The 144,179-nt window shown below is 36.5% G+C and overlaps 1 protein-coding gene across 2 annotated transcripts; it reads left to right on the top strand.

Annotated features, from left to right (window-relative positions):
• Positions 1-33,976: 33,976 nt before the first annotated feature.
• MTX2 (metaxin 2) lies at positions 33,977-98,191 on the top strand. 2 transcript variants are annotated; one of them, XM_029225824.1, is made up of 10 exons: positions 33,977-34,233; positions 57,172-57,219; positions 58,262-58,308; positions 80,247-80,319; positions 85,310-85,386; positions 86,646-86,738; positions 87,246-87,284; positions 87,670-87,795; positions 89,008-89,084; positions 96,854-97,311. In XM_029225824.1, the coding sequence occupies exons 1-10, from the start codon at positions 34,194-34,196 to the stop codon at positions 97,026-97,028; spliced, it is 795 nt and encodes a 264-aa protein (XP_029081657.1). In that variant the 5' UTR covers positions 33,977-34,193; the 3' UTR covers positions 97,029-97,311. The 2 variants fall into 2 exon arrangements, with proteins under 2 accessions (XP_029081657.1, XP_029081658.1); XM_029225825.1 differs by lacking the exons at positions 33,977-34,233; positions 57,172-57,219 and having other exon boundaries at positions 58,270-58,308; positions 80,229-80,319; positions 96,854-98,191.
• The last annotated feature ends 45,988 nt before the right edge of the window (positions 98,192-144,179 follow it).

The following is a 144,179-nucleotide window of genomic DNA, read 5'->3' as shown; positions in this document are numbered from 1 at the left end:
ACGAGGTAAAAGGCTCCTCTGCTGTTTACTCTGCTGCTAGACTAAATCCTAAACTACTCTTCTAGACCCAATCTGGTGCTCGCCGATCCCACTGAGACTTCCTCCACAGGTGACTATAACTCATTTATCCATATAGTTCATTTATCCATCTAGTTCTTACCTTGTCCTTCTGACTGGAAGTGCTCCAGTTGTCTTCTGGCTTACAACTTCAGCATCTCCTAACTTCCCCATTCCAGCAACAACTTCAATGGCTACCACAGGAAATGTTCTCCCAACCTCCACATTGGAAGGGAAATGATGCTTCCATCAGACTTGTCCCAGGCTTGAGATGGAACCCAGATGCCCTGTTCCTTAAAAAAATTTTTTTTTTTTTGCTAATTAAATGTTGAATTGTGGAAACTGGTGGGATGGATTGGATCAGAAATCAACCTAGAGGTGGGCTTAGGGCTGAATGCTTTAGATAGAATTAGAATATAGCACGCTTTAGCAGAATTAGAATATGGCAGAAAGCCAATAACTGGTATTTTCAGCTATTACTTTAATATTTACAGCTATTCTGCTGTTTAAATCCTTTTTATAACTAGGATGAATTAACCAGAGCTGTGAAAAGCATAATTTTTCTCAAGGAATCTCTAGGAGAAGGAGTAATGATTTTCAAGGTAGAGAAAAAAGTATAAGTATTAAGAATGAATTCATCTAAGATGGAATAAACCAGGAATCTATAAGAAAATACATCAGTTAGGTTTAGACCTTGTAGCAAGTAACAGGAACCCAAAATAATAGTGGCTTTACCTAAGTGGAGCTTTATTTCTCTCCATGTAAAAATATTTCTCGATTTCTAGATTTCTACTTCTGTAGGCAGTCCTTAAAGTCATCAGGGATTCAGGCTCCCCCGTCTTTTGGCTTTACTGTCTCTAGTGTTCCATTTCCTGGCCCAAAGTGGCTTTGCATTCCAGCCAACAGGAAAGAAGGCTATTACATATATATATTGCTTTATCACATTAGATATAACTTAGTCATATGGCCATACCTAGCTGCTAGGGAAGCTGGGAAATGTCTTTTACCAAGTGGCCACATGCCCAGCTAAAAATCAGTACTATTGCAAGGAAGAAGGAAAGATGTTGGGGAATAGATAAATATGATGTAACTGGGGACCGTTGGGGGTAAAAGGATCCATGAGCATTCTATGAAAACAACTGCCAAAGAATTTCTGCCTTCTAACATTAAGCAAATAATTTAAAATAGATGTGAAATCATTTTCTGGAACATTTTTATAATAGAACTACAGCACAACTCTCAAGAGCCCGGTAGTAAAAGCACATGACAAGTTATAACTCTTAATGTAGGTGCTGAGAATGAAGAAGAGTGAGTGACTGTTGAAAACAAAGACCTCAGAGACTTTCGGATGAAGGGACACCAGAAGTGTAACAGCAGCCTGTCACAACGTGAGGAATGATTTTGATCATTGTCAGAGGAGTACCTCTGAATTGCAGATTTGGGACTTGCAGAGTTTTATTTGGGTCAGGTTCTCAAGGGAAGCATTTCTGTACTTAGATTTTCAAATCAGAGAAACTGAAATCTCAACTCCAGAGGATACCAATTATTTTCAAAGTAGCATTTTCCTTCCAAATGAGTCAATTAAAGTCCCTTCTTGCCATTTCCTGAAGCAATAATATATTTATCCAGTGTACTCCAAGTTAACTTAATGTGCTTAATTTGTTATGAGGGAATGATTCATGTACCCCGAAAAATAGAGTTCACTAGTTTGAGTGTGGGGAAAAAACCCAAAAGAATGTTCCCTAGGAACCACCAGATCACTTACCATCACATTTGGCCTCATTTGTTCCCTCTGGAGGGCTTTCAGATCAAAATCTCTTGAGGCTAGGGAATCTTTCTATTTCGCTTGGTATCCCAAGTGCCTAGCACAGTGGCTTTCACAGAGCTAGCTCTCCATAAACATTTGTTGAAATAGTCTGAAGATGGTTCATCAGAGACATTGACAGAAAAGCACAGAATCAAAATTAACAACACAGCTCTTAGTTAGTCTTGGGTTGTTTTTAGTACTTCTAAGAGAAAAGAAAATTCACAGCAAGACGGCCCTGGGAAGTCTTGAGCTTTTGTAAAGAAGTGATGAAGGAAAAATATTTATTTGACAACTGCTCTTCTGTGTGAAAAATCCACAGCTGTAAACCACAACGAAGCAAAGAAAACCTAATCTATAAGAGCTTAAGCATTTTTCCATACTACATTTCAGGATACATGATTATTCCTTTTGCTACTTCTGTTTGCCAGTTCTGCCCATTTGCCAAAATAAAGACGTCCTTTCTCCAGCCAAACCTCAGCTGTGAGAGTGAACTAATGACTTAAGAATGGAAAACATGCTTCCTGCAGGAGGATTCCCGGGGAAGACAAAAAACATGTAACTAGGACCAGTTATAGAGTTTGTGAGGCTCAGGGCAAAATGAAGATGTTGGGGCCCTTTGTTCAAAAGTCAGGAAAAAAGTGCCATTAAAGTTACTAAAATATAAAGCTTTTTCCTTTCTTCCACCGCCTCTCTCTTGACTTGTCACATTGCTTTTTATTATTACTTAGTTTTGCTTTAAGTAAAGAAGAATTAGACAGTTTAAATTACTGGTATGATTTTTACCATTCATATTTTTATCGTGGAATTCCAGTTTTTTTTTTGTTTTTTGTTTTTTGTTTTCCGGTACTAGGGCCTCTCACCGTTGTAGCCTCTCCTGTTGCGGAGCACAGGCTCCAGACGCAGAGGCTTAGCGGCCATGGCTCACGGGCCTAGCCGCTCCGCGGCACGTGGGATCTTCCGGGACCGGGGCACGAACCCGCGTCCCCTGCATCGGCAGGCGGACTCTCAACCACTGCGCCACCGGGGAAGCCCTCAAGTGTTTTCTATTTCACTTCTCGATGCATGCACATTCTACCAACACTCCACAGAAGCCAGTGTCTTCCATAAATGCTTACTTTGTACTTGCTTTGAGTCCTGCTGAACTCCCACGCTGAGTCCACTAGAATTCTGTGCTCATGCAGCACCAGGAACGTTACATGCAAATGGGCTGGCAAGGAACTATGGACGCACATATATTGTGCATATCTGCTTATGCTGCACTATGTTGTGCCTTTGGACTTCACTTACAAAACACAAGTTCAAAGATAAAATTATTATGAATTTCAACGCAGTGACAGTAGCACATTAAACCAAGTATGGGGCCCTTCTGAATGTGGGGCTATGTGACTGCCCAGGTCACACATCCATGAAGCCAGTCCTGCAAGTAACCAAAGTAAGAGTTACTCTTTCTTTTTCAATAATTTGAAAAATGTGTAATCATGGGAGGAGCACAAACAAAATGAGCACATGCCAACAGGGGCAATATTAAAAAATAGTACTGTAATGGGTAACTCAAGCATGAGGTGAATCTTGAAATATTTAAAAGAGTTAATAGGAAAAAAAGAATCTGAAGGCAAAGTTCAATTGAGAGACATCTGAAGTGCAATAATAGTTGCGTGGAAAATTAGTGGATTAAAAATTTTTAAAGAATTAAACATTTTTGTTTATTGCTGCAAACCTTACAACTTTTAAGAACTAAAGTTTAAAAATTACAGAGTGGTCGTATTGAAAAACTACTCACAATTTTAATATATTTTGAAAAATCTGTTGCATATATCTCTAACATAACCATGTTTACTCCTAAATCAGGGAGATGACTTAAGAATAAACAGTCTTGTTCTTTTCATGCACTCAAATTTTGTATAACTTTGTTGATGAGAGTCAGCGCCATAATAGCCCCAAAGGAAAATCCATCTAAACATTTTCAACTTGAAGAATTTAAAGAAACAATGATAAAGAAGCCATTAATTTGTTTTCATTTTAATATATCTTGTTTTATATTAGGGTGAAAAATTCAGCTATATTTTCAAATGATCAATAAAAATAGAAATAGCTATATTAGAATGATACAGAAAATCATTTGTGACAAGAGGGCCATGATTAAGTTGTATGAATATACAGCTCTGTGAGTATTAAAGTGTTGCTGCCAAATAAAGATGTATTATACACTTACTAATAATATTTTATAATAAAATTAACCAAAAGCCAGATTGTTCTTGTGCTTAATCAAATATTCCTTAAAAATAACTCTTCCAAACACATACGCATGCGTGCACGTGCACACACCCACACCCACACACACACACACTTGACTATGCATTGAATATTTCTAAAAGAACATTCAAGAATGTGTAGTTAGGTGGTTCCACACCTCTGGGAGTGAGATTGGGTGTTGAGAGAAAGACTTTTACTTTTCACCTTTTCCCTATCTTCTATGCTATTTGGATTTTTTGTCATGAACTTGATTTTGTTTTAATAATTTAAAAACTGGTTAATTAACAAAGGTTAATTTGTGTGTGTATACACTAAAACACAGTCTACAGGCACACAAGGAAGATACATGTTTCTACCTTGCCTTCATTTCTTTCTTAAGTTGGTTGCAGCCAGTCTCTAGCCAGGGGGGCATCTTTGCATTAATAATGTCATTGGGGGTCCCCAGAGAAACAAGCGTCTGCAAAGGAGAGGCACTTCTTGCAATGGAAAGGCTTAATTGTCAATCATGAGGAAGAGCAGTATCCATGAACCTTTTCCTGTCATATATTGTATGTAAATGATATTCTCTCATACTTTTAAAACATTTTTTAAATGGAAAAATTCAGATATATACAAAGGTAGAGAGAAACGAGGCCCCACGTATCCATCATCCAACTTCAGCCATGGTCAACTTATGCACAATCTTGTTTTGTTTATACTCCCACCCATCCCCCCCTCCCAACTGAATTATTTTGGAGCAAATCCAAATATCCTATCTTTTCATCCATAAATATTTCAGTATGTATTCCTACGAGGACTATAAAAAAAATAACCACAATACATTATCACATCTAAGAAAATTCTCAGGAATTCCTTACTATTGTTAAGTATACAGTTACTCTTGAAATTTCCCTGATTGTCTCATAAATGTTTTTTATGGTTGACTTGTGTCTCTGTTTTTTTCCTTACCCTTTATTTGTTGAAGAAACCAGGTACTTTGTCCCACAGAGTTTTCCGTAGCTTCAATTTTGCTGATTGCATCCCCCTGTTATCAACACGTTTTCTGTCCCCTGTATTTCTTGTAAATTAGTAGTTAGATCTGGATGCTTGGTCAGAGCATCTCCTATTATTGGGGAAGACTACTTCATAAGTGGTACTGTGTACTCCCTGCTACATTACCTCGGAAGCTGCATAATGCCTGGATGTCTCTCTCTGTGTGAGGTTAGCATTGACCGGCAGCTTAGGGGCTGTCAGTAGAGTGTACTGTAGTATCCTCCTCACTGGTCTCCCCACTTTGCCCTTGCTCCCACTCCATAAGGGGTATTTTCTGGGGAGACTGAGCTGTAGGTTGGTTGGGTGATTCTACTGATCTCTGTGGGTCGGCTGGGCTTGGCTGGGTGATTTTTCTGGGCTCATCTAGGGCTCACACACTAGTTGGTCAACTAGCAGTCTGATCTAAGGTGGCCTCCAGTGGGATGGGTTGAGCCCAAGCATGTTCTCATGGGTAATTACAAAGGTCCAAGAGCTTTCGATATTTGATATAATCTGAGTCATTAAAAAGAGCAAACTTTCTTAGAAAATTCTTCATTATGCTTCCAGTTAGTTTTCAATATGAGCATTCAATACAGATATACTATCTGATAGAGCTGACCTTTCTGAAGTTTTGGCAGTTCATTTTGTTTCTTATGTAACAGGATAAGCTTTATCATTAACGTTTTCTTATTCTTGTACTTACATAGTTTTATAGACTTTCCGACGTGATCAAAGGTCTTTATCATTTTATTCTTGAGCTTGTCAGTTCAGTCCACACCAGAATTCTTTATTTCCTTTAATTTGTCTCATTGACTCTTTTACTTCTTGAACAATTCTTTTTCTTTTGGAAGCCCAAGCAGATTTACAGACATTCCTGTTTTAGCTGTGCCGGTCTGTTTATTCAATTTATCCTTAGGAGATTCAGGTGAAACCTGTTGCAGTTAGCTTATAAGCTTCTGTGATATTTACTTAACAAATGTGGCCTTTAGGAGATCAAGGTAGGCATTGACTGAGTTGACAAATAAGATAAATAGTGGGATGGCAAACTCAGGCACAGGTAGAGGGCAGAGTCACTCTGGTATGATGCTTATATGAGATGAGGAATATTTTCCCCCCCAATGTTGGAAGCAGCTCTGCCAAATCATTCATTTCTTCAATAATTTACAACTTCTTGGGCCTCTTAGAGTATAAAAACTGTATCTATATCTATTTTTGCCCCCTTGGCTTGACCAAATATATCTTATTTGTTGCTTCATACTCTTCAAACAATTTTAAAAGTAATAATTCACTTCCTAGTGACAAAACCTTGTGTCATACTTCAGGAAGTATTAATTCAGAAGCAAAAAAAAAAAAAAGACCCTAAAGCTCAGGAAGATGGCTTTCCTCTAGCTCATGGCAGAGGCGAGAGCACACAAGCCTAACTCTATGCTTACAGGCAACCCCTTACTCACCCCATATGCAAAAGCAGGTAACTTACAGCCTGAACTTGAAGGATGTTGCATAAGAAAGTATTTTGCTGGAAATTAAGAATTGAAAGCCTTGGATGGATTTTGCTAAACAACACAGTGATCTGTGAATGCTAAAGAAGTGGAAAAGAAAAAGAAAAGCAACTCTTTTTTCAGAGCTTAGCCAGCCTTATGTGGACCCTAAGGGACAAGCTCAACAATAATTAAAAATGAGAAAGGGCTTGAGTGTCTTACGTTATAAACAACCTTACAATCTGGGAACTTCAAAAAGCCTTCTGGAATACCATTATGACGAATCAGTTAAAAATATTATCAGTTTAACACTGATCAATAAAACACTCTCAGTTTAAAAATATTTCTTGAATGTCTTAACACTGTGTTTGGTACTTCCAGGGAAGGCAGATGAAAAGAAATTGGCCCTCATAACTTTTTAAAGAGACAGTAACCTCTTTTGAGTCATAGACTACTTAAGGATCATTTGAAAGCTATGAATTGTCTCCTCAGGAAAATGCACGTCTGAACATACACTCCAAATTTTACATTTGGTTTTGGGGAGTTTAGTGGGCTTTCCAGAAGCCCTTTCATGGATCCTCTTGGGGTGAGTTATGGACTTCAGCTGCCCCTAGTGCACTGGGAAGAAACTAAGTAGGAGCCAGATATTTCCCTAACTTGCCATCTGATCTTGGTGAAGTCATTCATCATCTTCAGGACTCAGTTTCTCCATCTGTGGAAAAAAGAATAATGGACTCAATAACCTTCTTTACATAACGTCCTCTGTCTTTTGGACAGTAATCTGGCTGGAAAGTTAAAATGAACACTCACAAAAATTCAAGGCAAAATTTTCCCAACATTTATTATGAAAACTGTTAGACAAACAGTGAAAAGGGGAGAGTTTTATAGTGACCACCCATATCTCCTTCACTTGAATTCTACCATTAAGTTTTATCACATATTTATGCACTTAGTAATTCCTCTATTCATCTATCAATTCATCTCTTTAAAAATGCATTTCAGGGCTTCCCTGGTGGCACAGTGGTTAAGAATCCACCTGCCAATGCATGGGACAAGGGTTCGAGCCCTGGTCTGGGAAGATCCCACATGCCACGGAGAAACTAAGCCCGTGAGCCACAACTACTGAGCCCTCAAGCCGCAGCTACTGAAGCCCATGCACCTAGAGCCCGTGCTCTGCAACAAAAGAAGCCACCGCAATGAGAAGCCTGCACACCGCAACAAAGAGTAGCCCCCGCTCGCCGCAATTAGAGAAAGCCTGCACACAGCAACAAAGAGCCAACACAGCCAAAAATAAATAAAATTAAATAAATTTTTAAAAGTGCATTTCAAAGTAAATTAGACATCCCTACGTTCTAAGTTCTTCAGTACGCATATCATTAAGTTGAGTTCAACATTTGTTTGCAGTTTTCTTCTTTTGGTGTGAAATTTACATACAAGGGAATGCACAAATCTTAAGTTTACGTTTGTTGAGTTTTGACAAACTAGTCACTCTATAATTGATCACTTGCTACACCCCAACTCTTCTGTCCCTTCTCTGTTTATTGTACTCAGCTGGAGAAACCAAAACTCTGCTTAAATCCAGCTCTCCAACCAATAAAAACTTACCTGTGATGCTGAATGAGATGAGACAGAAACAACTATGTTGACTGTGTGTTTTAAATTCATGATTACTAGCATCAAGTGGTGGCTTCATGCTTCCTAGCAGTTATACTGTTTGCTTAGTCAGTTTCTCCCACATTTTAAACAAGTGTTTTTCAAACTATCTGTGGTGAAGGGCCAGTGTCTTATAATTTAAAATTCATTTTAGAATAATACTTTTTTTTTTTTTTTTCGGTACGCGAGCCTCTCACTGCTGTGGCCTCTCCTGTTGCGGAGCACAGGCTCCGGATGCGCAGGCTCAGCGGCCACGGCTCACGGGCCCCGCCACTCCGCGGCATGTGGGATCCTCCTGGACCGGGGCACGAACCCGTGTCCCCTGCATCGACAGGCGGACTCTCAACCACTGCGCCACCAGGGAAGCCCTAGAATAATATTTTTATAAAATACAACTGAAATGGGTTACAAGAAAAATGAAATAAAGACATGCAAAATGCAAATTCTAAATTTGTCTAAAAATTACTCTGTCAAATTGCTATAAAAGATTCTAAATGCTTACTCTTAATTTCTGTATTTATCCTTTCATGGACAGGTAACAGAGAATTTGCAAGAAAGCACTGGTCTGCGTGCTACCCTTTGAGTAGCACTACTTTAAGTGTCTAGACCATTTTGTACCTTCTCTCCTCAAACTGCCACCACCTCCTTGCCTTTTTTTACTCAGTTGATGACTTCCCTTCACCAAGACACTTGAATGAATCAGAAGAGAATTTTCACAGCTCTCACCATCTACCTGTATCCGCGTCCATATGCGCTGTCCTTTCTCATGTTACTGTGGATGAAGTGCCACATTCCTTGAAAAGGCCAATCCTTTCATCCATTTACAGCGTCACACTCTCTGAACTCAAGGATGTTGCAACGGCAATTCATCCCCGTCTCTTCTGCATCATTGTTCCCCCTCCCTATCTCTACATATCATTCTCATCAGCATACAATCATGTTGTTATTGCTCCCATCTTAGAAAACCTCCCTTCCTGTCCAGCTACACACTTACCTCTCTGTCCCTTTCCTGCAAAAACTCTATGAATTAGTTGTTTATACCAGCCTTCTCCGATTTCTCTCCCTAATTCTCTCTTCGACGCACTTTAGACAGATTTTCACCCCCAGCACTGCATTGAAAGTGCTTTTTTTAATGTCACCAAAGGCATTCGCATTTCCAAACCAGTAGTCATTTCTTAGTCCTCATCTTCCTTGACCAATTGGCAACATTTGACAGTTGATCCTGTTTCTTAGAACACTTTCTACTGTCTTCCAGGACACCACTCTAGTTTGCTTTTCCTCCGACTTTTCTGGCCTTTCCGTTGGAAATGTTTGAGTACCCAATCCTTGGATTTCTCCTTTTTTCCTGTCTCCATTTATTCTCTACATGATCTTAGTCAACTTCATGACTTTAAATAGGCTGATGAATCTGAGGTTCTCGGAACCTCTCCCCTGAACCCCAGATCACCTGCTTATATCTCTCATTGGGTGTCTAGTGAGCAACTGAGCATTTCAAACTTAACATGTTCAAGCATGGCTCCAGATACTTCCTTCTGCCCCCAAATGCTGTCTCAGTCCTCTGTATTTTAGTTAATAGCAACTCCATCCTTCCAAAGCCCTAAAACTTTGGCATCATCATTGGCATTTCTCTTTCTCACACACCACATCTAATCCCTCAGCGATTCTTGTTAGGTATCTCAGTTTATCCAAATGATGAAGAGTTTTTGCAGAAAGATTGAAGAGTAATACTTTTAAAAACAGAAATACTAGGAGAATACCAATATAGCTTCTGTGCCCATTGAATATGGGGATGGAAAATGAGCAGCCTCCATTCCAGAGGGCTGCAGAGCGTTGCTGGGGCACAGAATGTTCCCAGATTCTCCACAGGCAAGAGATGAGTCAGATTTTGTAAAGAGACTGAGGATGAGAGGAATTTGCTAACATTAGAATTACTGTTCAGAGGGCACAAAGGAGAAGACTCAGGAGGTAACACTGGGAGGTTATGTCATCACCATCATCGTCATCATCATTGTTGTCATCGCCATGTAGTCTAACAGCCTATTAGAAGACTAGTAGGGATACATATACATATAGATGCATTGGGTTGGACCCTAACATCTTAAATGTGATATACATGTGGCAATGTTAACTTAATAATTTAATGCCAAGGCCAAGTAATCAATAATGAAGTCCCAAATTGTAGCTGATTTATAAGAATTGAAGAAAAAGGACAAATATTGTATGATCCCACTTACCTAAGATACCTAGAGTAGTCAGATTCGTAGAGACAGAAAGAATGGTGGCTGCCAAGGGCCAAGGGAGGAAGGAGGGGAGTTAGTGTTTACTGGGTAGAGAGTCTCAGTTTGAGAAGATGAGAAAATTCCGGAGATAGATGGTGGTGCTGGTGATGGTTGCACGACGATGTGCATGTACTTCATGCCACTGAACTGCACACTTAAAAATGGTACCGTTTATGTCATTTATTTTTTACCACAATAAAAAAATGGAAGCAGTGTGCATTTTAACACTTGCTAACCCAAGTAAGCTCACAGAATGTCAGTTGCACACACTAATAGGGGTCTAATGCTGTGGAAAGTATTCTATTCAGTTCCTTTTGTTTAATCCTCACTCAGCCTCACCAGGGAAGCATAACTATCTTCATCACAGAAGAAGGAAAACAGAGAGCCAGGGAGTGTTCCTTTTTTTGTTTGTTTGTTTCTTTTCTGTTTTAGTTGATTTATAATGTGTTAGTTTCAGCAAAGTGACCAGTCGTATGTATATATATATTTATATATATATACACACACACACATAAAATATATATAAAAGAATCTGAAAAAGTATGTTTATATAATATAGATTATTACAAGATAGTGAATATAGTTCCCTGTGCTATACAGTAGGTCCTTGTTGTTAGCCAGAGAGTATTCTTATCCAGTCATATAGCTGGTAAGCAATGGAGCTGGGAATTATATCAAAGCAAACGTGTCTCCAAAGTGTATGTGCTTTCTACATGCTAACCCCATCACACTGCAATAGGGGAGATGTCAGTTCTGTTTTTAAAATGTTCTGAGGTCCACATTTAAGCATGTGGCACAGTAGCAGACCGCTGGCAAACACTAGCAACAGACAGTTAAGGCAGGTTCTCGTAGACAAAAGCCAGACTGTGCTCAAGTTGAGAAGCCAGTGCTGTGAACCAGAGCAAGCTCCAGGAGAAGTGACCGAGGCCTTTAATGAAAGAACACTGCTCAGTGGGAACACTGCTGAAGGACTCACCAACATACATCGGATTCCTCAGCCATCTCTGCACACACAGGCAGTAATTGCTATCATGGGGCATCACCTCTGGATAACGCACAGCCAAAACACGATGTGCTCAGAGGTAAAATTAAAATTTTATATCTGTACTTTATAAATATAAGTATTTCATAAATACAAGGCATTAAAATGATTTAGATTTCACAAAGCAGTGTGGGAACAGGAACGGTTTTATCAGATGCGTGTCATAAAGTTCATGAACTGCCAAAACAACGGTGCCCAAAAGGAATTAGGTACAGACCACTCAGGGAAGCTTTGTATAATGCCACCTTGATTTTTTTTTTTCTTTTTCCCACCAAAGCATGTTTTGGAAAATCTATGCATGTATCCTATTGTATAGAAAACTTCAAAAGACTAAAGTAGACCACTGCAGAAACCTCAGAATACTGTCTTGAGAATACTTCAAATATTTTCAAAACACATCAGTATAAAACATCTGCATTGTAAGTTAAAGATGCCAATTGGGTTGCCAGTAAGGGTAAAGTTTAATATTCCCAGATGTTATTATACAGTATCTGTGATATGCTGGCTGAGTAGGGTATTTGAATACCCTGTACCACATGTACACTGTGGTATTTTTTCAAAATGTAAATCTAGTCCCTGGAGATATAACAATAGCAAGACTGAATAAATTGTCTGAAAAGTAAAATTCATGTTTCTTTTTTATTGTTAGTTTGAAAGATGGGGGGGGAAGAGCAAGAGAGCTAATTCCGCTATTAAACAATATATTTTTCTTATCAAAATTATAAGCAAATTCTTAATAAGCATAGATGTGAAATGAATAGTTTTTAATTTTGGCATTGAATATTCCTATTACAGATCTTCAGGAGGAAGTAATGGAAAGTAAATATGCTCATTTACTTAATAAACTCTCTTGGTGAGGTATTGACCGTGTTATAGTATACTCCATTTTTAAAGCTTCCTATATTTTAAGACAATTGATTGAATTCTATCTAAGATGTTCAAAACAAAACAAAGCATGGTGATTTCACAACATCAAAAAGCCACACCTATATTACAGAAGTATTTTGGAGAATTCATAACATCCTTGCCCTTGTGGGAGTTGGTAGCGACGATAGAATAGTAAAAGCAGTTTCATTCTCGAAACTTTCTACTACTTAACTCCATCCGGAGTTGAGATTCAGTGATAATAACCACAAAGAACATTTTTAAGTGCAAAGTTATTTTGGTTAACCCAAAGGAAAATTTTTATCCAGTCACTGTCTCATTCAATTATTCAATAGATTTTGAACTCAAAATATCATTATAGAAAGCAGAAAGGGAAAGTTATCAAGTTGTCCTTCATAAAAGTAATATAGCTAATGTACCAGTCTCCAACTATTCTGGCATTATGCAAAAACCTTCAAGGTATAGATCAGTAAACGAGGTTTCTAAACTCTAACAGTGGGCAGTTGTACAACATTGGAAAAGTAATTTTAGCTCTTTGGAACTATGTTTCTTTATCTTCAAAATAAGAAAGTTAGGTTAGACTGATGAAGTTAGCTTTATCATCAGAGTACCTCATTTCAGCAGTTGTCAGAGGTGTCCTAGTTGGGAACTTCCAATTAGCTTATGTAGTCAATCTGAGGACAAATGCACAATGTCTGTTTGATGTTAGGCTAGGATGATGGGGTTTTCAAAGTTTCCTTCCATCTCTAACCGTCTATGATCCTATGACTTATTTGGTGGCTATCTTTCAATCGTCTTCAACAACAATGTGTTATGGGTGTTATTGGGCTAGGCAAGGAGGATACTAAAAAGTTTAAAAGATTCCTCTTCAGTCTGATTGGGAAGATAGGTTAGATAGATAAAATTAAGGGAACAGAATAGTGTGTACTGGTTGGGAATGATGCTCTAGGACCAGAGTGTTGAGGAAGGCCTTCACAGATCGGACTGGAAAGAGTTAACAAGGTAGAAGAGGGTGGACCTGTGCGAAGGACCTTTCTAGGTGGGATAAACAGAGTCACTGGGAACATAGGAGCAGGAATATTTAATGTCTGTCTTGGAATAATGCATAGGCCAGTTCAGCTGGAAAGAATTGTGTTATTATTTAATGAGTCTTTAATCCCAAATTGTGTACAGCAGCTTAGTTGTTATTTTAGCAAATGTGGTAGTTATTATTGCTATGTTTAGCCAGCCTGTGGTGCATCAGACTATCCAACTGTTTACAATTACTTTTATTAACCCTAGGGAAATTATTGATGTGTCTCAAAATCTAACATTGACACAATGGAACAATCGACAAATACTTATTGAATCCATATAGTGTGCAAGTCTTTATGGGGCCTAAAGCTGGATTGGAAAGGTTCTGGCCCTAAGGGAGAACACTAGCTGCTGTTATAAAATGCCCTCGAGGAAGAGCAAAATAAAATACAAGACAATATAGCCAGTTTAGCACCTTAAAAAATAAACCTTCAAGCCACCTATACTTACAAAAATGATCTTACTCATACCCATGATGCGAATGATTATCTTGGTATGCTGATCGGTCTAAACCTCTAGCTCTGGTCCAAGTCACTTTTTTTTTTTTTTTTTTTTTTGGCTGTGCTACATGGCTTGCGGAATCTTAGTTCCCTGGCCAGGGGTTGAACCCAGGACCTCGGCAGTGAAAGTGAGGAGTCCTAACCACTGGACTGCCAGGGAATTCCCCCAAGTCACTTCTTATCCTCATAAGCTCTGAAACAGCATTTCCTTTATTTTTTTCTGCAGATCTCTACCTGGTATCTCACAAGCATGCCAAACTTTAAGCTCCAATAGATTTTGACATACTCTTCTCTCCCCAACACAACATCTGTCTCCCAAACAAAATATAACAAAAGCAGAAACCACTTCCGTTGCCACTACCATCATAAAAAAGCAGCCACTAAAAAACTCCAAACCAAACAAATCAAAACCCATCCTTTCTCTGGCAATTCCCACCTTGGTGAATGGCACTACTTCCAATAACCCAGTCACTAGGTCAGAAATTTTGGACCCTGGAAGAAGGGCATGATGAGATGAGGGAGTATGGCATACACGAAGGGGGTAGGGATAAGGAACCATTATGAGGCCAAGGGATGTGCCTGTCTTAATCACTGTATTTCTACAGAATCTGTCACTTAGTAATTGTTCAATAAATGTTTGTTAAATTAAGTAGAAAGTTGCCCAAGAGCAGAAATTATTGCTTTATCAAAAGGGAGGAGTAAATTGTTATTCATCTTTTTGCTTTTTTTGGACAGCATAAAATTTTGACCCACAGATTCTTAAACTGGTCCTGAGCTCTTGGGTTCAGTTTCCTTAAAGGTTAAGTAGACTTCTGTGAGCTAGCTTCAAAATCTACGCAGATAAAAATGAACTTATTTACAAAACAGAAATAGACTCACAGACTTTAGAGAACGAATTTATGGTTACCAGCGGGGAAGGGTAGTGGGGAGGGATAGTTAGGGAGTTTGGGGTTGACGTGCACACACTGATCTATCTAAAATGGATAAAAAACAAGGACCTACTGTACAGCACAGGGAACTCTGCTCAATATTATGTAACAACCTAAATGGGAAAAGAATTTGAAAAAGAATAGATACATGTATATGTGTAAATGAATCACTTTACTGTACACCTGAAACTAACACAACATTGCTAATCAACTATACTCCAATATAAAATAAAAAGTGAAAAAAAATCCAACCAGCATTTATAATCTGACTTCTGAGGGAGATCGTATTCAGCATTTCAAGCAGCCAATTCATAAAGATATCTTTGGAATACAACTTGTTTGTAAATTGGGGATTCTTTGTACTCTATGTGACAATGATGAGTGAATATTTGAGATGCTAGAACCTAATGGTATACTCAGAGGGGCAAGATTCCTTCCAGTGGGTAGGTGAGAGAGCTTTTCAAGTTGAAAGATTTGAATAGAAACTTTAAAAAATGGGCAGGGATTGAAAGGTAATAGAGAAGCAGGACGGGCATTCTAGATGAGAGTAAAGTTATGAACAAAAGCAAGAATTAACAAGGAGTACAGGTGGATAGTGAGTAAATGTCTAAGTTGTGTAGGGAAGTATGAGAGAAATGTAGAAAGCACGCCACTCCAAGAGCAGCTTTTTAGGAAGATGAATCTGGTGGTTACCTGTGGCATGATTTGGAATTGAGAGAGACTGGAAATGGTAAAATTGGTTGAGTCTATTTTATAAATCCTGGTATGAGGTACTGGCCTGAGCCAGGGTGATAGTGGATGTACAAGGAATATGAAAAAAGATAATAGGAAATGAATGATATTTTATTATTTCACAGAGCAGAAATTATATCCTAAGCCTTCTGATTTATAACTAATATATAAACTATAGTGAGACATTCTCTGAAATACATCACTGTAAGATCTTGTTTTATTTTTCTTGAAGGTACTTTAAAAAAAATTATTTATATGTTTGTTTCTTTTGGCTGTGGTGGGTCTTCATTGCAGTGCACGGGCTTCCCATTCTCGTGGCTTCTCTTGTTGTGGAGCACGGGCCCTAGGTGTGCGGGCTTCAGTAGTTGTGGCACAAGGGCTCAGTAGTTGTGGCTCACAGGCTTAGTTGCTCCACGGCATGTGGGATCTTCCTGGACCAGGGCTCGAACCCGTGTCCCTTGCACTGGCAGGCGGATTCTTAACCACTGTGCCACCAGGGAAGCCCTGAAGGTACTTTTTGTTTATGTAAAAATCATATTAAATGATACATAATTACTCTCTTAGAGCGACCAGGTGAATTTTTTGTTATTAAAAAGGCACACTGAATCAACTATACATCAATAAAATAAAAAAAATTTTTAGGGGCTTCCCTGGTGGCAGAGTGGTTGAGAATCTGCCTGCCAATGCAGGGGACACGGGTTCGAGCCCTGGTCTGGGAAGATCCCACATGCCGCGGAGCAACTAGGCCCGTGAGCCACAACTACCGATCCTGCGGGTCTGGAGCCTGTGCTCCTCAACAAGAGAGGCCATGACAGTGAGAGGCCCGCGCACCACGTTGAAAAGTGGCCCCCGCTCGCCGCAACTAGAGAAAGCCCTCGCACAGAAACGAAGACCCAACACAGACAAAAATAAATAAATTAATTAATTAAAAAAATTTTTTTTAAAGGCACACTGAAACTTCTATTCCCAGCAAAACTGTGAATCAGATAACATGAAAAAGTCTCTCATTACAAACCACTTGGAAATCAGGGAATATACAACATCCCCATACATCAAAAGTGAAGAGGGAATTGAAAACGAAAATGGTGTGGTAGAAGATACTCTTATGGTGCCCTGGAGAGTTTGCTGGTCTTGTTAACCTAGAGCCCTGGGTTTATTATCCCATGCAAGAACACAAGAGGCCTTGGGCTGGTATCAGGTTAGATGACCCCATAATGCTGGAACCCCGAAAGGCTGTGGCCTCAGAGAAAGGACAGGATAACAAAAATGTGCCTACCAACATGTGGAGGCAACCAGGAGCTTGATGCTTTCCACCTGTGCAGTGGGTCGACCAAAAGAGTATCCACCTGAGGTTAATAACCACAAGCCCTCATATGGATTTGTCATTTGAATTAACACTATCTGTAGGGGTCCAGGAACTCCCCCACACTGAGAAATCAACCAAAAATAAAAGGTGGTCTAGGCTAGGCTGGTATTATTTCCGGAGTGCTTGGTAGAGGCAAATGCAAAACCTGCCGGGGGTGGTGGTGGTTATATCCTTAACCCTAGTTGCACATAATTGCCCCAGAGGAAGCTACACAGATTAAAATTACAAAATACACAGGGAAATAATCTACTGTGAGTGAGGGTTAGAAAATACATACATCCAACAGGATGATGAGACCCCAAGAACTTCAGTTAATGAAGGTGTTGGTTAAAATATCTGATTTATACAACTGTAGTCCTCAAAGAAGAAATTCAGAATATAAGAAAAAAAGTTATTAAAATTTTAAAGAAGTATTTTGGAGCCTTATTCTGGGCAGATTGCTTGGGAAAGGGGAGCAATTTGGGCATAAGCAGGGCTAAGACTAGTGGTTAGGAGTTGTCATAATGTCCATGGGATGATGTGAACTTCCATCTTATTCATTTAATGTTGATATTTAAAATGTGAGACATTTTGGGGTGAGGCTTAGTGGCAGGGATCTCCATGAAGTAGCGATTATTTAAGTCAAATGATGAAAGAACAGTTCTGTCCATTTGGAAGCAAGACCCCAGCCACCAGGTAGAATATAGGGGTAGTGGTGGTAGTGATGGCGGTGGTTACAGGGGGTAGGGGGAGAGAGATGGAGGATAGCTGCTGACACTAGGGTGATTGTCGAGACTCTAGTCAAGAGGGCTTGAGTTTAGGGTAGACGTATATCCTAGGAGAGAAATGGGTTACAAAACAAATTGTGAAAGAAGTCCCATAATGCAGATTAGGCGTGCATAAAGAAGATAGGGAGCAGTGAAGACATAGTTCATTCAGGATTTGAACTACAGGTACCCTGGGTACCAGACTTCGAAAAACAAGACTAATTCCAGACCCCACATACTGATGGGAATGGGGTTTCCAATACGTTGCCAGGCTTGGTTAGGACTTGGTAAGAAGTTGAGCAAATTTAAAACCTAAATTTGGGTCAAGTTCCATGAGACAGGCACTGATACGTCTAACTGTATTTATATATCCACTTATCTCTTGACTGTGCAATGCCTTTGGGACTTAAAAAATGAAGAATCTCACATTAGTATTGGGTAATAAAGCAATTGTCATCCCCTTTAGTTTACTACAAAATATCATACAAAATATTTCCTTTTGCACACAGTATGGCCTCTATTTAAATGAATGTTACATCTCGATGAACAGATTTATGATAAATTCATCCAACTCTTTCTTGTATGGTTTCCACTGTCACTAGAATTTCTTTTTAGGTGTTTATTAAGAGAAGCAGTTTTTCCTTTGCTGATAAAGTATTTTTTGAGGAGTGATTTTTCATTTTAGAAAATTTAAAATAAAATTTTAAATGAGTTTAGAATATTTCGTTTGGGAGGGGGAATCCCAATCAGCCCTGTTTCCACCCTAACTGCCTGCTGGGTTGGTGCCCACCTATAGATTCCGTCTGGACAGGCCCTGTTAGGAGCTGCTCCCTTCTGGAAAGAGCCTGCAGCTGCTGAGCTCCCTGGGTCGCGGGTCTGCTTCTGAGAACCAAAGTTCTCCGGAACTGTGCTGCTACACTGCATGTGAGTTTCCAAATACTCCTGGGCCTTTTTTTTTTTTTTTTTTTTTTTTTTTTGCGGTACGCGGGCCTCTCACTGTTGTGGCCTCTCCCGTCGCGGAGCACAGGCTCCGGACGCGCAGGCTCAGCGGCCATGGCTCACGGGCCTAGCCGCTCCGCGGCATGTGGAATCTTCCCGGACCGGGGCACGAACCCGCGCTCCCTGCGTCGGCAGGTGGACTCTCAACCACTGCGCCACCAGGGAAGCCCCTCCTGGGCTTTTTGATTCCATTGGTTTGGTGTTCTCCCTAACCCTCAACAGCGTCCCTCTCGCCTTCAGAGCACCCTCCTGCTCCCCCCGAGCTCACAGGTGCCCGCTTTAGAGTAATTCTCAGCATGCTGTTCAGCTGGGGCTGCGGTGTGTCAACACTAGGAGTACTCTGTGGCAATCTTCCAGGGTAGGAAAGTTCTGTTTCCTGTAAAATAAAAATAAAATTCCTAGATTCTGTGTTTGACTTTGAGGGCAGAGAGGAGGCTGAAGAAAATTGGTTTACAGTGTGCTCTAAAATTTCCAAAGTGTATTCCAAGATACATCTTGTCCTGAGAATCCCTTTGGAAAAAAAGATTGGTTAGGGCATCATTAGGTGGGACTTCCCTGGTGGTCCAGTGGGTAAGACTCCGTTCTCCCAATGCAGGCGCCCGGGTTTCATCCCTAGTCGGGGAACTAGATCCCACATGCATGCCTCAACTAAGAAGTCTGCAGGCCACAACTAAGAACTAAATATCCCGCATGCCACAACTAAACATGCTGTAGTGAAGATCCCACATGCTGCAACTAAGACCCGGCGCAGCCAAAAAAAAAAAAAAAAAAAGTCATCATTAGGTTAATTTACTACAAAACATATGCAAAATATTTCTTTTTGCACATAGTATGACCTCTATTAAAATGAATGCTACAACTCAATGAACAGATTTTTGAGAAATCCATCCAACTCTTTGTTATCTGGCTTCCACTGTTACTATAATTTCTTTAACTTTTAGTTGGTTAAAAAAAAAGTGTAGAGATCTGCATACTGTTCTCTCTTATGGGAATTCATAATCCATGGAAGCATGTTAATAGCTCTGAGAAATCCTGTTTAATTTTGATTAATCCAATGTTTTTCAAAACTTTTTGCTCTCCATTAACATTTTTTGAATAATACCTGTTATCATCCTGAAGGAACTAGAATGCTGGGAACTGAGCTTTGGGAAACACCAGAATTACCTGCATTCAATGGCGTTTGCTCAGGCCTCACTGACTTTGCAGCTTCTGCATAGAGGCTCACTTTTACTCTCTGGATCTTTCTTCTTTCTTGGCCTCTGTGACTTCCCTTAGTCTGATGTTCCTCCTACCACTGTGTGTCCTAGGCCTGGGTGTTCTTCAAGGTTCAGGCCTCAGCTTCCAGTTTTCATCTTCTTTTTTAAAACTCTCTTCCTTTGGTATTACATTCCCTCTCCTGGTTTCAATTATCATCCATACCTAGATTAAAAGAAAAAAGATCAGTCCCTAATACTTCTCCTAGCTTGAGTCCTGCATCTCAAAATGCCTCCAAAACATTTTCACTGCCACCTCAAATTCGACATGTCTACACTTCTCTTCCCACAATATGTGCCCCTTTCTGTGTATATACACAAACAATAACCAGTTACAGTTTATAAATTTGGAGAAAACCCCATTTTAATAGCAATAAAGAAGATTAAATACTCAGGAATAAACATAATAAGAAATGTGAAAAACCTAGATGTGAAAAATTTAAAACACTCCTGAAAGCCAAAAATGTAGACTTGAACAAATGGAAAGACATTCTCTATTCCTGGATAGGATGAGTCAACATTATAAAGATGTCAGTTCTCCTTAAATCAGTGTATAGATTTAATGCAATTCCAATAAAAATACCAACAAGCTTTTTTTTATGGAGCAATATAAGTTGATACTGAAGTTCATGTGTAAAAATAAACATGGAAGAATGTACAGGATAACATTCAAAATTTATGAGAAGAGAAAGACACTGAAGAAGATAAGTTACTTCATGTAAAAAGGAAGGAGGTTTTAAGAAAAGAAACATTTATCTGCTAACTTCTACAAAAGAAATGCAGGAACAATAAACCAGAAATAATGAGATTGGTTACTTATAGGGAGTGGATGAGAATGGGTAGAAAGAATGTGTACTATGAATGAGGGAGACTGACATTTCTCTGTGACTGTCTTTTTATATTGCTTTGACTCTTAGAACCATGGTAGTGTTTCACTTGCTCCCCCCTCCCCAAAACAAATAATTGAAATAAGCCAGGACTTGGGGGTAACCTCAACTAGAACATGAAGAGCCGTAAATGAACCTAAATGTATTAAATGAATAACATGGTCACACTGAAATGTGTGGGGAAGAAAAGAGCTAACTTAACTAACCTTGGAAAAATAGTTTTTTAGCTATAAACTATAAGGCTAAAGCCAAAAATCCTGCACAGAAATATTGTACTCTACTTAGTAAATTTGTTTCCCATGGGGATATGGCTTTGCAATTCTGAAACTACTTTATGTGTACACTATGATTGAACAAATAAGAAAATATATTGTGGATAATGCGAGCCAGGCTTCTCACTGTCAGAGAAAGAAGTTACAAATAAGGAAAGGGGGGAAGGCTAAAATGAATTATGTGGTGTTGGATTAAAATTGAAGGTATCAGTATGAACTCATGGTTTTATATATTTATAATGTATATTTTATATAATGTATACATATATGTATTGTGAAAATAAAGGAAACCTCATTTGAACTGGAGTGGGGAAGTCCTGAAGGAGGAGCTCTCATATACTACCACTTGCCACTCCTTGCAGACTCCAGCAGGAAGAAGCTTGCTTTACACCTCTGCAGAAGGTGGAAAGAGTTTTCTCCTTCCCTAGCCAATGAGAAACCACTACACTCAGCCAACCAGAAGCTACCACCACCCTGAACTCCTGCTCCCCTCCAATAAACTTTTGTGGCAGACAGCCCCTCCTAACCTCCTCCTTTTCTCTGTAAAAGAAGATAGCTTCTCCTCTGTTCTCTAGATTTGTCTATGTATGGTTCACCATGGTTTGCATGTCCCGAACTGCAATTCCTCTGCTATTCCTGAGTAAACTTAATTTTGCTAGCTAAACCACTTACCCTTTTGTTTTATATATGTTGAGATATATATATATATATATATATATACATACATATATATGTGTTGATATATCCACACACACGGATGAATAGTTTTAGAAATAAATATAGGTGTGTATGTGTGCATGCGTTACCATACACACATTTATTTCCTACCTTTGTTCACTGAGTGGGTCTGAAAGCAATAAAAACCCAGTAGCATTGGGCATACCTAGCAACCAGATCTTGGTTTCTAACTACCACTCCACTAAAAGAAATCAGGCTTCCTTAGAAAATGATTGATTCCATGGCTGGAGCAGGGAAAATACAAAATGAGCCTGGAACATCTTCTAGTGCTAGAAAATAAGGAAATGCTCAAAAAATGATAGAGCCAGTTTGAAAAGACACAGGAATCAACTTGAAAGATCTACCAATAGCCAAATCTGGGGAAATTCGAGCAACAAAATAAACTATGATAGCTTTGGTTTATAACCAATAGAATAAAATTAATATTCATGGATCCATACTGATATAAATGAAAAATCGAATGAATAAATAAATAAATTTAAAAAAGAGGAGAAAGCACAGCCCTTTCTCGAAGTAGGATTCTATTTATAAATGTGACAGGAAAGACAAAAGTAGAAAATCACCATTAGGCAAACATCAAAGTAGTAATTGTTGCAGGCAAGAACCATCAATGGATATCAAAATTAGTGGACAGAAGTATGATCAGAGACAGGATTTTGTATAGTCTCAAAGTGTCTTCCACAATGTACTTATCAATTACAAAATAAAATGTAACTGTGCAGTGGAGAAAACTCAGTATCTTAACCAATGATCAGATTGAACATGACCAGTAATAAGATGTATTGATGTCTACCCCTCATATGATGTATTGAAAAAGACACAACATCACTTCTGGGGGACTCTTGCCAAAAACTCATAACCTCAATTTATCATGGAAATATCAGAGCAATTCAAATTGAGAGACATTCTACAAGATAACTGAGCAGTATTTTTCAAAAGTGTCAATGTCATGGAAAACAAAGAAAAAGAAAACCGGAGAAACTGTCACATATTGGAGGAGACTAGAGACATGACAACTAAATGCATGTGAGAGCCTGGACCAGAAAAAGTAAGTTAGTAGGAAAACTGGAGAAATTAGTATAGGTCTGTAGATTCGCTAATGGTATTATATCACTGTTAATTTCCTGGTTTCAGTAATTTTATCATGTTTTATTTTACATTTACAAATGCACATACATTTTACAACTATATTACATTTACAAATACAATTTTGTATTTACATAAAATATAAAATTATATTTTTCTCTAAGATATTAACATTAGATAGAGCTGAATAAAGTTTATATGGGAACTCTGTACAGTTTTTGTCACTTTTCTATAAGTCTAAAATTATTCAAGACAATAGTTAAAAACAATTAGATAAAAGGACTTAACTACAGCTACTAGGAAGATATACTTCAATACTCAGGAATGGAAATTTTAAAAAATACTGGGAAGGCTATGATACTAATTTTAATTTTAGGCTTGTTATTGTGTGTTTTAATCCAACTTACACTTTCCTTAATATGCTTTCTTACCACAAAATGATCAGGCAGTGCTGGTAAGCTTAAAGTGTTTTCCAGTGTGCCATTCTTTTTCTAAAAGCCTTATATCTTGCTGTTAACATACACTTCAACATGATGGACATTAAAGAAAAGTTGAAAGATATATTTTTAGCTTATCATAGGAATATATTGGCTACTTATATGACCTTTAAGTTGTTAGATACCACAGTAAATTTATTATTATTAAAAAAAGTTCTCTTAGGTATCATCTTTTTTCATTCTGTCTTCATCGCATCTTAAGATACTGAGATTCGTTGTTTTTCACACTTGTGTTTATGTATGTGTGAAACTACATCTTTCTAGATACATTATATAGGCAGGTTCTCTTTCTCAGATATGGGGGAGTTTAGCTACAAATCCTCTGGAGAAAACTGGGTGAGGGAGTCCTGTGCCAAGAAACAAAATTCTCTTATCCCTCCTTAGCTAGTGAAAGGCCTTCCTATTTGAGTTTTTAATACTTCAGCCTTACAGTTGAGACGCAAGTGATGTGCTTCAAGTGCTCCTCATACAGTACTTTTTCTCATGATTTTGGAGTAGTAGCCTAACAACACTACTGGTGTTATAAGTACGACTTTAAACAAAGCAAAGGCAGTTATTCTTTGTGACTTTTATAGTTGGAATTAGGTTCTTTACTGACAGTAATATACAGACAAAACTAAATAGAAGATCTCAGTAAAGTTCATGTGGCCTCATGTGAATGACCGGGTTCAACAGCAAAGAGAGGAATATTCAGTCACTTATTGAAAACTTTCCAGGAAGAGAATGGGAAACATTGCTGTGATTGGTGAGAAGTGCTGCTTTCCAATATTAGTTGCTTCTATTCCTTTTGAGTTCCTGTGTTTTATTTCTGGGATACTGTTTTAAAAAAAGGGAAGCTGGTAAGATACCAAATGTTTCATGCTGAAATTTGAGCTGACCAACAGCTTAAAATCGTTGCTTTTAATTTTGAGGAGTATATGGTGAGATGTTTTCATTTTATCTAGAAAGGAAAAAAATAATGAATTGCCATGAACAGAAGCACGTTGTGCCCCTGAGAGACTGTGAGGTTCACACATGTGCCAAAATAAGGTTGCTCATTACCCCTGTGAAGGCTAAGATATTTGATGAGTTCAGGTTACTGAAGGTGCACTATGTACCAGCCTAAGGAGTTAATTTTCAGACATCTAATTTCAGGAAGGCATTTGGTGTCCTGGCAAGGGCATTTCACTTACCCTGAAGAGTTGTGGTAGTTATGGCAACACAGCAACTTAAAATATTTCTTAGGTCACATTGCCTGTGACTTTGAATGGGTTTGGACACTCATAACGCTTGTTACACTGTTGAAATGGCTTGTTTGCTTGTCCATCGTCTCAACTGGGTCCATCTCAATTAGATGGTAATTCAGAGCAGACACTGAATTTTGTTCACCATAGTATCTCCATGATCATGTTAAGGGCCTAGCATTACAAAATGGGGTCCAATAATTACCTGATGAATGAGTGAATAAATCTCATGCTCTAATACAGATTCTGATTTGAAAAAAGGGCAAAGGAAAACAGTGGTGGCCATGTTGATGGACATAATCTTATAGATGCCAACTTTATATCAGAGGTGACCTATTTTTCCATAATGAGAACCTTTTCCTCGAAGTGTCTCCAAGTGTTCAGGGGTCCTTTCAAATTTCTGCTTTCTTAGGCCCATTCTTTACCAGTTGTTGGTGACACACATGTTGTAGACACTCTTGCTTCAGGTTCCTTAACCACTTTCCTCTTCAGCTTTGTTTAAGGGTTATAAGGTAAAATATGAAAACTCAGACAAAGTTTAAAGTCAATGCCAAACCATCATCAAAAGCAAGAGTCTCTATAACCAGTCTACAAAGTTCGCCAGTTTCTCCCCATTCAATGCACCAATCAGTATTTGACGATAGGAGTCATGCATTGAGATATGTCTCATCCAGGTGTGTGCAGCATTGACTAAGGACATGTAATCAAGCAGTAATGCATTCTGGTTGTTGTTCCGTCTGCACGTGTTCTTCTCTCGTTACCGTAGCAGTGAATCTCTGCTATGGAACATGCAACTGGTTAAGGCAGGTTCTCAAGAGTATAATTAAGGCCATGGAGACCTGTACTGTGAGGCCTGCATGTAGACAGGCCAGCGTGCTTGTCCTCTTAGTCACCTTCTAAAAAGTTCTACTCAGTGTGATAAAAACACTTTTTTCCTAAGTCGTAAAAGTGGTAGAAAATATGACAGAAAGTTTAGAAGACAGCCAAAAGAAAAAAGATCAAAATCCCATCCCTTTGTTGTGACAGTTTTACCATATTTGAGAAATCCCACCCAGTTTTTTTTGTACACATTTTTACATAGTGGTATTCACAATAAAATACGTTTCACATTCTGCTGTTATTACTTAACATTGCATCATTCATATTTTCCATGTTTCCATGTTGTTATATTCACCCATATTATTTATAGCTTCAGAAAGCGTATATCCTTGTTAGCCAGCTCTGGAAGGATAATATATACACCAAGGGATGAGACAATTGTGTGTGGGTTTTTCTTTTTGTTTTGCAAACCTGTAAGTTTACTGCTCTAGTGATTTAGGACTGAGTTAGCTTATTACATTTATGTAAAGGTAATTACTTTTCCGTAAGTATAATAATGTCATAATAAATATATATAAATAATAAATATAACTTGTTGAAGGTATCCTCAGCTCTTCCTTTTAGTTAACACAATCATCAGAATTTCTCTCTCTTTCCCCCACCTCAGAGACTGTAGTTAAGACGTCATTGCATTTTATTATCCCCTTTGTAGAAATAAAAAATACCAAAGAGCTTAAATGGCTTTTCTAGTTTTAAAACAAGTGGCAGCCACAGTGTAGCACTCTTGAGTCTTACTGTAGACTGTGGTACTATGGTTTTGGCTCCTAGCATCTTTTCTTCCATTTTTACTTCTTATAACACGTCTCATTTCTCCCTGGCCTGGTTGATCACTGAACCCATTCACTTGGACAAAATATGAATCCAGAGGTGAGAACATCCAAGCAATTATCATTCTGCCCTGGGATTGATTTAAGGAAGTTGGGGTTGCCCAACTAGGAAGATGTTAAGTCGGTGCTGCTGGCAGCTACTTTTCCTGCCATCTGGGAGAAGGTGTGTCTTCAATAAAAAAAAAATAAAAAAAGCTGAACAGAGATGAGAGGTGGTGAGACAGAGAGCTGAAGCACTAAGGTCCTGGTTCCTAGAGCTCTTCATTCAGTTCTGGGAATTACTCTCGTGTCTTTTCTGCCACTATGAGGCAAAAAAACTTAAACTTTCTTCTGTTAGGTTTAATTGTGTTTTTATAACTTGCAACCAGAGAAGTCCTAACTCATTCAGTTCCTGTAACTGTAGATAAGACATTTATCCATCACCAGTGAAGAGCACCCTCAGTAGATACGGTTAAGAGACTCAGCTCCCAATAATAATGTAAAGCTGTGAAAATGAGGTGACATACATATTCTGCAGAATATTTTGGAAATTAAGCATTTTCACTTCTTTTGATAACCAGTTAATGTTTGACGAATCTAGGCCCACTAGAATCGATAATGTAGATAGTTCCCAAAGTGTAGGCCAATAGACTTGCAGTTCATATGAGGGTGTGCTAACCTAAAATGCAGGAGGGTGGGATCAGAAAGTGAGAAAGAGGTAAGAACCTAATAGTCCTGGATTGACCATGATTTCCTAGGAATTAAACAAAATGCGGGAAAGAGGGGTTGAGAGAGATAAGAACCAACGGCTGTCACATTTCTGTACCCTTTAAAAAAAAAATCTCTGTAATATATTAGATTGCTTATAGTTGCCTACAGTTCCATTGTTTTTAAAGAAGTAAAAACTGTTAACAGGTGAACAGAAAAGCTCTGGTGCATAACATGGTTACCTTAGTGTTTTAAACTATATTAACACTCTATTTGGATTGATTGAATTAATCATAGTTAATTCTGTTGATGGGAGTTGGGGGGGAACTAATTTGATAAAAAAGATCTGAATTTATTATATCATTGTTAAGTAAATTGTATAATTTTGAAGAAATCTCAGCCTCAAATTTTCTCTTGCAGGCATTTTTGAAAAAAGAAAATATTTACATTTAAAATATTAACATTCTGCTACAGAAAAACTAAATGAAGATAAAATGCCTTAGTACTTTAAGCTTAATAAAGCATATATTCATCATGATCACTATATATTTTTAATTTAACATGGTAATATAAAATCCAGATTAAGACTTGAAAATGACATTGACAGAACAGTTTTGCAAGAAAAGTGATTTTGTTAGGGCAAACAGTAAGGCTGTTAGCGTCATGCATTAATATTTTATATTAAATAATTGTGTGATTATCCTTTTAGTAACATATGAATTCCCTAGCACTTTTGTTTTATGACCTCATTCTTAGAAATTCCAGTGGCTTGTTTTCTTGTATGTTCCCTAACTGTGGTGATCTTAAACAGATCTTCAGTTTTAAATCTGCCAGTTGTTCTAATACAGATGCATAAATATATTTTCTCCAGTTGGCTATTTATTACAAAGACAGCTTGTTTGTGGGCACCGTCAGGACATCTGCATTTTATTGGATTTAATTTTTAGTAATAAAGACCTCCCACATTTATAGATTCTTTCCAGCACAAATTAGCCTGTGTGGGAAGCAAAGAACCATCAGTCAGGGAGAAAAAGTGAATCCATATGGTGCCAATGATTCTGTTTCCCTGGCTACAATGAAGAAAGAGTTGAGCGTAGATAGTTTCCCCTAGCAGATCTTTGTTTTTTTCTCAAAAGCTTGCTAGAACAGGATTGGTGTCAGTCCCAACACAGTACCTTTCAGCCAGCCCAGCTCATCCATGTACCACGCATCAAGTCATAGACGCTCAACTGAAATATCAAGGGTGAATTCTCCTTTTCTTCTAATCTTGTTCTGTTTCTCTTACATGTGTGCCCAGTCCCTGGCTCTTGCCATTCTCTTCCATTTTGGGGCTCACCTCTGCCCTTTGGACTTGTTTTGTTTTTGCCAGTCCAAATCCTCAGCATTTTCTCAGGGCTTTGGTTCAGGTTCCCACACAGGGTCTATGATATGGAGAAATCTTTTTAAAAAACCTGCTTGTATCAAAAAGCAGTCAAAACATTCTATCTTCAGCTTTTTAAAGGTGACAAACTAAACTTGGTAATAGAACTTGAACAGATGATGGCTATTCTTCACTTTTAAAAGTTATATATAATTCCTTGTTGTGAGAGAACAGACAGGAACTGAAAGTTTTTCTTTCAGTTGGCACCAAAGTACCCGGAACAGTTCATTTCCCTTGGTCAACGTCATCTATGGGATGAGGAGGAAACTGGGCATAGCATGCATACACTTTACTATCAGTATTAAGTCCTTCAGCACAAGAAAAAACCTATTATCTCTGCCTCTTGGCAACTCTTAATCTCAGCCAGAGAGAAGATGCTGCTTTTTTTTTTTTTTTCCCGGTACGCAGGCCTCTCACTGTTGCGGCCTTTCCCGTTGCGGAGAACAGGCTCCGGACGCGCAGGCTCAGCGGCCATGGCTCACGGGCCCAGCCGCTCCGCAGCATGTGGGATCTTCCCAGACCGGGGCACGAACCCGTGTCCCCTGCATCAGCAGGCAGACTCTCAACCACTGCGCCACCAGGGAAGCTCGATGCTGCTTCTTAAACACTACTATGTTTATGTCTCCGTGAGATTTTGGTAAATTTAAATTTAGTTTAACAAGTTTCCTAGTTGTAGAGGGTGATACAAATATTGATGCCTTATCCTTAAAAATTTATTATCTAGTACAGTGGGTAGAACTGCGTTCCCTACCCCCCACCCCCAATAAGATATGTACACATTTCTAAACCCTGGTACCTGTGAATGTGACCTTAGTTGTAAATAGGGTCTTTGCAGATGAAACCAGTTTAAGATGAGGTCATACTGGATTAGGGTGGGCCCTAAGCCAATGACTGGTGCCTTATAAGAAGAGGGAAATGTGCCCACATAGACACAGAGGGAGAACACCGTGTGATGACGGAGGCAGAGGTTTGAGTGATGTGTCTATAAGCCAAAGAAGGCCAAGGACAAATTGCTGGCAACCCCCGAAAGCTACGAAGAGGAATTCCCTAAGAATTCTTCCCTGCAGCTTGGAGAGAAAGCATGGCTCTGTTGACACCTTGGTTTCAGACTTCTAGCTTCCGCATTTTTGAGAGAATAAATTTCTACTGTTTTTAGCCACTCAGTTTGTGGTTATCTGTTATGAAACTACTGCACTAGTTAAGGAGGCAGAAATATGAACAATAAACTGTCACACAGTTTTAGAGACCTATGGAAGCATAAAGAAAGGAGACATTGCTTTCTTAATGTCATGGGCAATAATTTTTGGAACATCAGGTTTCTTTGCAGAAACTTAGTAAGCTATCTGACTTTTAAATGTACTGTGTGATTCTTTTTTTATTGAGGTATGATTGACATACAACATTATATGAGTTTCAGATGTACAGCTAAATGATTCCATGTTTGTATGTACAGTTGCAAAATGATCACCACAATAAGTCTAGTTAACAGTCTGTCACTATACATAGTTACAGAGGTTTTTTCTTGTGATGAGAACTTTTAATATTTATTCTATTTTTTCTTGTGATGTGAACTTTTAAGATTTAGCAATTTTAAAATATGCAATACATTATTGTTAGCTATGGTCACCATGATGTACATTATATCTCCTTGACTTATTTTATAACTGGAAGTTTGTACCTTTTGACTCCCTTCAGCCATTTCACCCAATACTTACACCCCGCCTCTGGCAACCACCAATCTGTTCTCTGTATCTATAAGCTTTTTTTCTTTACTTTTCTTTCTTTCTTTTTTTTAGATTTCACTTATAAATGAGATCATATGTTATTTGTCTTTCTCTGACTTATTTCAGTTAGCATAATGCCCTCAAGGTCCATCCATGTTGTTGCAAATGGCAAGATTTCATTATTTTGTATGGCTGAATAATACCCCATTGCATGTATAAACGAATACCACATCTTCTTTATCCATTCATCTGTTGATGGACACTTAGGTTGCTTCCAAATCTTGGCTATTGTAAATAATGCTGTGAACATGGGGGTGCATATATCTTTTCGAGTTAGCGTTTTGCTTTCTTCAAATGAACACTCAGGATTGGAATTGTTGGTTTGTATGGTAGTTCTATTTTTAATTATTTTGAGGAAACTTTATACTGTTTTCCATAGTGGCTACACCAACTTACATTCTCATCTACAGTGCACAAGCTTCCCTTTTCTTCAAATCCTCACCAACAGTGTTATTTCTTGACTTTTTGATGATAGCTGTTCCAACAGGTGTGAGGTGTATCTCACTGTGATTTCGAATTGCATTTCCCTGATGATTTGTGATGTTGAACATCTTTTCATGTTGGCCATCTGTATGTCTTCTTTGGAAAAAAGAAGTTTTTCAAGTTGTCTGACCATTTCTATTTTACTTTATTTTGGCTGCACTGCACAGCTTGTGGGATCTTAGTTCCCTGACCAGGGATTGAGCCCGGGCCCTGAGCAGTGAAAGCACAGAGCCCTAAATACTGGACAGCCAGGGAATTCCCTCTGCCCATTTTAAAATAATATTTTAAAAAATACTGAGTTGTATGAGCTCTTTATGTATTATAGATATTAACCCCTTAACAGCTATATGATTTGCAAATATTTTATCCCATTCAGTAGGTTGCCTTTTCATTTTGTTGATTGTTTCCTTTGCTGTGCAGAGCTTCTTAGTTTGATGTAGTCTCACTTGTTTATTTTCACTTTTTTTTTTCTTTCTGCGGTACGGAGGCCTCTCACTGTTGTGGCCTCTCCCGTTGCGGAGCACAGGCTCCGGACGCGCACGCTCAGCGGCCATGGCTCATGGGCCCAGCCGCTTCGCGGCATGTGGGATCTTCCCGGACCGGGGCACGAACCCGTGTCCCCTGCATCAGCAGGCGGACTCTCAACCACTGCGCCACCAGGGAAGGCCTATTTTCACTTTTGTTGCCTTTGCTTTTGGTATCAAATCCAAAAAAATCATCACCAAGATCGATGTCAAGTTGCTTACTGCCCATGTTTTCTTCTAGGAGATTTATGGTTTTAGGTCTTATATTCAAGTCTTTAATCCATTTTGAGTTAATTTTGGTGTATGGTGTAAGGTAGCGGTCCAGTTTTATCCTTTGCATGCAGCTGTCCAGTTTTCCCAGTATCATTTATTGAAGAGATTGTCCTTCCCCCACTGTATATCCTTGGCTCCTTTGTCATAAATTAACTGACATATACATTGGTTTATTTCTGAGCTTTCTATTCTGTTTTATTAATCCATGTGCCTGTTTTTATGCTAATACCATTCTCTTTAGATTACTACTGCTTTATAATATAAATAGTTTGAAACCAGGAAGCATGATGCCTCCAGCTTTGTTTTTCTTTCTCAATATTACTTTCGCTATTTGGAGTTTTTTGTGGTTCCATACAAATTTTAGAATTGTTTGTTCTATTTCTGTGAAAAATGCCATTGGAATTTTTATAGGGATTGCATGGAATCTGTATATTGCTTTGGGCATTATGGACATTTTAAAAATATTAATTCTTCCAATCCATAGCACAGAATATTTTCCATTTATTTGTGTCTTCTTCAATTTTTTAAAATCAATTATTATTATTATTTTTTATAAGTTTATTTATTTATTTATTTTTGGCTGCGTTGGGTCTTCATTGCTGCGCACGGGCTTTCTCTAGTTGCGGCGAGTGGGGGCTACTCTTCGTTGTGGTGCGTGCGCTTCTCATTGCGGTGGCTTCTCTTGTTGTGGAGCATGGGCTCTAGATGAGTGGGCTTCAGTAGCTGTGGCATGTGGGCTTAGTTGCTCCACGGCATGTGGGATCTTCCTGGTCCAGGGCTCGAACCTGTGTCTCTTGCATTGGCAGGCCGATTCTTAACCACTGCGCCACCAGGGAAGTCCCTATTTTATTATTTCTGATGGAATTGTAAATGGGATTGTTTTCTTAATTTTTCTTTATGACATTTTGTTGTTACTGTATGGAAACAACAGATTTCTATGTATTTATTTTGTATCCTGAAACTTCACTGAATTCATTTATTAGTTTAAAGTGTTTTTGGTGGCCTTTAGGGTTTTCTACATTTAATATCATAGCATCTGCAAATAGTGACAGTTTTTCTTCTTCATTTCCAAACTGAATTTCTATTATTTCCTTTTCTTGCCTAATTGCTATGGCTTGGATTTCCAATTACTGTGTGATTTAAAATGAGTCACCTCATCACTCTGAACCTGTTTATCATCAGTGAAAGAGGGGCTTTGGCCCTCCAGATGATCTCTGAAGTCTGTTTCACTTGTAATATTTCATTCCTCTAAATCTGTAATATAGTCTGAGTTTTCTTGAATTGTTTATGTATAATTTAAAAAGTTATTAGGTTAAGGGGTAAAAAGTCACCTATGGGATTTAGGTGTCTCCACTTCCTGCCCCTCTTACCCCTGAAAGGGATGAACTGAAGTGTGTGACTAGAGTATTTTATTCTCCAAGATGAGCTTCATTTCAGGTGTACAGAGATGAAGGGCAAACTTTTAGCTTAGGTGCTGCTCAAGCCGCCTTCTCTCTGGCAAGCATGTTTGAATAAAGAAATAGACACTAACATCTGTCCATGGACTAATCAACCTAACAGTATAGTTGAACAGAGGAAATTAATGTGGGTTTGAATCTGGGCTTGAGTGGACTCCCTGCGCAGGCAGTTTAAAATCCCTAAGCCTGTTTCTTTATCTGTAAAATGGCAATAACATCATCTTATTGGTCATCTAGAGGATGACATGAAATAGAATACTGTACATATTTTTTAGGTGCCTAGTATCCAGTGGACACTTAAAACTGTTACTTGTCTTGATGATATCCCTTATTTGTGGAATCTAAAAAATACAACAAATATTGTATTTGTGAATATAACAAAAAGGAAACAGACTCACGGATATAGAGAACAAATTAATGGTTACCAGTGGCGGGGGGTAGAGGCAATACAGGGGTGGCGGAGTGGGAGGTACAAACTACGGGGTGTAAGATTAGCTACAGGGATGTACTGTATCAATACAACACGGGGAATATAGCCAATATTTCGTAATAACTGTAAATAGAGTTTAACCTTTAAAACTTATATAAAAAATAGAATTAAAAAAATCACCAACCTATACAATTAAGAGCAAACAAATGCTTGTTGTTTGAAACGACTTTAAAAAAAAGTTACTTGCTTACAAAATCCTCGCTTAGAAAGGAAACTGAAAACCTCTGGGGTACCCCCGCCTTCCGGGTAGGCTGGAGTCGGGAATCAAACACCCTTCTCCCCTCTCCCTCCCCTCCCCCCGCCCACCGGCGGCCCCCAGCGGCCTTGAGCCCGGAACAGCACCGCCGGGAGGAGTCAGAGGCGGGGCCGACGGAAGTGCTTGCTCGCCGCTGTCAGCTGCGCCGGAAGTTCCTGGCCTGGCCTGGAGGTAACCTTAGGGTCTTAGCCGCACGAGCAGGCACGGCCGCCGCGGGGATGGGCTTTGCTAGTCCGATCCTCAGCCGGTGCCAGGTCTGTTAGGTGCCAGGAATCGCCGGGGTGCGCAGGAGTTCGCTGAGGTTCCCGGGGAGTAGGAACCGCGGACGCAGGGCCGCCCAGCCGACATGTCTCTAGTGGCAGAAGCCTTCGTCTCGCAGATTGCAGGTAGCGTGCGTGGCCGCGGACCCGGACGGAGGCGGGGACCGGCGTGGGGCAGTCGTGGGGAGCATTGTGGGCTCTAGGACTGCAGGTTTCCTCCAGCCTTGCAGCATTAGACGCTGAACCCAGGCCTGGGGATGGAGGTGGGCACTGACTACCAGCCGCATCTTATAGATGAGAAAACGGAGGGGGAGAAATTTGGCCAAGGTCAGCCGGTAGGACTGGGAGTTCCATCTGTCTTTCCTGGGCACTGCTTTGTCCAGCTGCCCACTGGGTCTGGACGTGTTGGGGTGCGTGGAGAACGCCGTGGGTTGGAATTAAGGTAGGGGCGTGGCCACAGGGGCATGGCTTCCGAAGGCTTCAGTGATTAAGTATGGGGGCAACCTCGGTGTGGGACCTGAAGTTTAACGTGATTGTCACTAGTGAGTCGCCATTGTCATTTGAGTGGCCACCGAAGTTTCCTCTCCGAGCAGCACAGTATTATCATTTGCTACGTCTCTAGGATTCATTGACACATTTTTAAGTCTACATGAATTTTTTGAAACACCTTTGACTTGACGGACTGAACATGCCTGATGTAAATAGATTTATAATGCATTTCTGTTATCGAGGTTCTTATTTACTGTAGTGAAAGAAATTACATATTGTTGAGAAAGTGAGGAGACTATTGTAGGTGTAGGTTGATGGGTCATAGTTAATCTTTAAATGGAGTTAATCTTAAACAGCCTAGCAGTATTCTCACGGTGAGTATGGTAAATATTCAGTCACGAGGATAAATAGGTACATTTACAATAAGGTAGTATTTTTGAAATGGAAAGTACTGAATGTGTTACAGAATTTGCCAAAATGTTTTTCATTGCATTTGTGTGAACATACACTTCTTTTTTTCCTTTTTTCACTTAAAGACTGTTTTCTAAAAGAGAGGGAAGCTCCCACTAGATTGCAAGCTTCATGAAAGCTGGGATAATACTTACTTTGTCTCTAGTATCCTTTTTTCTTTTTAAAATTTGTTTATTTATTTTTGGCTGCCTTGGGTCTTCATTGCTGCGTGAGGGCTTCTCTCTAGTTGCGGTGAGCAGGGCCTACTCTTTGTAGCGGTGCGCAGGCTTCTCATTGCAGTGGCTTCTCTTGTTGCAGAGCACGGGCTCTAGGCATGTGAGCTTCAGTAGTTGTGGTACGTGGGCTCAGTAGTTGTGGCTCGTGGGCTCTAGAGCGCAGGCTCAGTAGTTGTGGCGCACGGGCTTCGTTGCTCCGCAGCATGTGGCATCTTCCCGGACCAGGGCTAGAGCCCCTGTCCCCTGCATTGGCAGGTGGATTCTTAACCACTGCACCACCAGGAAAGTCCTTGTCTCTAGTATCTTGAGGACCTGTCAGTTGGTGCTCAGTAAATATTCGTGACCTGAATCAATGAATAATCTTGAGATTTCAAACAACGATTATTTCTATTTATACCATTTATGTTTAAAAAAATTAGATCATTAATTTAATTTAGATTGCCGCTATGTTAAAATATTTCAATGTATGCTGATATTAGTATACTGTATTCCCTAATGTGTGATTTCTTTTAAAGAAAAAATGATGAATATCTTTTAGTAAGCTTTTAATAAGTTTGGAACTTTGCTTCCATTAGTGAAATTTAAGAATTTCTAGGAATTTTATCAGTCTGTCATCTTAGCTTTTTGGAGTGGTCACTCTAGGAGGAGGCGTTTATAGATGGATAATTCAATAAATGGTGTTGGGACAACTCCTAAGTCATAACATTGCTAGAATAAATTCCAGGTGAATTAAAGATTTAAGTGTAAAATAAGAACAAAAACCAAATTGTAATAAAATAATTAGGAAAAAATATAGGAGATATAGCGTAGGAGGCCCAAGCAAGACACAGAATTCAGAGTTCATGGAAGAAAAAAATTATGGATTTTATTGCACATAAATTTAAAAAGCTTTGTACAATAAGAGACATAAGTTTCTACAAATTAAGAAAAAGACAGTCCAACAGAATCAAAGATAAAGGACAGGAACAGGCAGTTCACAAAAGGGGAAATGCAAATCAGCAGTGAAGGTATGAAAAGGTGCTCTCCACTAATTTCCACTCAGTTGGACCCTCAAAGTATTGGTGAGTCTGTAAGAAATCACTGCCTTTTGGGAACTTAACATAGCAATATTTATTTAAATGCTGTTACTTGACCCAGAAATTCTTCTTAATGAGATTTATCTGATAGAAATAGAAGGACCAGTATTTAAAGAAATATACAACAGTAATAATTGTAGTATTATTTGTAATAGCAAAAACCCAGAAATGTCCTAAGTTATGGCATGCCCACATTATTACAGATACTAAAAATGAAGAGGTATATCTGTTAAATGTATTGGCTTGAAAACTCTGATTATCTTAAGTAAAAACAAGTTATAGAATAGTGTATGTGTATATATGTATATAGTATGAACCCACTGTTGTTAAATAAATGAACCCTGTATAAACATGTATATGTAAGCAAAGAAAAATGTAGAAGAATATTCAACTAATTTTAACTAGTAATGTCAGGGTAATAAGGATAGGATGTTGGTGGAGTGAGAATATTTTACTTTTGAATTTAAATGGTTCTAATTTTAAAAATTTGAAAGATTATATTTTGGCAACAGCAAAAAAAGGGTGGCTATACCAATAATTTATATGAAACCTTGTATTTGACTTGTAAGTGTGACTCAAATCTAACAACTAATCACAGCAGTCTGCTTCTGGCAGTAATAACGGTTTTCTTGGAAGAGATCAACCTCAAGAGATTAGGGATATATATCTACATAGTCCCGTTATAACTTAATAAGTAAATGTGAATCTGTTTTTGTAGTTGAGAGCTCTGTTTTTTAATGTGTTTAACACTTTGCTTATTATTCTTCTGGTATTTCTTTTGGAAACATTTAACGACATCTTACATCTATCTGTGCTATTCATGAAGTGCCTTCCTTGAGAACCTCATTCATAAGGACATCTTTTTGAAAGCCTTCTCTGAACTCCCCCATTTAAATGAACCTTCTGTCTCTTTACCACTAGTGTATCCCTCACCAAGTGTTCTCAGTTCTTACTCCTTATTATGACTCAGTAGCTATTCTCTCCATCTCCACTGCTATATTATTACCTTAGTTTACAGCTTTGTTATTTCTTGCTTGGATTACTGTAGTAGTGTCTGAATAGGTTTTCCTGCTTTCAGTCTGTTCTCTTTCTAGTACAGCCTCTACACTGCAAAGCCTCTGTGGGTTTTTGTCTGTTTGTGTTGTTTTATTTTTATTTTCCTAAAATGCAGATTTAACTCCTCTTGTTTTAACACCTCATTGGTTCCCCACTGTCAGTAGACTGGAGTGAGGCATACAAGAGCCTCCGTGAGTTATTCCAAATCTGTCTCTCCAGCCTCATCTCTCATCACCCCTTTCCTTGAACTCTTGCCTTTCTAAACTATTAGTAGCTAAATAAACTCTTAGTAGTGTCCATTTTTGGCAAATGTTGCCTTTTCCCTGAACTGTCCACTTTGCTTGGATAACTCCTGTCTGTCCTTTAAGACTCCGAGCACATTTTAGCCTGTAAGTCTACCTGACATTTTTTTCCTGTGTAATAAGAAAGGTTTATTGTTTTTTTTCTTTTTTTCTCATAATAAAAATGATAAATTACTACTGTAGAAAATGAAAACGATCCAAAAGAATACAAAGTAAAAATCACCTAAAATCATAAATTTAAAATCTCATCCTCATCATTAAAACTTTGGTGAACAAAGCTACCTCATTTACTCTCCCTACAAATAAAAAAAATGAACATAAATAATATATAATATGATTACTTTTTTGTAATCTGTTTAGTCATGTAGCATATCGAGATCTCCTTCCATGTCTATGAATGGACTGACATATATATCATCATTGTTAAATGGTTGTATTAGTATTTCACGGTAATGAAGAAATCGTAATTAGCTTATCTAGTCTTATTATGATGGGTATTTGGGTGTTGTATTAATTCGGCCTGAGAAGCAGAAGTGGTAGGAGCTCTAGCGCTACTTCTAGCTCTGTATACACACACACACACACACACACACACACACACCTCATGCACGTACGCACGTGGAACTGACTTATGCTGTTGTTGTGGGGTTGGCCAAGCAAATGCTAAGTCCAAAGGCAGACAGCCCTGAAGGGGGTCCAGGAAGAGGAGGGAGCACGTGCCGCAGGTGCTGCTTGCAGGGCCCGAGCTCAGGGAGGACTTAGGTCCTCTGTTGGTAAGTTGGGCCCACCCAGGATAATCTCCCTTTTGATTAACACAAGGTCAGCTGATCCTGGACTTTAATTATATCAGCAAAATCCCTTCACAGCAACGCCTAGATTAGTATTTGAATAACTGGGAGGTGTTTGCTACAAAATGGCTGTTGCCTCCCTTCTGTCTTCCCAACACCTGCTGGAGGATGCCCCTTGTAGCTCACCCTAATAAACAGTAGAAAGGGTATTCTGGCAGATGTAGTTCAGTCTAGCCAGTTTCATGCACCTCAAAACCATCACAGGTGTATATGACTTTGTAAACAGTGCTTACAAATACATATTTGTGTATCTGAGTAGTTTCTTTGGATAAATTTCTTAAAGTGGGAGAGAATTTTGAATTTTTCTTTTAACTCAGTGACATGGAAATAAATGGTAACTTATGACTTTGAATTAATAGCTTGAATCTCTAGATAATGATATGCTAGATTAAGAACTTTAAAAAGAGGATGAAAATAGTCCTGGATATTGAGCGGTTTTCAAAATCTTTTGTAATAGCCTATGTATTTTAAATTTTAACTTGTTTTTTTAACTGGCAAAATTTTCCAATACATTAGTTGAGTTTCAGGTTAAAAAAAATTATTTTTTTCAGATAGTTGGGTAGGCACATATCCCGGGGAAGGATTGAGTATTCCCATTTGGGTTGTATGACCATATTTGGAGTAGTCACTGTAGCCGGAAGGACAGAGTACTGTGATGGACAGGCCTGACTCACTTGCCCATCTCTTTACCAGGAGTGACTCCAGTTTTTAGGGCTCCACAGTGCCACCAGATACACGCAAAAAGCTAGAGAGGTGCTGAGCGCTAAACTGCAGGAATCTCCTACAGTGTTGATCACTTCCTTCACCTTGCTTTCTTCCTGTGGACTTGGAAGTGAGAGTCAGACCTGGGTTCTTATTCAGCTACTTGCTAAATGTGTGACCTTGGGCAAATTACTTGCCTTTTTAAGCCTCAGGTTTCTTATTTGCAAAGTGGTAAAGATAATTATAGATTATTTAAGGAATAGATGACAAAGGATAGAAAATGCTTGGCATTGTGTCTGGGACATAGTAAGCACTCAATAAGTGTTCATTAGTATTATTTTTAGCTCATTTACCTATCAGTTTTTCTCTTTTACTGGACTTTGCTTCTGTCTTCCTGTGTGAAGATATAAGTTTGGTAAAGCTTTTAAAATTACCTATAAATAGAATACATAATTTATTTCAATAATATAAAACATCTGTAAACAGTTACTTTTATTAAAATTACTCCTGTAATAAATTATTCTAAGATATTTGTTTCAAGATTATACCTTTGATAAGTTCCAGCCATATTTATCTTCATTATATAATTGGATCTTCAGTATAGGTCATAGGTATAAATACTCTGAGACTTTTTCAGTGGTGATTTGTTTGTTAGCATTGCCAAAAGTTTTTAGCCTTAAAAACTTAGCTGCTAAGTATCTGGTTGATGATAAGAGTAAGAGTCCTTTTTTTTTTCCTTTTCTGCGGTACGCAGGCCTCTCACTGCTGTGGCCTCTCCAGTTGCGGAGCACAGGCTCCGGACGCGCAGGCCCAGCGGCCATGGCTCACGGGCCCAGACGCTCTGCGGCATGTGGGATCCTCCTAGACTGGGGCACGAATCTGTGCCCCCTGCATCGGCAGGCGGACTCTCAACCACTGCGCCGCCACCAGGGAAGCCCCTAAGCGTCCATTTTTGACCCACTGTGCTAGATGATATATTGATACATAGTTGCTAGTATTAACAATTTGATCATGTTAGGCATTTTTCTTGTTTTATGGATGAGGAAATTGAAACTCTGTTAGGTAATAGAGTATAAAGGTTAGGAACAAGGCCACTGGAGTGAGACAACTGAATTCTAAGCTCAGTTCTGCTTTCTGTTTTATGATCTTGGGCAGAGCTTTCTAGGCCACAGTTTCCTTATTTGTGAAAAGGGGATAGTATATTTTATAATGTATTCTAATCACCTAGGGTAGTACATGGTATGTTCAGTATGTGGTAGTTTGTTACTGCTTTTGTTCCCTACGTGCCTCTGAGGATGTTACCTTTGTACTGGTATCCCTTTACCATTTTGGTCAGCAAAATATCCAAAGTGTCTTTATTTTTATTAATTTCTATACCATTGTTTCTGAATGATCTTATTACTTCACTAATGTGTTGATATAGTTTAAGCATATTAGTTAATTTCATCATACTATGATTATTAATCTTTTGAAATCAGGACAATATCTGTTCTGTTCTTTATTTAGAAGCTCTGTTAACTATGTAAAGGATGAAAAAGAAGACTTGGAATATTTCATTTATCTCATTGTGGGCATGCAGGTGCTTAATTATTTAAATTTATTATTAATTTCATTCTCGCAGTTGCATTAATTTATGGTATGATCTAGGAAAGTAGCTTTATAGGTTCCATGGCACCAATATGTAAGCATTTTGAAAGTAAGTATAATCAATATAGGCATGTTTAAAAAATTTTGTTTTTATATCAATAATAAAGTGCTTTTTATTCCATCTTTCTTCCACATGAATACTGGGAAATTTGGACTTTGAAAGCATCTCAGAAGCGTCTTAGAGGCCCAAAGTGGAAACTATGGGTTAAAGGTCCTTTGTAAGATAGAAGTGATGCTATTGCTCACAAGATTTATTAAGAGTGAAGAAAATGATAGTCAAGGCTCTTACATCTGTATATCTAATATCTAATAATTGCAACAGATATTTGAAAAAATACAATGCGTTCAATTCTTTTGCTCTTGAAAATAAAGATATTTTGTTAGTTATTTGTAGTCCACATTCTGAGGATTCTCCAGTATTGAGGGAGGCACGGAGGAATTATTGAGAAGTTATTGAAGTGGCCATTACATTTCAGAGAATCTTTTTTCATTTGTGTTAGTTGTATGAATAGACTCATACCGTAGTGCTTATCACCTTGGCACATGTAAAGTTGATATTGAAGGGGCAGATGGAGAAGCAAAACAAAGACAAAATAGGTTATACTTTAGATTAGAGGCAAAATACAGTTTATTGACAGCAGTGTGACCTATTTTCTTTTATCATATGAACAGGTTGAAAACCAAATTCTTAAAGACAATGTTTATTTCCTTTTAGAAAACTTTGGTATGCTGTTAAGATCACTTGGAAAGCTTGTTTTTGATCTCGTATAATAGTCCATATTAAGCATAATGTGAGTTTTGATTTTCTTGTGTGCTTCATTAACATTCTGTACTCTGAAATTACATGATTTTTCATTTTTAACTTAAAAGATTTTGGTGATGTATGCCCCATAAAATTTGTCAGTCTTTCTTCTGTGAAGACTTTTTTTTTTTTTTTGGCGGTACGCAGGCCTCTCACTGTTGTGGCCTCTCCCATTCCAGAGCACAGGCTCCGGACGCGCAGGTTCAGCGCCCATGGCTCACGGGCCCAGCCGCTACGCAGCATGTGGGATCTTCCCCGACCGGGGCACGAACCCGTGTCCCCTGCATCGGCAGGTGGACTCTCAACCACTGCGCCACCAGGGAAGCCCCTTTGTGAAGACTTCTGAGTTATTAATGTTAGCTCAAGCCTTTCATATATGAGTGAAAATTGAAAGAAAACATCAAACTTCTTAACATTTTTCAAACATTTTTGATATTTCTTGATAAGCAGTTTTCACATGGGCTGAAGATATCACATGAAGATGAGATATTAAATTCAGGCTTCTCATTTTTTGTTCAAAGACAGAAGTTATAATATTCAGCAAATCCAGCCACAGACATTTATGTGTAGAAGTTTCTGCCTTGCCAGTAAGAGAAATGCACATTTTAATTTTTTATTGCTTTGTAAATGATCCTGTACTCTATTCTTGAACACTTCTTATTTTTGTACGCTCTATAAATGAATCATGGTTTTGAACTTTCCTACATCAGTAATAAAAATGAAATTTGATTGGTTAGTAATAAAGAAGGTTCTTTTCATAAAAACAATCATTTTGTCATGGCAATTCCCATTAACTGTAACTGCATTAGCAAAATAGAAACCATAAAAAGCATTTCATTATGCTTGTACACTTAGCTATGTTTTTGTACTGATTATATATATATATAAATTTTTTAGCATCTTTATTGGGGTATAATTGCTTTACAATGGTGTGTTAGTTTCTGCTTTATAACAAAGTGAATCAGTTATACATATACATTGATTATATATTTTTATCTCTAAGAACTTTTATAAACCAGAGAAGTTTCTTCATGGCTTAACCTGAGATGTTATCTTTCCTAATTTGGTTAGATGGTTTTATTTCCAGACTTAGAGCAATTTTTTGCTGTCAGATATCTTTTAGGCTTTAGATAGCAAAAGACCTGCTTGTATTTTCCACAGAATATATTTTTAGGTTGAGTATCTAATTTGCATTAGGTGCTCTGCTAAGTGCTGGGGTACAAAAATGAGTAACAGTTGTTGCCTTTGGTGAACTTATATTCTTGTGTTGGTCAGATCCATTGAAACAAATACAAAGTGGTGTATCCTGTAATAGAAATGCTAATTTACTGAGCCTTTTACCTCCCTTCTCTCAAACTGAATTAGGGGTGTTAGATATTTAGTGAACATCTCAACTCCTCTCCCTGCCCCTCACCTTCTGTCTAGCGCACTTGTGATTATTTTTTTTACCCAGTTCATATTTCGTCTCCTCTCGTGAATTCTTTCCTGTCTTCCTCAAGCTGATTGTTATTTCTTCAAGAGGATTCCTGTAGTGCTTTATACATCTCTCTGGTCTGATGCTTATATTAATAACTGTTACTGAGTACATTCTGTGAGCTTAGAGACTGTATATGGCATTTACGTAGTTTATCTAATTTTATTCTTCCAAGAACCTTACAAGGTAGATGATATTTCCCGTTTTTACAGATGAAGTAAATGAGGCAAGAAGAGGTTATGCAACTTGGCTAAGGTCACTTAGGCAATAAGTTGTAGAGTTGGGAGGGGAACCCAGGCATGTCTCACTTCAAGACTTATGTTTTTTCCCTACACCACCTGTATTCATTTATTGTATTGTAAATGGTTATGTGCATCTCAGTCACCTCTTCTCACTCCCTCTGCTCTATGCCCCCCCACCCGCTCAACAAAATTAGATCTTAGAGAGCAATGGCAGTTTTATATTCATCTTTGTCCATTTATCATAGTCCCTGGTACATTTTCCAAGTTTAATAACCTATGGTTGTTTAGTTAAGTGCTTTAATATATTTTTTTCAGCCTCTCTGAGGATTTTCTATCCCTGTGCTTCTGTTCATGAAGGGATTCTGTGATGGTTAGTCTATGTTATCTTATTTCTTGTTTGTTTTTTCCTTTTTTTTTTTTTTGTTGTTCTTGGGGAATCTGGCAATTCTGCCAAGACTTCTGCAGGTATAACAACAGATCAAATCCTCTGTAGGGAGTCATCTGTTTCATGGCTAGCTGAGAGGAGTGAGGGAGGAGGAATAGAGAGTTCTTTGGTTACCTAGCTTGATATGAGAGAGTGAGTATATGTCACGTACTAGAAAAGGGCAGACACTTAAAATAATAGGTACTATTGTTACAGTGATTGTAATTGGTTTAGAGTAGTGGAGAGGGTTGTTTCTTAGTTGGAGGGACATTTATTTTCCATTTTCTAGGATTAGATTTAGAGAACCATTAAATCTTGAAGGTTAACACTGTTAACAATGTTGAGGTCTGATACTTGTGTGGGACTGTTTGTCTTCTCTCTGTTTTTTGGCCAGATACTGCACTTTTAATCTTAACCAGCTGTTTTTGCATAGTTCTGCTATCGATCTCATATGCATCTCTATTTCTGAGAAAAGTTCAGACACAGTGTCAGTGTTTCCTCTTTTATGAATTACAGATTACCATTTTTAAAAAGAGAATTCAAATTTTGAGTACTAGCTACAAGGTTCATATCTGTTCATAGTCACCCGGAGTTGGCCTGCTGTTTATTGGAAATTAATGAAAAATGGTGGATCTTTTTTATAATGGGGTGAAGTCTAAATATAACCATTTGAGAGGATGACACATGAATCCTTACTAAGAATGGAAGGTTTTCAGTTTAACTTGTATTCATTTTAGCCTGAGTTATTGGCTTGCTGATGCTGTGAATTTGTTTTCTTCACCCTTGTTAACCTCCAGAAGTTTGTCAGTTTTATGAAATTGATCCTTGAATACCATTTTGAAATTGATCTCTAGTGTCACATAGATAGGTTCAGATGGCTCACGTTCAAGTCTCAAAACTACTAACTTAATTTTACTTTCCTTATTGATTACATCTAATGGAAAAACTATCATTTAACCACTTTTTGGTTCCAAAGCAAGTGCAGCCTCAGTTCATTAGTCTTAAAAGCTTATTCTGGAACACTATTAAATTGCAACATGTTACTAAAGCATGTTTTAAAACATGGCTTTAAGCCATATCCACAAATACTTAAGTAGAGTAAGATGGGTAAAAATCTTCTTGAATAAAATTAATCTACATAGATCCTTACTGCCACATTCTATGAGGCAAATGAATAAAAGGGGTGAAAAGAACTTAATCTTATTTGAAGTGTACTCCATGTCCTGTGGACAGTACTTTTTTTTTTTTGTGATGGTGGTCGCAGACCATCTGCATCAGATTTACTGGGAGTGTATGTGGCAAGTTTGGATTCTTGGCCCTCGTTTCTACAGTATCAGAATATCTGAGTTTAGGGTTTGGTGGAAATATGCAATTTTACAGAGTTCCTTAGCGGATTCATATACATTAATGGTTGAGAACCATTGTTGTAGGATGATTGTAATTTCTTTAATTATAATTAATTAATTATTATAATTATTACCTAAGAACGTTTATTTGTGGGCTTTGTAAGAAGTTAGCTAATACAGTTCTGTGTTCATTGAATCTGGAGTCAGACTACCTGGGTTCAAACCCTGGCTCTTGTCACTTATTAGTCACTGTGACTTTGGCAAATTACTTATGGTTGTTCCTTAATTTTCTTATTGTAAAATAGGGATAATAATAGTAGTGTCTACCTCATAAAGTTGTTGTGAGGTAGTTACTATGTCAGGCATTTAAGTGCACAATAAATGCAATAAGTCTTTTAAAATCTATTTCAGTTTTACTGAGGTATAATTTATATACCCTTTTAAAGTGTACAATTAATTTTTAAAATATATTTGCAGAGTTGTGGTTATTACCACAATCCAGTTGTAGAAGAAACATTTTCATCACCCCCAAAAGAAATTTCTTGCCTGTTACAGTCATTCCCATTCCCATCCCAGCCTGAATCAACCACTAACCTACTTTCTGTTTCTGTAGATTTGCCTATTCTGAACATTTCATATAAATGGAATCATACAATGTGTTTTCTTTAGTGACTGGCTTTTTTCACTGGGAATAATGCTTTTGAAGTTCATCTATGTTGTAACAGGTATTAATGCTTGGCTCTTTTTTTATTGCCGAATAGTATTCTATGGTATGGATATACCACGTTTAGTTTATCGACTCATCAGTTGATGGTCATTTAGGTTGTTTCCACCTTTTGTTTACTGTGAATAACACTGCTGTGAACATTCTTGTACAAATCTTTGTGTGGACATGTTTTTCCATTTCTCCTGGGTGAATACCTAGGAGTGGAATTGCTGAGTCATAATGGCAATTCTGTGTTTAACATTTTGAGAAACCTCCAAACATTTTATATTCCCACCAGCAATGTGTGAGAGTTCCAAATGCTGTACATCCTCTGAACATTTGTTATTGTCTGTCTTGTTGATTAAAGCCATTCTAGTGGGTGTGAGGTGGTGGCATCTCATTGTGGTTTTGATTTGCATTTCTCTAACGACTCATGATACTGAGTATCTTTTCATGTGCTTATTTGGCCATTCATGTATCTCCTTTGGAGAAGTATCTATTCATATCCTATGCCCATTGAAAGGATTGAGTTATTTGTCATCTTTGTTATTGAGTTGTAAGTTTTTTATATATTCTAGATACTAGCTATAAGGGTCTTAAGGGACTCTTAACTGCTGTCACCATGCCCTCCGCCCCCCACCATTATCATCTGCCTCAGTAGCAGTCTAGGTAGTTTTTGACCAGAAAGAGGTAGATTCTCATTATTCTCTAGTTTCATTTGGGCACCAGCTTTGGTTGTAAGAGAGAAGTTCTGCCCTTTACAAGTTTTCCTGAATTTTCAATCTGTTTTGCTTTCCTTCTTCTGCCTCCTGAATTTGCCTTGGATATTAATTCTGATGTATCATTCATTCATGTGCCCTCACTTTGAATCATTTTAGTCCTTTGTTTACCACGTTGTTACAAATGAATAGGTGGTTGGAGATATTGATGAGGGATTTGTGGGGTTGATGATTTGTCTGCCATGGGCTCAGTAAATTGGCACTCATTTGGCATTCTGGAGATTGTGCACTGTTTTATGTAATTTTTTTTCTTAGCTCTGTGTAACATGTAGACAGAATTAAGCCTTGTTATGGGTGTATCAGATGATCTTTATTGTTATTTTCAGATAGGCTCCAGTATTCGTCAGAGTTTTAAACTTGAAACATTATAAAGATAACAGATAGGGAGATGGGCCATATGGTACCACTAAAGTCTAAGTGCCTTAAAGGCAGTTACTTGATTTTCTTTATAATTTTATCCCTAGTGCTTAGAATGGTACCTGGCACATTATATTCAGGGTGTGTGTGTGTGTGTGTGTGTGTGTGTGTGTGTGTGTGTGTGTGTGTGTGTGTGTGTGTTCTGTGAATATTTATTGAATGACTGATAAAACGGATTTGTAGAATGTGGCTTAATTTACTTTCTAAAATGAGAGCTATGTACAGTTTACTACACGTACTTATATGCAACAAGCAATAAAGAATATGCAGTGGATTCTGATGTCAATCAACAAGTTTTTAAGGACTGGTGATAACTTGTAGCCAAGGGAATGGTTCTAGTGTGAATCTTCTTCCAAAGTTTGGCAATCCCTTTGTATTTTTGTCTTACACTTCTCTAGTCTGTCTTAGAATGTCTGCTCCTTGCTTCAGGACCCTTATTTCAATCTGAGGTGTTCTTTTTTTTTTTTTTTTTTTTTGCGGTACGCGGGCCTCTCACTGTTGCGGCCTCTCCCATTGCGGAGCACAGGCTCCAGACGCGCAGGCTCAGCGGCCATGGCTCATGGGCCCAGCTGCTCCGCGGCATGTGGGATCTTTCTGGACCAGGGCACGAACCCATGTCCCCTGCATTGGCAGGCAGATTCCTAACCACTGCACCACCAGGGAAGCCCTAAGGTATACTTTAATCTTTCTATCTGCACTTCCTTGCAGTATATATTTTAAGTGGCTCCTGTGATCTGAATGTTTGTGTCCCCTCCAAATTTATGCATTGAAACCCTAATCCCAAGGTGATGGTATTAGAAGGTGGGGACCGTTGGGAGGTGATTGGGTAATGAGGGCAGAACCCTCATGATTGGACTTAGTGCCAAGAGATCCCAGAGAGCTCCCTAGCCCCTTCCACCATGTGAGGACCCAGCAAGAAGTCGCAGTCAGTGTCCTGGAAGAGGTCTCCTACCAGAACCCAACCATGCTGGCACCCTGATGTTGGACTTTGAGCTTCCAGAACTGTGAGAAACAAATTTCTGTTGTTTATAAGCCACCCAATCTGTGGTATTTTGTTATAGTAGCCCAAGTGGACTAAGACAGAGAGTAGCCTTACCACTGTGTTACAAAATACTACCTGTCAGTATTTTAAATATTGGAACTATTTTAAGTTTATGGAAATGACAGCGTGGCACTACACCTCTCCATTCTCTAACATGAGCCACTTTCTTTAAAATTTTTAAAAATTGAAGTATAGTTGATGTACAATATTGTATAAGTTATGAGTGTACAATATAGTGATTCACAATTTTTAAAGGTTATATTCCATTTATAGTTATTATGAAATATTGGGTATATTCCCTGGGTTGTACGATACATGAGCCACTTTCTGACATGAACATTGATCTCCAACTGTTGAGGTGATGGGAGAATGTTTTTTTTTTTTTAATAAATTTATTTATTTATTTTTGGCTGAGTTGGGTGTCCGTTGCTGTGCGCAATCTTTCTCTAGTTGCAGCCAGTGGGGGCTACTCTTCGATGCGTTGCTCGGGCTTCTCACGGAGTTGGCTTCTCTTTGTTGCAGAGCACGGACTTTAGGTGCGTGGGCTTCAGTAGTTGTGTCATGTGGGCTCAGTTGTTGTGGCTCGCGAGCTCTAGAGCGCAGGCTCAGTAGTTGTGGAGCACGGGCTTAGTTGCTCCGCGGCATGTGGGATCTTCCCGGACCAGGGCTCGAACCCATGTTCCCTGCATTGGCAGGTGGATTCTTAATCACTGCACCACCAGGGAAGTCTGAGAATGATTTTAAATTCTTATTGTGTGAAGAGTCATGGCCTGCTTATACATCTTTGAATTGTACTATAGTTTGCAGGTTGAATTGTTGAATCTAATATATAGCTCTTAAAATTCTAGCTTTGATAAAGTCACATGTCATCATATTTTAACTCTGAACATCTTAAAAATCTACTTTAAATGAAGGCTTCATATCATAACTGCCTAAAACTTGACAGGTGTTGAACTTAGTGTCTATGTTGATATCACTGAGATCATCAGTATAGTATTTATGTCAAACAGTAAATTTATTTCCTTCCTTTCTCTGTGTGTCTTGCAGTAACTTGCCCATGTTTAAGAGCTGTCAAATGTTCTTTGAGCATTTTGTTATATTAGTCGTATTTGCATTTACACCTTTGGCAGAACGACATCCAAATTTGGAGATAGGTTGCATGCGTTTCTTATTCCTTTAGACTGTCTAAATAGTCTTTGGAAGCGGAAGAGATGACATCTATGAGCTTTTGGAATCTAGTTGCCTAAGGATAAACTGGGTTTGACTTCATTAGTGCACAAATGATAGTTTTGTGTACAGTTATTATAGCATTAATCTACTTGATGGATTGGAAATATGACAGTACTGAAGCAGCATGTAATATTAGTGCCTGTTATCCTACAAATTATGTCTTCACCTACATTCATATGCCAGAGGAGTCATGTTGTACATTAAGAATGAAGAATTAAAAAAAAAACCCCGACAACAGAGGGCATCTCTTTTTATGGCCCTTCTCTTGTCCTTTTAGATTAGATCATCAAGAGATGGACTTTAGAATTAGACTTGTTTATTAGGTCATAGCACTTTCATACTGTGAAATACCCTGAATTGAATGGAATAGATAGATCATTTGCCACCAGAATGACTTATCACCCAACTTGATACTATAGAGAATACTGCAGGTAAAATGGAGTCTTTAAGAAACCTAGGTATATACATATGTGAATTTGTTGGCCAGTAGTCATTTCTCTAAAAATTGTAATGGATTTGTAGTAAAGAATATTGATGTTTTTGTTATATTGGTTGATAAAGCTTAAAAATATAGGTACCTGGGGCTTCCCTGGTGGCGCAGTGGTTGAGAGTCCGCCTGTCGATGCAGGGGACACGGGTTCGTGCCCCGGTCCGGGAAGATACCACATGCCACGGAGCGGCTGGGCCCGTGGGCCATGGCCACTGAGCCTGTGCGTCCGGAGCCTGTGCTCCACAACAGGAGAGGCCGCAACAGTGAGAGGCCCGCATACCACAAAAAAAAAAAATAAAAAAAAATAATAGGTACCTTAAAGATAATTAAATGAGAATCAAGTATGTATTTCTGGGGGCTATGGGTTTTGCTTTATCATGTGTGTATTTCTAGCACAAATTCATTTATTTATGTATTGTTTATTTTATTTTATTTATTTATTTTTTTGCGGTACACGGGCCTCTCACCGATGTGGCCTCTCCCGCTGCGGAGCAACAGGCTCTGGACGCGCAGGCTCAGTGGCCATGGCCCACGGGCCCAGCTGCTCCGCGGCATGTGGGACCCTCCCGGACCGGGGCACGAACCCGTGTCCCCTGCATCGGCAGGCGGACTCTCAACCACTGCGCCACCAGGGAAGCCCTGTATTGTTTATTTTATATTAGGGCTTTCAAAAGTCCAAAAGTATGTGTTCTCTTTCTAAGCTTTTTTCTCCTCCAATATAAATACTTGTGGGAGGTAGAAAATATCTTTGAAAAATTTAAAAACATTCCTTTGCATAAAAAAAGCTATCACTAAAGGCTGAGACTTTAAGAGGAATCACCTTTGCTCCTGGTAAAAGAGACACTAGTGTAAAATACTCAGGGCAGTTTTACCTGGGCAAAATTGGAAAGAAAGTAAAGGATAAAGGGGTTAAAAGACCTTTAATAATGTTATTTGGATGGAAAGTTATGCGGTGTTCTGATATTTGCTTTATTTCTAGATGTTTTTTATTTATACCTGTAAAATAGGAATATATTTCTTCTTTATAAAAATGATAAACACTTTCATGGACCTTTTGCTAGGGAATAAGAAGTCATTCTAATTTTCAAGAATGAATGTAGGTCACTAAGAGTATCTTGGAGTAAGTTATTGCTTTGGTGTGAAAATGATATAGTAGTTTCTGATTGTGAAAGAATTAATTTCTGAAAGGTGGGTAGTTTTACTTTGGAACTCTTGTGATAAAGATTAGTTTTAAATGATACTTAGACCAAAAAATTTAAATATTGCTTAATTTGAATTTCATATTTTGGCATGTATTGTACGTATTATTATAAATGCCATATTCAAGTTTGGAGCAATTGAGAAGCCTGGCCTTTAATAAATAATCTCAGGACCATAGGAATTTTCACATTCTAGGAACTTACTGCCTAGAAATGGAGATAAGATATTGACATAATAATAGAATAGAGAAGAAAGCAATATATGATATAAGACAAGTACAAACTGCTATGAGCAGTATAGATAAAGGAGAAATTAGATTTGTTTAGTTACAAAAGCCTTCTTGATAGAGGTAGCATTTTAAGCTTGGTCTTGAAAAAGGTGTAGGATTTGGGTATGTGGTGGGGAAGGAATATTCTGGAGAGAGGGGAACAATTTGAGCAAAGTCACTAAGGTGAGGAAGTATGAAGTATATGGGGGAAATTTTAAGTACTCTGGTAGGATACAAGGGTACTATTATTAGGTAGATGGGTAGGCAGGTATTCCCCCCCCCATTAATTTGTGTGTGTTTTTTCCAAGCTTTTTTCGTGGTCAAAAAAGGTGATTTCACTAGAATAGAGGAGGACTCTTCTTTGTTCAAGGGTACGTGAATGGCTGGGTTCCCTGTTGAAACTTCAAGTAAGTAGTTATTTAATTAGAACAATGTTTTCCAAGGTTGGGTGAGGTATATATACACCCTGTTTTATGCAGGACAATCCTTTGAAGTACAGGAAGAAAATATTGGAACTTAGGTTTCAATTTATTTTTAACTGTTTTCTTTTTTAGTGTATGTTTTATATTGTGCATGATTTATTAGCTTAGGAATACCAGCCATATGATTTCCAAATCTATTTGGGTCTGCATACTCAAGTATTTCTTTTTTTTTTTTTTAGGCTGCGTTGGGTCTTCCTTGCTGCGCGTGGGCCCTCTCTAGCGCAGCAAGCCGGCGCTACCCGTCATGGTGGTGGGCGGGCTTCTCGTTGGGTGGCCTCTCCCGTTGTCAAGCACGGGCTCCAGCAGCCACAGCACGCAGGCTTAGTAGTTGTGGCTTGCAGGCTCCAGAGTGCAGGCTCAGCAGCTGTGGTACACGGGCGCAGCTGCTCTGCAGCATGTGGGATCCGCCCCGACCAGGGCTTGAACCTGTGTCCCCTGCATCGGCAGGCGGATTCCCAAACATTGCGCCATCGGAGAAGCCCCCTCAAGTATTTTATTGATGGGGACATGAGATTTTAAAAAGTGATATGTTAGAGTTAAAGAACATGGAAAGGGGAATAGATGACTTGTCAGATGGTTGAGGGCCTTGTGTTGGTCTTAGGAGCATTTCAACAGTAATATCCAGTGAAAATTGTATATTTGGTATAAAACATAGAAACAGATTTCCAGTTTTAGGGTCAGTGCATAGGTAAGTTTACAGGATTAGATTCTGCCAACTATTTCAGGCAGCTGTTTAATATTTTTATAGTTGTGCTATTGGTTGTAGTATTGGAGTTCTCTGGGTAAAAGTTTCCCTTTTTTTTGGCCAGGTTGTGTAGTTTTCTTATTTTCCCTGATTCATTCTTAGCCTAAACAGTACAGAATCATAATAATGATAGTAGTAATAGTAAACACAAACATTTATTCAACCAGCATTTACTGATTGCTTGTTTGGTGCTAGGTTCTAGGAATTAAGTGGTAAGCAAAAATCAGACATGAACACTGGATTCATGTGCTTATTTTCTAGTGGGGGAGGTAAACAAGTAGTCCTCAAATCCCTGTAAAAATGTTGACTGTGATAAGTGGTTCAAAGAAGTGTGCATCTTATTCAAGCTTGAAACAGGGTTTGAACTATTCCGGAGGTCACTGAAGTCTTCCCTGAGGACAGGACCAGCTACATAATTTGTAGGGCCCAGTGCAAAATGAAAATATGAGGCCCCTGTTTAAAAGAACAGGGGCCTCAAGACTGGCACAGCAGAACATAAAAGCACCCGTGGAGCTCTTCTAAGTACGGGCTCTGTGCAGCTGTTCAGGTTGTAAGTCCATGAAGCTGGACCAACCTGAGGAAGTGATGTTTTTGCTAACATGTAAGGACACAAAAGGAGGGGAAGATAGCTCCAGGGTAGAGGAAACAGCTTAAATGAATCTCTGGGGCAGGAAGGAACGTGATGCATTCAGAAACTGGGTGAAGGCCATTGTGGCTGGTGTATAGAGTGGGTGGAGAGGAATGATGAGGCCAGAGAGGGAGAGAGGGTGATGTGTAAGGCCAAGTCGATCTTTATTCCAAGAGCCACACAAACTACTGATGTGTATGAAGCATAAAAATTACTTTTGATATGCAAATAATACCAGTAATTGGCACCTTGATGGTGTTGGACAACGTTGTCTCTCAATCCTCATTTTCTATCAGTCTCCTTTTCAGAAACATTTATCCTCACCTTCTATATTTATTCTAAGCCTGGCCCTTCCCTAAGGCAGGTTTAAAAAGGCTCTTCACATCAGGGAGAGATTTTGGTGGTAGAAATTGAAAATAGGATAGGTGAGTCATGAAATTTCATTCACTGTTGAATTAGTCTGTGGTCTAAAATATTTTAGGTTGGCTAAAGTAAAACTAGTAAGAGATGAAAATGTTTTATTATTTATTTTTAAAGATTTTTCTTTTTAAATGAGGCAGATTTTTAAGGTCTGTTGTCAGTACTATTATTTTGAATTCTTAATCTCCCTCTCTTTTACACATGATCAGGGACAAGGGTGGATATCAACTTCCCTAAACCCTGGGAAAGAGGAGTGGGGAAGAAATTGTATTTTTGGACTTTGTCTTTCACATAACAGGCATTCTCAATGAAAAGGTTTTAATTAATATTACCCAAACCAAGAAATAGGCTTTGTACTTTGTTATGTGTGGATAATGTTCATGATTCATGGACTTACTTATGAAAGCTCATTTCCTAGAAAGAAACCTACATGGTTGATTTGTAGATCCATTGCCATGCCACACAACTTAGTATTTTCACTATTGTCTCTCTGTTGAATAACACACCAGCCATTTCTTCTCCCATGTCATTCATTCCCTGATCATTCCCTGCATACTCTGCTATTTCTTGCCTCCTGGACTATGGATACACTGGAATTCCAAGCTGCTAAAATAGCATGGTTATATAGGTTTATATCAGCCTACTTGCCTTCTCTTTCTAAATGATAGGTTCTGTTTGTGAAGATAACATCAAATGTTTTGGCAGAGTTACTTTCTGAGAATTTACTTTCAATAATAATTCCTGAGGTGGAACATAGTTTGTATATTGGAGCAAGGAAAATATACTCCGTCATCCCCATTTCCAGCTTTAGGTTCTTAATAACAGAGCTTTTAGTATTTGTAGATAACTCCTTTGTTCTTATTTGCAGTCAGGTAATATGTTGCAAGATTTCTGTTACTTTTACATATGTCGGTTGTATTACATCAGGAGAAAGTGGGTGATGATAAATGAACTTTTAACTGGAATTACTGAACACAGAGGTTCCTAGTCATATGAGAACTCTGATACTGCAGAGTAGTGATGTAGCTTCTGATTTATCAAAGAACACTTAAATTATATTCAGCATATATTTAATGCTAAATGTATGTTTTTCCATTGTTTTGAAAATTTGTAATTCATGTCTAATATGTACACAAAATAGCTAACCAAAAGTTAAAATTACCAGAATATTTAATTAGAGCACCCTATTACTTTAACATAGTTGATAATTAAGTTCAGTAAAACTTTGATTAGCCAGAATGTTTAGGAGATTGACTGGTAGGTTTCTTTCCATGCACAATTAATGATCACCATCTGTACGCAAAACATGGCACAGTGTGGCATACACAGATGCACATGACACATTTGTGCCCTCAAGGAACTTAATTTCAATGTCTTTGGAACTTTTGTAAATTTTATTCCTCTGCCTTATTGCTTTCTTTAATAAGATTAATATAATGCATATAATTGAGTCTTTGATGATGTAGACTCTTATAATGAATGAACCTCATTGTATTGTTTCTTATATAGATGTAAACAGTGTAGGTGTGCTGATCATACAGTTTATCCTAAAAGGTTATTTTTTAGTAAATTGCTGATGTCAGCTTGTTTTTGTTTCCCTGACTTTTATTTTTAAAACTGTTACACAGGTTAATTGGGTTCTTATTGAAATTTTACTTTGTTAAAAAGTTTACAGTAACATATAGTAATATTTAGTTGCACTGCCTTTTTGGTATGTGAGTTGAAATTCAGTAGCCTTTACGTATATGTATACAGACAGTCCCTAACTTAAAACGGTTTGACTTACGATTTTTCGACTTTACGATAGAGCAAAAGCAATACGCATTCAGTAGAAACTGTATTTCAAGTTGTGAATTTTGATCTTTGCTTGGGCTAGCGATATGTAACTAGATACTCTTGATGCTGGGCAGCAGCAGGGAGTCACAGCTCCCAGTCAGCCACGAAATCACAAAATCAAAAGGGTGAACAACTGATACGCTTACCACCATTCTGTACCCATAAAACCATCCTGTTTTTCACTTTCAGTACAGTATTCCATAAATTACATGAGATTCATTGTAATTCAACACTTTATTATAAAACAGGCTTTGTGTTAGATGATTTTGCCCAACTGTAAGCTAATGTAAGTGTTTTGAGCACGTTTAATGTGGGCTAGGCTAGGCTGTGATGTTTGGTAGGTGAGGTATATTAAATGCACTTTCAACTTACAGTGGGTTTATCGGGATGTAAACCCATGGTAGGTCAAGGGAGGTCTGTAATACTGTGGATAACAGTGTGCAAAACTGTGTATGGTCCATTATTTGCTTGGTGACTTCACGTATTATCCCTAAGTATGAATTTAGTTTTGTGTAGCCCAGACCAAACCAAAATTTATAATTTATAATGATACAATGTTTTTCTTTTCATTCTAAAGTGGAAGTAAAAGGAAATTAAGGTGTCCACCCCTCCCCCCCCACTCCTAAGACTGTTTTAGTGCACCTGAAATGATCAGTCTTAAGAAAAAAATGCTTCATGTGTATAAATTTCTTTTTTAAAAAACCAGCTGGAAGTATATATTAAAAAATAATTTGTTACTGTATCACAGAGACTGTATTAATTTAAACACAGTAAGAAAAATACCAATTATTATCAAATTTCATATTTGACTTTCTTGCTGACAGCAAATATAGTTAGAATGTTAGAATTGGTGATTCTGATGTTTTATGGCTTTTGTAAAGAAGAATTCAACAAATGATATACTGTATATTCTGTCAGTGGAGGCATTGCTTCTTAAGTGCAGTTGATTAGACAAATTCAATCCTAGTGCTTTTTCCAAGCACTGGTAGGTTGCTAATATTCTCTTTGTAGTTGGAGTCTTCTCTGGATGAGAGATTGAGTCAAGGTCAAGCCTGGCTTCAGGCCTAAAATTAGCTTTAGTAGCTCTATTTCACATTGTAGGTACTTAACTGCTTCATCATGTTACTTCCCTTTGTTTCTGTGAGATGGTATTGGTGAGGTCAAGGCAATGAAATGTAGAGAACAACAGGATTCCTTTGTCTGTTTAAATACTACCAGCTTATGAGGAAAGATGCACAGCCTGATACAGATGTATTTGATTCTTTCATACAGTGTTGTCTTTTGAAAATTTACTTTGTTAAAAGTTTACAGTAAAATATTATAAATATTGCTTCACTACTTTTCTTTTTGATAGTGAACTGAAATTCAGTATCTTTTTATATGCATGAGTAACATTTTGGATATGTCTGTGTTTGAAGGAGGCTAAAGGAATAGTAGCATTTAGGCTGTTTTATTTTTTAAATTTTCCCTTTTGATTGGGCAAGATGTCTTCCACCTCCTCCCCATAAAAAATGAAACTGCCACCAAACATTCACTTAAAAGAAATTATCTAACCTGCTTATATAGGTTCCCATAGAATCTAAAGTAGTGTGACTAGTTGCCATATTTAAGGTATCCTTGGCAATTGACTTTAAATGCTCTAGGCAAATGTATGTGATTATTAATTTGGTTGGTTATTGATATGTTTTTACCCTATGTGCCTAATTATCACTGCTGTGTTTCCACAGCTGCAGAACCTTGGCCTGAAAATGCTACATTATATCAGCAGCTGAAAGGTAGGTACTTGTTCTCAGTTAAAAATGGCTTTGTATCAAAATATATTTATTACCAAAAACACCCTTCAATAATATAATCCTTCGCAAAGAGAACATAAAATATAAAGAAGGGATTCCCTTGTATAATTTGTCTAGGAGATTTTACCTAAATTTATATCTGCCAGTGTAAACCAACTATTCATGGCCTATAAGGTCCTTAGTTTATTATTGACTCATTATATTGGCTGCTGTAGGCAGTGTAAAATGATGTAGTTGCAGGAGCAGTTGGCAGATTTACTGTGCCAATAGCTGACACAGCAGATTTTTGAAGTCCTGTGGTAAAGTGGGCTCTCAGTAAAAAGGAACTGTTAAAATGTATAGGCTAGGATGGTTCAGGCTCCCTTTAGCAGCTCTTCATATATCATCAGGTCACATTATGGACCCCATTTGGGGCTCAGCAGCCTGCTACAGTTGTCAGAAGACTGCAAAGTAATGAAGACTAATAGGCAGCAGCCCTAGTCTTCTAAGCATGGAATTTTTATTGCAGCGAACTTGTCATCTTTCTTTTGTGTGACAGATCTAGACACACTGTGTAATATTAACTGTAAGCTGGTTTTATATGATTTTGAATGCTTTTACTTTTAACTAGAGAGGTTTGAGTAGAGATACTATTTTACTTAATTTTAATGAAAAGGAGTTTCTTGAAAACTTGGAAAACAAATTTGTTTTTAAGTGAGCGATTTTCATTATATATTGTTGATAAAATACAGTAAGTGATCAATTAGTTTTAGAGGAAATTGTTGATAAAATACAATAAGTGATCAAATAGTTTCTGAGTAAATAGTTTTGTTTCATTGTTATTTACATACTATGATAATTTAATCAAAATTATAATCACACATTGATATAGACATATAGACACAACAGCATTGATATAGAACTTCATGATTACATTTTCCTTTTAGAAATAGGAATAGTTTTTAAAAATAAAAACACTTATAAATGTATTTTACTTGTTTAGCAGTTATGCTTTTGACTCAGACCTTTCATTGTATTTCCACAGGGGAGCAAATTTTGCTTTCTGACAATGCAGCTTCTCTTGCTGTGCAGGTAAATATGTAAATAATGTAATTTTTTAAATTTTGAGTTGCAAATTTTTTTCCTCTCCAGTCTGATACTGTATGTTTAGAATTTTTTATGATTTATCATTATCAATATAACATCTCTTTGTGAAGTATAATTTTATTATGTAATATTATTCAGGTAATTGTTGCCAGTATGTAAAATGAACATAAAAATCTTGATTATTCATTCTTTTTATGAACATCACTTATGTTGTGGGTGTATTTTCTTTATTTGCTGTTTTGCTTTTGGCTAGATATGATGGTATTGATTAGTTGGGGTGATATGTTCATTTATAGGCACAAAACTATTTTCTAACTTATTTGTAAAGTTTTATTCACTACATATTTTTAAGCATCATTCTCTCATTCTAGCCTTAATCCATTTGGTAATCATGAAGCAAACATATTCTTCTCCAGCCATTCCTTATATATTTATCGGTTACATTAGTGTCTGTTATCCCCAGACCACTTACTGAATATAATAACTCTTCAAGTTGTATATCACAGTTGTGTAATCCAAAAGATTAGTGGCCCTGTAAACTTTAAACTGCACTATAGGAAGAATAGGATACTTGGGAATTGTTTGCCTTAAAAAAAAAGAGAAGTGTTTATATAGATTATGGAATTATAATTATTGAAACATTTTACATATTTAGTTGCTGTTTGGTTAGCTCACATAGTTTGAATCACAAAGAGGATTTTATTGTGTAGCACTTAAAAGAGAAATCTAAGACGTGACATTTGTTGGAGATGAGACTGTGAGCTTCTTGAGGACAGAAAGAAAAGGAAGAAGAGGGACTGCTTTTGCTGCGTTCTAGGCATGATGCTAGGCGCTTGGTCATCTTGTTTTTTTTAAATTCAACTTGATAATCATCTGGGCTTAATAACTATGTCTGATACATAGTTTGTCATTCAGTACATTTTAATTTTGTTTAAGGCAGGGAAAGAAGGAAAAGACAGAAAGAAATGTGTTTGGACAATAATTTATTTGTATGAGTATGAGCTTTTTTAAGTTTCTTTCTTTTAGAAGATTTATATATTTTTACCAAGAATATAAATTTTGTTTATTTTATTTACTTACCTTTATTTTATCTTTAGGCACTAGTACTATAACTAGTGTATTTTCTTTCTTACGGTAATCTTTGAGAGGCAGAACTTCTTAGTTGGTTATATTGAATAAATATGGACTTTATACTGCCTTTTTGGCAGGGGGGATAAGGAAGTTGAAATTTAAGTTTAGTTTTCAAATACTAATGACACAGTGCCTAGCTTATAAAATGTACTCAATAAATATTTGTTGAATGAAGGGTTTATATAAGTGTGGTAGAAGCAATCTTGCTTGATAACTGATAGCACAAGTAAATTATTTGCTGTGTGTGAAATAGTGTCTTCAATCTTTATACTTTTGAAAAGATAGCTTCAGGGCACAGTGAATATATATTTTTTTAACATCTTTATTGGAGTATAATTGCTTTACAGTGGTGTGTTAGTTTCTGCTTTATAACAAAGTGAATCAGCTATACATATACATATATCCCCATATCTCTTCCCTCTTGTGTCTCCCTCTCTCCCACCCTCCCTATCTCACCCCTCTAGGTGGTCACAAAGCACCGAGCTGATCTCCCTGTGCTATGCGGCTGTTTCCCACCAGCTATCGATTTTACATTTGGTAGTGTATATATGTCCATGCCACTCTCTCACTTTGTCCCAGCTTACCTTTCCCCCTCCCTGTGTCCTCAAGTCCATTCTCTAGTACGTCTGCATCTTTATTCCCGTCCTGCTTCTAGGTTCTTCATGACCATTTTTTTTTTTTTTTTAGATTCCATATATATGTGTTAGCATATGGTATTGGTTTTTCTCTTTCTGACTTACTTCACTCTGTATGACAGACTCTAGGTTCATCCACCTCATTACAAATAACTCAATTTCGTTTCTTTTTATGGCTGAGTAATATTCCATTGTATATATGTGCCACATCTTCTTTATCCATTCATCTGTCGATGGACACTTAGGTTGCTTCCATGTCCTGGCTATTGTAAATAGAGCTGCAATGAACATTGTGGTACATGACTCTTTTTGAATTATGGTTTTCTCAGAGTATATGCCCAGTAGTGGGATTGCTGGGTCATATGGTAATTCCATTTTTAGTTTTTTAAGGAACCTCCATCCTGTTCTCCATAGTGGCTGTATCAATTTACATTCCCACCAACAGTGCAGGAGGGTTCCCTTTTCTCCACACCCTCTCCAGCATTTATGGTTTGTGGATTTTTTGATGATGGCCATTCTGACTGGTGTGAGGTGATACCTCATTGTAGTATTGATTTGCATTTTTCTAATGATTAGTGATGTTGAGCATCCTTTCATGTGTTTGTTGGCAATCTGTATATCTTCTTTGGAGAAATGTCTGTTTAGGTCTTATGCCCATTTTTGGATTGGGTTGTTTGTTTTTTTGATATTGAGCTGCATGAGCTGCTTGTAAATTTTGGAGATTAATCCTTTGTCAGTTGCTTCATTTGCAAATATTTTCTCCCATTCTGAGGGTTGTCTTTTCGTCTTGTTTGTGGTTTCCTTTGCTGCACAAAAGCTTTTCAGTTTCATTAGGTCCCATTTGTTTATTTTTGTTTTTATTTCCATTTCTTTAGGAAGTGGGTCAAAAAGGATCTTGCTGTGATTTATGTCATAGAGTGTTCTGCCTATGTTTTCCTCTAAGTTTTATAGTGTCTGGCCTTACATTTAGTTCTTTAATCCATTTTGAGTTTATTTTTGTGTATGGCATTAGGGAGTGTTCTAATTTCATTCTTTTACATATAGCTGTCCAGTTTTCTCAGCACCACTTATTGAAGGGGCTGTCTTTTCTCCATTGTATATTCTTGCCTCCTTTATCAAAACTCAGGTGACCATATGAGGGCACAGTGAATATTTTAGCTCAAGCACTAATTCTTAACCCTTTTTTAAAAAAAATATTTATTTATTTATTTTTGGCTGTGTTGAGTCTTCGTTTCTGTGCGAGGGCTTTCTCTAGTTGCGGCAAGTGGGGGCCACTCTTCATCACGGTGCGTAGGCCTCTCACTATTGCAGCCTCTCTTGTTGCGGAGCACAGGCTCCAGACGTGCGGGCTCAGTAGTTGTGGCTCACGGGCCAAGTTGCTCCGCGGCATGTGGGATCTTCCCAGACCAGGGCTCGAACCCGTGTCCCCTGCATTAGCAGGCAGATTCTCAACCACTGCGCCACCAGGGAAGCCCCCTCTTAACCCTTTTTTAGTTGCCATTTTTGGGATAACTCTTTCAGGATCTCATGAGAGCTACTATGGAATGTTTCTCTAGGAAACATTCCAGTGCGTATAGAAGTATAAACATACCCAGGCAATTCTGCATGTGGTTTCAGGAGGCTTACTGATATCCCTACTGAAGGTATCTGGGAGTCCCTTGTTAAGAGCCTCTAAAACTAAAGAATAGTAGTTTAGGAAGTACTGAAGTAATTTTCACCAATAGGAAGGTTATTTTGGGTAGGAATAGACCAGTAGTTCTTAACTGAGGGAGGATTACTACCCCACAGAGGACATTTGACAGTGTTTAGACATTTATTTTTTTTTTAACATCTTTATTGGAGTATAATTGCTTTACAAACTTGTGTTAGTTTCTGCTGTATAACAAAGTGAATCAGCTATATGCATACATATATCCCCATATCCCCTCCCTCTTGCATCTCCCTCCCACCCTCCCTATCCCACCCCTCTAGGTGGTCACAAAGCACCGAGCTGATCTCCCTGTGCTATGCAGCTGCTTCCCACTAGCCATCCATTTTACATTTGGTACTGTATATGTCAGTGTTACTCTCTCACTTCATCCCAGTTTACCCTTCCCCGTCCCCATGTCCTCAAGTCCATTCTCTACATCTGCATCTTTATTCCTGTCCTGCCCCTAGTTTCATGAGAACCATGCTTTTTCTTTTCTTTTTTTAGATTCCATATATATGTGTTAGCATACAGTATTTGTTTTTCTCTTTCTGACTTACTTCACCCTGTATGACAGATTCTAGGTCCATCCACCTCACTACAAATAACTCAATTTCGTTTCTTTTTATGGCCAAGTAATATTCCATTGTATATACGTGCCACATCTTCTTTGTCCATTCATCTGTCAGTGGACACTTAGGTTACTTCCGTGTCCTGGCTATTGTAAATAGAGCTGCAATGAACATTGTGGTACATGACTCTTTTTTGATTATGATTTTCTCAGGGTATATGCCCAGTAGTGGGATCGCTGGGTCATATGGTAGTTCTGTATCAATTTACATTCCCACCAACAGTGCAAGAGGGTTCCCTTTTCTCCACACCCTCTCCAGCATTTATGGTTTGTAGATTTTTTGATGATGGCCATTCTGACGGGTGTGAGGTGATACCTCATTGTGGTTTTTTTTTTTTTTTTTTCTCATTGTAGTTTTTATTTGCATTTCTCTAATGATTAGCGATGCTGAGCATCTTTTCATGTATTTGTTGGCAATCTGTATGCCTTCTCTGGAGAAATGTCTATTTAGGTCTTCCGTCCATTATTGGTTTGGGTTTGTTTTTTTGATCTGGAGCTGCATGAGCTGCTTGCGTATTTTGGAGATTAATCCTTTGTCTGTTGCTTCATTTGCATATATTTTCTCCCATTCTGAGGGTTGTCTTTCCGTCTTGTTTATGGTTTCCTTTGCTGTGCAAAAGCTTTTAAGTTTCATTAGGTCCCATTTGTATTTTGGGTAGGAATAGACCAGTAGTTCTTAACTGAGGGAGGATTACTACCCCAAAGAGGACACTTGACAGTGTTTAGACATTTTTGATTGTCACAACTGCTAGGGAGGCTGCTTTTGGCATCTGTTGGGTAGACACCAGGGATGCTGTGAAACAGTGCGTGAGATAGTCCCTCCACAGAAAGAATTATCCAGCCCCAAATGTAAATGGTGTCAATGTTGAGAAACCCTAGAATAGATGGTTTAACTAGTTTTCAGGCCAAACCAAGATATCATTATATTACTGTTAAAAAAAATTAACATTTTAAATAATCTGGGGAAGGAAAGAAAAAAGAAATCTTAGTGTGTACCTTATCTAGTAATTCTGTTTTTATGGTTCTTATTAATTTCCTTTCTCACCATGGCATCTCAAATCACAGTTGCAATTAAAACCAGAAAATAAGAACCTTTTAAAATGCAGAATTTTGCATAACTGTTTTAATTTTTTTTGTTATCCTACGTATGTCACTTAGATGATAAATTAACCAGCATATATTAAAAATTCTTGGTTTTCTTCAATATTCTTTGACTTGACAGCTGATAGTAGCCATGACTATAAATGTGACTTTTCCAGATATCTGATGTAAACTTTATGGAGTAATTTTCTTCTATATAGTGGACCAGTATCCGTTTAGAAGAATCAGTTAAATGTATAAAATTGATCAAAACAATGTGATGGGTATCCATAAACTGGTTATTTTCTAGAAGATATCAGATATCAAGCATTGGATATTTTAGTAGTCTGCCAGTTAAGCCATCAGGAAATTTAAATTTTACTTACCACATAGAATTGGCATTTATTATATTCCTGGAACTAAGTGGTTAGATTTTTTTGTTTGTTTGTTAAAGGAACTTTTATGATTTCAGTTTAAAAGAAAATAAATTTTTTTTTCCCCATGGCTGTTATTTCCTCTTAGATTTGCTTTCCTTCTTTCATCCACAAAGTATTGGTATTACCTGAAGTGTTTGCCTAGTCATAAAATAATCTTGTATGTTGAATATTTTGAAGTATTAGAGTAGCGTGTTCCTCTGGTTCTCATGAGCAGTGTGTGTGTGTATAAATATATATACACACACACATATATATGGCAAGGTGCACATACACAGTATTACATACACAAACATGGGGGAGAGAAATCTTCTATTTCATAATATTACTTCCACTTTGAAGCTTGTAATGGTTGGTAAAAGAATTTTGATAACAATTCTCTGTTGCTATCCTCCCATCCCCTAAACCTAAATCAACTGTCCAGTAAATACATAATGTATATAATGTTGCCCATATATGTACTTTAAAATTTTGAAGTAGCCCCACTAAAAGAAGTAAAAAGAAACAGGTGAAATTAATTTTAATAATATATTTTATTTAATATTATCAAATATTATCATTTTAACATGTAATCAGTACATAATTTATTAACGTGATTTTTTTGGTTTTTTTATATTAAGTTCAAAATCTGTTGTGTATTTCACACTTACAGCACATCTCAATTTCTGCCAACCACATTTCAAGTACTCTGTATGTAGCTGGTGGCTCTTGTATTGGGCAGCACATGTCCAGAAATACTGTATGAGCAAATGCATATGGACTTCAAAGTTTTCTGCAGAAAATGTTTCATTTGATTTTTCTTCAAGAAGTTTATGTCTTTACTGATTCAGTATATGTTGTTTTTTATAGCAGATTCCACAAATGAAAATGGGTGGTTGGTCTCTGTTGCAAATACCTTAAACATTACTCTTTGTTTCAAGTTTCCTCATCTGTAAAATGGAGATATAATAGAAGCTATCCTACTGGGTGTCATGAAGACTGAATGTGTTAAAAAATATGTAAAATATATAAAAATTAAAGCATTTAGAAAAGCACCTGGCATATTGTAAACATGCAATGAATATTGGTTATTATTTCCTTCTTTCCTGATTCTTTGACAGAAATATACATAATCAGTGTCAGCATCAGGAATGGAAACTTGCAGGCTTTGTAATGCCTAAAGTAACTAAAATAAATGTTAGGTGTAAGAATTATTTTTGGACATATTTAAAGCTGTATGAACATTAATAATTTTTATATTCATTGTTTCATTCCGTAACTAAAAGTTGTTAATATAGAGTGCTTGGATTCAAACAAACCATTATTTTAATAATACTAAATAAGGTTTGTTTTAAAGTTGAGTATTTATTGAATGCTTTTATTGTCTAAGGCACCTTATTGAGAGCTTTTATGTGCGTTATCTCATTCAGTCCTTACCGTAACCCTAGTGTAGGGCACTATTATTAAGCTCATTTTAAAGATGTGGAAACTGAAGCTCAGGAAAGCTCTGGCCAAGGTCATAGAGCCCACAGATTGAGGAGGTAAACAGACACCAACAGCATTGGTGGAATGCCTACTATATACTCATCACTGTGCTGAGCACTTAATTCTTATGAACTCATTTAATCCTTATAATAACTCTATGAGGTCAGTGCTGTTATAATCCCCATTCTGCAGATAATATTAATAAGAACAACAGTAATAACTGAAGCTAAAATTTACACAGCACTTACTCCATGCGCCAGGTCTTGTTCTGTGATACTTTAGGTATCATAGATAATGTTTACACACAGGCACCGTATGAGGTAGGTAGCATTGTTATTTCCATTTTGCAGATTAGGAAGTTGAGGCAGAGAGGTTAAGCAATTGGTCCAAACTTATATAATTAGTACTTGACAGAGTTGGAATGCAAATCCAGGGAGTCTGGGTCTAGAGTCCACCCTTGTAACACTTTGCTGCATACCAGTCCAGTCCAGTGATACAGACCTTTGGAGTTTTATCCAAAAATAAGTAGACACTTAATTCAAAAATAATTTCTGACATTTCCTAGCAAATTATATCTTACAGTTTACGGATTACATTAAGATGTGAGAGATAGATATGTTGCAGCTTTTGGATCTCTGAGATGTGATAAAGGTAGTATTACCTATGTTATGGGTTATTAGGAAGTTCAAGTTAGGTAATAAATGGGAAATTCTTTTGAAAAAAGTGAAAGCAGTAGAACTACAAGATGATGTTGAATGCTGAATTAGTGCCTATTTTTGCTTCAAAGATTTATATACATATTTTGTGAATGTCTTTATATAATAAAATGTTACTTCTAGTAAGTTTTAGAAAGGATTTTTGTTTATTATATATGAAGCCAATTTAAAAAGAAACCTGTTTTCCTTTTTTGTATGGCTTAATCTAAATATTGTAAAAGTTTAGTTATTGAATTTATTTTTTAGAGTGTCTCAAACTGATGATTATTAGAATGCTGAATGAAAAAGTAGTCTTACTTTTTACTTCTTCATTTTTTAGTTACTTCAAGTAAGAATAACATTTAAGCTCAGGTTAAGGGAAATAATATTCTTATTTTTTCCTATCCTTTGTGAATAAATACTTAATCTCTAAAAATGAAAGGGAACACAACAGAAAAAAACTATATTCTTTCTGTTGAATATGTTGTTTTTTTTCCTTCAGGTTTTGTGGTTTTTATTAACACAGGCTGTTATAAAAAATCTGTTTTGCTTTTTTAAAATTATATCTAGTCATATAACCCAAAAGAATTATTTACTATTGGTACAAAAGGAAATAAACTGGGAGACCGAAGTCCTATTTTAACAGTAGGGAAATATAGTTTAAGCTATTCCATTGAGAGCCTGCCTCTCTGTATGCTCCCCCAAGTTTAATCATTAAAAATGTCAGCATTTTTATAGGCCCCATTAATACTGGGCCATGAACACTAACATGTCAGATCTGCTGATAAGCAGTTAGCTGACCCTTGCTTTTTCCTTTTCACAATTGATGCTTTTTAGGTGGACATATTAATTTGAAGTTAAATGATAACATCCTAATGTAGTGATTGGGGAAGAACAGGAAAGAGGAGTATCTCTCTTTCCTTCAGGACTGCAGGTCAATTGTTGCATTGGAGAAAGAACTGTGATTATGATATTACAGCTGTTGTAAACTTGTTGTGTCATTCAGATGGTCACAGTGGACAACTTACCTATAGAACTTTAGAGGAAATGATTTTGAATTTTCAGTTTGGTTTAATACATTTTCTACTTTAAACAACTTGTTTATGGTTGTATGTAGTTTCTAAGTGTCAGTTTAAACCTGATATAAATACAAGAGGTGGGAATGCAGTGATACATTTATTTTAATAGAGAATTAATGAATACTATTTTATGTAAAACATTTTTAAATTGATATAACTTTCTTAAAGTTTTATAAAGTGTAAAATTTTAGTTTTTTTAAAGTATGTTTATCCCTTCCACTTGATCATTTTCTGCAAGATGAGGCTTCTGTGTTCACTTTCAGGATTTGGAGAAGGAAAGCTAAGGGATAGAGAGAATTTAGTGGATCCTTTTCAGTGTTCTAAAATGAGCAAAATAAAGGCTGCAGATGTTTCCTTGATATCACTGAATTTAAATTCTTCAGATTGAATGTGTTACATTACATTACCTTTTTTATATCAGAAGTATTATAAAGCATTTTGATGATATGTGCATATAACACCTGGAATGATTTAAATGTATAAAATGTGACCTTTAGGAGGGATGATTGTGAACTTAAAGTGCAAATAGAATTTAGCAGATTAAAAAAATTCTCAGTATTAATATTAATCCCTCAACACATAAATGGTATGGTGTATATAAAACATTTAAATTAATCTTACAGATTTGTGAAAATGAAGTATATTCAAAATAGAATTAGGTGGCTATTAGAGTTGTCATTTTTAGTAATTAGTGAAATAATGTAAAATGGTTATACAGGATAATGGTTTGCTAATATAAATATCTATTTAACTTAGCAGAAATTTACATTTCTGTAGTTCTGAGAGATTGTAAGTTAGAGTATCAACCGTATACTTTTCTGTTTAAAAAGTAAATAGCAAGCAGGATTTTAAAATTTGTTGCTGTTAAACAGAACAATAAAGACATAGCAGTAAGATGAAAAAAATGACAGTCTATTTTTTAAACAGAAAAAGGCTAGAATTCTTCATGATTAGATATACAGTATCAGCGTAATCAATCTAGCAGCATTATATTTGAGCTGAAAATGCACTTAAATTTGAGACCATACACTACCCTGTGTGAGCGAAACATCTTTCATATAGTTCTAAGATGAAATTACCCTTGAATGAATAGCATCTTCATTTATCTTCAAACCTCTTCTGTGCTTTTAGTGAATCTACTCTTTCAACATTCTACAACAAGAATTACATTATACCATTATACCAGAGTATTTCTGCAGTGTGAAATAGATTGGTTTGGAAAATGAACCTGGCTTTGATATAAATTACATTGCCAGGTACAAAGGAATTTGTTATTTTGTTTAAAATAGTCACAAATATAATTAAGCTCTTAATTTATGTTAAACTACAAATATGGCTATTACTTTAACTGGATTAGGAACTTAATCTGTCACTTCAAGAACGATACCTAACACTCTTCATTTGTAACCTTAGATACATTATTTCAATTACAGGGTCTGCAGCTGTTTCGTATAAAAAATGAATTATTTTGTAGATAGATTTGTTCATGGTTTTTAATTTTAAAACATGTCTCTTCAGTAAGGTGGAAAATAATCCTTCAGTTGTTGTCACAGATTTTCCTTTGTGTTTGGGTAGAACAAGATATGAATTAAAATTCAGAACCATTTTTATTTTGTGCCCTGAAAATGGTATTGCATGCTTTAGAATAGTTCTTAGTGAGTTCTTACCTAAAATATTTCAAATTTAATTATGAAATGAATAGAAGCTTTGTCCTAAAGAAGAAAACCTGAGGCCTGCTGTCTAAGGATAACTGGTAATGGTTGGACTGAAAATGGATTTTTTTCTATTTAGAATTTGGATAATTTTGTTAATGTTAAGTTTACATACATTTAGAAACTATGTTTATAATCCCTTAAATTCTACAGCGTTAATCAATTTAAAGCACTCAATCTTTTAAAAGGTTATTGAGGACAATTCTTTAAAATTTTGAGTTCTTTTAATATTTTTATTGGCAAGCATTGTTGATTTTATTGCTTAAGTGCAATTAAAGAGTATTGTTATGTATTTAACTTATAAGATAAATGTTCATTTTATTTTTGGAATAAAGAAAAGAAGTTAATTGGTGTTGTTCATTGGTAAATGATTCAGTATCGAGTTACCATTAGGTTATTAAAATGAAATGAATACATTTTTTATCGCTGCCATCTACTATTTAACTTATACTAAGAATTTTAAATTTAGTGGGTTTTGTTGTTGTTGTTATTGTTATTTTTCTCAGTTGGGAATATTTAATCTGTAAATCACAAAACTTTACAACATTCATTATAGGAACTCAGAAAAAAAGTAGTTTCCTGTCATTACTCCCAAATTGTTCATTGAGTGCCAGCTCTGTGACTGGTACTGTATTAGGTTCTTGGGTTACAAGAATTATTCTTTCTGTGTCTTTGACTATTTTATAACTCTTTTACTTAATTTTGACCCTATGATTTTCTTTTATTTATATTTAATTCTAACAGGGAAAGCTTATATCTTTTCCTATTCTGGTTATCTTTTTTGTTGCTTTCTTTCTGCACTTGATTTTTTTCTACAGCTGTCAGATATTGATATATTTAAACTTGAGTCATATATTCCAAGAGTGGTTTTCAGGTGAGAGTTGTGTTAATTAGGAAGGTCCTATTTTCTGATGTGATGTTTCGTATGTGCTCTCAATAGCATTTCATGTTTTTGGTAACAAATTTGCTCTATTTAGAGCTTTTTGTGCATATTGAATTGTGGTTTCTGATGATTTCTGCATAGCTAATTTTTTAAGAAGTTGAATTCCTGTTATTGTTTTTCTAAAACATACCTACTTAAATACCTCTGAATTTAACAGGAGTTACATTGATCTTTTTAATGCAGTGAGCTTTGGTAACATAAAATAACAAAATGCTAATCTTTGTTGTAGCTTACTTGTTTTCTATGAACTTAGGTATGTTTGTATTTATTATTGTGAATATCTGTGTCTTATTCATTAAGCAATCGTTTATTGAGAACCTGTGGTGTGCTGAGGATAAAGTAGTGAACAAGATAGGCGTGGTCATCATGTACTAATGGAACTTATGTTCTGGAGGGGGAGGCCTTTTATCAGTTTCATCAGTGTGTATGACTTTGAAAAATTATTTGTAAAGTAAAAGTTTATGTCAATATCAAAATGTCTTCAGTTGTTTTTGCCTTGTTGAGAAGATTTTATATTGTATAAGCTTTTGGTTATGTTCCCTTATTTATTCTTTTAATATCTACTTAGAGATTTCTGTCTTAGTGCACAATTTTTCTATTTTGATTATAAATAAATATAAGTTACAGTATATAATTATTATTTGCCCTTTTCTCTTAAGGAGGTGTTTAATAGGTAATAAAATAAGTGAAGTTTTCTTTTGAAATCACCAAGGTTAAATAGTCTTTCTTCTTTTGCAGATAGCTTTATGAGTATTTATTATTACTAATATTATTACTACTAATTTTAATAATAATACCTTATATTTATTGAAATACTATGTGCCAGACAGTATGTAAAGTGTTTTACATACAACACTTCAGTTAATTTGCATAATAAGGTGTCTTCATTTTAGAAATGGGAAAGCTTACAAGGTAAAGAAACTTTCTCAGATTAACACAGTCATCACCAAGATTCCACCCAGAGCTGTCTTACTGCTCTATTAACTTTTTTTTGTTCTATATTGACTTTTAAGACTGATGCAGGGGATTCCCATTTTTCAAAAGACACTATAGTCTCCCACTTAAACAGTTTGCTTCTTAAATCTCTACACTGTTAGGATCCATTAGGTTCTGCTAGGGCACTTAACCAGTGACAAATAAGGAGTGAGAGTGTGCTAATAGTAGCCCAGTCATAAGAGTGGTATGGCTTATGAGTCAGCAACAGAAAGTCAATTACTCTAAATGATGGTAAGGACAGCATCTCAGTGAGGCAGCATCCTCCATGTGCAAATGCAGTGACCAGGGTGGGCCTGTTGTTGGCTGGCTGTGTTTCCATTCAACCAGGGTTGAGCCCTTTACATCATTTCATGAACTGAATATTTTTAATTACCTTTTTGGTTGTTGTTAACATAATGCAATTAAAACAAAGGATATTTGATATTTTAAGGTTTTTAAGGTTGTAGATTCTATTTCCTTCTGTCAGGGACCATCATAATTGTTTTCTGTAAAAGAAATTGATGACTTTTTGGCTTAAATTTAATTCCACTGATTTCCCTCTAGATTATTTCTGGAACACTATTTGAGATGTTTTGTTTTGTTTGATTTGCTCATTAATGTTATTCTGCTTACCTGCTTATATTAATTGTGAGACTTGCATGCTTATTTTAAATTTTCTGACAACTGGGACATAGTTGCTGAGATTTTAAAGGACTCTGGCTGACAGTGGCTCCTTCATGTGTTACTTCTCAGTAAATTTTCAGAAGATAATACTGTTCTTATCAGGTGGTTTCTTAGCTTCTTAAAGCTTCTTGTTTAACCAGGTGTTAAATTGACTTTTCAGTTTTTAAGTGTGGTGGGCTATAGATGCAGAAAAGATCAAAGATTAAAACTGTCCTTGATTGTGTTTTTATTCTGCATAATATCTGTAGCTCTACCCATTTCTTCACACCTTGATATTACCATACTTGCAGGAAAGTGTTGACAAAGATGATACTGATTTGTAGGTATTTCTGTCACCTTTGCTCATAAAAGAGATGAGGTGGCCTTTGAGATTGGGCTTCTTGATGTTTCATTAGAATCTGTTTATCTGGTTTCAAAGCATATAACTGTGCCATTTGCAACTCCAGGCCTTTGAAAAGAGAGCAGAGTTTTCTGCTATTCATTGCCTGTCAGAAGTCTAACGGAGAAGCGGTAATTAGAGAAGACCATCTAAAGACCCCTGAATCCTCCTCCTCCCACCAAAACCTGCTCATCCCACAGTTTTTCCTATTTTGGTAAATGGCAATTCCGTCTTTCTTATTGTTTATGTGAGAAACTTTGAGTCATCTTTGGAGTCCTCTCTTTTTTTTGCTATGTCCACATCCAGTTACCAGCAAATCTTTTTGGCCCTACCTTGAAAACATAGCCAGAATCTGACTTCTTACCACCTCCAGCTCTCCTGTCCTGGCCTGGGCTGCCATCATTTCTTGCCTGGATTAGTGCAAAATTTTCTTAACTAGTTCTTGTGTTTCCACCCTTCTACTCTTTACAATCTAATCTCTGTATAGTGGTTTGTAATCCTTTAAAATGTCAGTCAGATTCCAGCAATCCTCAGCTCAAGCCCCTGTAATGATTGTTCGTCTCACTCAGATTAAAAGCCACAATCCTTGCAATTATCTATATGTCCTACATGATCTCCTGGTTGTCTCTCTGAGCTCGTCTCTTACCACTCACTTCCTTAGTCTGCATTGTCACACAGGTCTTGTTGCTGTTCCTCAAACACTCCAGTTGAAGCACAGAACTGCTTTGAACTTGGACTGCTTTTCTCCTAGAAACCTACATGGCTTGCTCCCTAACTTTCTTCAGGTTTATGCTCAAATGTTATGTTACCGGTGAACCCTTATCTGACCATCCTACATATAGTGGCAATACCCTCACACTGCTTTGTATTTCTAAGTAGCAGGAATCACAGTGGATCTATTCTTGTTTATTTGCTTATCATCTGTCTCCATTAGAATGTAAACTCCATGAGGTCTGGGACCACTCTAATTCCAGTGTCAAGAACAGTTTCTGATATATAGCACGTGCTCAATAATATTGAGTGAGTGAGTGAATGAGTGAATAATTGCTTTCCATTCATTCTTCTAGATATTCAAAATTATATCCTCCTACCAAGTTAGTTCACAGGAAGCTATGCAATGGACCAAATAAATTAGCTTTTTGCAGGCCTTATTAAGCTATGGTTTAAGTGATTTGCTCCAGGCCTTTAGAAGAAAAATAATGCAAAAAGGAATTCTGCATTTGGTGTATACTGTCTTATGTCATTCAGTAGCCCAGATGAGAAATGTCTTTGGAGTTTAGTGTGAGAAGTTCAGTTGAGGGGCAACCCCATTCTTTTTTGAAGGCTACAAATATTCCATTAACAGATTCACCACAGTTTATTGAACCAGTCTCTTATTGATGGATATTAGGCTATTGTTATAATTATTACTTTGCTACTATAAATAGGGCTTAGGTGTGAATATCCTTATATATATCTTATATAATCTTATGTAAATATGCCCATATGATATATTTCTAGCAATACAATTACTGGGTCAAAGGCTATGTATATTTAGAATTTTGGTAGATGTTACCAAAGTGCCCTTTAAAAAGATTACATTGATTTATACCCCGACCAGTGGTTGAGTATAAATTTTGTTTTGAATTTTGACAAAAGCAGCCTTTTTTTTCCCCCTGTGTTTTTATTATCAGAAGTTTCTGTTGTTTCATTTAGAAAAGTTCATGTATGACTAGAACTAGGTGTACTGAGTTTTGGATTCTCTACTCTTTGTTTATTTTGTGGTTTATGTATTGTTCAGATTTTTGTGTGTTTGTTCATTTATTCATTGAGCTGATAATTATTATCTGTTATGTACCAGGCACATAACTGGGAATTACAGCAGTAAAAGTTAGTTTTAGAAGACAGAGGGTTCTGAAATTAGAAGAAAGAGGAATCAGAAGCCTTGCCACCGTGTTACTGAAGGATTGCTGTTACAGGATCCCTGTCTATATTTCTGACATTCTTTTTTTAAAAATTTATTTTATTGATGTTTAGTTGATTGACAATGTTGTGTTAATTTCTACTGTACAGGAAAGTGATTCAGTTATACATATATATACATTCTTTCTCATATTCTTTCCCATTCTGGTCTATCACAGGATACCGAATGTAGTTCCCTGTGCTCTACAGTAGGACCTTGTTGTTTATCCATCCTGTATATAGTAGTTTGTTTCTGCTAACCCCACACTCCCAGTTCATTCATCCCTCCCACTGCGGCCACCCCCACCCCACCTGACCCCAGCAATCACAAGACATTCCTTTATCTGCAACATGTGTTAGGTTTTCCCCCAACATTTAAGATGCTAGTTTTATGATCTAATAAAAGGAGTGGCACTGTTATCTAAAATAACTTTAGAATATAGGATTTAAAGTATTTGTAAGGGTCAAATTGATTGGTAACAGATTGTTCTTATTTCTTTAGACTCCTGGCTTAGTTTTAATTATATGTAAATGAAATATATTCTGTTTCTCAAAACTAGTTTTTACAAAATATTTGAGCTGTAGTTCCCAGAAGATATGATTCAGAAGTAATTACTGAAGAAATAGAATTTAGAATCTTCATGGATTATCATAGGTGTTACCTTCTGGGATTGTTTCTAGAATTTCTCTGATTTAAAAGTTGTCCAAGTATGCTATTTCTAAAGAATTTAGAGTTAAGAAAAATGTGTAATCTTTTTATATTTTTTGCTTTTTTATAATAGCAATTGGTAACATTATATATCCTTTTTAGCTTGGAATTAGGAATTTTAGTGTTGCTGCTCATGTTAACGGACATTTGAGTTCCTTTATTTGATTATTTGGATGAAGTTGCTAGGAGCATTCTTGTATGTTAGTGGCTGTATGCCTCGTTTCTTTTTGATGTATTTCTGGGAGGGGAATTGTTGGCTGACAGAGTAGGCATCTGCTTAATAGTCAATATTACCAAACAGTTCAAAGTGGTTGGCTCGTTTACCACTCCCACCATCAATATATGGGAGTCTTATCACACACAGAAAACAGTCGACTGTCCCACCCTTACCTCACCCCAAATCCTGATACCCAGAAACAACCACTTTCTGTTCTTTCAGCTGTATTTTTTTTCCCATGGTATTTACCTCTATATTTCTAAGTAAGATGCTTGTGTTGCTGTTTCATTTTTTAATTTAAATATATCTATTGAATTCCACTATGAAATTTACCATTTGCAGCTCTCTTCCGCTTCTCCTTCCCCATCTTCCCAATAGTTCTTTAACTTTTGTTAAATTAATATTCAGTGTTTATATTATAATTAGAATGTAAATATTGACCCCAGCTGAGTGGCTTAGTGTACAATGAACATATTCTTTCTATATGATTTTTTCCATTGAGTAAATAATTGCTTTATTTAATTCATTTGGGTAGTTTTCTCTCCTAAACTCTTTGACTGAACTGTAAAACTCCCCCTCACAATGGTCAAACACGTCAGGTCCTTTATTTATTTATTTCTTGGAACTATTACCTTTGAAAGCCCTGTTCCTTCTACTTTAACCGGGACAGTTTCTTTCTTGGTTGGTGTCATAGCTCGTTGTTAAGACTGCTGTTCATCATCATTCAGGAAATTCTTCTTGCCTTCCTTTTATGTTGGATTCCCTAATTTTCTGCATCCTATGTTCTTTTTTTCTTGGTTTATTATTTTTATTTTAGGCTTTTAAAGAAGACCTTGCTTGTGTTATGTTTTTTTAAAATTCTATCTTCGCACCTGATTGATTCCTTGGCCACATGTAGAATTTTAGGTTGGCAAGATTTTTTGTTAGAATTTTGAAAGCCTTTTGTCATCCTTTAGCTTTTGGAGCTTCTTTTGAGACATTCAGTGTCATCTCAGTCCTTTGTATGCTTTGCTTCTTTTCATTTTCCTTTTTTCTCTTTTTCTTTCTTTCTTTTTTTCCTTTCTTTCCCTTTTTCTCTCCATTCTTCCCTCCCTCCTTTCCTTTCTTCCTATATGCCTTGAATAGATTCCTTGACCTCCCTGTACTTCTGTTTTCTCATCTTAAAATAGGGATTTTTTTTTGTACCTACCTCATAGAGTTAAGCTCTTATGCAAGTACCTGGCACATAGTAAGTGCTCAATGAATATTAGCCATTATAATTTTTCTTTGAAGTTGCTGTCTGCATTTTCTGTTTCCCCTCAACTACTTTTTTTTGTAGTTTGTTTTGGCTCTGTATGTTTGAGGCTTTCCTCAAATATCTGTTGATCTCTGCTAACAATTTATATTTAAGAGTGAGGCACTAAAAAGGTGATGGGGCATTGAGGAACTTTTTGGCATGCGGGCTTCACTATAGACTGATTGCACAGTGGCCATTTTTTGGCCACTGTCCCTACCCCTCACTAAAATCATCAGTATTGGTAGGTGTTTTCTATGGAGTGGTACTCTGGAGTACTTAATGTGGCTGCCAGTGTTTGGGAGCTGAGAGGGAGAGGGTGCTGTGGCTCTCTACAGTGTACATACTTTCCCTTAACCTTCCTTCCAGTGGGGCCCTCTACTGTGCTTGGGTCCCGAGTCAGGAGCCTCTCTGGTTGGGTTTCTCCAGAGAATGAACCCCTGTCTCCTGCCAGATTGGGGGCGGGCTAGTTGTCTGATGCTTTTACAGACTTTCATCCAATTCTCCTATTTTTAGTCCTTTACCTCACCTCTGCCTTCTGTGGTACTTGGTGCCTCCAGTTTCGGAATCTTCCCAGTTTCTGTGTTGCAAATGTATTGATTTTCTCCTCTGCATGCCCTTAGGTTTCAGCTTCCTCTGCCCTGCTAAGTCTGCTTTTTATCTTTAAAAATGGGTTGACATCTCTGGTCTGCTTTGGTTTCCTCTTCCATTCTTTGTGTTTTTCTGGGTTTACACATTTTCTGCTTCTTCACTGTTACTTCATTGGATTTTTTGAAAGGTTGCAGAGATAAATGTGTAAGTTCAATCCTTCATGTTTAACTGGTTCTCGATGATCTAGTATTACTTTTTTCCTTTGAATTTTTTTGTGGAAATAAGAAAATATACAGACATACCCTTCAATGAATTTTTTTGACGCTGTGAACTTAATTAATTCACTCAATATGTTGAAACTACATGAAGCTGATTAAATTTCAGGGTCTTAGACTTTAGGTACTGGGTATTATGTTCTGTGTGCATGTGTGTGTGTGTGTGTGTTTAAAAAAGTCCTACCATGTCATATGTTTAGGTACTCAGTAAATTTATATTCAAAGAATATATTGATTGGCTGTGCTTTAATTTATTCATTCTAAAGTTCTTAGTTTTCACATTTTAATAAACTTACCTGACCCATTTTGTCAATTGGGGTTGCTCAGCAAATGAGTAAACTGTATTAGTTCTTTCTGAAAATTGAAAATATTATGGTGTTTAATGTCTCACAGTCATCACTGTAATACTATGCAGGTTGTTTTTATAATATTTAGCCTAATCTCTTTCAGATGATGTCAGCCTGTTTTGCTAAGGTATCTTTTATGCACTGATTACCATTGCTATTGCTATTATCATTGCTATTGCAATAGACCCACAATGTCCAGTAGATGATGTCCAGATGATGGAAATGTTCTGTTATTTGTACTGGCCAATAAATATGGTAGCCACTAGCCACATATGGCTATTGAGCATGTGAAATGGCTGTTGAGCATGTGAAATGGCTAGTGTGACTGGGGAACTGAATTAAAAATTTTATTCAAATTTAATCAATTTAAATTTAAGTTAAATAGCCACAGGTGACTAGTGGCTACCATACTGGACAGCACAGTTATAAATCATTGTCCTCATAGGATGTGCTAAATTTTTTATTTAAATTATTTTATGTTGTCAATCACTTGAATTAGTTTGGAATAATGTATCCAACAGAGGAATAGGAGTTGGCTGAATTTTCCTAACTTTCCTTATTATGATTAGAACTACATTTTTCTTTGTATTTACATAAGAATAAAAGTATGCAGATTGCTATTCAGAATTGAAAATAAAATGTGTTTTAGGTTGGTGTATCATACCTGTTTTAATTAGAGTATTTGAGGTGCTGATAAGAGATTGAAAATGCAAGTGAAAGGTGAAAGTCCTATTCTGGAGCCTCAGAGATTTTTCTCCTGTGCTACAAGAGAAAGGAGAAATACTGTTGAATCAAAGTCTGTTTTGGATTTGGAATTTTTATATTCTTGAAGACAGTAATGGTAAGGTTTTAGTTTGCATTTTTAATGTTTGGATGAAATACTGTGTTTGTGACATCAGACTTCTTTGTGATTAATTCAGATTAATTCAGAAAATTTCTTTTGAATCAGGGATGAAGAATAATTGCAGTAAATGCCATAAAATTAATCTTTGGCTAAGTAGAATTGTGCCATCAATTGAGGTCTGTGGTAAGTTGAATGTTGTTAAGTTGGTTAAAATTAAGCCAGTTATTTGTTAGTAAAGAAGTAAAAAATTCACAGGACTGGAAACACGGCTTTGATTGTAGAACGTTACAATTTTGCTTAATCTCTTTTAGTGAAACACAGCTTTTTGGAACAATGATTAGTACAGTTACCAATATACATGGAGGTTAGCAAAATATACCATATTTACTATTTTATATAGTACTATGATTGTTAACTAACAACTGAGTATTATTCTGACCTTTGAGAAGATGCATTAAGCAGTTCTTTCAAATTCTTTTTGTTCTTCTGAAGGCCTAAACCCCCTCTTGGTCCTATGTTCTCGGCAGACGGTGTTTTCTCCCATTGCACAGAATATGAGCACTCCCTCATTTTCTTGTCCTTCTCACTTATCAGCTTGCAGTCATCATCACTGATGCTGACCACCCCTTGCAAGTACAGTGGAAAAAGTGTCCTGTTTCCTGAAAAAAACAGATGCTTCCACCTGTGCTCTTATTTCATTCCTTTTTATCTTCTCATGGATCTTGTATGTCAGTTATTCTGCCTGGTTCTTGTCATTTCAGCCTATTTCCTATATATGTTTTAATGAGCTCAACCTTTTTCCATCATTGGGTACAGATACATATATAATAGAAGGGAGCTGACCCTTCTTAATTCCCTTCTTCCTTCTCAGTCTTCTTGAAAGGTCTCTTTATACTTATTCTAATTCTTCCCTTCTTAGCAATCCGTGTTTTAACAAGCCTTCCACATGACTTTGATGGTACACTGAAGCTTGAGAACCACTACCTGGAGTTCATACTTGTGGGCCAACCAAGAAGCTCAGTATTATTGTTATAAATTGGGAGCATGGGTTATAGTATTTAGAGGACTGTTAGTTATACTTACGTAGACATAGAAGAGTCAACTTTTGTTTGGGTGAGGTGCTGTTTAAACCTAGAAACAGTAATTGTTGGAACTTAGTCAGGATTAGGTTTGGCTGTGAGTTATGGAAAACCCAAAATAGCAGTGGCTTAAAAAGATAGAAGTTTATTTCTTTTCTTTCTTTCTTTTTTTAACACAAGTAATCCAGGTTTGGGACTGAATGATTATCAAAAACTTAGGCTTCCTGCCTCTTCTTGTTACTCTACCATCTTCAACACTCAGCTTCTACTGTGATTCAGTTTGGCTATGGTGGCTGTAAGTCATCTTTTTTACATTCTAGTCAGCAAGAAGGAAAAAGAGGAGAGGTCATATCTCTTCTTTTTAAAGAAACTTCCTGAGCAGTTGCCTGGAACTTTGAGTCCCGTTGGCCAGAATTTAGACATTGGTCACACCCAGTTGGAAGGAAGCTTTGGAAATAAAGTTCTTATTTCAGGCAGTCATGTGTGAAGATATAATTAATGATTTTTAAAAATTGTATAAAATTATATGGTTTGCATTTACCATAAATAATTTAACAGTTCCCTATTGTTAGACTTATAAAATTTTTGTTGCTATAAACAAAGTAAAAATAAACAATTCTATATCTTTAAAAAGTGAGTTAATAAGCATGAAAGCTACACATTAGGATGTTGAGTATTATTGGAGAGAACTTTGAAGTAGTAAAAATAACATTTTGAGAGTTTTCCCCTAAGACAGGAAAGATAAGGATTCTGTAAAGAGTAGTGGAACTTAGTAATAGCTTATAAAGTTTGGACTTTAGTCATCTGTTAAAGAAAATTAAATAAATACACAGTATTGCTGACTTACATAAACTAATGCAGTAAAATAAGTGGATAATTTACATTTGTATGTATAAATACTTTAAGTTTTATACATTTACTGGTGTCTAAGTCATATTGATTTTTAGTATTGAAATGACATTTTATTTTTGTTTTAGAGTACAGATCTTTCACTTTAAGTTGATTCATTCTTTTTCTTTTCCTGAGCTATTAAGTTTGGAAAAGAAATAAATAAAAATTTGTGTTCAAATATGCATATACTTTCACTAGACTTACTGTAGACTTCTCTTGGTTGACAGGCCTTTTTGCAGATGTGTAACCTGCCCGTCAAAGTGGTTTGCAGGGCAAATGCAGAATATATGTCTCCATCTGGTAAGTGTTTTTTAGTTTTGTTTTTCTTCTCTGTTAATATTCTGCATTGATAAAATTGCAGTGATAGTCCAGTTTGTACCTAGATTTTTAAAATGCCTATATTTTTTGTTTACCCTTTGAAGAATTTTCCCATTCTATAAAGTAACAGTTGCAAACTTGACAGTCTTGGGGTGACATGTCTACTCATTTCAACTCTGTGGTCAGAGATGATTACTGGAAAGTTAGGGGAATTGTTTCAAATATTAAATGTTAAGAAAATATATAATCTCAGATTTCCCCCAGTCTTATTTACATAAGACTGTTCCTTCTTCAGAAAACAAATTTTAATATGTGAATCCATTTATTATTAAATACACTTCTCTAAATTGTATTCTCCCATTATGCCAATGGAAGAAGAGAGATTGTGGAATAATTAAATTAACATGTCATAGATCTGAATGTCTTTGGTTTCTGATTCCTTTTAAGTTTTTAAGTTACTTTTTCTTACTAAGGTTTTAGCCTTTCTGCTATTTTTTATAATCAGTATTGCCTTTTCTGTGTATCATGTATTAGTAGATTAAGGTACAGTTTTAAATAAACATGATTCAGGTAATTTTTAATATAAAAATATAGTGCCACCAAATCTGATAAATAAATAGAATTGGTATGGGTTATTATAATTATGGTTTTGCTGGAGCAATAATAACACATAGAACCACTGCTTTATGGATAAATTTGTTGAATATAACTGATTGGTACAAGTGTGTTACGTTGCTTTTTAGGGAGACATTTATCGATCTCTTTATTGTGGTGATAATTTAGGAATGACTTGGATCATTAGGAATGACATTTTTTTCATCATAAACTCTTAAGGGTGGTAATAATTGTCAACAGCTGTGAAGACACCCTCTCTATACACACTGAAAATTCTATATGAATACCATTACATTTATAGGTTTATGAATATACATTTTAAAAACGTTTCAATAAATGAATTTTTAGACTTATAAACATATACATCTTTTAGATCCTTGAAGGCTATTAATTGAATCATTTTGTTTTAAGTTTATACATAGGTTTTATAAACTTTATTGACTTCTGGTGAAATGAATTATATTGGGTTCTGTCCACCTTTTTCCTCTGTGTAGTCATACAAAGAGTGTAGATATACATATAAAAAGGTTAGTAATCTAATACTAAAGTTAATATCTTTGACAAATCAAGGAGAAGCCATATAGCTTATCCACCTATTTCCTAAAATGACTGTTCTATATGTAGTATTACCTAGGTAGTTATCCATCTTTATAGATTCTAGGAAAGACAAACATAAATAGTATAGAGACTACAATACATGCATATATACATATATGCATAGGAGAAGTCTCCCATAGGTAGATGAAAATGGCACTTTCTATTAAGGTAGTTAAATTTCATCGTCTCTAGTATTTCTTTTATCATATGATTTGGGTGACCATGGGAATGTGTTATATTTTATTTGCTTGTTTGATCTGGTTGTTGGTAGATTTTTAAAGCAGAGAACATCATGGAATAGTCAGAAGACCACTTGGCTAAGAGTTAGGAAATTTTTAGTCTAACCCTTCTGTGACTTTGTCACATGTTAACAGTTTTCTTGGGAAATTCACTTCTTTTCTTTGAGCCTCAGTGGCTTCATCTGTAATATGAGGTGGTTGCATTAGATGACATCCAAGGTCCTTTCTATTTCTGATATTCTCTGAATAAATAAACTTGCTTGGAAGCATCTTGCTTTCTTTAAATATAAAAGTTCCAAAAATGATTATTCTGCCTAAAATGAGAAGCAGGGCCTTTGGGGTTTTTTTTATGACCTTTGATTGGTGCCAGAGAATAACTGTCTCACTCTGCTTTTGCCTGATCACCTCCAATAATAAGGATATAACACTGGCTCCACCTTAAGTCAGGCTAGTGACAGAAAACATTATTTACTTCTTATTTGTTGCCTTGATTTTTTTAAAAAATTAATTAATTAATTAATTTTTTGGCTGCGTTGGGTCTTCGTTGCTGTGCACGGGCTTTCTCTAGTTGTGGTGAGCAGGGGCTACTCTTCATTGCGGTGCACGGGCTTCTCATTGTGGTGGCTTCTCTTGTTGCAGAGCATGGGCTTTAGGCGCCTGAGCTTCAGTAGTTGTGGCACTTGGGCTCAGTATTTGTGGTTTGCGGGCTCTAGAGCGCAAGCTCAGTAGTTGTGGAATGCGGGCTTAGTTGCTCCATGGCATGTGAGATCTTCCTGGACCAGGGCTCAAACCCGTGTCCCCTGCATTGGCAGGTGGATTCTTATCCACTGCACCACCAGGTAAGTCCCTTGTTGCCTTGATTTTTATTTATTTCTTTGTATTTAGAGATATATGAGTGTTCAATCGGCTACCCACACTGCTTCCCTGCTTCAGAATCTACAATGCTCAAAGTATTTTTAAGAAAAGAAATAAAATACAGGCATACCTTGAGATACTGTGGGGTTTGGTTCCAGACCACCACAGTAAAGCGAATATCGCAATAAAGTGAGTCACATGGATATTTTTGGTTTCCCGATGCATATAAAAGTTATGTTTACACTGTACTGTAGTCTGTTAAATGTGAAATAACACTGTGGCTAAAAAAACACTATACATATCTCCATTAGGAATATTTTATTGCTAAAAAATGCTAACCATCATCTGAGCCTTCAGTGAGTCAAAACCTTTTTGCTGGCGGAGGGTCTTACCTCCATATTGATGGCTGCTGGCTGATCAGGGTGGTGGTTGCTGAAGGTTGGGGTGGCTCTGGCCATTTCTTATTGTTTCTTTCATTCATTCATTCATTCACTCATTGATTGATTGATTGATTGCTGCGTTGGGTCTTCGTTGCTGTGCGCGGACCCCCTCCAGTTGCGGTCAGTGGGGGCCACTCTTCGTTGTGGTGTGTGGGCTTCTCATTGCAGTGGCTTCCCTTGTTGCGGAGCACGGGCTCTAGGTGCGTGGGCTTCAGTAGTTGTGGCACATGGCATCAGTAGTTGTGGCTTGCGGGCTGTAGAGTGTAGGCTCAGTAGCTGTGGTGCACGGGCTCAGTTGCTCCGCAGTACGTGGGATCTTCCCGGACCAGGTCTTGAACCCGTGTCCCGTGCATTGGCAGGCGGATTCTCAACCACTGTGCCACCAGGGAAGTCCCTGGCCATTTCTTAAAATAAGACAGCATTGAAGTTTGCTTTTTCGATCGACTCTTCCTTTCACAAACGATTTCTGTGTAGCATGGAATGCTGTTTGATAGCATTTTACCCACAGTAGAACGTCTTTCAGAATTGGAGTCAATCCTCTCAAGCCCTGGTGCTGTTTTATAAACTAAGTTTATGTAATATTCTAAATCCTTTGTTGTCATTTCAACAGTCTTCACAGCATCTTCACTAAGAGTAGATTTTATTTCAAGAAACCACTTTCTTTGCTCATCCATAAGAAGCAACTCCTCATCCTTTAAAGTTTTATATTTATAACAAATATAATAATAATGAAAATGTTTGAAGTATTGTGAAAATTACCAAAATGTGATACAGAGACATAAAGTAAGCAAATGCTGTTGGAAAAATGGCACCAATACACTTACTCAATTCGGGGTTGCCACATACCTTCAGTTTGTAAAAACACGCAGTATCTGCAAAGCACAATAAGGCAAAGCACAATAAGGCAAGGCATGCCAGTATAAACTCTGTCTTCCAAGAACTCCAAACTGGATAATGAAAATGAGAAATATACTTTGATCTCAAAATGTACCACCGCAAAATACTCTTCAGTCTAGACATTCATTCACAAATCGTTTTCATTCTCTGGTCATATTATCTCAGAGGACCTGCACTATTTCTATCAGTATAGTAGTTACAAAGATATTATCCCAAGTTAAAAAAGAGTATGATCTAATTCTTAATGCAGATAAGAAATTTTTTTCTTTTTTGAAAGATTTATAAAGCGGTAGAAAAAAGGAATGCAGAATTCAGTGTTTTTATATTGGTAAATGGAAATGTCTTCTAAATACCTCTGTTGAGTTGTATCCAAAAGGCCTGCCTTTCCTTTGTAATGTCCTGTGGACGCAGATGAAGCTTTTGTTGGTGCTGTGCACCTCATCCATTACCCTCAGGCTGTCTAAGCCAGAGAGGAGTGAATCTCTTGAAAAGGACCACGAAGAAGCCAGCTGTTAGTGTGAACTCTATTTGAACTAGGTCTGACAAAGTTTCATCCTCTAGCATTTGAGGTAGACTTTATTGCTATTTGGAGATCGTCATCTCTGATAATTTCATCTATTATTAGTATTTTAAAAAATGAAATATTACTTTTTTAATGTGGCATTTATTTAGGGAAACCAGTTTTTGTAAGCATACTAATGCTTTTTTCCCCACATGTGTTGGGAGCATACTTTGTATTATAATCCATAAGCTAGCATACCTTCAAAGATTGTTATTGTCTTAATTCCTGAAATTTTTGAGTCAGATACATTTATTAATGCACCATTATGTGCTTAAACAATTGATCTGAATGGGTACCTGCGATTTGAAAGTAGTAGATGTAAAAAAAAAAATAAGCTTCATAAATGTAGCTTAAATATAGATTGATTCATTGTACTCTGAAGAGAAGGCCCAGTTTAATTTTTTCAGATCTATCAGTGGTCATGTACCAATGACTAGGCTTGGTTCATATAATTTGAATAATTAGTATTTACTGCTATATAGTGATTTATTAGTGTTAGCTCTGAAAAGGGAATATTTTGATCTGTTATTACATATAAGAACTCTAGAAATGAACCTCCTTGTTTTTTTTCTTTTGTTTTAAAATTAGTAATTAATGTTTAAAAATTTTTAGAATTTAACGTACGCATTTAGCTATAATTTTCAAAAGTCATAGTGTTAGGAAACTGTGTGTATTAATAAAACATACCCCAGTTTTGTGTTGATTTCCTTTTTAGCACAAACTTTAATTTATGGAGAGTGTTTTCACATTTTTTTCCCCCTCAACAGGTAAAGTACCTTTTATTCACGTAGGAAATCAAGTAGTATCGGAACTTGGTCCAATAGTCCAATTCGTTAAAGCCAAGGTAATAAAAAAGATATTAAATGCATTTGATCACAGTTACTTTTAAGTAAGTCATTCATCATTCTTTAGGGTGTTGTAACATTTACGTTGATTTTAACCTAGTTTTTAAAAATGCTGATATAAACTACCAGAGAAATATTTCTAAAGAGTAAGTTTTTTTCCCCCCATAATGTAAGTCAGTGGCAGAAGAGGCCATTTGATCTTTACAAAGTGATAGATAATTTTCTAACTCATGCTTAAGAGAATTTTGGTCACAAATGAAAACTCTTCATTGTTGTAAAATATCAGGTTAACCTTTGAGAAGGGAGTTATAGAATATGTTTAAAAAGTTGAATGTATCAATGCTAATTTACCCATTTGAATTATTATTCAGTTTAGATTTTAATAGTTATCAAAGAACAACCTCCATTAACATTTTGGGGAACATGCTTCCAGAATTTTTTTTTGCATATGTAGAAAAACACAGGTCATACTGTTATGTATTATTTTGCAACCTGCCTTTTAAAATCATCAATGTGTTTTGAAATTCTTCCATTTAATGACTATAGATATATGTTATCCTTTTAAATTGTTGTATAATATTCTATTATATGGATGTATTATAATTTATTTAAGTCTTTATTGATGGGCACTGAAGTTGTTGCCAATTTTCTGCTGTTATTGAGTGCTAATACAAATATTCTTGTACATACACCTTTGTACACTCGTTAAATTATCTCCTTAGGATAAATTCCTAAGAGTGATAATACAGTGTTATAGGGTATGCATTTTAAAAATCTTACAACTAAAGCTTATACTATTTTATGCATCTCCTCATTACTATACTGTATTAGAATTTAAAAATTAGTGTCTATTTCCCTATCCTTTACTAATAACATTTAAAAAAATCTTTGGCCACTTCATAAGTAACACATGTCAATCTTTGGAATTTATTTTATTACTAAAAAGGTTAGTCTCTTAAAAACAACAAGGTTTACTGACCATCGCTCTTTTCTTCTTTTGTGAAATAATAATGTAATTTTGTCTCTTGAAAGATACATTTTTATAATGACAAGTAAATACTTCTTATTAATATTTTGTAGTGATAGCAAAGTATTATTTTTTTACATAAAATAATTATGTTTTAGGGGGCATTTTGGAAATGAATCCATTGGACATTTGCAGTAAAACATTGATGTTGTATTACTTGGTAGTAAGATAACTGAAAGTTTTTGTATATTTAATATGATGCTCTTTTAAAGTTTTTTAAATTCCCTTTAGGGCCATTCTCTTAGTGATGGGCTGGATGAAGTCCAAAAAGCAGAAATGAAAGCCTACATGGAATTAGTCAACAATATGCTGTTGACTGCAGAGGTATAATAGAAGATAATAGGCCTTGAAAATAAGCTTTTTCTCTCATAAAAGATCATCTTTCTTATGGGTTATGTTAAAGTTACTGAAAAATAGGAAAACAGTCAAGCCACTTCTAGGGCTAGTGTCGTTACCCAAATAATTTGATCATTATCATTGAACAAGTTGCCTGATATTATCATTTCTAGTTTTTCTGTTTGTAAACAGGAGTGACTCTTGCCCACTCATTATTTTATTTTGGTCTTGTGAAATTCACTTAAATGGTATCTGTAAAATACTTTAATGGCATTTATGGATGTATTCTATGAATAAGAAATATTTTTATAGGTACCACCATTAAGTTTAATAATTCTGTGTAGCAACATTAGCCAAGAAAAAACAAAAACAACCCTCACATATGTGACTTTTATGACATTGGCTTATAAAAAATTACCCTGGCAAGAAGTAACTTTCTTTATCCATTTTCTCTTTGATACTTTAAAGTTTTGGTGACTGTTTTTTTTTTCCTAGTTGTATCTTCAGTGGTGTGATGAAGCTACTGTAGGGGAGGTGAGTGGTTCTGCAACATTTATCTTAATTAAAATTTAATGAAAAAACACTTTTGCTCAGAATCGTAAGTCCCTGCTCATAAATGAAACATTGTGGTTTATACCATTAGTGATATAGTTTTTCACTTTAATTTTGCTTGCACATACATTTTAGGGAAGCTGTGTGTCATTGTTTGATATAACTGGTTGCAGAGTATGTGAAAGTTTATATATTTTTAAAGAGAATGGTTTAAAATTTTAATTTTTAGATTGCAAGCTATGTTTTGTTTTATTTTTTCAGATTGCTCTGTTTGTGGTCTCTGGAAATATATTTCCCTTAGAATTTTATTTGTGAAAACAGGCTGTGTCTTTAGAATCATGTTTTTAACATAATCTTTTTGCTTTAGATCACTCATGCTAGGTATGGATCTCCTTACCCTTGGCCTCTGAATCATATTTTGGCCTATCAGAAACAGTGGGAAGTCAAACGTAAGATGAAAGCTATTGGATGGGGTAACAAGACTCTGGACCAGGTCAGTTCAGATTGAAGTTGGTAAAACCCTCAACTTTAATACATAAAGAAAAAAGATTTTTAATTGTTGGTCCTTTAAAAAAATCCCAGGGGACTTCCTGGCGGTCCAGTGGTTAAGACTCTGCGCTTCCAATGCAGGGGGTGCCAGTTCCATCCCAGGTCGGGGAGCTAAGATCCCACATGCTGCGCGGCGCAGCCAAAAAAAAAAACAAACTCCCAACATAATAAAAAAAAATTAACAAAACATTTGCTCTTATTTTCTCTGACATGAAGTACTTTTTTGTTTTATAAAAATCACACATGCTTATTGTAAAACAAATTATGTAATACCGAAAACTTCAAAAACGGAATAAAAGTTGGCTGGAATCCTACCATCTAGAAATTGCCACTGTTAACTATATGGAGAACATTCTTCTAGGTGTCTCTTAATAACATTTTCTTTAAATGAGGTCATAGTATAACTGCCACTCTATAACCTAATTTTTTTTATCCATTCAGCAATACATTGTGGACATTTTTTTATGCCAATAAATACAGATCTGCTGCATCAGGGCTTAAAAAGAAAAACCCAACCCTGTTAGATGCAGTGCTTAATATACCTGCTTTTCTTTGGTCTTAAATTTACTGAAGTAGCAAAATTATAAAAATATATATCTTGTCAAGGTCATGAGTTTGAGCATCATTAAGCTAATTAATGTCTCATTTTCAAGGATACCCCTAGTCCTAGTCAGCCAGCTCATTGATGTGTGCCATTGGCCACAAGGGGGATTGGGTAAATGAATAGGGATGGAGTAAATAAAATCTATTTCCACTAGTGGGAAAACAATTCAAATGATTTTTACTCATGGTAGGTCAGCAGTGTCATCTTTATGAAGCAGATTTTTTAATATATGTGAAGTCATTTGATTATATGGATTCAGGAAAACATTTTTGTAGGGAGTAGAGTTTTGAGATAAAAACTTTCTTGATCATAATCCTTATAAGTAACTTAAATGTACTTGTATTTAAAGGAAATTTGCTCTCAAATTTTCTTCCTGTTTCTTGTATAGAAATTATTACGTATGTTCTCTATGTGGTCTATGGTCCGATTTAAATATACTATAAATGGTTACCTAAATTTATATTATAAACTATGATACATATTAAGTTTTAGACACATTTTATTGCTTTGCTAATTTAAATATTTTTCTCTGGGGTCTGTTGCTTGTGTTAGGTCTTAGAAGATGTAGACCAGTGCTGTCAAGCTCTTTCTCAAAGACTGGGAACACAACCGTATTTCTTCAATAAGCAGTAAGAATTTATTCTTTTTAGTTAGTTTCTTTTCTATATTATTATTTTATCATACATGTCGTATCAAACATTTTATCATAGAGGAATTGTTTTATCAAGAAATATTTATGAAAAGATTTAGTTATATTAAAGTTCATTTTTGCATTCATTAACCATTTAATTTCTTGGGTGTCAGGCATAGCACTAGCTTCTGGGAGACCAAGATTTCTAAAATGCACTGCTAGCTATTAAGAATTTTCTCCTGAGGGTAGACAGTGTAAACCAGTCATTATTGTGTGATATGATAGAGGTTCTACTAGAGGTAGTTCAAGGTGCTTTGTATGGAACTATGACATCTTAACAAAATCTGAGCTTGCAAACTACTATTAAAACGTGAAGTGTAGCCATACTTGTCTGTATAGGATGATACCCTGAGGACTAGAAAAGTGAATAAAACTAAACTGTAAACAATATTGTTGGATGGACAAGCATTATTATGAACTTTTCTTTTAAAATTTAATGAAAATATTTGTAAAGCATAGAAATAATTGTGAAGGATGTAGATTAAATATATGTATGTGTATATATGTAAATTGAGTAATTCATGTTTTATTAAGACAGAATTTTTTTGTAATTTGGAAAATAATATCTAACGTAGGCAAAGAATGAATTTTCCTTTTTTTTTTAAAGTTACAATTTTAGTATATCAGAATCAGCTATCCTGTGATCCAGTTTAAGATGGGTTTAAATTAGCATTTTAACCTCATTGCTTTGCTTAGAATTCTAATCTTTTCTTGGCTTTTTAATAAAAATCTCTTGACTTTTAGATTGATAATTTAAAAAAAATTTTTTTTATTTTTCATTTTTTGGGGTACACGGGCCTCTCACCGCTGTGGCCTCTCCCGTTGCGGAGCACAGGCTCCAGACGCGCAGACTCAGCGGCCATGGCTCACGGGCCCAGCCGCTCCGCGGCATGTGGGATCTTCCCGGACCGGGGCACAAACCCGTGTCCCCTGCATTGGCAGGTGGACTCTCAACCACTGCGCCACCAGTGAAGCCCTAGATTGATAATTTTTAAAAAGGTTTATTTGTTATTATTTATTACATCTTCATAGGCATTCATCTATAGCTATATCAAACATCTTTTGGTAGAGATGTTAATATTTGTAGCAAAAATGACTATGGTGATAGCTTGTAAATATTAAAGTTATATTAATGTATGTGCTATACAACTGATATTAAAATAAAATTGGGTTCTGTTGATCTTTGAAGCAGAAAGGTTATAGAGTTCAAACCATGAAATACTGGTAGGTAAAGTTTCTACAGCTATGTTCTTATTTCTAGTGATGTTTGCTATGCTGATTCTAGTTGTTTAGTCTCTAATACAAAAGAAAGGTATCAAAATGTTAGTATTATGTAGTCCCCTTTCTTTCTGATAATAGGAATTCTTAGGAGCTGAAAAGCTCAGAAGGGGTGCATTTTATTGTTTGAAGTGCATCACTCTGTTTTAGGAGTTAGTTTTGTTATGCACCCTGTCTCCATGGGAAGCCAGGATAATAGATCTAACTTATTTTTCTCCTCATTGAAACTCAGTGTCAGAGAGTTAGTAACCAGGTATCATTTGGCATGTGATTCAGTGGAAATATCAAAAAATATTTTTCTTCATAAGGGTATAATTATTATTATTTTTAACAACTTTATTGGAGTATAATTGCTTTACAATGGTGTGTTAGTTTCTGCTTTATAACAAAGTGAATCAGCTATACATATACATATATCCCCATATCTCCTCACTATTGCATCTCCCTCGCATCTTCCCTATCCCACCCCTCTCGGTGGTCACAAAACACCGAGCTATTTTACACTACCAAATGTAAAATAGATAGCTAGTAGGAAGCAGCTGCATAGCCCAGGGAGATAAGCTCGGGTATAATTATTTTTAAACTTGTAATGAAAAATTCAAAATTTAGAATAGGTACAAAAACAAATGAGAAACTGTTTAACTGGTATTAAGATGTAGGTTTTTGAAATAAGTTTACCTTATATGAGACTTAGATAAACATTTTTATGATTGAAGTATAGAATAGTTTTAATTTTTAGTTTTAATTTTACCCAGTTGTTTAATATTAAAATTTATTTCCCTGTGTATCCTCTCCTTACCCTCTAAAATTAGAATCAGCTTTTCTTCTAGCTTACCTACTAGACATGTTGAGAGGCCTCATGAAAGAAACTCAGTAGCTTTACTTGATGTGAGAAAGGGAAAGATAGTTGAGGGAGATCTTGCAGCAAGAATAGTAATTGGGAAAAGAGGGCAAAGAAGCTAAATGGTGGAAAGGAAAAAGGAAAGCGAATTTGAAAAAAATTAGAAATAATACAAAGTAGATACTAACAATTGTCCTTTTTATCTTTCATAATATATAGTTGGTAGCTTTTAAATATTTAAATCATATTTCTAAAATGCAACTCAAACAAAATCTGTGTTATCTGTTGTATCTGTGATCTTGCTGATGTGATGATATCTGTTAAGACACCTACACAAAGACTGGGTAATTTATTCCCTTTCACCTGGTGAGTGGATTTGGAATAAAAAACCAGAACTGTTCTTGAAGTGATATTTTCATGTTACCTTTTTAGTAAAGGGGAAGAAGAAGAAAAAAATAATTTTTCTAAATGTAATCAGAATAGAAAGAATTAATACTACTCCAAAGCATTTATGAGCTCCTTGAGGGTTTGTGTTTTCCAAACAAAACCTATTAGAGGAAGCTCAGTAAATGTTGGTTAAGACTAGATTAAATTGAATGAGAAATTGGAAAAGGAGTTAGGTTTGAAAAAGAAAAAATACTGCTATTAACCATTAAGTAAATGGTAAAATTTGAAAATATACCTTCATATACTGATAGGAAAGTATTTTGAAGAAATGGTGCAAAAATTATACTTGGGAACCTTAAGAAAAATTTCAGGGGGTAATGGGATTTCATTGAAGTTTATTCAATTGAGAAATCACTAGTTAAGAAAATTAAGGGGAAATTGCTCAAAAATGTCCAAAAGCAAAATATAGCAAAGTTGATGGCAAGGGGCTTGATTTACAAATTTGAATGATAGTCCTAAAGATCAGTGATTGATACATAAAGAAAGGATATGTAGATTATTTCTGTTAGTATGAAGAAATGACAAGTTAATAGTATAATGGGAAAGAAAAATTGGGGAACATTCAGACAAAATTAATGTTTTTGAAACTAGACTGTGAAACGTATCAGAAAGAGAGAAATAAATATGGAACCATAATAATTGAAGGAAAAGATAAGTACAAAAAAATTTTTAGTGGGAAAGGTTAGGAAAACATTCGCATTTTATGGTACCGTTTTTATTTTGATATTCAAATGAAAGAATAGTAGATAATCGGTGGATGTTAGCTGAACCTATTGTGGCAACGATTTTACTATATACTTATGTAAATCAAACCATCATGTTGTACACCTTAAACTTATACAGTGATGTATGTTAATTATTTGTCAATAAAACTGGAAAAAATAAGAATAGTAGGTAACCAACAGAAATGTGGAAAGAATGATAATGCAAGATGAGAAGGCAACAATGTGAAAGTTGTTGAAGGTCTTAGGAGGAGAGTTGCTATCTATATCCAAATTACAATCTCCAAACTACTTAGTAAGCAGAAGGGTGGAAATGTTATGTTTTCTCTCCATATTGTATAGAAAAGGTAATTAAAACTGGAGGTACATGAAATCTTGGCTTGATTAAACAATTCAGTGGAAGTATTGGCTAAAGTGTAATTTTTTGTCCTTGTCTCTCAGGAGTTGCAAATATTTTTCTGAGCTTATTGCCTTTTTTAAAAGTCAGGTTTATCGTGGCATAATTTACAAAAAGTAAAATTGACGCTTTTATGTGCATAGTTCTGTGAGTTTTAGCAGTGGTATACAGTTGTGTCCCCATTACCACAGTGTACTTTTTTTTTTTTTAAATATATTTTTGGCTGTGTTGGGTCTTTGTTGCTGCGCACAGGCTTTCTCTAGTTGGGGCGATCGGGGGCTACTCTTTGTTGCGGTGCGTGGGCTTCTCATTGCAGTGGTTTCTCTTGTTGTGGAGCACGGGCTCTAGGCGCGTGGGCTTCAGTAGTTGTGGCATGCGGGCTCAGTAGTTGTGCCTCATGGGCTTTAGAGCGCAGGCTCAGTAGTTCTGGCTCATGGGCTTAGTTGCTCCACGGCATGTGGGACCCTCCCGGACCAGGGCTCGAACCCGTGTCCCCTGCATTGGCAGGCGGATTCTTAACCACTGCGCCATCAGGGAAGCCCACAGTTTACTTTTTAAAAAGAAAGAATTGTGGGAATTGATAACATATATGTCAGAGTCAACTAATATAAGTAGTTGCTGAAATTTGTAAGGATTACAAAAAATATGCATTAAGTTATGTGTGTGTTTTGTTTGATTTAGTATAGTGTATTCTACTTCCTGTTAGATGTTCTAAAAGTAATTTGTCACGAAGTTGCTATCTTTAGGTAACATCAGATCAGTTTTTGTATGCTCATTACCCTACATAATTCAGCACCTTTTGAGTTATGTGGATGTATATTTGAAGCAAATAATATTTTGACCACTTCAGGGGTACTTCTAGACTACTCTGGTTTGAACATACCTTCATATCTGAGCTCATTCAGAGCCTTCCCTTATTGATAAAAGATGCCCATCTACCCTACTGGAAGTTGCATCAGAGAATATATTCACCTTTTTTTAGGCTCTAGTACAAGAAGCAGAGGGTAGTTAATCCTAAATAAGGATTAGGAAAATAAAACCTAAATTGGTAAGATACACGTTTTAAGAAATATGTTTAGGGATCTGGAAGAGTTGGTGTTTATATTACTTCTCACAAAGTGCCTCAGCTCAATATTTATCCACCTTCTACATCCTTGGGTTTTTTCAGGTATCCATTTGTTATTGATTCTTCATCTGTAATGCTAGGATCATGGTGCTATTAAGTCCCAGGACACTTGTGATTTTTTTAAACTATCCTATTGACTACCCTCTTAAACATGGCCATAAATTGCACATTTGACTTTGATTAATACTTCATGAATGTGTCAAAAGAGGGAAGGCTTTGGAAGAATGTGAATAACTACTATTGAAAAATTAAATATCCTATACAACTTAGGCAGGATGCTTTCTTTCTCTTTCGTGTATTCATTCAGCAAATAACCATTCAGTTCCTTAGATACTTTGCTAAGAACTGGGGTTATAAAGATATATGCAGTGTTATCTTTAGAGAACTTAGAGTATAATGGGGGAAACATTAAGTAAACAGTTATAGTATGGTATGAGAAGTACTTCACCTTTTTATCGATTCATTAAACACATATTTATTGAGAACCTACTTTGGGCCAAGCATTGTTGCAGGTGTTGGGGACACAGCAGGAAACAAGTAGACTATGTCCTGGTAGAAAGAGATAGACAGTTAACAACAAATATTAGATAGTTTTAAGTGCCATATAGAGAATTAAAATAGAATCACATCACAATAAGCAGCTATATGTCCTCTTTAGTTTGAGTGGTCAGGGGACGCTGACCACTCAAACTAAGATGTGATATTTAAGTTGTATTCTGAAAAACAAGGAGGAGCCAGCAGTATGAAGTCAAGGGCAGGGTGTTCCAGGCAGCAGTAATAGTTGGGTCAAGGCCCTAAGATTGGCTAGAGTTCATGTTCAAATGGAAGAAGCAAAACCATTTATGGTTGTGTGTAGAGAGTGGTAGGAGATGAGGCTGAAGAGGTAAACAGGAGCCAGATCTTCTAAGATTTGTATGTTTTGGATAAGGAGTTTGGCATGTTAGTGTAAGTGGAGTGGAAATTCATTCCAATGTTTTATGCTTGGAGGAGATAGATAAGTGGTGGCATTCAGGACATATTTTGGTGGTTGTGTCTCACCAGGCTTGCTAATGGATATGGGAGGGTAAGAGAAAGAGAGGACTGAAGAGTAACTCAGATTTTTGGCTTGAACAGGTGGTGGGTAGTGGTGACTTTTATTTTGGGAAGATGAGGGGACAAGCAGGTTTGAGATGCTTATTCAACATTCAAGTGGAATTGTTATATAGGCCTTTGAATGTATGATTCTGGACTTTAGGGGAGAGATTCAGATTGGAGATAAATAATTTAGGAATTAGTGGCATGAAGAGATACAAAGCCATGCAACTATTAAAAGAAGTCATTCATCAGTGGCAATCAAGGCCACATAGCTAGTAAGTGACAGAATTAGGATTTGACGGACCCCCAAATCTGTTTTGCCAAACCGGATTACTGCAACATATTTTTACAGTTTAGGTCGACTAATATGTTTTCTCAGTAACTTTTTCACTGTAGGGCTGACAGCAATAATTAGTTCATAATAATGATGGTATTTTCTCCTTTTAGTAATATTGTACTAGTACAGTACAATGAGGGGGCTCAGGGTGCTGACCCTTTGCTGCAGCTGAAAATCCATGTATAACTTTACAGTCAGACCTCTGCATCTGTGGTTCTACATCTGCAGATTCAGTCAACCCTGGATTGTGTAGTATTGTAGTACGTATTTATTGAAAAAAAACCTGCGTGTAAGTGGACCTTCACAGTTCAAACCAGTATTTTTTTTAATTAATTAATTAATTTTTGGCTGCGTTGGGTCTTTGTCGCTACGCACGGGCTTTCTCTAGTTGCAGCGAGTGGGGGCTACTCTTTGTTGCAGTGCACGGGCTTCTCATTGCAGTGGCTTCTCTTGCTGCGGAGCACGGGCTCAGCAGTTGTGGCTCAGGGCTCTAGAGCACAGGCTCAGAGAGGTGTGGTGCATGGGCTTAGTTGTGGCTCACGGGCTTAGTTGCTCCGCGGCATGTGAGATCCTCCCAGACAAGGGCTCGAACACTTGTCCCCTGCATTGGCAGGTGGATTCTTAACCGCTGCGCCACCAGGGAAGCCCTCAAACCAGTGTTGTTCAAGGGTCTACTGTAATTATTTTAATGTAATATAGATTGGTGATGTCCCATTTATAGACCGTTAGTAGCAAGGTAGATAAATTTCATCTTTTTGTTAGTAATATATAATTAAAGGGAAAGAAAACATAGAAAAAATTTTGTTGAAGCCATTCTTACATCTCCTTCAGAAATCTAAGTTTACTTTTAAAATGGTAAAATTAAAATTAAATCATGTTGTAATATGATGATCAGGTAATCAGGTATCATTCTGTTTTCCTAGCACCACAGTGAAATTCTCTGCTTTAACAGCATTTTGGTTATGCATCTACAAAAGCACTTACTAAATTGTGTTGTGGTAATTTATGTTTTGTGTCCATGTCTTAGAATATCTTTCTTGCTTTTATATCTTTAGCATCTGGCATAGTTCCTGGCACACTGGAGACCCGTTGTATATATTCAGTGAATAAATTAATGAATAAAATGAATATGATCATTTACACCAATATTATTATTATTTTAAGGTTACATACTATATAATTCCATTTGTATGACATTCTTTTTTTTTTACACCAATATTATTTTAACACATTTAAATGATGCTATTTAAAAAAGCAAGTCACACAACTAGCAAATCGTAGTTTAAAAGATCTTTTTTTCTTTCATATCTTATAACAGAAACTCCAATAAAATAGAATAAATTCTATCAAGTTGGGGTAGGATTTATTGCTTACATGACTTTTTTTCTTTTAAATAGATGAATAAAGTGTTTAAAATAATAGTATATAGTCTACCATACAAGTTAAACACTGTTCATGTTACTCTCATTTCTGCTTTTGTCTTAGGCCTACTGAACTAGATGCACTGGTATTTGGCCATCTGTACACCATTCTTACCACACAGTTGACCAACGATGAACTTTCTGAGAAGGTGAAAAACTATAGCAACCTCCTTGCTTTCTGTAGAAGAATCGAACAACATTATTTTGGTAAAGTCAGCTCATCCATCAGATTGTCTTAGAGTTATGTGTTAATTTAGTTATTATTTTTAAAAAGTTTAACTTTTGAAATATATGTTACTTGAATGATGTAATAGATAATGGTATCAGAATTTTAAAACCAAAAATACTGCTTTTCACAACCTCAAAACAAATTACGTAATGTATCGTATACCTTATACTGCTATTTGTGTATACATTAACATAATTTTGAATGATTTCATTTGATATGTTGTACTCTATATCTTGAAATTTTTGGTTTCTTTGACACATGTATGCATATAAAAATAAAGCTCAAACAACTGTGTGGCCGGTGTATTTACTTTCTTTCCATCTTTCTGAAAGCTACTCTCTGAGCTTTATACATGGAATAAACAGTGTCTTTTCTAAGGCAATAATTTGTATTCCATACTCCCAAGATTACTTTGCTAGATGTAATGCATGGTAAACCTGGTCATGGGAAGAATGTTCTTAACAGTGAGCACTTAGAAAATGCGCATGATTACAAAGTGATTAAATCCTGGAACAGATTACCATTTAAGAGCATTTTTCTTATCTAAACTTTATTGAACTTAATAACATTTTATCAGAGCAGCTATAATTTACATTTGATAAAGGGATAAGTTTCAAGGACCTTATTTTTTTGAAACTTCTTTTTGGAGAAAATAATATTTTAATAATGCTGTTTTATTCCTTTTGTGGGGAAGGGAGGATAGATTTCACAGAGGTATCAATTTATACATAAGCATAAAAGATTATATGCTGTATTTCTTTCAATTTTTCTAATATTTTATGTAAAGCTAGGGATGCTATAAAAGTCAGATGTACAAGTAATTTCTTGAAAATGTCTAGAATAGTAGTACTTCTATATTCCTTTTTATGTACCAGACATTTTAACGCATTTAATCCTTACAAAAACTATGAAGGTTATTATTCCCAGTTCACAGAAGAGGAAATGGAGACACAAAATGGGTAATACCTTGCCCAAGGTCATAGGGTTAGTAAATGGTAGAGTTGGAATTCAAACCTAGGCGTCTGGCATCTGTTTGGCTTTTAAAGAACACTACATTTTTTTTTTTTTTAAGATTATAGATTTATACCTTATAAGGGATGTATTAGGTTCTCCTTAGCCCAAGTCCCACATAAACTTTGGGTGCTCCCTTTTGACTATAGTGCTATTTATTATTTTCCTGAACTAATTTTGTAATTTGTTTTATTATTAAAATAAAAAATTCCAAGTTACCTGTGCTTTTGTACAATTTTTATGACAGTTTTTTTTTTTTTGGTATGTATTTTTGTATGCTTGTTTTATACTGAATGATGCTCGTTTCATAATGCCATAGGGCTTCCCTGGTGGCACAGTGGTTGAGAGTCCGCCTGCCGATGCAGGGGACACGGACTCATACCCTGGTCCGGGAAGATCCCACATGCCGCGGAGCAGCTGGGCCCGTGAGCCATGGCCGCTGAGCCTGCGCGTCCGGAGCCTGTGCTCCGCAATGGGAGAGGTCACAACAGTGAGAGGCCCGCGTACCGCAAAAGAAAAAAAAAAATGCCATAACGTTCATTTCATAGAACAAGTACCTTCTGTACTCAGTATATAAAATCTAGACTTTTTTCTTCGAGCTTTTTGGATATAAAGATATTACAACAACATGGGCTCTGATATTTTAATCTTAATCATTACAGCTGGCTGTATTATCTTAATATGAGAAACTTTGGCAGACAATGGTTGTTTATTCCAAGTTGAGATATTTACTCTTATTTAAGACTTACTGACTGTGGATCTCTTTGATAGAGGTCTTGTTTTTCTCTAGTGTTGAGTGAATCACCCTCAAAACAGAATGTCTTAAAAAGTAGAAAACTTGACATTCAGTTATGGTTATTTAATACCTGCTTTTATCTTTTAAATTTGGGTCCATCAAACCAAGTCACAGTAGCTAAAAATTACCACTGAAAAGCTAGTTTGCTGACCAAAGAGTTAAAGGTTTTGCTGCCAAAACACTTAGGTGTGTACTGAATTTTAAAGTAAGTAGCATGATTCCTTATTTAAATTAAAATTTAAGTCATAAGTAGTGAGAAACTTTAAATCAAGATGGGTATAGTCTACCCTGTCATTTGATGACTTCTGAATGATGTACATTGTTGGGTTTAAAATAACTACAGTCATCCAGGACCTCCCACAAATATCAAAATCTTTGGATGCTTAAGTCCCTCATATAAAATGGTACAGTATTTGCAATAACCTACAGACATTCTCCCATATACTTTAAATCATCTCTAGATGACTTGTAAATGCCATGTAAATAGTTGTAAACACAATGTAAATAGTTGCTGGTGCGAGGCAAATTCAAGTTTTGCTTTTTTGGAACTTCCTGGGTCTTTTTTTTTTTTTTTAATATTTTAGGTACACGGTTGAATCTGCCGATGTGGAAATTGCAGATATGGAGGGTCAACTCTATTTTCTATAAAACCCTTTAGAAGCCCAACTTGTTACTTTTTTAATTGATTTGAATGTTGGATGAGTAGATACTGTATTAATTCATTTGGAACCCTAAATCCAGGAAAAGGAGAAATTATAAAATATGTCAATCTAAGAGACTAATATATTTTGATACTTTTTTGATGAATAACAAGTAGTTTTCTTACTGTTTATGATTGTCGTTTAGTGAGAATGGGTAAAAAGCAGTTGTACATTGAGATATTTCAAGATACTACATTCTAAAGTAAAATTTAAGGTGATATAATTTTTTGCACTTATTTTACTTTCTTGTTTTAAAGTATTACAACCAGTTGCTTCTTATGAGATAATTTGTAAATTTCATTGAGTCAAAAGGAAATATTAAAAAGTTTGATTATATCTAGATCGATAGAAATATTTTCCTAATCTATTTTTAAGTTCCTAAGAATTGGGATCGGATTTCTATTTTTCATTTTTTTTTACATTTTTATCAAATTATGGTAATTGAATTTGTCATAAGACTGTAGTAGAATCTCTGGGTATTTCTCCATTTTTTTGGCCACGCTGGCTTGTGAAATCTTAGTTCCCTGACCAGAGATTGAACCTGGGCCCTCAGCAGTGAAAGCACAGAGTCCTAACCACCGACTGCCAGGGAATTCCCAGTCTGAGTATTTCTACTTAGTCTTGTTTTCTGTGAATAGAAATAATTTTATTTAATACTTTATAATCGGTATGCCTCTTGCTTGTTTTGCCATATTGCAGTAGGACTTCCAGTACAGTGTTGAACAGGAGTAGTGAGAATGGACGTCTTTGCCTTATTCATGATCTCAGGAGGAAAGTATTCAGTCTTTCACCATTAAGTATAATTGTAGGTTTTTGTAGTTGTGCTTTATCAGGTTGAGAAAATTTCTGTTTCTAGTTTGCTCAGAGTTTGTGTGTGTGTGTGTTTAAATCATGAATGAATGGTGTATTTTATCAGAAGCTTTTTCCATATCTGTTGAGGTGATTATATATTTTTTTTCCTTTAGACTATAGAAATGGTGAGTTATGTAATTGGTTTTCAAATGTTGAATCAACATTAGTTTCCTGGGATAAACCCCATATGGTCATGATGTATTACTCTTTTTATATATTGTTGGATTTGATTTCCTAGTATTTTGTTAACGATTTTTGTTTCCATATTTATGTGGCATGTTGGTCTCTGGCTTTCTCGTAATGCTTTTTTCTGGGTTTGGTATCAGGTTATTGCTGGTCTCATTAAATGAGTTAGGAAGTATTCCTTCCTCTTCTATACTCTGGAGTTTAGATTCGGTACTATTTCTTCCTTGAATGTTTGGTAGAATTTACCGATGCAGCTAACTAGGCCTGAAGGTTTCTTTGTTGGAAGATTTTAAGCTTAACATTTTTATTTACTTAATAAATTTAGGACTATTCAGATCATCTGTTTCTTCTTGAGTGAGCTTTGGCATGTGCCTTTCAAAGAATTTATTTTCTCTAAGTTGTTGAATTTATGGGCATAGAGTTGTTCTTGGTATTCCATTTTTATCCTTTCTATAGTACCTGTAGTGATGTCCCTTCTTTTCTTCTTCATATTTGTAATTTTTATCTTCTCTTTTTCTTGGTCAGTCTGTGCTAGGTTTATCAATTTTTATTGATCAGCCCCCTCCCCAATCCAGCTTTTGGTTTCATTGATTTTTCTCTGTAGTTTTGTTATTCTCATTTTCTTCTCTACCCTTATTATTATTTCCTTCCTTCTTGCTTTGAGTTTAACTTGCTCTACATTTTATAGTTTTTAAATATAGAAGCATAGACTGATTCAAAGCTTTCCTTTCTAATGTAAAGATCAATGCTAAAAATTTCCCTCAAAGCACTGCTTGGAGGGAATTTTGAAATGCCATGCTTTTATTTTCATTTGGTTCAAAATATTTTCTAATTCCCTTGTGATTTCTTCTTTGACCCATGGGCTATTTGTAAGTGTATTCTTTAATTTGAAAATACTTGAGGATTTCCCAGGTATCTATTATTGATTTCTAGTTTAATTCTGTTGTATTTCTAGAACATATTTTATATTTCAGTTCGTTTAAATTTGTTAATATTTGCATTATGGTCCAGTATATGGTTTATCTTGGTGAATGTTCCATGTGTAATTGAAAAGAGTGTGCATTTTTCTGTTATAGTATGGAGAATTCTATATATGTTAAGCTCATCTAATTGGTAGTGTTGCTCAGGTCTTTTATATCCTTATTAATTTTCTGCCTACTTGTTCTACATTGCTGAGAGAGGAGTGTTGAATTATGGCTTTTTTTCCCCTCCTTTTATTTCTATCAGTTTGCTTCATGCATTTTGAAGATATTTTGTTAGGTATATATATATTTGGGATTATTATTTCTTCTTGAAAAATTGATCCCTTCATTGATATATACTGTCCTTCTTTATTCCTGGTAATATTTCTTGCTCTGAAGTTATTTGTCTGATATTAATTTAGTTATTTCAGTTAATTTAGTTATTTGATATAGCTACTCAATTTTCCTTTAAAGTTTGCAAGGTCTATATATATCTTATCATTTTTCTTTTAGCCTTCTTACATACTTAAAATAATTTTTTTTTCTTATAGACAGCTTAGAATTGGATCTTGGATTACCTGACAGTTTCTCTTTTAATTGTTTAAGGTGTTAACATTTAATGTAATTATTGATGAAAATGGGTTAAAATATATCATCGTGCCAGATATTTTCTATTTGCTTTTATTCTATGTTTCTTTTAATGCTTTCTTCTTTCTTTTGGATTGATTGAGGTGGTTTTTAAAATGAGGCCATTTTATCCCCACTATTGGCTTATTATTTATACCTTAATTTTTTTTATAGTGATTACCCATGGTTTACAATATATATCTTTAATCAGAGCCTGTGTTCAAATAGTATATACTGCTTTACTCCCAGTCTGTGGCTTGTCTTTTCGTTTTCTCAATGGTGTCTTTGGGAGAGCAAAAATTTTTAATTTTGATGAAGTCAGTTTATCAAGTCTTTCTGGATTATGCTTTTGTTGTTATGTCTAAGAAATCTTTGCCTAATCCAAAGTCCTAAAGATTTTCTTCCATGTTTTCTTTTAGAAGTTATATTGTTTTAGCTCTTATATCATTTAAGTCTGTGATCCATATTGAGTTAATTTTAATGGGGTGAGGTAAGAGTCTTAAGTGTTTTCTGGAGGTTTTTTGCATGTGGATATACAACTGATTTGTTGATATATTTGTTTCATGTGAGAAATAGGGAAGAAGGATCCAGGTGGGGGTTTTGTGCCTTTCCTGTAATTGCTGCTATTCTCCTCTCCAGGGAACCACACGGGACACTTTCTCAGATTGCCACCATGTCTCCCGTTTGGGTTTTTTTTTGTTTTTTTTTTTTTTTTGGTGAACTTCCTGTGAGTTCCTTCGAGAAGACCCTGTGAGTAAATGTGAATTCCTCTTTTCGTTTGTGGCCTCCAGGGTTTTGATAGGCTTTTGTTAGCTCACACTCAGCCTTTAGCCATTAATTTAAAATATTAGCTAAGTTCTTGCTGTTGTCCAGTAGTGTCTGTCTCAGGTAAGCAAGTGCTTATGTCCCGTTTCTCCTTAGATTTTGGGTTAGTTGGCCCTGCAACCTCAACTCTCTGCTGGGTTCAAGAACCAGGGTGAATTTGCAGATTGTATGGTGTTCATCATTACTGTAAGGGGGGGAGCAATGCTCTTTTTACCATTCTACATTCTAAAATGGGAAATCTGAGTTGCTTTTTATTTTTTGAATTTTATTTATTTTTTATATAGCAGGTTCTTATCTATTTTATACATATTAGTGTATATATGTCAATCCCAATCTCCCAATTCATCCCACCACCCCTCCCCCCGTTTTCCCCCCTTCCTGTCCATACGTTTGTTCTCTACATCTGTGTCTCTATTTCTGCTTTGCAAATGGGTTCATCTGTACCATTTTTCTAGATTCCACATATATGCGTTAATATATATTTGTATTTCTCTTTCTGACTTCACTCTCTATGAGTCTCTAGGTCCATCCACATCTCTACAAATGACCCAGTTTTCTTATTTATGGCTGAGTAATATTCCATTTTATATATGTGCCACATCTTCTTTATCCATTCATCTGTCGATGGGTATTTAGGTTGCTTCCATGTCCTGGCTGTTGTAAATAGTGCTGCAATGAACATTGGAGTGCATGTGTCTTTTTGAATTATGGTTTTCTCTGGGTATATGCCCAGTAGTGGGATTGCTGGGTCATATGGTAATTTTATTTTTAGTTTTTTAAGGAACCTCCATCCTGTTCTCCATAGTGGCTGTATCAATTTACATTCCCACCAACAGTGCAAGAGGGTTCCCTTTTCTCCACACCCTCTCCAGCATTTGTTGTTTGTAGATTTTTGGATGATGCCCATTCTAACCAGTGTGAGGTGATACCTCATTGTAGTTTTGATTTGCATTTCTCTAATAGTGATGTTGAGCAGCTTTTCATGTGCCTCTTGACCATCTGTATCTCTTCTTTGGATAGATGTCTATTTAGGTCTTCTGCCCATTTTTTGATTGGGTTGTTTGTTTTTTTTTAATATTGAGCTGCGTCAGCCATTTATATATTTTGGAGATTAATCCTTTGTCCGTTGATTTGTTTGCGAATATTTTCTCCCATTCTGAGGGTTGTCTTTTCGTCTTGGTTATAGTTTCCTTTGCTGTGCAAAAGCTTTTCAGTTTCATTAGGTCCCATTTGTTTATTTTTGTTTTTATTTCCATTACTCTAGGAGGTGGGGCAAAAAAGATCTTGCTGTGATTTATGTCGAAGAGTGTTCTTCCTATGTTTTCCACTAAGAGTTTTATGGTGTCCAGTCTTACATTTAGGTCTTTATAATCCATTTTGAGTTTATTTTTGTGTTATGGTGTTAGGGAGTGTTCTAATTTTATTCTTTTTTATGTAGCTGTCCAGTTTTCCCTGTTATTGAAGGGGCTGTCTTCATTGTATATCCTTGCCTCCTTTGTCATACATTAGTTGACTATACGTATGTGGGTTTATCTCTGGGCCTTCTGTCCTGTTCCATTTATCTGTATTTCTGTTTTTGTGCCAGTACCATATTGTCTTGATTACTGTAGCTTTGTAGTAAGTCTGAAGTCAGGGAGTCTGATTCATCCAGTTCCGTTTTTTTCCCCTCAAGATTGCTTTGGCTATTCAGGGTCTTTTGTGTCTCCATACAAATTTTAAGATTTTTTGTTCTAGTTCTGTAAAAAATGCCATTGGTAATTTGATAGGGGTTGCATTGAATCTGTAGATTGCTTTGGGTAGTATAGTCATTTTCAGAATATTGATTCTTCCAATCCATGAACATGGTATATCTCTCCATCTGTTCATGTCATCTTTGATTTCTTTCATCAGTGTCTTATAGTTTTCTGAGTATAGGTCTTTTACCTCCTTAGGTAGGTCTATTCCTAGGTATTTTATTCTTTTTGTTGCAATGGTGAATGGGATTGTTTCCTTAATTTCTCTTTTCGATCTTTTCGTTGTTAGTGTATAGGAATGCAAGAGATTTCTGTGCATTAAGTTTTTATCCTGCAACTTTACCAAATTCATTGATTAGCTCTAGTAGTTTTCTGGCGGCATCTTTAGGATTATCTATGTATAGTATCATGTCATCTGCACAAGTGACAGTTTTACTTCTTCTTTTCCAGTTTGTATTCCTTTTATTTCTATTTCTTCTCTGATTGCCGTGGCTAGGACTTCCAAAACTATGTTGAATGATAGTGGTGAGAGTGGACAACCTTGTCTTGTTCCTGATCTTAGAGGAAATAATTTCAGTTTTTAACCATTGAGAATGATGTTTTCTGTGGGTTTGTCATATATGGCCTTTATTATGTTGAGGTAGCTTCCCTCTCTGCCCACTTTCTGGAGAGTTTTTATCATAAATGGGTGTTGAATTTTGTCAAAAGCTTTTTCTGCATCTATTGAGGTGATCATATGGTTTTTATTCTTCAATTAGTTAATATGGTGTATCACATTGATTGATTTGCATATATTGAAGAATCCTTGCATCCCTAGGGTAAATCCCACTTGATCATGGTCAGCGATCCTTTTAATGTGTTGTTGGATTCTGTTTGCTAGTGTTTTGTTGAGGATTTTTGCATCTATATTCATCAGTGATATTGGTCTGTAATTTTTTTTGTAGTATCTCTGTCTGGTTTTGGTATCAGGGTGATGGTGGCCTTGTAGAATGAGTTTGGGAGTGTTCCTTCCTCTGCAATTTTTTGGAAGAATTTGAGAAGGATGGGTGTTAGCTCTTCTCTGAATGTTTGATAGAATTCACCTGTGAAGCCATCTGGTCCTGGACTTTTGTTTGTCGGAAGATTTTAAATCACAGTTTCATTATGTGTGATTAGTCTGTTCATATTTTCTGTTTCTTCCTGGTTCAGTCTTGGAAGGTTAAACCTTTCTAAGAATTTGTCCATTTCTTCCAGGTTGTCCATTTTATTGGCATAGAGTTGCTTGTAGTAGTCTTTTAGGATGCTTTGTATTTCTGCGGTGTCCATTGTTACTCTTCCTTTTTCTTTTCTAATTTTATTCATTTGAGTCCTCTCCCTCTTTTTCTTGATGTGTCTGGCTAAAGGTTTATCAATTTTGTTTATCTTCTCAAAGAACCAGCTTTTAGTTTTATTGATCTTTGCTATTGTTTTGTTTTTATTTCATTTATTTCTGCTCTGATCTTTATGATTTCTTTCCTTCTACTAACTTTGGGTTTTGTTTGTTCTTCTTTCTCTAGTTCCTTTAGGTGTAAGGTTAGATTGTTTATTTGAGATTTTTCTTGTTTCTTGAGGTAGGATTGTATTGCTATAAACTTTCCTCATAGAACTGCTTTTGCTGCATCCCATAGGTTTTGGATTGTCATATTTCGTTGTCATTTGTCTCTAGGTATTTTTTTATTTCCTCTTTGATTTCTTCAGTGATCTCTTGGTTATTTAGTAACGTATAGTTTAGCCTCCATGTGTTTGTGTTTTTTACGTTTTTTTCCCTGTAATTGATTTCTAATCTCATAGCATTGTGGTAGGAAAAGATGCTTGATATGTTCAATTTTTAAAAATTTACTGAGGCTTGATTTGTGATCCAAGATGTGATCTATCCTGGAGAATGTTCCGTGTGCCCTTGAGAAGAAAGTGTAATCTGCTGTTTTCGGATGCAGTGTCCTGTAAATATCAATTAAATCTATCTGGTCTATGTGACATTTAAAGCGTGTGTTTTCTTATTAATTTTCTGTCTGGATGATCTGTCCATTGATGTAAGTGAGGTGTTAAAGTCCCCCACTATTATTGTGTTACTGGCAATTTCCTCTTTTAGAGCTGTTAGCATTTGCCTTATGGATTGAGGTACTCCTGTGTTGGGTGCATATATATATATAATTGTTATATCTTCTTCTTGGATTGATCCCTTGATCATTATGTAGTGTCCTTCCTTGTCTCTTGTAACATGATTTTAAAGTCTATTTTATCTCTTAAGAGTATGGCTACTCCAACTTTCTTTTGATTTCCATTTGCATTGAATATCTTTCTCCATCCCCTACAGTTTCAGTCTGTATCTGTCTCTAGGTCTGAAGTGGGTCTCTTGTAAACAGCATATATATGGGTCTTGTTTTTGTTTTTTTTTTTTTTTGCGGTACGCGGGCCTCTCACTGTTGTGGCCTCTCCCGTTGCGGAGCACAGGCTCCGGACGCACAGGCTCAGCAGCCATGGCTCACAGGCCTAGCTGCTCCACGGCATGTGGGATCTTCCTGAACTGGGGCATGAACCCGTGTCCCCTGCATCAGCAGGCGGACTGTCAACCACTGCGCCACCAGGGAAGCCCTGGGTCTTGTTTTTGTATCCATTCAGTGAGCCTGTGTCTTTTGGTTGGAGCATTTAATCCATTCACATATAAGGTACTTATCGATATGTATATTCCTGTTACCATTTTCTTAATTGTTTTGTGTTCATTTTTGTAGATCCTTTTCTTCTCTTGTGTTTCCCACTTAGAGAAGTTCCTTTAGCATTTGTTGTAGAGCTGGTTTGGTGGTGTTGAGTTCTCTTAGCGTTTGCTTGTCTGTAAAGCTTTTGATTTCTCTGTCACATCTGAATGAGATCCTTGCTGGGTAGAGTAATCTTGGTTTTCGGTTCTTCCCTTTCATCACTTTAAATATATTGTGCCACTCCCTTCTGGCTTGTAGAGTTTCTGCTGAGAAATCAGCTGTTAACCTTATGGGAGTTTCCTTGTATGTTACTTGTCGTTTTCCCTTATTGTTTTTAATAATTTTTCTTTGTCTTTAATTTTTGTCAGTTTGATTACTGAGTGTCTTAGCATGTTTCTCCTTGGGTTTATCCTGCCTGGGACTCTGTAATTCCTGGGCTTGGTGACTATTTCCTTCCCCCAGTTAGGGAAGTTTTCGACTATAATCTGTTCATATATTTTCTCAGGTCCTTTCTCTCTCTTCTCCTTCTGGGACCCTTATAATGTAAATGTTGGTGCTTTTAACGTTATCCCAGAGGTCTCATAGGCTGTCTTCATTTATTTTCATTCTTTTTTCTTTATTCTGTTCTGTGGCAGTGAATTCCACCATTCTGTCTTTCAGGTCACTTATCCGTTCTCCTGCTATTGGTTCTTCCTAGTGTATTTTTCATTTCAGTTATTGTATTGTTCATCTCTGTTTGTTTGTTCTTTAATTATTCTAGGTGTTTGTTCTTTAATTCTTCTAGGGCTTTGTTAACATTTCTTGTATCTTCTTGATCTTTGCCTCCATTATTTTTTCCGAGGTCTTGGATCATCTCACTATCATTATTCTGAATTGTTTTTCTGGAAGTTTGCCTATCTCCACTTCATTTAGTTGTTTTTCTGGGGTTTTATCTTGTTCCTACATCTGGTACATAGTCCTCTGCCTTTTCATTTTGTCTTTCTGTGAATGTGGTTTTTGTTCCACAGGCTGCAGGATTGTAGTTCTTCTTCTGCTGTCTGCCGTCTGGTGGATGAGGCTATCTAAGATGCTCTGCAAGCTTCCTGTTGGGAGGGACTGGTGGTGGGAAGAGCTGGGTGTTGCTCTGGTGGGCAGAGCTCAGTAAAACTTTAATCAGCTTGTCTGATGAGGGGTGGAGCTGAGTTCCCTCCCTGTTGGTTGTTTGGCCTGAGGCTACCCAGCACTGGAACCTAGAGGCCTTTTGGTGGGGCTAATGGCTGACTCTGGGAGCGGTTATACCAAGGAGTACTTCCTAGAATTTCTGCTGCCAGTATCCTTGTCCCCATGGTGAGCACAGCCATCCCCCACCTCTGCAGGAGACCCTCCAACCCTAGCAGGTAGGTCTGGTTCAGTCTTCTATGGGGTCATTGCTCCTTCCCCCTGGGTCCTGTTGCACACACTTACCTTGTGTGTGCCCTCCTAGAGTGGAGTCTCTGTTTCCCCCAGACCTGTCAAAGTCCTGCAATCAAATCCTGCTAGCCTTCAAAATCTGATTCTCTTGGAATTCCTCCTCCTATCGCCAGACCCCCAGGTTGGGAAGCCTGACATGGGGCTCAGAACCTTTATTCCAGTGGGTGGACTTCTGTGGTATAAGTGTTCTCCAGTTTGTGAGTCACCCACCCAGTGGTTATGGGATTTGATTTTATTGTGATTGCGCCTCTCCTACTATCTTATTGCGGCTTCTCCTTTGTCTTTGGATGTGGGTTATTTTTTTGGTGAGCTCCAGTGTCTTCCTGTCGATGATTGTTCAGCAGTTAGTTGTGATTCCAGTGCTCTCACAAGAGGGCGTGAGCACATGTCCTTCTACTCTGCCATCTGTTTTTTACTCTTGAGGCAAGAAATGCTCATTAAGAATTTTAAGTGCTGACTATTTAAAGCATTTTTATTATGGAAAATTTCAAACATAGAAAAAGAAGAGAAAATAAAAAGAACTCCCATGTACGTATGAACCACTACCTCACTTCAACAGTTACCAAGTCAGGGCGGTCTGTACTCCCATTCTTTTTTATATGCTTTATTTACTTTATAATATATGTTGCCCAAAAGTTCATGTAAGTCTGCTTTTGAAGATGTAATATATAAACATGTTCTTAAAAATATTTTGTTGTTATGTAGATTATATCCACACCTAGGTTAAAAAATAGAACATTACTGGTATCTTAAAACCTCTATTTGACACTATTTTCATCTAATCCCAACTCCTTGCTCTACCACTGGAGGTTCCCACTATCCTGAATTTTGTGTTAATTATTCCCACGATTTAATTTTTTACTTTTGATATTTCTATAAATGGAATCATACTATATGCATTCTGCTGTGTTTTTCTTCTTTCACACAATATTGCGTTTAAAATTTTCATTCATTTTGTTGCACCTAGCAGTGGTTAATTACATAGTATTCTTTTATATGCAAATACAACACTTTATTTCTCTGTTCTGTTGTCAGTGGGCACTTTGGCTGTGTACGAAATTTTGCTGTTATAAAAAATGCTGCTTATGAACAATTCTGTACATATGTCCTGATATAAATGTGTAAGAATTTTTCCAGGGTATATACTTAGGAGTGTAATTGCTGGGTTGTCAGGTATGTGTCTTTCACTAGGTAATTCCAAATTGCTTTCCTAAATGTTTGTGCCAGTTTACACACTTACACTTATCTACCACTTTGCAGATATTTGGAATTATTGGACATTTCTTTTTTCCATTTGGGCTTTAGTTAGTATTTTCCAGATTACCAATGAACTGAGTACATATTTATACTTATTGGCCATTTTCTTCTTCCATTTTTTTTTTTTTTTTGAAATGACTCTTCCTAGTGGCTTTGCCTATTTTTCTGTTGGGTTGTTTGCCTATTCTTATGATTTATGGGAGTCCTATTTGTATTATAGATATTAATGCCTACTTGGTTATAAGGGTTACAAATATCTCCTAGCTTGTTGTTTGTCTTTTCACTCCCTTTATGGTGTATTCTAATGTACAGAAGTTCTCAATTTTTATATAGTCAGTGATGATCAATCTTTTCCTTCATGATTTGAGATTTTTGTGCCTAGTTTATACAGGACATCCTTCCCAATCCTTATGTATAAGTCAGGCTTCAGTCTTATAGTCCTCTCATTCATGGGACTCCAAAATAAGGCCTTACTTTTTTTTCCATGGGAAGTGACTCCTAAAGCCTTGTGACTAGTTTACTTTCTGTATTTTAATCAGTCCAGTGGACACAGTCTTGTGAACCAGTATGGTTATGGTAGATCTCAGTGTCATAGAGCAGGTAACTGGAAACTATACCCATTGTATGATGTTAAAATATTTCCATGTATTTATTTTAGTGTTCCCCTTGTAAGTTCTTGCCTACTTTACCAACTGAGTGGAGACCTTAAATGAGATGTTAAAGGTAATACCACAAAGAACACTTTATGAAATTCCTAAGCACATTCAGTTTACTTTTTGTTGAAATTTGTGGAGAAAGACAATGGGAAACTGACAGCAGATATGTTGAGAAAGGTATAATTTTCAACTGCATAGCACTCCTATATAAAACTTAAGTAAAAGAAAAAAAGTCAAGTTCTTCAAGAACTGGTTAGCTTGAAGAATTGTTCTACAAAAAACTAAACTCTGTCTACCTGGCTTCTGTGTTCTATACAGAGTTTTTTGGAGATAATTTATGATGACTCTATTATATTGGTCTATTCCATGTATGGCTATCCTACTTTGCATCAAAATCAAGTTCTCTTAATTACTATAGTTTATATCAAATTTTGATATGTGATAATGCAAATCCCCCATTTTATTCTTTATCTTCATAAATTGAAGTTGGACCTTTGCCCTTCAATGTCAGTTTTAGGATCAACTTTTTTTTAAATTTTGAAAGTCTTATTTTAAAAATTACCATCCAGTAAAATTGCATAATTCAATGCATTGCAACATATGTATAAATTCATATAACCACCACCACAATCAGGATACGGAACAGTTCCACCACTCCCCAAATTTTTCACATGGTGTCTCTTTATGGTCATCCCACCCAACCCCTGGAAACCACTATAGTTATGTCTTTTTGAGAATGTCATATAAACAGAAACAAACAATATAAAACCCTTTAAATTGCCTTGTCTAACTCAGCATAATACCTTTGAGATCCATTGAAGTTGTGTGTCAATAGTCCATTCCTTTTTATTGCTGAGTAGCATTCCATGGTATGGATGTTTTTTTTTTGGTTTTTTTTTTTAAACATCTTTATTGGGGTATAATTGTTTTACAATGGTGTGTTAGTTTCTGCTTTATAACAAAGTGAATCAGTTATACATATACATGTGTTCCCATATGTCTTCCCTCTTGCGTCTCCCTCCCTCCCACTCTCCCTGTCCCACCCCTCCAGGCTGTCACAAAGCACGGAGCTAATATCCCTGTGCCTTGCGGCTGCTTCCCCCTAGCTATCTACCTTACTACGTTTGTTAGTGTGTATATGTCCATGACTCTCTCTCGCCCTGTCAAAGCTCACCCTTCCCCCTCCCCATATCCTCAAGTCTGTTCTCCAGTAGGTCTGCGTCTTTATTCCTGTCTTACCCCTAGGTTCTTCATGACATTTTTTTCCCCTTAAATTCCATATATATGTGTTAGCATACGGTATTTGTCTTTTTCTTTCTGACTTACTTCACTCTGTATGACAGACTCTAGGTCTATCCATCTCATTACAAATAGCTCAATTTCATTTCTTTTTAAGGCTGAGTAATATTCCATTGTATATATGTGCAACATCTTCTTTATCCATTCATCCGATGATGGGCGCTTAGGTTGTTTCCATCTCCGGGCTATTGTAAATAGAGCTGCAATGAACATTTTGGTACATGACTCTTTTTGAATTTTGGTTTTCTCAGGGTATATGCCCAGTAGTGGGATTTCTGGGTCATATGGTAATTCTATTTGTAGTTTTTTAAGGAACCTCCATACTGTTCTCCATAGTGGCTGAACCAATTCACATTCCCACCAGCAGTGCAAGAGTGTTCCCTTTTCTCCACACCCTCTCCAGCATTTATTGTTTCTAGATTTTTTGATGATGGCCATTCTGACTGGTGTGAGATGATATCTCATTGTAGTTTTGATTTCCATTTCTCTAATGATTAATGATGTTGAGCATTCTTTCATGTGTTTGTTGGCATTCTGTATATATTCTTTGGAGAAATGTCTGTTTAGGTCTTCTGCCCATTGTTGGATTGGGTTGTTTGTTTTTTTGTTATTGAGCTGCATGAGCTGCTTGTAAATTTTGGAGATTAATCCTTTGTCAGTTGCTTCATTTGCAAATATTTTCTCCCATTCTGAGGGTTGTCTTTTGGTCTTGATTATGGTTTCCTTTGCTGTGCAAAAGCTTTTGAGTTTCATTAGGTCCCATTTGTTTATTTTTGTTTTTATTTCCATTACTCTAGGAGGTGGGTCAGAAAGGATCTTGCTGTGATTTATGTCATAGAGTGTTCTGCCTATGTTTTCCTCTACGAGTTTGATAGTTTCTGGCCTTACATTTAGGTCTTTAATCCATTTTGAGCTTATTTTCGTGTATGGTGTTAGGGAGTGATCTAATCTCATACTTTTACATGTACCTGTCCAGTTTTCCCAGCACCATTTATTGAAGAGGCTGTCCTTTCTCCACTGTACATTCCTGCCACCTTTATCAAAGATAAGGTGTCCATATGTGCGTGGGTTTATCTCTGGGCTTTCTATCCTGTTCCATTGATCTATATTTCTGTTTTTGTGCCAGTACCATACTGTCTTGATTACTGTAGCTTTGTAGTATAGTCTGAAGTCAGGGAGCCTGATTCCTCCAGCTCCTTTTTTCGTTCTCAAGATTGCTTTGGCTATTCGGGGTCTTTTGTGTTTCCATACAAATTGCGAAATTTTTTGTTCTAGTTCTGTGAAAAATGCCAGTGGTAGTTTGATAGGGATTGCATTGAATCTGTAGATTGCTTTGGGTAGTAGAGTCATTTTCACAATGTTGATTCTTCCCATCCAAGAACATGGTATATCTCTCCATCTATTTGTATCATCTTTAATTTCTTTCATCAGTGTCTTATAATTTTCTGCATACAGGTCTTTCGTCTGCTTAGGTAGGTTTATTCCTAGATATTTTATTCTTTTTGTTGCAATGGTAAATGGGAGTGTTTTCTTGATTTCACTTTCAGATTTTTCATCATTAGTATATAGGAATGCCAGAGATTTCTGTGCATTAATTTTGTATCCTGCTACTTTACCAAATTCATTGATTAGCTCTAGTAGTTTTCTGGTAGCATCTTTAGGATTCTCTATGTATAGTATCATGTCATCTGCAAACAGTGACAGCTTTACTTCTTCTTTTCCGATTTGGATTCCTTTTATTTCCTTTTCTTCTCTGATTGCTGTGGCTAAAACTTCCAAAACTATGTTGAATAAGAGTGGTGAGAGTGGGCAACCTTGTCTTGTTCCTGATCTTAGTGGAAATGCTTTCAGTTTTTCACCATTGAGGATGATGTTTGCTGTGGGCTTGTCATATATGGCCTTTATTATGTTGAGGAAAGTTCCCTCTATGCCTACTTTCTGCAGGGTTTTTATCATAAATGGGTGTTGAATTTTGTCGAAAGCTTTCTCTGCATCTATTGAGATGATCATATGGTTTTTCTCCTTCAATTTGTTAATATGGTTTATCACATTGATAGATTTGCGTATATTGAAGAATCCTTGCATTCCTGGAATAAACCCCACTTGATCATGGTGTATGATCCTTTTAATGTGCTGTTGGATTCTGTTTGCTAGTATTTTGTTGAGGATTTTTGCATCTATGTTCATCAGTGATATTGGCCTGTAGTTTTCTTTCTTTGTGACATCCTTGTCTGGTTTTGGTATCAAGGTGATGGTGGCCTCGTAGAAGGAATTTGGGAGTGTTCCTCCCTCTGCTATATTTTGGAAGAGTTCGAGAAGGATAGGTGTTAGCTCTTCTCTAAACGTTTGATAGAATTCACCTGTGAAGCCATCTGGTCCTGGGCTTTTGTTTGTTGGAAGATTTTTAATCACAGTTTCAATTTCAGTGCTTGTGATTGGTCTGTTCATATTTTCTATTTCTTCCTGATTCAGTCTTGGCAGGTTGTGCATTTCTAAGAATTTTTCCATTTCTTCCAGATTGTCCATTTTATTGGCATAGAGTTGCTTGTAGTAATCTCTCATGATTTTTTTTATTTCTGCAGTGTCAGTTGTTACTTCTCCTTTTTCATTTCTAATTCTATTGATTTGAGTCTTCTCCCTTTTTTTCTTGATGAGTCTGGCTAGTGGTTTATCAATTTTTTTAATCTTCTCAAAGAACCAGCTTTTAGTTTTATTGATCTTTGCTATCGTTTCCTTCATTTCTTTTTCATTTCTTTCTGCTAGCTTTGGGGTTTTTTTGTTCTTCTTTCTCTAATTGCTTGAGGTGCAAGGTTAGGTTGTTTATTCGAGATGTTTCCTGCTTCTTAAGGTGGGCTTGTATTGCTATAAACTTCCCCCTTAGAACTGCTTTTGCTGCATCCCATAGGTTTTGGGTTGTTGTGTCTCCATTGTCATTTGTTTCTAGGTATTTTTTAATTTCCTCTTTGATTTCTTCAGTGATCACTTCATTATTAAGTAGTGTATTGTTTAGCCTCCATGTGTTTGTATTTTTTACAGATCTTTTCCTGTAATTGATATCTAGTCTCATGGCGTTGTGGTCAGAAAAGATACTTGATACAATTTCAATTTTCTTAAATTTACCAAAGCTTGATTTGTGACCCAAGATATGATCTATCCTGGAGAATGTTCCATGAGCACTTGAGAAAAATGTGTATTCTGTTGTTTTTGGATGGAGTGTCCTATAAATATCAATTAAGTCCATGTTGTTTAATGTATCATTTAAAGCTTGTGTTTCCTTATTTATTTTCATTTTGGATGATCTGTCCATGGGTGAAAGTGGGGTGTTAAAGTCCCCTACTATGAATGTGTTACTGTCGATCTCCCCTTTTATGGCTGTTAGTATTTGCCTTATGTATTGAGGTGCTCCTATGTTGGGTGCATAAATATTTACAATTGTTATATCTTCTTCTTGGATCGATCCCTTGATCATTATGTAGTGTCCTTCTTTGTCTCTTTTAATAGTCCTTATTTTAAAGTCTATTTTGTCTGATATGAGAATTGCTACTCCAGCTTTCTTTTGGTTTCCATTTGCATGGAATATCTTTTTCCATCCCCTTACTTTCAGTCTGTATGTGTCTCTAGGTCTGAAGTGGGTCTCTTGTAGACAGCATATATAAGGGTCTTGTTTTTGTATCCATTCAGCCAATCTGTGTCTTTTGGTGGGAGCATTTAGTCCATTTACGTTTAAGGTAATTATCGATATGTATGTTCCTATTCCCATTTTCTATATTGTTTTGGGTTCGTTATTATAGGTCTTTTCCTTCTCTTGTGTTTCTTGTCTAGAGAAGTTCCTTTAGCATTTGTTGTAAAGCTGGTTTGGTGGTGCTGAACTCTCTCAGCTTTTGCTTGTCTGTAAAGGTTTTAATTTCTCCATCAAATCTGAATGAGATCCTTGCTGGGTAGAGTAGTCTTGGTTGCAGGTTTTTCTCCTTCGTCACTTTCAGTATGTCCTGCCACTTCCTTCTGGCTTGTAGAGTTTCTGCTGAGAGATCAGCTGTTAACCTTATGGGGATTCCCTTGTGTGTTATTTGTTGTTTTTCCCTTGCTGCTTTTAATATGCTTTCTTTGTATTTAATTTTTGACAGTTTGATTAATATGTGTCTTGGCATATTTCTCCTTGTATTTATCCTGTATGGGACTCTCTGTGCTTCCTGGACTTGATTAACTATTTCCTTTCCCATATTAGGGAAGTTTTCAACTATAATGTCTTCAAATATTTTCTCAGTCCCTTTCTTTTTCTCTTCTTCTTCTGGAACCCCTATAATTCGAATGTTGGTGTGTTTAATGTTGCCCCAGAGGTCTCTGAGACTGTCCTCAGTTCTTCTCATTCTTTTTTCTTTATTCTGCTCTGCAGTAGTTATTTCCACTATTTTATCTTCCAGGTCACTTATCCGTTCTTCTGCCTCAGTTATTCTGCTATTGATCCCATCTAGAGTACTTTTAATTTCATTTATTGCGTTGTTCATCGTTGCTTGTTTCATCTTTAGTTCTTCTAGGTCCTTGTTAACTGTTTCTTGCATTTTGTCCATTCTACTTCCAAGATTTCGGATCATCCTTACTATCATTATTCTGAATTCTTTTTCAGGTAGACTGCCTATTTCCTCTTCATTTGTTAAGTCTGGTGCATTTTTATCTTGCTCCTTCATCTGCTGTTTGTTTTTCTGTCTTCTCATTTTGCTTATCTTACTGTGTTTGGGGTCTCCTTTTTGCAGGCTGCACGTTTGTAGTTCCCGTTGTTTTTGATGTCTGTCTCCAGTGGCTAAGGTTGTTTCAGTGGGTTGTGTAGGCTTCCTGGTGGAGGGGACTAGTGCCTGTGTTGTGGTGGATGAGGCTGGATCTTGTCTCTCTAGTGGGCAGGTTCACGTCTGGTGGTGTGTTTTGGGGTGTCTGTGGCCTTATTATGATTTTAGGCAGCCTCTCTGCTAATGGGTGGGGTTGTGTTCCTGTTTTGCTAGTTGTTTGGCATAGGTTGTCCAGCACTGTGGCTTGCTGGTCGTTGAGTGAAGCTGGGTGCTGGTGTTAAGATGGAGGTCTCTGGGAGATTTCCGCCATTTAATATTATGTGGAGCTGGGAGGTCTCTTGTGGACCAGTGTCCTGAAGTTGGCTCTCCTACCTCAGAGGCAGAGCCCTGACTCCTGGCTGGAGCACCAAGAGCCTTTCATCCACACGGCTCAGAATAAAAGGGAGAAAAAGTAGAGAGAATTAGTAGAAGTATGAGGAAAGAAAGAAGGAAAGGAGGAAAGGAAGGAAGGAAGAAAGAAGCAAAGAAGGAAAGAAAGGAGGGAGGGAGGGAGGGAGGAAGGAAGGAAGGAAGGAGGGAAAGAAGGAAAAAAGACAGAAAGAGATACAGTAAAAATAAAATAAAGTATAATATAGTTATTGAATTAAAAAATATTTAGAAAAAAAAAGGGACGGATAGAACCTTAGGACAAATGTTGGAAGCAAAGCTATACAGAGAAAATCTTACACAGAAGCATACACATACACCTTCACAAAAAGAGGTAAAGGGGGAAAAATCATAAATCTTGCTCTCAGAGACCACCTCCTCAATTTGGGGTGATTCGTTGTCTAAAGGAGGGAAGGAAGGAAGGAAAGAAAGAAAGAAAGAACGAAGGTAAAGTATAATAAAGTTATTACAATTAAAATTAATTATTAAGAAAAAAATTATAAAAAAAAAAAAAACCATGGACGGATAGAGCCCTAGGACCAATGGTGGAAGCAAGACTATACAGACAAGATCTCACACAGAAGCATACACGTACACATTCACAAAAAGAGGAAAAGGGGAAAAAATCATAGATCTCGCTTCTAAAGTCCACCTCTTCAATTTGGGATCATTCCTTGTCTATTCAGGTATTCCACAGATGCAGGGTATATCAAGTTGATTGTGGAGCTTTAATCCGCTGCTTCTGAGGCTGCTGAGAGAGATTTCCCTTTCTCTTCTTTGTTCTCACAGCTCACAGGGGCTCAGCTTTGGATTTGGCCCTGCCTCTGCGTGTAGGTTGCTGGAGGGCGTCTGTTTTTTGCTCAGACAGGACGGGGTTAAAGGAGCCGCTGATTCGGGGGCTCCGGCTCACTCAGGCCGGGGGTGGGGGGGGGAAGGAGGGGCACTGCGTGCGGGGCGGGCCTGCGGCGTCAGAGGTGGCGTGACGTTGCACCAGCCTGAGGCTCGCCGTGCGTTCTCCCGGGGAAGTTGTCCCTGGATCTCGGGAACCTGGAAGTGGCGGGCTGCACAGGCTCCGCGGAAGAGGGTTGTGGAGAGTGACCTGTGCTCGCACACAAGCCCCTTGGTGGCGGCAGCAGCAGCCTTAGCGTCTCCCGCCCGTCTCTGGGGTCCGCGCTTTTAGCCGCGGCTCGCGCCCGTCTCCGGGGTTCGCGCTTTTAGCCGCGGCTCGCGCCCGTCTCTGGAGTTCCTTTAAGCAGCGCTCTTAAACCCCTCTCCTCGCGCACCAGGAAACAAAGAGGGAAGAAAAAGTCTCTTGCCTCTTCGGCAGGTGCAGGCTTTTCCCCGAACTCCCTCCCGGCTAGTCGTGGTGCACTAACCCCTTCAGGCTATGTTCACGCCGCCAACCCCAGTCCTCTCCCTGCGCTCCGTCCAAAACCGAAACCCGAGCCTCGGCTCGCAGCCCCGCCCGCGCCAGCGGGTGAGCAGACAAGCCTCTCGGGCTGGTGAGTGCCGGTCGGCACCGATCCTCTGTGCGGGAATCTCCCCGCTTTGCCCTCCGCACCCGTCGCTGTGCACTACTCCGCGGTCCCGAAGCTCCCCCCTCCGCCTCCCGCAGTCTCCGCCCGCGGAGGGGCTTCCTAGTGTGTGGAAACTTTTCCTCCTTCACAGCTCCCTCCCACTGGTGCAGGTGCCGTCCTTATTCTTTTGTCTCTGTTTTTTATTTTTTTCTTTTGCCCTACCCAGGTACGTGGGGAGTTTCTTGCCTTTTGGGAGGTCTGAGGTCTTCTGCCAGCCTTCAGTAGGTGTTCTGTAGGAGTTGTTCCACGTGTAGATGTATTTCTGGTGTATCCGTGGGGAGGAAGGCGATCTCCGCGTCTTACTCTTCCGCCATCTTCTATCCCCATTTTAGAGATGAGAAAACTAAGGGGGCACAGAGAGATCAAGAAATTTGTTCACGGTCATATAGCTAAATTATATCAGTTCACAACACACAAAACTGTGTTTCACCATGAAACATTTAAATATTTGCCAATCTAAGTGAAACGTAGTATTTCATTACTCTTTGATTTTGTATTTCTGTATAAGTGAGATTAAACATTTTCATATCTTTATTAGTTATTTGTAATGTCTGATTTTGCTCATTGTCAATTAGATTGTTTCTTTTCCTTATTGATTTACATGTGATCTTTGTATCATGCATAAATTAACCCATTGTTTTCACAGGTATTGTGGATCTTTGTCCTCAGCTTGCCATTTGCTTTTGACTTCATTTTTTCCAGAAGTAAGTTAAATTTTTTTAAATGTATTGTCATATATTCTTTTTTATTATGGCTTTCTGATTGTATGCTTATTTTGGTCTAACTGGAAGTTATCTGGAGGCAAGAATTGAGAGAGTTAAGGATTTGGCTTTATTCTTTGTATGTTCATTTATTTACCTATTCATACAAATGGCTAGCCAGTTGTTCCAACAGAATTTTATGAATTCGCTGATTAGAAATGCCATACTTATCATACTAAATTCCAATTTGAATTTGTCCAGAAATGTTACACTAACTTTTGTTATTATGATAACTTATAGTATGTCTTGTTACATGGATTTTCAGTTTTCAAATCATTAAAATGCAGTACGATGTAATTAATAGTGAAATAGCATCAGGCATAATTTAATTACTCAGAATGAAGCAGAAGGTATTCTAGGATATTATAATGCTTCAGGTTATTTTTATGAAAATCAGTTATAATTAGAATGAAGAATTTTAGTGCCAATTGATTACATCTATTGCTAGAATGCTAGATACATTTGTATATATCATAATTATTAATATTTATAAAGTTCTAAAACATAGCTTATTTGATTTGCTCACATTCTATTTAAACACGAAAGGTATAAAGTATTCATTTTATCCTCACCTGCCTACTTGATGAGATGGTATTGTAGGAAAAAATATTGATTCTAATTTGAAAAACAATGTTTCTCCCTCCTGATTCCTAACTTCCTCCATTAGTGAGAGATAGTAAAAGGTTATACCTTAAAAAACAATCATACCCTTTATATTTACTAAGTATTTTGAAAACTTTACCAAATTACAAATATTACCTAATATCTTAGGTGATGGATTGTTAATTTATACTGAGTATTAGATCAATGTCCTAAGTTTGGTGTGTTAGATATTATTCTAACCCAAATATTTAATATGTGAACTTTTTTAATTATGTGAACTTTTTTAATTATGTGAACTTTCAGTGATTATTTAGTTGAAACTGGGGAGGGAAGAGCATACTTAAATCTCTCTGTGTCCACATAACATGTGTATTTTGTTAATGTTGAACATGTAAATTATTTCATTTTGGTTTAATCATACATTCAAAAGAAATACCATTTATAGGCACAAACTTGTTTCTGGGGGATTAGCTCCTTATTGTTTTTCATTGCCTAGGTTTTAAAACTAAACAAAAGTTATTTTAAAAATAATGTATAAAAGACTATAATATAGCTTAGACCAGAAAAATGACTAATTTTATGGTATTTTAATCAGAAATGTTGGCTTACCGAGTTTAATACAATGTACTTTCATCAGTGTAATATTTCACTCCTATAAAACCAGAGAGCATTAAAGATAAAACAGTAAGGATATTGCTATCTTTAGCTTTTTATTGTAAATAGTTAGTTTGAATTCCCAGTTCTCTTTACTTTTTTCTGTTGGAATAAGCAAGGTATGTACTTAAGGATATCATTGAGAATTTGTATCATAAACAGGGAAACTGAAAGACAAGAAGAAAGTGCATGAGGAAAAACATACGAGAGTCTCATTATTGACCATACATGGAGTTTCAAAATGAAAAGACAAAGCTAATTAATTAAATTAAGTCAACTGAATTTTTAAAAATTTCTAGGCTTTTAAATAGGAAAGATCTTTCTCCAACTAGCTAGTTGTTTATTATGATAGTTGACTATTTATTTACTTATTTATGTATTTATTTGGCTGCATTGGGTCTTCATTGCTGCGTGTGGGCTTCCTCTAGTTGTGGCGAGCAGGGGCTACTCTTCATTGCGGTGAGCGGGCTTCTCATTGCGGTGGCTTCTCGTTGCGGAGCACAGGCTGTAGGCGTGCGGGCTTCAGTAGTTGCGGTGCGCAAGCTCTAGGGCACGCAGGCTTCAGCAGTTGTGGCTCGGGGGCTCTAGAGCACAGGCTCAGTAGCTGTGGTGCACGGGCTTACTTGCTCTGCGGCATGTGGGATCTTCCCAGACCGGGGATCAAATCCCTGTCCCCTGCATTGGCAGGCGGATTCCAGGGAAGTCCCTGATTTTTTAAATAGACTGGAAAGTTAGTTAACAGTCTATGGTATGTTCCTGCATATAAGGCTATAATTGTGTAAACAAGAATTTAACACATTATTCATATGGGGTAGATCTACTGTATCATTTATTGGCAGTCATTTGACTATGTGATGTTAAAAGTTTTTCCCAACTAAAAGCAGTATCAGATTAGGCATCCATTATCTGTTCCCTTGGAGAATTTAGAAGTGCTGAGTTTCTCATTAGCACAAGAAGCATTATTTTGGCAAGTTCTTGAATACCCATGTAGTCTTTGTCCCTTGGTATCAATCATATTCTTCATCACTAGATTAATACTCTTGAGAGTTAAGTTCTAATCACATTTCATTTTTATATTCCCCCAAAGTGCTTATATTCATTCATTCAGTAAACACCTTTAATTTGCCAGGGACTGTGCAAGGTTAAGTAGTCAGGATGAAGATCTGCTATTTTCCTGTCCCGTATCTCCAGAAACTTACTAACTTGTTGAGCATATGGCAGGTGCTCAACAAATAGTTGCCGAGTAAATTTAGGTCATGGATAACCCCCTAACATTTGGAAATTAAACAGAACACTTCAAAACAACCCATGGTCAAGGAAGAAATCACAAAGGATATTAGAAAATGTTTTGAATTTAGGAATAATGAAAATATATCCAAACTCATGTGATTTAATTTAAGCAGTGCCTAGTGGGAAAATTATAGCTGTACATGCTTATATTAGAAAAGGAAAAAAGTTTACAATCAACTATCTCAGCTTCCATCTCTAGAATCCAGAAAAAGATGAGCAATTAACCCCCAATAAGTACTATGAAGGAGATAACAAAGAATGAAAATCAATAAAATCGGAAATGGACAAACAATAGAGAAGGTAAACCCAAAATGACATAGAAAACAGAGACAAAATAGAGAAAATCAATAAAGCCCTACATAATTCAAAGGGGAGAATAGATAGGTTTTTAGATAAATGATTCTGGAACAATTCAATATCATATGGAAAAAAAAAAGCCCAATATTACCTCAAGCATACATAAGAATTAACTCAAGATGTATTATAGATCTAAATGTAAAAGTTAAAACTCTAAAACTTCTAGAAGAAAACACTGGGGAAAAATCTTTGTGTCCTTGGGTAGGCAAAGGTTTTATAGATAGGACACAGAAAGCACTTACGAAAAAAAAATATTGAAAAATTGGACTTCATTTAGAACTCTGCACTTCCAAAGACACTTTATACAATGAAAAGGCTTGCCACAGATGGAGAAAATATTTTGTAATAATATATCTGATAAAAGTCTTGTTATCCAGAACAGATAAATAACTCGTAGAAATTAATAAAAAGACAACCCAGGTTAAGAAGTGAGCAAAAGACATAACACAGACATTATACAAAAGAAAAGATATAAATGGCCAATAAATACGTGAAAACAAGCTTAATGTCATTAGCCATCAGGTAAAAGTAAATTAAACCACAAGATATCACTACACACCTATTAAAATAGCTAAAATTGGAAAGTTTGACATTACCACGTGTTGACAAAGACGTAGAAAAATTGGAATTCTCACACACTGTTAGTGGGAGTATAAATTGGTACAAGCATTTTGGAAAACTGTGTTTCTTAAATATGCATTTACTGTATGATTGAGCAAATCCACTTCTAAGTATTTTCCCTAGAGGAATGAAACCACGTCCATATAAAGATTTGTACCTGAATGTTTATAGCAGTTGAATTCATAATAGCCTGGAATTTGAAAAAAAAAAAATTCCATCCACAGATGAATAGATAAATTATGGTTTATTCAAACAATGGAATACTACTCATAATAAAAGGGACAGAGTACTATGACTTACAGCACCCTGGATGAATCTCAGAACCATTACGTAGGCTGAAGGTAAGAGGCCAGAAGTGAAAATTCATACTCTATGTATGGATATATGAAATTCTAGAATAGGGAAAGTTAACCTATATTGACAGCAGATCAGTGGTTGCCTGGGGTGAGGTATTTTGGTTTTGGGGGGTTGTTTTTGTTTTTGCTTGAATACAGAGGGGCACAAGGGAGATTTTGGGGGGAATGAAAAAATTCTATATTTTGATTTTGTTTATAAGTTGTATACATTTGTCAAAACTCATCAAACTGCATTTTATTCTATGCAAATTGTACCTATATAAAGTTGATATAAAGTTATGAATTAGATGACACTCTGTTCTCTGAAACTTATAGGGATTGTCATTCTTAAAGGTTATTGGATTTGAGGGAGGAGTAGATTTTTGACTACCAATTCAATTTATATTATTTGCATTTAATTTATTTAGATTTTATATTTTAATTTAAAGAGAAAATCAGTGATGAATCAGTAGTCTAGAATTTCAATTTAAGGTACTTTTCTTCACTTCTTTTTTTTCTTTTTTTTAATTTTTTTTTTTGCGGTATGCGGGCCTCTCACTGTTGTGGCCTCTCCCGTTGTGGAGCACAGGCTCCGGATACACAGGCTCAGTGGCCATGGCTCACGGGCCTAGCCGCTCCGCGGCATGTGGGATCTTCCCAGACCGGGGCACGAACCCGTGTCCCCTGCATCAGCAGGCAGACTTTCAACCACTGTGCCACCAGGGAAGCCCTCTTCACTTCTTATTAAGCGTTATGAGTTGTTTGGTTACTGAGGGAAGAGGGTTTTTGTTTCATTCTTTTTCTTTCTCCATTTATTTCAAATCTTGGCTAAAACTATTCTTAAGAGTTATCCTGAGATCTAGGCTGGGTTACATTCCCCTCTTCTGTGTTTCCATATCACTTACAACATTGTGCAATTTTCAAGAGATCTCGATACCATGCCAGGCATTGCTTGTTTAGGTAGGGCAGAGGTGAAATATTTCTTAACTGAAGAAATTGATGCTTAGATAATTTGTGATTCTTGAAAAATCTCTGGATATATTTAGCCACATATCTTGATCCAGGTTACTTTCTCAGTTTTTTTTTCCCTTGGTTGTTATTATTTATATCTTTCCATTTAGCTAGGGATCATAAACTCAGTTTGGAAGTCAGAATGAGTGAGATGGACAGGATATTAAAACAATAGAGAATGGTGGAGGCTGTGCAAAACTGGAGAACGCACCCCTCTGACTAAGGCATTTAAGTAGCATAAAGAAATTAAAACAACTTGCCTGCCAAGCAAATATGTCTTTAGGCCACGTTCAACTGGTTGACACCATTATGAATCCATTGACTTGTGACTTAAAATATATAGTACCATTTAAAGAAGTTTCTCAATTAAGAGGCAAGGAATATCCTGAGAAGCTTTTCAAATAATACATATTCCCCTTACCATCTGCCTAACTGAGGACAACTGGTATACTACCTTGGTATCCAGTGCTAAATGATCATAATCAAGTTGATGGCACCATGTGGCTTTAGTTACTGGCCATTACTAACAGTTTTCTTTTTGCCAGCAGAGAACGTTAATTTTGCTGTGGGTTTTAGCAAAACTACATTTGTGCACAATTGCATTATTAGAGAAATGACAAGAGATAACCATATGTAGTTCTCAAATGACCCATATTACACTGTCGAGTACTTAGGCAAGAATTCTATTTTCTCATGTATTATTCATTTATCCATTTATTCATCCATTCAATAAATATTTAAATGTATGCAAAAATGAGTTAGTGGTTTCTTTTCTCTGAAGATACTTAAAACTTAGTGTCGGGTGGGAGAATATCTAGCACTGGTATTCAAATGGTGAATGTCACTGAGATGGGCTTAATGAAGCCTCTTAGGATCAGCTGGACTGCTAGCAAATGCTTCATTTCCTGTGGCTTTCTTTCCTCACAAGCTGAGCAGAGCTTCAACAGTTCTCACAACAATTATCGCCCTCTTGTTCTGTAGGTCTCAAGTTTTTTGCATTAGTCAGGTTGAAGGATTCATGGTATTAATCAGGACTGAAGTTGTTATTTATCACCTGCTGGGTGAGAAATAATAATTTTGGCACTAGTGGGGCAGCAGGCCAGAGGTACCAAATTAAGTAAAACATCCAAACACTGGCAAGGATCATTTCTCTGATTAATGAATTGTTACAAAGAAAAAGTGCTACTCATTATCTGGTCTTACCAATACAAAGTGGGGCATGTAAGAAAAAAAAGTACCAGCTTGCTCAGACCAATTTTTCTGTTTATTTCATTCCTTCCTTTTCTTGCCCTTTCTCCATTCTCCCTCACTTTTTTCTTTTTTTTTACTATGAACAGACTTGTGTAGCCAGTCACATTATTTTTTGCTTTTTGCTACCAAATAACACAAATGGACAAATACTTTATATTTTAATAGTACATTAGGAAATATTTCTGGCTATCAAAGCAATGATTTTTGTGACCATTAAGAAATTAAACTGAGTTCAAAAGAGGTTAGGTAAATAACCTTTTAAATGTTGAATTATCTCCTCATACATGTATAAATTAAAGACTTTACTATAAACATCAATGTATTTTACTTTTTCTACTTTGAACTAAATACCATTTCTGAAGGACTTATTTTAGAAAGGGTAAAGTTTCATTTCTGTTCGTTAGGTTTTGTTTTTTCACAACTCCAAATAAGAAAAACTCATTTTTACTCTGACTTCTAGAGTAATCTTTACTTTTCATTAATGCCATCTAAGAGCTTCCACTTCCAGTCATTATGGGAGTAACAGGGACTGGATTTATTTTCCTGCCTTAAACAGCTAAAGAAACCAGACAAAATAGATGAAACAATGGTTTTCAGACGCGAAACAATAGTTCAGGACAGTGATCCTTGCATGAAAGGGAAACACAGCGTGAACCTTCACTTACCCCTGCTTCTGCCTAGAAAGCATCTCCACGCTGCAGCAAAGGAGAGAGGAACCCAAACAGAGCTCAGTAGATTCCCTGAGTTGAGAAGACAAGAGTTGAGAGTTCACAAAGGCCAAGGTGGTTAGAATTCACAAAGCAGAGTACTGGTGATAAGCCAACTGCACAGAGAGAGAACTCTGGAGAGCTGTAGAGGGTTCCACTTCTAGTGTTCAACTGAGTGTTGATCATCACAAGGGTATGAAGAAACTACCAAGACTCAGGAAAAAAACTGTTGGAAAAGAACAAGGAGAACAATCTTTAGAGCTCATGGAGGGCTGCAAAGAACTTGTGGTCCCACCAGTTCAGATTGAAAAGATTACCTGGTAAACATGGGGATCAAATGGAGTCCTCAGAAGGGCATTGCCTCAGAAGGGGATTAGGGCCAATTTAGACTTAGACTGAAGGCTGTCTGGACCTGCCTACTATAGCTTCAAAGCAAGTCTCAAAAGAACGGAATTAATTCCAAATAACTAACTGCATCCCAGAACAAAACCTTAACATAAATATCTCCCGCACCCAATAATGTAAAATTCACAATGTCTGGCCTGCAAGAAAAAATTACCAGGTATGCAAAGAGACATGAGGACAAAAATTAGTCAGTAGAAGTAGACCCAGAAATGACAGAGGTGACAGAATTAGTATATAAGGATGTTACAACAGCTGTTATACTCCCTATGTACAAGAAGGTAGATAAGAGAATGTTATGTAAAATAAGTGTTATTCTAGGTAGACAATTGATGTTAGAGCTTTGAAAGTGTGCTAAGGACTGAATCAATGCAAATAAGCCAGGATTAATATGATTGACTTTTCAGAAGATGCATTTTAGTAAGTAGAGAAAGCCTTGAGAAATTTGTCATTTATATTTTCAAACAATAGGAAAATTATCCTGAATGGCAAATTGAAATGCTGAACTTTATTATATTTATGCTTGTGTTAAAATTATCCTAAAATGATTAAAAATATACAAAGGAATAAACAAAATGTAGGTTTATGTTCTTTTCATTTGGTGTGCCATCAAAGCTTTACAATATATTTAATAATTACCACTGATTAATGACACATTTCTCCTAGCGAAGTTGTTTCAAGTGGTTTTCTAATAGGAGTCAGTGAACACCATCTCTCTGTAAACCTAATCAGAAAATAATGTGTCACATGAAAACTTGACTTCTAGAAGAGACCAAGAAAAAGGTTACTTTATTTTAAACTCCTCATTTAATGATGATTGATAATATAGTATTTAAAATAAAATTTAAAAGAATATATCAAATTAGATTGAAAGTAAGAGAGGGTAGTCAGGATATCTGTATATGGAATCCTATTATAATGCCAGAATGGAAATTCCAAGTCTAAAAACCATCTACTAACAAAACTCAATCAAAATGAATTCAATTCAATTAAACATATTTGTTGAACATTTTAATATTGCATTTGTTAGGTTCTGAAGAAGGTACAAAGATAGACATAGCTCCTGCTGTCAAAAAGATTATAATCTATATGGGTAGATCAGACAAAGATGTGTGAAAAGTTAAATGAGAGTACAAAAAAGCAACAATTTAAGAAGGGACATGGTAATACATAGTTAAGTATTCAAGAAATGACACTGAGTTTAAACATGTGAAAAATTATAGACATTTAATAGAATGATTGTGGAAAGATTCATGGAGAAGGTCAACTAAATTACAGTTTTAAATGTAGGTAGGTAGATTTTGAATAGGGGAAAACTTTTATTAGAAGGTCACAGTATGAGTAAAAAGGGCCCAGCAAGTTCATGGACAGTAGGTAAATCAATGTGGTTGGATCAGAAGGTTTCTGTAGGATAGCCATGTAGGATAGCCATGTAGGATAGCCATCTTTCCTACATCTTTCTGTAGGAAAGATGAAGTTATAAATGTAAATTTGTACTAGATTACAAAATACTTTGAGTGCACTTAGGAAATTTTGACATTTAGGCAATGTGCAGTCATCCTACACAGAATGGTATAATGGAAATTGCTCCAGGCTTGGAGTCAAAAAGACTTGAGTTGGACCCTTGGCTCCAGTTGGTAGCTATGTACATGGTTTCAGGCGAGTCACTCCCCTTCCAAGTTTTAGCTTCCTGGTCTACAAAATGGAAATGTGAATACCCGTTCCGCCAACCTCACAGGCTTGTTGTGACGATCAAACAAATTAATTAATGTGAAAGTGCTTTGTGGATTATGAAGCATTCCACAAATCCAAAGTGTTATTGTAATTGGAGAGAAGAATAAGATACGATTAAACTGGCTGTTGAGCCAGCTTGATCAGGAAGTGAGGAGTTGGATGCTTCCTGCATCTAGGAGGCAAAAATGAAAGGCCATTTCATTAATTTAAATTGAGGTAAGAGACCTGGATTAGGAAGGTCACCATGTAAAAGGAAATAGGGGGCAGATCTGAGAAAAGTGTGGAAGGAAAAGCTTACAGGGCTGATAGCTGATCAGATGTGGAGAAAGAAAAAGTAGTGTCAGCGGGCTTGCCTGGTGGCGCAGTGGTTGAGAGTCCAGTCTGCCGATGCAGGGGACATGGGTTCGTGACCCGGTCCGGGAAGATCCCACGTGCCGTGGAGCGGCTAGGCCCGTGAGCCATGGCCGCTGAGCCTGTGTGTCCGGAGCCTGTGCTCCGCAACAGGAGAGGCCACAACAGTGAGAGGCCCACGTACCGCAAAAAAAAAAAAAAAAAAAAAATCAAACAAAAGTCTTGAGGGATTATTTTCTTAAATTAAAATTAGGTACTTTGGTCGAAGTTTCAATGTCCATGTTAGAAAACTTTTTTATGTCCAAATCTGATAAATGGTGGAGGACAAGAACTAAATATCATGTCTGATTTTAGTGCTTCTCCCCCTCCCTGCTGCCCACCCATCACTGAAAGAGGGAGGTTGGGGAGATATTTTATGTCCATGTGAATTTTATAGGAAAGTAAATCCATTTGTTTCTGATGAACTTACACTTCACTCATCAAAATGTGTGGTTTTGTAAAAGCTATTTGATGTCTAAACGGATCCTTTGGGACAATCTTTAAACTTCTTAGTTCTCTTCCTCTGTGGTTCCCTCTCTCTCCCTGATAAAAACAGAGGAAAATGCTGTATTCTGCCTTGAATCGAGTGTCTGGATTCTGCAGAGCTCTTAAAAGATATCTGAATAGTTTAGAAATTATGTTTTACGATCTCACTCTTACCGTGTGTGTGTGTGTGTGTGTGTGTGAGTGTGAGAGAGAGAGAGCACCTGCAGGGATGACAATTCCCTCTACTTCCTGTCTGTAGCAAATCCCTAAAACTAATCACACCTTCTGCTTGTAGGTGTAGCCAGTTTGGTTTACGACTGATGATTTCAGGTATACCTTACACCTTGTTCTCTTCCAAAGGAACAAAACAAAGGCCATTCCCGAGGCATTTGACACAGTAGTTAACCAGGGGATAGCAAGAGTGCCCTTTGCTTTCCCCTTTATCAAAATATATTCATTCCAGTTTTTAAATCGCTGTTTTTGAGTCCTAAATCCCTACCCACACTAATTTCTGCGGGTCAGACTTTGACCCTGATTGGAACAAAATCCGGAGTCGGGTATTCACACCAGAGCGCCTGCACCCCGCGCGTGTCAGAAGCCATATTGCGGCAAATGCCTCACGCACCTTGGAGCGCAGCTTGTGGAACTGATGAGGGGAGAGCACGGCGCAGCGGCGCGGGCCCGGTAATCACAGGACTGAGGAAACACATATATCATCTGCCACACAGGTTGGCATTTCAAGTAAAAAACCTTCGCACCGTGTAAGATGTTGGACAAATGATGGCCACGTGCATGTTTGTCTGGGTGCAGATGGCTCTGCGTTCTCAGAGAGGAGAGAGCTGAGCTCGGCTCTTTCTGCAGACAGTTTAATATTGGTGACACAGTTTATGTCCTCTGCAAAAACAATAATGGAGGGGAAGGTGACATAAATTATTTGCAAATCGTTTGACATATGCAGGGCATTGTCCTTGCAATAATCACCATCAGTCTGTCAGTTTAAGATATGAACCGTGCCACTGCCATTTTATATCACTGTGTTAAGCTTTCACATGTTGTAATTTTACAGATTTGTTCTTTGGAGAACCACGGCAACACAAATCAAATTGGATTATGTTTAGTCATGGACTGTATCGTGCTTAGATAAAAATAAAAACGCGCATTGTATGGGATAGGGATCTTGAGGCAGTCTTCCATTCCATATCTAGGTGAGGTTATAGTTAAATAAACTTTTCCATCCACACCATTACTCAACTTTACTTCATTTTTCAAATTGGCGGGGCTATTTTTTAGAATATTGACTTCTGTTTCTCACTATAAAGATATATAGAACGTGTGTAAGATGAAAATGGCTCATCGTAAGGATTTTTCTTATGTTTTCTAATAAATTTAAGAAGTTAAAGTGCAAATGTTCAATGATACCTCATAGTCACCTTTAATTTTATATATGGTATTATTGGATTTCTTTTTCAACCCAAGAAAATGACTGTAAATGGTGATTAAAATGAGACAGCATTGTCCCTGTTTCTACCAAATGAATGTAATACCATATGGCACTTTTTACTATTGAGTTCTTGATGCCAATTGTTATTGAAAACTGTGTTTTTCAGTGTAAACATTCACAGCAAATGTTACAAACACTCCTGAGTCATTGTTCTATTGCATGTATTTGGATCACTGATAAATGAACTTTAGAGACAGTTTCTCAATTTCCCAGAGTTTCCAAGAAAACTATAAATTCTAATTTCTAGGAAATTATAAATTCTAAAACAGGGCATTCAGAAATCGAGTACAAAAATTTCTAAAGAGAAATATGATTTGTTTTCATTTGGAAGAGTTACTTCCATTCAGTTATATCAACAGAGCTGCATCTGCCTTCTCTCATTATATAACCTTTAAAACAAAGATTTATTACATTTCCATCTTTGAAATAACATTTTTTCTCATTGAAGATACCCATTATCACTATGCTATTTTATATCTGTACTGATAACTACAGTGAGGCAAGCATTTATAAATAAATTGCTTTAATCTCTCTTAAATGATGCACTTAAATGTTACATCAGGGAATTTGACATTAAGGTTTAGGTGATTTCAGGAATTCTTTATTGTAACATTAAATTAGAATATTCTTTACTTAGCATTCAGGAAAGATTTAAATAAATAAATAATTAGACGTGATGAAGATGCTGGTAGTAGCAAATATTTTACTCATAGGACCAAAGTGTAAAGGTGGCAACTGTCTTCCAACAAACTTAACTAGTCTGTTTATTTGAAAGTCATTGCCGTTATGCTGATGTATGACCTCTATGTCTCATCTCTATTGAACCTATTCAACAGAATGTCCCATAAGCACCTAAAAAAAAATACAGTCCTTTCTAAACTACTGTTCCTCCAGTATTTTCCCCATTTTGGTTAATATCAATATTTATTCAGTTGTTCCTTCATCTCTGTTCTCCTACAACTTTCATGCTAATTTCTGTTATAAAACATTTGTATATGTTATAGTTTGAATTATTTATCTCTTCAAGAAGACTCTTAGTTCTTCGAGATCTTGAAAGGCACGCAGATACTTGGTAAATATTTGTTGAATCGAATTGAATCAGCTTTAGCTCCTCTCTCTTCCTCGTTGCAATATTAAGTACTGTCAATTGTTCTTATGAATAGTCTCTAGAATTCGCCCATCATCTTCATTCCACTGCCTTGTTCCTGGCTTCAGATCTTCACTGTTCTCTTATTTTTTGCTAACTATTCCCTCCAGACTGAGGTGCCCCCTTTCTGTCTCTGCTCTAGTTGGGCACCTGTTTCCTCATGGTCCATATGCTGCTTTTCCCTTCCTGCTCCAGGGACCTCATGGCCTTAATTAATCAAACAGGACTTATCAAATATTATCTGATTGTTAACTTTCTGCATTGATTGAGTTTTGGAACTAATTCTTTACATTTTATTATAGCTTTCACCAGGTCTGATCTCTCCTGTACGTGACATCTATTTTTAGCTCACATGTCCAGTTCTTGATTTCCCTTTTTCTTTCAACTGTTAACATTGGGCACTTAAAAAATCTTTTTTATTATGACAAATTTTAAACATACAAAAATCTAGAGAGACTAATGTAATAAACTCCCTGTACCCATTGCCCAGCTTCTACAGTAATGAACTCGTGGACAGTCTTGTTTCATCTATACCTCTCTTCCCATTTTTTCTGTAAGTCATTGTGTTGAATCAGATCCTAGATGATATATATCATCTTTAAACATAGTATATATTTCTAAATGGTAAGGGCTCTCTTGAAACCTTATTAAGTACCATTATAACACTTAGCAAAATTGACAATAATACCTGACTATCATCTAATATGCAGTCAATGTTCATATTCCTTTGTTGTCTCATAAAGGTTTTTTTTTTTTTTTGCGGTACGCGGGCCTCTCACTGTTGTGACCTCTCCTGTTGCGGAGCACAGGCTCCGGACGCGCAGGCTCAGCGGCCATGGCTCACGGGCCTAGCTGCTCCGCGGCATGTGGGATCTTCCCGGACCGGGGCACGAACCTGTGTCCCCCGCATCGGCAGGCGGACTCTCAACCACTGCGCCACCAGGGAAGCCCTCATAAAGGTATTTTGAAAATTATGTTTGTTTGAGTAAAGATCTAAATAAAGTCCACACATTGCTGTCAGGTTGATGCATCACTTACTCTTGATTAAGCTATAAAGAACTCCTGCATCTCTTTATTTTTTCTTGGCATTTAGTTGTGGCAAAAACTAGGTATTTGTCCTGTAGCCTTTTCTGCAGTCTGAATTTGCTGATGGTATCTTCTTTCCCTTTATTTACCAGTTTCCAAATAAATGAATTTGTTCCCTAACGCTCTTCAATGACCAATGAGTGTATTTGTTGTTGTTGTGTTAGAATCATTATGAACAAATGGATTTTTTAAAGTTTGTTTGTTTAATCCACGCATTTGTCATCTTTATTGATGCTCAGATGGTCCCATCTTTGGCCAGTGGGAGGTTTTTCAGCTTGACCTCTGAGTCCTTTTGACTGGGGTAGTATTTGGCAGCTTCCTTGGTTTTTATTGTGATCCATTTATACATTTTCTTTCTCAGACCTGGGATCAGCTGTATCTCTTAAAAACTCTGGTTCTTTTTGGTGGTTAGTGGTATTTAGTGATACTCATTGCTCCTGGGGCTGGTCATCATTTTAGGCATTTTCAGTGAACAGAACTAGGAACTATAATTATAAGTATATTCATATATGTAAATGATACACAAGACATGTTCAGAGAAGTCTAGCTTGTATCTCTGTCCTGAATATACCATATTCTCTAGGTATCTAGGTGTTTTCCCATTGTTCTGCATTCTACTGCAGAACAAACTGTGCTTTAATAAAAATTTGTGTGCGTATTTTTCCATATTTTTGCTAATATACCTTTGTAATAGAGTCCTAGAAGTGAGATATGCGGGTTAAAGGTAAATGCATATGTTGTTTGGTAACTATTGGCAAGTTTCCTATGGATAATCCAATTCTGTATTGTCCATAGTAATGTATGAGAGTTACTTTTCCCCTCACAGCCTCATCAACAAAGTATGTTTTCTAACTCTTTGATTTTTACTAATCTGATAGGTAAGAAATAGTATCTCAGTCTAGTTTTTAAAATCAATTTTATTGAGGTATAATTTACATATAGTAAATGTAAATTTTAGGTGTACAGTATTCAGGTTTAGAAAAGTACACATCTGGGTGACTATCATCAAAATCAACCTATGGAATATTTCCATCCTCCTCCAAAGTTCTTCATGACCCTTTGCAGGCAACCCTCACTCCCTACCCAACTCCTGATCTTAGACCACCACTAATTTGCTTTCTATCACTATAGATTAACTTTACCTATTCTAGAATTTCATATAAATGGAATCATATTATATGTACTCTTTTGTGTCTGACTTCTTTCAATCAACACTATGTGAGATTCATCCCTGTTGTCCCATGTATCAGTTGTTCATTTTAAAAAGTCCATTTTATAAATCATATGGATATACTCCAGTTTGTTTATACATTTGCCTGTTGATGGACATTTGTGTTAAGTTTTTGACTATTTTGCTCAAAGTTGTTATAAACATTCACATTTGTGTATAAGTTTTTGTGTGGATATATGTTTTCATTTGGGTAAACAGCTAGGAGTTGAATTGCTGTGTCATATGACACATGTATGTTTAAATTATTAATAACTACAGAATATTTTCCAAAGTGGTTGTACTATGTGGCATTCCTACCAGCAATATTTAAAAGTTTCAGTTGCTCCTCATCCTTGCTATCTCTTGGTGTTGGCAGTCATTTAAATTTTAGCCATTCTAGTGCATGAGTAGTGGTATTTCACTGTGATTTTATTTTACATTTTCCTGATGACAGTGATATTGGGCATCTTTTGTAGGCTCACTGGCCAGTCATGTGTCGCCTTTTGTGAAGTGTCTGTTTAAACCTTTTGTCCAATTTCAATTGGGTTCTAAGAGTTTATTTTTAAAAATATCCTGGGCATAAGCCTTTTGTCATCGTTATGAATATATTCTCCCAGGACGTGGATTGCCTTTTCATTTTATAAAGAATGTTTTTGGAAGGACAAAAGTTGTAAGTTTTGATAAAGTACAATTATTATTATTTTCTTTCTACGTTTGTACTTTCTGTGTCCCATTTAAAAACAATTTTCCTCACCCCAAAGCCACAAAGATTTTCTATTATTTTATTCTGGAAATTTTCTATTATTTTATTCTGGAAATTTTCTAGTATTTTATTCTGGAAATTTTAGAGTCTTAGTTTTTACATTTATTTCTGTGTATGGTGTGAAGGTCATAGACCTTTTTTTTTTTTTCATATGGTCATTCAGCTGTTGTAGCACCATTTGTTGAAAAGACAGTTCTTTCCATATTGAATTACTCTGGTACCTTTATTGTGAATCAGTTGACCACATATGTAATAGTTTGTTTCTAGACACTTTACTCTGTTTCATCAATCTATATGTCTGTTCTTATGCCAATACCACACTGTTTTGATTACTATAGTTCTATAATAAGTCTTAAAATCAGGCAGAGTAAGTCCTCCTATGTTATTCTTCTTTAACAAAATAGTTTAGGTGATTCTAGGTCCTTTGCATTTCTATATAAGTTTTAGAATCCATTAATCAAGTTTTACCAAAAACAAAAACTTTCTGAGATTTTTACTGGGATTTCCTTAAATTTAGGGAGATTGACATCTAAATAATATTGTTTCCTCCATCTAATTATTGTAGTATATATTTAGGTCTTCTTTAATTTTTCTTAGCAATGTTTTATAGTTTTTAGTGTACAGTTCTTAACACTTTTTAAAAAATTTTATCACTAAGTAATCCATGTTATTATTCAATATTAGAATCTCATATGTTCACCATTACATGACATTTTTTGTAATTTTTTTCATAGATTCCCTTTATCAGGTTGAGAAAGTTCCCTTCTAGTTGTATTGGGTTGGCCAAAAAGTTCGTTTGGGTTTTTCTGTAACATCTTATGGAAAAGCCCAAATGAACTTTTCGGCCAACCCAATATTTTATTGTGGGGTTCTTCTTTCTGTTTAATTTCTAGTGAAATGAAATTTTCTCTTTTGTTCTGTTACCATAATGAATTACATTGGTTGGTTTAAAGTATCAATCCACCCTTGAATTGCTGAGATAAACCCATTTGGTCATGGTATAGTATGTTATATTTAGATATTGCTGAATTCAAATTGCATATGTTTTATTAAGGAATTTTGCACCTGTGTTTTTAAGGGATTTGTAGTGTCTTTGTCTTATTTTGGTATCAACGTGATTAATGTTGGCCTCATAAAATGATTTTTTAAAAATTCCCTCTCTTCTATTTTCTATAGACATTATTTCTTCCTTAAACATTTGATAGAATTCACTAGTGAAACCATCTGGTCCTGAACTTTTCTTTCTGGGAGTTTTGTTAATGATTTCAATATATTTAGTAGATATAGGAATATTGAGAATTTCTGTTTCGTCTTGTGTTTCTTTAGTGATTGTGTCTTTAAAAGAAGTTGTCCGCTTCATCTAAGTTAACAAATATGTTGGTTTAAACTTGTTCATAAAATTCCCTTCTTATCCTCTTAATATTTGTATGATATGTAGTGATGTCCCCTATTTTATACATAGTATTATTAATTTCTGTTTTCTCTGCTTTTTCTTGATCAGTCTGGCCAAAGGTTTATAATTTTATTCATGTTATTAAAGAACCTGTTTTTGGATTCATTGATTTTCACTGTACTTTGTCCATTTTCTATTTCAATTAGCTCCATACTCAGCTTTATGATTTCCTTCTCTCTCCTCACTTTGGGTTTGATTTATTCTTCTTTTTCTACCTTCCTTAGGTGGAAGCATAGTTTATTTTAGACATTTTTTTCTTTGCTAATATAAGAATTTGAAGCTATAAAGTCTCTCTTGCCACTGCTTAGATTTATGATGACTGTTTAGTATCCTTCAGTTCAAAATAGCATATCATTTCCCTTGTGATTTCTTCTTAAATCCATATATGTATTATTTAAAAATATTTGAGGATTTTCCAAGTATCTTTTTATTATTGATTTCTAACTTAATTCCATTATGGTCAGAAAACATGCTCCATATGATTTCAGTCCTTTTACATTTATTGTTTTATGGTCCACCGTAAGGTCTATCTTGGTGAATGTTCCATATGCACTTGAAAAAAATTTACGTTTTGTTGTTTTTGTCTATAGTGTTCTATAAATGTCAATTTGACCAAATTGGTTATAGTGTTGTTTGTCTTCTATATTCTTACTGATTTTATGTATACTTGTTCTATCAATTACTAGAACAGGAGCATTGAAGTCTTCAGCTATACTCGTGGATTGTAAATTCTCCATTCAGGTCTGTTAGTTCTTGCTTTCTTATATTTTGAAGCTCTCTTATTAAGTGAATACACATTTAATATTGTTATATCTTCTTGATACATTTACTGTCTTATCATTATGAAATGTTCCTCTTTGTTCCTTGTTCTGATATCTACTATGTCTGATATTTCTGTGGCTACTCCAGTTTTCTTATAGCTAGTGCTTGTATGGTATATTTTCCCCATACTTTTACTTTTTAGCTTATAAAGTACATTTCTTTAGACAGCATACAGTTGGATATTGCTTAAAAAAAAATCCAGTATGACAATCTCTGACTTCTAATTAGAATATTTATTCCATTAATGTTTAATGTAATCATCAGTGTATTTGGCTTTAAGTCTACCATAGTCCTCTTTGTTTTCTATTTATCCTATCTGTTCTTCATTCCTTCTTTTTTCCTCTTCTCTTTCTTTATTTGAGAGTGAGTAATCTTTTTGTATTCCATTTGAATTTTACTATTGGCTTTTTATTGCTCCCTCTCTCTCATTATTTATTTATTTATTTATTTATTTATTTATTTATTTATTTTTGTGGTTGCTGTAGGCTTTGGAATAAGCATCTTTAACTTGTTACGGTCTAGATTCAAATAATAATGTACCACTTCCTGTAAGGCCTTTACAGTGATATACTTCCATTTCCCCCTCCCATCCTTTGATTATTATTGTCATTTATTTTATTGATACATATGTTATACACCCCAAAATATATTTTTATTATTTTTGCTCTTAGTCAATTGTCTTTTAATGAAATTAATAAATGAGAAAAAAAGTCTTTCACATAAATCCTCATATTTGCCATTGCTAAGTGTTTTTCATTCTTTTTTGTGCTTTTAGTCTGAGAACCTTCCTTGCAGTGCAGGTCTGCTGATGACAGATTCTCTCAGCTTTTATTTGTCTCTAAAACTGTCTATTTGCCTTCACTTTGAAGGATTTTTTTAGGCATAGAATTTTAAATTGGCAATAATTTCTTTAAACATTTTAAAGATATTGTCTTTTTGTTACATTCTTTTGGATGTGAATCTGTGGTCATTCTTTTTATGTTTCTCTTTATGTAATGTATCTTTTTTCCTCTGTCTATATTTAAGATTTTCTAATTTTTCCTAGTTTTCAGCAATTTGATACCTTGGTGTGGTGGTGGTGGTGTGTGTGTGTGTGTGTGTGTGTGTGTGTGTGCGTGCATGCATGTACACTTATTCTTACGGGGGTTTATTGAAATTCTGGGATCTCTGGATTTATATCATTCTCAGGTTTAGAAAACTTACATATAGCTCTCAAGTTCATCCAATGCTACTTATTAAAAAATCCATTTTCTCCTACTGATTTGAGATGCCACCTTTATCATATACTAAATTTCCATATGCAGCTGGATCTACTGCTGGATTTTCATTCTGTTTTATTGTTCTGTTTATTAGTGTACCAAAATGATACTGTTTTAATATTTGAGCCTTGATAGTATGTGCTATATTCTGTAGACCCAGCTACCTCAACTTGTTTAACTCCAAAAGTGAGTGGAAGATGAGAGGGAAGTGCTTATTTTTTAGGGGATACAGATCTATAGAGAAAGTTCCATTTCAGGAGCACTTTGAAGGTTAATTTTTCTGAAGTAGGTGTTGCATCAAAGGGTAATTGGGATAAAGGTCATTTGGGAAGTTAGAACCTGACTGAGACATTAACCTTGATATTTCAGCAAGCTAGCATGAAAAATACAGAGAACAGAAATCCAAAAATAACAGTGAAAGAAATAATAATGTATCTCATTCTTTTTGTGCTAATCTGATTTTATGTGCCCCTCTGCAGTTCTTAGTGAAAGCTGATTTGTCCTAACTTTGGCATTTCTCACCCCATAAAAGAACAGAATTGTCTGCTGCCCTTTCAGATAGGAAAAGACAACCCTGATCCAGTCTTAATCAGATATGTGTACCAAAGTAACTAGCCAGTAGCAATGATGGCCTGCCGTAAGCCATCTGCCCTTGGTATAATGGGGGGCATCCTGATGCTTTAGCAAAAGCAATGCTTTTGGAATCAACCAGATCTGGGTTCAAATCTTAGCACTTCTTTATGGTTATGACCTTGGGCAGTCAGTTTCTTTGTTTGTAAGATGAGTGTGTAATGCTTACCTTATAGGTGCTGAGCTAGTTAAATGTAAAGTGTGTAGTAGTCTCTTTTATTAAGGCATCATGAATGCAGGTGTGAGTACAGAGGGCTATGGTTTATTTTCATGCCCTGGTTTTTCTCTGTAGTATGCCAGTGGACACATCTGGGAGTTAAAACTGTGATCTTGGCTTTATTATCACTGTGTTGGTGAAGAAACTCACATTTAATTTTTATTTCATTTTATTTGGAGTTAGAATGTTATAGAAGAAAAAGAATGTTTGTCTTTTTCTAGAATGGTATTCGAAACAAGAGCTGGCAAATTAGAAAGTGGTAGGTAAACTTCCTCCTTTCATGAGGGAGTCTCCTTGAAGATATGAATAGATCCAGGAATGTCTGCTGCTCTCCTCCACAGACGCAAATTTCTCCACATTCCCAGTGTAGAGAAAACCAATACACCATTTTGGCTTAGAGCTCAAGCTTGACTTCAGTTGTTTTTTAGATTCCCCAATTATATAGATTAAAAAAAAGCAAACTCATTTCAAATCTTATCTGATGAAACCCATGCCAAAAGGCATTCGACACTTTTTAATATTGTATATAACATCTGAATTATTTTCCAAACAAATCTTGCTGGAATCATTGATTCAGCCATTTAACACAACTTACTGAGTGCCTATGGTGAGTAAGGCACTGCCAGGTTTCAGGAACATAAAAAACAATTAAGGTGAATTTCTTTTGCTTAAGTGATTTCTAGATAAAAAGAGGGAAACTAATGTGTGTAATAAAGTGCAATCTCAGTTTTATTTTGAAATCAGTTTCTGATTTCCAGGTGCATAACGGGAAATAATAGGATTCTATGTATACTAAAAAAAAAATCCAAATACCCAAGAAATATAGTAGCTGGCTGAATAATTTCTTCAGTCTCAAAGATATCTCATATCTTTGAGATATCTTTGGAAATGAATGATATATGGTAATCTTTGATCTTGAGTCACCTTGGTATTTTTACTACAGATTAATTTCTTAAATCAAATAAATGTTTAATTAGAGGTATTCTGTGCCCTTTACAGTTACCTTTTTATAACAAGAGATAAACATATTCTGCATTGCCCAAAATATTTATACTTTTATTTTTTATTGCCAACTTAAAAAAATAATTTGTTCATATCAGTGCAATAGTCACTGCTTTTCTTTTCTTTTTTTTTTTGGCTGCGTTGGGCCACTGTTGCTGCACGTGGGCTTTCTCTAGTTGTGGCGAGCGGGGGCTACTCTTCGTTGCGGTGTGTGTGGGCTTCTCATTGTGGTGGCTTCTCTTGTGGAACACGTGCTCTAGGCACGCAGGCTTTAGTAGTTGTGGCTTGCGGGCTCTAGAGTGCAGGCTCAGGAGTTGTGGTGCATGGGCTTAGTTGCTCTGCGGCATGTGGGATCCTCCTGGACCAGGGCTCTAACCTGTGTCCCCTGCATTGGCAGGTGGATTCTTAACCACTGTGCCACCAGGGGAGTCCTGTCAGTGCTTTTCTGAGATTTATTTTGTTGTAAGGGGGAACCCTGAAACACACGCATATACACAAACCTTAAACCCAAACAAGTCAACCCCCCCCAGATTTGCCCATCTATAAGTGTTAAGGGTCATATCAACAACCCCTTCCTTCCCTATGTTAAATATAATTCAGGTGTGTACTTAGTCCCTTGTCACTGTAGTCTCATGAGAAATGTGCATAAACTCTTGTAGAGATGACATTCCTCACACAGGCTACTATAAAATGCAAAGTATTACGTTTTTGTATTATGTTAACTCCAAGGAATTTAACAAAAATAAAAGCATTACATTAACATGCAATGTCCTTCTACTTTAGGAAAGGACAAGATTATCACTGAGGTTTTCCTTTGTACCAAATCTACTGCTCTTGGCCTAAGCACTCGTGGTCTTCAGCTAATATTGAACCAGGCAAATTAGTTTAAATTTAGCTTCTTATGGTAGACTCAAGTGTGGTCTCCCTTTGTGGCAGTGAGCTGGTAGAATTACCAGATAAAATGTAGGATGCCTAGTTAAATTTGAATTTCAGATAAAGAACAAATATATTTTTGTATATTCCAAGTATTGTGTGGGACCTACTTCAATAATAAAAATTTATTTATCATTTATCTGAAATTCAAATTTAACTGCTGTTCAGTATATTTCTTTGCTAAATTTGGCAACCATATTCATGGTAAGAATATGGTAAGAATTTACTATCTATAAAGTTTAACACAGAACTGTGGCTAAAATAAGCCCAAACCTATGTGCTTATTTTGTCTTTATAGACATCTGTCTGTAATCCTTGTCCAGAGGCCCTGGTACAACTTACCTGTCCGGCATTTAGAACCTTTAGAATGATTAAATAGTAAGGTACAATGCTCTGAGAATGAAAGCACCCCCCTTCTGTAGGGAGTTAAGTCTCTCTGAGCTGGCTCACACAGCCACTTTCTGCTTTCTGGCTTGCTGTGAGACTGGGTGTTTCCACTTCACCTCCAACAGGTCAAAATAGGAACAAAGTCTTCTTTCCCCAGTCCAAGTTCAATATTTGGCTTTTGTTAAATATTTCACAACTATGGATTTTGCATGCCCAGTGTTCCTTTTATTGGATTTTTATTTTTCGATTCTGTCTCCTTCATAGACGTTGAATCCACTCACACAAAGATATAATTTGAAACTTGTTATAAGGGACCCCTACCCGCTTACATCTGGATATCCAGGGACACCAGCAGTGGTATTCTTCTCCTATGTTACCCCCATCACAATGAGTTTACAATCCTGAATCTTTAGATCTACTGCAAGCTTAATTGAAAGAAACATTTCAGCGCTAAGATCTATCATCCAGTGAACTGAAGGGGAAATAAGAAAATAACATTGATGTGTGTCTGGGGTCCACAAATATACCAGATGAACAAGTATATTGGCTCATAATTTATTTTGAAAAGGGTCTTGTAATACAAAGTGCTAAGTAATGAAAGATAGTTGATAGGTACCTATGACTAGGGCTGACATTTTTAGAGAATTATCTCCTTTTCTAAATAATGGTCCACATCACAAGTGGCCAGTCTTTAATTATATGGAGAAACAGAAGTGATAGAATGAACACAACCCATTCCTGGGAAAGCATCTGAATAGGTGAATTACCATTATCAAATGGCCTACACACTCATCACGTGAGGGCAATACGTGCCTTCTTTTGGCGATAGTGTCTTTTCCCTATTATACAAGAAATTCACATACTTCTCTTAAGAAGTTATTTGGCTGTAGTAGGGTGATCCTGATCTTGGCTGGTAACCTTTATTAAGTTGTAAACCTAGTTTGTACAGTTGTTGCACTTGTTTAGCATATGAGAAATTTTGCCCAGAAGAAACTTTTCTTGGTCTCCTATATTATCCAGGAAAAGGTCTTTCTGGACTTTTCAGACTGTGGGTGTCCCTATATAGTGAATCAGCATCTGTCCTTGGTTGATTTGTGACGTTTCCCCTGCCATTTGTTGAAGGCTTTAGCAAGCAGTGAAATGACCAAAAAACAAGGGATCAAATTTGACTCAGACTAATGAAGCTCTTACCCTTGTTCCAACCATTTGGAGTTTGGGATTTGGGCTGTGAAACAGTTGTATTTTTGATTCTAGTTACAAATTCTAGTTACAAAGTAAGAGCTGAGCTCTTACTTAGAACACATTCATATATTACAAACTATTGAAACGTAAGTATGTTTTAGAAGCACCTACATACCATATTCATTAAGCTGTATAAGGTTTGCCTAAGTGTAAGAAGCATCTGAGACATTTGTTAAAATATAAATTTCAAGGCCCATCTTTTGGAGATTCTGCAAGTTTAGGAGACATTGACTTAGATAGGGTTAATGTATGAAATACTCTGTTTGGCTGGATTTTGTCTAGAATTTGATCTGTGGGATTTAATGAGTAAGTACATCATGTTACCCTACTAATTGTTTATCTTAATTTCATAGATTTTGGTACATTTTCCCTTTTAGTCTTTATGAGGTAGGGAATGTTAATTTATTAAGACTCTCTTTCTATGAAAACTGCTTCATGAACATGATCATTTTACTTGCCTTTTACCTAAGCTTCTGGCCATGTGTGGATGTTAAGTACAAGGACCAGAATTGCATGCACTTTTCCAGATACAGATGTACCATTGTACTCAGGAGGATAAGAACAAGTATTTACCTCTCACCCCTCATCACTCCCAGACCCCATCTCTCCACTTCCATTCCACCCACTCAGAAGAGCTTCATCAACACCTCCTAGGTTCCCTGTGGGCCTTTTCTCTTCTAGTTTTTTCATTCTGGGACACCAAATCCTTTCAACCCATCTGCATCCAGCTAACTCCCACCACTTCTTTTACCTTCCTTGCCCCTGACCATCTAGGCTATGTGTTCTTCTTCCATGTAGCATCATGTGATGTCATCTAGGAAAGAATTCATCACATTCCATCAATTTGTCATGCTGTGAGACTATAAGCTTTGTATTTCCAACAGCAAACACAGTGCACATAGTCTGTGTTCAGTACATATTTATTTGAAAGAATGTTTATTTGTTACATTTTCTGATGCCATCCTACGTTTATTCACTTCTTTGTACCCATGGCAGGGGGGCAGTATCTGTAGAGAAAGCCCCTGAATTCTTTGGTAAAACTGAAAGCCCAGATCCTG

The sequence above is a fragment of the Monodon monoceros genome, unplaced genomic scaffold, assembly GCF_005190385.1.
Source record: "Monodon monoceros isolate NGI ecotype Baffin Bay Population unplaced genomic scaffold, NGI_Narwhal_1 Super_Scaffold_16, whole genome shotgun sequence".
Taxonomy (NCBI): domain Eukaryota; kingdom Metazoa; phylum Chordata; class Mammalia; order Artiodactyla; family Monodontidae; genus Monodon; species Monodon monoceros.
The sequence above is the reverse complement of the archived record's forward strand: the minus strand, read 5'-3'. Positions and strand labels throughout refer to the sequence as shown.

What these genes read in the sequence shown, in the direction of transcription:
- MTX2 (XM_029225824.1), top strand. Translation starts at nt 34,194, where the DNA reads ATGTCTCTAGTGGCAGAAGCCTTCGTCTCGCAGATTGCAG. An exon ending in ATATGCTGTTGACTGCAGAG is followed by an intron (nt 86,739 to 87,245) that starts GTATAATAGAAG and finishes TTTTTTTCCTAG; the next exon opens with TTGTATCTTCAGTGGTGTGA. An exon ending in GTAACAAGACTCTGGACCAG is followed by an intron (nt 87,796 to 89,007) that starts GTCAGTTCAGAT and finishes TGCTTGTGTTAG; the next exon opens with GTCTTAGAAGATGTAGACCA.